Here is a 144,179-nt window from a genome sequence, read left to right on the forward strand (position 1 = left end):
ATATACTTCAACAGCATCTTAAGGGGTTTTACACTTGTGGTAAATGCAAATCATGGGAGCCCTCTACCAACTGCAAAACATTTCTGATCCCTTGCACTACCAAATGTAGACCTACAACCCAATTCATCACGTGTAGCACAATCTTTGTTGCTTACATTCTGGATTGTCCATACAGACTCAGATACCTGGGCAGCACCAGCCACCCAGTGTGTAAAATAATCCAGCACCATTACTACCTGGTTGCTAGAAATTGTGCAATACACCACTACAGTGTCAGGAAACAACTCAAATTCTTTGGAATCGAACATGTCAGGACAAACCCCTGAGGGTGTGACCATACGGAAACACTTAGAAAATGTGAATCTAAACTCATTATCGAGATGAACACTAAAACTAAGGATGAGGAGTTATTTGTTCACCTGGATTGATATTACCCAATGTATATTGTGTTACATGCTGGTTTAATGTAATGAATTTTATTGAGTTATTTCAGGTCAACAGTTTTCAAACTGTCTCTCCTTGCACTTTGTGATACTTGTTTTCTCTACTCTCTTTTAGGGAGTAGAGGAAGGGACTCTCACTGGTCTGCTGGGTTTGAGAGGAGGCTCCGTCCGAGGCACCCTAACTTTTTCTACTTTGAACACATTGGGTGATATAATGTGCACTTTCACTTTTTCATGTTTTTTTTTCTAGTGATGCTTAAATGTGGACTAGCTCAATGAGTAGTAGAATAAGCGTTTTGGTCTGTCGATTTCCATGGACTGGAATTTTGCTGCCATGTAATTCAGCCCTCTGTGGCTTTATTTTAGTTATCTGTGCTTAATGAATTGCCTCCTCCAAAAAACCCGCTCAATGTCCCTTTTTTATGTAAATACTCTTTATTGTCATATTGACATGCCATACCTGCTTTGGCATACGCACACAATTCTTTTTCCACAGGGGACTTGTAGGTTACTGAATACTGACTGTCTACTATGCCCACTTTGTCTGCACTGATGGAATGGCACCTGTGTAGGAGTCTGAATAATGTGCATATGTTTTACTGTATTATTTTAAAATGAGTTGTTATACTTGGGACCCACATGGTATGTTTATTTTCGTGTATTCAGACACCCTGAGTTGGGGAACACCGTATGCCTCCAGAGACCCATTGTTTATTTGCTGTTTATTTACTATTGCTTTCTTAATGTCACGTGAGCGAGCACTCTACAAGGTACATGTTGACCTGTTAGACATCGATTTGAATAATTCTCCTTGTTCTAAATACCTTTTAATTGGCAGTGAGAGCACACGGATTTCATAATCCTTACTGTATGCTATTCCAGAAAGCACTCCTTGGGTATATAATTCTTTGACTGTCATCTAGTTCGAGGCACTTTTTAGCAATGTTGACAATCCATAAATGTATACCCACTTGCAGTATAGTTCAACAAGTATTATTCTGACATTTTGTGCATGCAGTGGCATAACTTTTTATTTGTGCAATACACAAGTGGTTTTTGTTTATTGTTCATTCTATGTTATTTTATTTCATTTGGCATTGATGAAGAAACTCACTTGTAATGCCCTTAATTTTCGAAGTGTACATATCCCTTTGTTATGTATTGTAGCAAACCAGTCCAAGATGGCGACATATCATCTGTAATTCCATGCTAACATCACATGCCAGTCCCATTTTGCTGCTCATGTTCACTTGCTAAGAACAAATTAATGCAAATATGGTGTTTAGTTTCACAACCACCCCATGCATGAGCAAGGCTGTTAAGCCGAAATGCATTGTAGTGGCTGGAAGACTCTGGAGTATCATTGGATTTACAGGCAGTGGGCCCTTGCCTAACACCTCATGCCACTCCCATGGTTATTTGGTGTACATCCATTCAGTAGTTGTGGAGTTATAAAAATAAATTCAAATTTGTATATCTTGAGGCGCGAACCCTTCACAACGCCTATGCGGAGCTTCACAAACCCATGCACCAGGAGCAATGCTTTGATTGGCTCGCCTCAGCTTGTGTAGAACGTTGCGGGCACCATTTTATAAATCAGGACATAGTCCTGGGGATTGAAATAAAGCCTTAAGTATACAGAAGGGGTCAGGGCAGCATTACTCTGATCCCATAGGTGTAGTGTTGAGGTGTTTCAGGGATCCCTTAAGAGTTTTAAAATGCCGCCAACAGATTTGTTTTACATAGTTGGAGTCACTGACCCATTGCGATGCTCAGCACAGCCCCACATGTAGCACTGTAGTAGAGTTGCGAACCTTGCTGAAATAAAAAAAAAATATATATATTCATACACTCACTCCCACATGAATGCATGCACTCACAGACCCACTCAGAGACTCACACAAGCACTCAGAGACTCACACACCCACTTAGACACTCAAATACCCACTCACAGACCAACTCAGAAACTCATGCACCCACTCATAGACCCACTCAGACACTCATGCACCCACTCACAGACCAGCTCATAGACTCATGTGCCCACTCACAGACCCACTCAGACACTCATGCATCCAATCACAAACCCACTCAGACACTCATACACCCGCTCACAGACCCACTCAGCCACTCATGCACTCACTCACAGACCCACTCATATTCTCTGTAGCCACTCACAGACCAACTCAGAGACGCAAGCATTCACTCGCAGACCCACTTAGAGACTCATGTACCCAACCAGAGACCCACACAAAGACTTATTTAGCTACTTCCAGACCCACTCTGATCCTCATGCACCCACTCCCAGACCCACTCAGACACTCATGCACCCACTGACAGGCTCATTGAGACACTCATATACTCACTCATAGACCCCACTCAGACATGTATGCACCCACTCACAGACTCATACACCCAGTCACAGTTCATGCACCCACTCACACATTCACTCAGAGACTGACGTACCCACTCTCAGACCTACTGAGACACTCATGCACACACTCTCACATCCACTGAGAAAGTGACTTATGCACTCACAGACCCACTGAGAGACTTATGCACCCATTTACACCCACTTTGGCATACGCAAAACTACTCACAGAGCCATTGTCACTTGCATAGAGTCAAACTGAGACTTATAAATGAATGCTGTTGCGCATTGAGTTCATGCTATTGGTTTGAGGATCCGCGACAGCTTCGCGACTACCAATTTATTTTTATTTTTTTAATATTTAAAATGAAAACAATTAGTGATACTACCAGCTTGGGCTTCTTTTGGGAGAGGGTTAAAAAAATCTGACCAATTAAAACTGAAATAAGAACAGAAGAAAAGGAAGGAAGCGTTTGATTTGCCAGAGGGTGGTACTTATGTTTTTTACGTAATAAGAAATTTTCAGTAAAAGTGTGTTAAAATTGATGGATCAACAAAGCAAATTCACAGGTATGTTAATAATGGGCAAATTGATAATGTGTATGTATATATATACTGAAATGCACTGTATAACACCTATGGCAGGTTGGATCTCATGAGCCTAAACAATTGCATAATTTGCACGATACACTTGCACTTTACTAAAATGCACTGTATTACAATTACGGCAGCTTGGATCTCATAAGCATAAAATAACTGCAAATTTGCACAACACACTTGCACTTTATTAAACACCTTAGCAGGTTATTGACACCATTGATACAATTTGCACATTGCACAAATCACTTTTCTACCATCCCCTCAAAAACTTAAGAACTTCTTTTCAAACTCGGGAGATGATTAACTTAAGACCATGGCTTTTGGTAATAATTTTTAATAACTTTTAATAATTTTTGTAAGATCTTGAGAATTATTGATAATTCCCTTGGGTTTTGAGGTCTCCTCCTTAAATTAGTCAAAACTGAAAATCCAGTTTCTTTTTTCCTGCACATCCCTTAGGTTGTTTTTAGGATTTTTTAGGACCTTTTTAGGATCTCTCTCCTTTTTTCTTTGGAATGTGAATATATGCATGATCCTGACAATCATAGCATACATGGTATTCTAAGGCCCTCATAAATAAGTCTTCCATAATTGGTGAGTACTTCACTCAATAAATCCGCCAACGCTGTTTGGTTACCTGTTTAAGGACCCAAAATAGGAAGTGTCTCCTATGTATACAACTAAACACATAAATAAATAAATAAATAGGAAAATAAATAAAAAAATAATGAATAAATATATAAAAAATAAAATGAATAAAAAAAAATAAACAGACATACATAAAATAATAATAAAAAATTAAGAATGGAAATGTAAAATGGCGCTTAATGTATGTCATCATTGAGTGTGGGTTAACATTCTAGTTTACAGACAAACACAATGTTAATTATCTGTTTTTTGCACTCAGTCACTTTAAAAAGACTGTCTAGATGTTGGGACTCTATGGTCCAGTTGAAGGCATTCGCCGAAACGCATCAACCGTCCCTGTTGTTGTGCACCTGGTGAAGATGAATTAAAACGTTATTGACTGACCTTTCTGTGCTGTTGGAGTTTCTTGCTGCCGTGGATATCTTGGTGGGGATTGCTACCGAGTTTTTTTTTCTAAATATATATATATATATGTATATATATTATCTACTGGCGGTCTCGCCAGTAGATAGTTATAGTTAGGACCGTGTTTCCATAGGAAATCTGAAAATTCTATTTTGAATAACTTTGGCGCCGGTTGACGAATCCTTGTGAAACTTTCAAAATAGGTGGGGCACTCCGCTCCGCTCCGCTCCGCTCTGCTCCTACTCTGAAAGTCTCGGGGGGATTCGTCAAGCGGGGGCTGAGAAAAAAGGGGGGTCCCAAAACCCGTTTTTCCCATGCATTTCTCCATAGGGACCTTTAGTCCAAGGTACAGCCCGAACGGCTGAACAGAATTACTTGGAATTTGGCAAAGAGGTAGTCCTCAGGTCAGGGATGTGCCTTTTGCATATCTGGAGTCAATCTGTTCAGTATTTCCTGAGAAAATTGCAGTTAAAAGTACATACATATCTATAGGCGCGCACCGTACGCGAGCGTAATTCTGGTTGGTGGTTACATGACAGTAAACATTCCAGTTGGTCGAAATCAGGAAGTGTCGCCCGCCATTTTGTGTGTCTCAGACTGAAAAACAAAGGTAAAGAACGTGAAAAGGGGGCAAGGTAGAGAGTTGCAGACCCCCTAGCCTTTGTCAGGGGGTCCAAAAAGGACCCAGAAGTCTGAAAAATAAATTTATATATTTTTTTTTAAAATCGCGACGTACGCGTACCGTGCGCGTACGGTACACGTACGGCGGTAAAAAAAAAAAAAATAATAGAATTAAAAATCAAAATTAAATGTTTAAATGTTGGTTGGCTCTAAAAAGAGCCGTTGTGTTTCTTGTGTGCTTTTTTGGTACCTACAAGTAAGTCGCAATGCAGAGTCTAAAGTTCAAGAGGAAGACTCTGTTCCCTTCATCATTGAAATGTACACCGTCTCCTCTATAAATGTCTTGCATGTTGTAACGCAAGTTGTTGTAGTATATAGAACCCATACCATAGTCTCTGAGGAAAGCAGAAACAGACTTATTGACGTGCTTTCTTGCTTTGTCAATCTGCGGACAAAATTGGTTGGACCAGTTACACTTTTGCCTTTGGCATATATTAGAATATACAAAGGCAGTTTGTGGAAAAAGTGACATCAATTGCAAAAAGGTGTCCTTAACAAGCATTTCCAGACCTACCCCAGTTAAAGTGCCTAGGTAATTTCCACCACAGTGCACAATAATAAGGTTAGGCTGTGGGAGATGTAGAAAGGTTTTCACCAAAGACATTAATTGGTGACACTTTAACCCTCTCTGACCAATCCATTTAATGTCTACATTTGGCAAAGCAAGGTCTTTCACAATACCTCTTTTTTCTGCAAACTTTTCACTCCAGAAGACATAGCTGTGACCTACAATCCACACTGTGAACATCTTTCAAGGAGATCTGGATTAGGCCTGGGCCAAAATTCCGTTCCGTTCGCGGAAATTGCGATATTTTGGCATTTTCGCGTTCCGCGGAAAGCGCGAAAATGTCAAAATTTCCGCATTCCGCAGCTTAGCGATAATTTGTTTCTTGCTCGCGCTGTAAAAAAATACATACTCGCGTTCGCGCGATCGCCTTACTTGAATCCCCGCGTTCGCCGACAAGTTTTCCCGACCCGGTCGCGTTCTCCACGAGATGTTGGATTGTTGGTAGCCATTTTGCGCTGTCTCGCGACAGTTCACGGCCGCATTAACGTCATTTGTCGCGCGATCACGTCATTTGTCGCGCGATCACGTCTTTCTTCTCGCGATCATGCACCGCGCGAGCATGAGAAGATTGAGATCTCGAACACGTCATTCTACATTGCGAGCCAGAGGATGAGGACGCGGGCACTTCTAATCGAACGCGAACAGGAGAAAGAGACCCCGAACACGTCATATCCCACGCGACAGGGACAAAGAAGAGAACGCGATCATGTCGTTTTCAGCACGCCGGCGGAAGTAGTGTGAAGCTCGAGAACTCAACAACGTAAAATTTTCTATTTGGAGAGGAATATCGGCTTTAGCAGCATGAAACCTTCTGCAAATGCTGATTTGGGATGAAAACAACTCCTTACATTGACATTTGGCTTTCCTTTTTTGTGCAAGGAGTCATTTTTTTAAAAGGTGGAGAGAGGGAGGAAGTGACACAGAATCTCCAACTTCCTGTTCCTGTCCAGCAGGCTCCTCCCAGTGCTTTGTCCATCTCCCGCTCATTCTGCCTTTGGATTTGGAGCTGGAAAGATCACTCTTTTTGTCTGCTGCATCATTGCAATTGGATTTGAGGATTTTTGGAATAGGATACTTTACAAGTAAGTGGTTGTTGTGTTTGTTTGATTGTGGGCATTGCAGTTGTTGTAACTACAATTTATTTTTGATATTTAATTATCATCATTCCTTTTTTTTTTTTATTTTGTGGGTAGTAGTAGTGGGCCCGAGCTAGCCATGGGCATGGCCTCATGGGTGTGTGTGTGCATGATGAAACAACTGTTCCTTTTGTTGTTTTTTTAATGTATTTCATTTTCAAGCACATTTAGGGCATGGATGGCATTGGATTGAGTTGTGGAAGTGTGCTTTTTGGGGGTGGCCTTTGTGATGTTGTTGGGCATGGCCATGTGGCTGGTGGCCATTTTGAAGCCTAGGCCTGCAAGCTTGCCTGGCCTTGTCTGCCAACAGTCCTGCTTTTTCATCCACTAGGATCAGAGCAGGTAGCCACAGCTTTATTAATCAAGTGTTTTCTGAGTGATCTGTTGAATTTAGACATCATTTAGGGCATGGATGGCATTGGATTGAGTTGGGGAAGTGTGTTTTTTGGGGTGGCCTTTGTGATGTTGTTGGGCCTGGCCATGTGGCTGGTGGCCATTTTGAAGCCTAGGCCTGCAAGCTTGCCTGGCCTTGTCTTCCAACAGGCCTGCTTTTTCATCCACTAGGATCAGAGCGGGTAGCCACAGCTTTATTAATCAAGTGTTTTCTGTGTGGTCTGTTGAATTTAGACATCATTTAGGTCATGGATGGCATTGGATTGAGTTGGGGAAGTGTGTTTTTTGGGGTGGCCTTTGTGATGTTGTTGGGCCTGGCCATGTGGCTGGTGGCCATTTTGAAGCCTAGGCCTGCAAGCTTGCCTGGCCTTGTCTGCCAACAGGCCTGCTTTTTCATCCACTAGGATCAGAGCAGGTAGCCACAGCTTTATTAATCAAGTGTTTTCTGTGTGGTCTGTTGAATTTAGACATCATTTAGGGCATGGATGGCATTGGATTGAGTTGGGGAAGTGTGTTTTTTGGGGTGGCCTTTGTGATGTTGTTGGGCCTGGCCATGTGGCTGGTGGCCATTTTGAAGCCTAGGCCTGCAAGCTTGCCTGGCCTTGTCTGCCAACAGGCCTGCTTTTTCATCCACTAGGATCAGAGCAGGTAGCCACAGCTTTATTAATCAAGTGTTTTCTGTATGATCTGTTGAATTTAGACATCATTTAGGGCATGGATGGCATTGGATTGAGTTGGGGAAGTGTGCTTTTTTGGGGTGGCCTTTGTGATGTTGTTGGGCCTGGCCATGTGGCTGGTGGCCATTTTGAAGCCTAGGCCTGCAAGCTTGTCTGGCCTTGTCTGCCAACAGGCCTGCTTTTTCATCCACTAGGATCAGAGCAGGTAGCCACAGCTTTATTAATCAAGTGTTTTCTGTGTGATCTGTTGAATTTAGACATCATTTAGGGAATGGATGGCATTGGATTGAGTTGGGGAAGTGTGCTTTTTGGGGGTGGCCTTTGTGATGTTGTTGGGCCTGGCCATGTGGCTGGTGGCCATTTTGAAGCCTAGGCCTGCAAGCTTGCCTGGCCTTGTCTGCCAACAGGCCTGCTTTTTCATCCACTAGGATCAGAGCAGGTAGCCACAGCTTTATTAATCAAGTGTTTTCTGAGTGATCTGTTGAATTTAGACATCATTTAGGGCATGGATGGCATTGGATTGAGTTGGGGAAGTGTGTTTTTTGGGGTGGCCTTTCTGATGTTGGTTGTCTTAAAGACATGCTTTTGTTGTATGTGTCTGGTGTGTTGGTGTGCAATGCATGCACCCTGCAGACCTTTTTGGGGCCTGTGAATGTTCGTATTTCCATTTTGTTGCATTAAAAAGGCAGAGCAGTGTGCTTTAGCATGCATCCTTTACCTGGCTTTTATAGGCCTTTTGTCAGCTCCTGGTGTTTCCGAGGCCCCCGGCTTGTTTGTGATTTGTGAGTGTCCATGTGGGTGGTGGCCTTTTTTGGTGTTTTGACTGTGAGTTATTAGTGTCCTGCTTTTGCCATAGGCCTGCATGGTTTTCCTATTGGCTATTTGGCTTACTGCTTCCATCTATCCTCCCCCTTTGCCAGCAGCAGCTCCATGGATGCTGAGATGCTCAAATAATTTAATGGTCCACCCCACTTTCATTACATTTTTATTTTGGTGGTTATTATTAACTTTCCTATCCTTCCTGAGAGTGTAGTGTGTGGCTGTACACAGTAGTATAACATAGCTCTAGTTAAAAAAAAAGTCATAAATGGCTAGACTATCTTTTGTTTGCACTAGTACAGTACTAAGTAACTGAACCACAACAACAAATGCAACATTTCACTGATGTTCTTCTCCTGTCTTATTTGCTTTTAGGTGCACAAAAGACAGAGTAGGAGGTGTCATCAGCATCACCCGGCTACCTGTTGTACTGCCAGCCAGACAGAAGTCCTGCTGCGCATCACGTCCACGTGTGACCAGAACTTGTTGTGCATCTGCATCCTGCCTGACATCTGAAGAAGATGGCCCCAAAGAAAGGTACCAGGTCCAGTACCAAGAAAGTTGCCGGTGAGAAGAAGGAACAGAAAAAGGAAGTGCCATTAACCACGACTGGTGGTGTGCCGGCCAATGTTTTTTTTGGCACCAAAGCGTTGTCCGGGAACCAAGCTGGGAGCAGCACAGCAGTCCAACCCCACCAACCTAGGCCCAAGGGCTTTAGTGTCGCAGAGGTAGCCAGTCTACTTACGAGCAGCGAAGTTGAAGAAATGTCATTACCGCAAAGTAGTACACAATCAAGTTCAACGCAGGTGCAAACTCAGCAGATCAGTGTGCAGCCGCCGCAACAAGAACAGCAGCAGCCACCGCAACAAGAACAGAAGCAGCCGCCGCAACAAGAACAGAAGCAGCCGCCGCAACAAGAACAGAAGCAGCCGCCGCAACAAGAACAGCAGCAGCTGCCGCAACAGCCCACCATAGTAGTTGTTGCTCCTGACGTAGGGGCATTTCAGGAAATCGAGCTTCCTGCAGACAAAGTGGTACAAAGTCAAACCACTGTTTCAGAAGATCTATTTTCTTCCAGACCACCAGCAAGGAAAAGGAGGCTTAGTCCATCATCTTCTTCTTCAAGCCCCGCTTCTGATGATCGTGATGACACTTGGGTCCCACCAGCTCGGTCTGAGAGTGATATACGCCACAAGACAATGCTTCTGAAAAGGAAGGTCCCAGAAAAACTTAGAGTTATGGAGGTAGATGTAGAAGAGGGGGGTGATGATGTTGATGAAGACGAGCCAGTCATCACGCACATTACTCCCGCCCCAAAGGGATTGGAGACCGACATTCTCACCCTATCCAGAAAGGCTGCTACTGAGCGGGATGTAGCACGGATCTCACCAACACAGGTTACACCACCACTACCTCCAGCTGCCATATTTTCCAAGGCTCGGCAGGGACCCACATCCAGCTCAACCATCTCAGTAGGAAGTGGTAGTAAAAGTCACAGTGTAGGTGGACAGGGTCACATATTTTCAAGCACCCCCTCAAGTTCATCTGGTGTTGAAAGTGGCACATCCAGCAGTGCCAGAAAGTTCTCCCCAGTTTGGGACTTCTTTTCTGTTAGCGCCGAGGAGAACGTTGCTATATGCTCAATTTGTCGGCAAGGTGTTCGGCGTGGTAAGCTTGGTACAAACTATGGTACCGGAGGACAAGCAAGTCATCTCAGAATACACCACACTATCGTGTGGGAGGATCACCTACTTAAGTTAAAAGAAAGTAGAAAAACTAAACCCATTGAAGTTGGTCAGGATTCAGAATCAGGGAGCGATATTATTGTGGTGGCAGGTGAAGAACAGGGAGGCATTTCTAGCCCTGTCTCAAGTAGTGCAGTCACTGCAGTGGTAACGCCCACATCCTCCTCAGTAACATCAGAGTGGCACCGCAGTAAGAGCCATACTCAGAGTGTGGGTGAGACACCAAGGCAACTGGCGAGTACCTCAATGAGACAATCTGTGTTGTTGAGCCTTAGTGGGTTAATGAAAACAGCACCACTAAGGAAAGTAAGCCAGCCTACCATTGAGAGCATGTTTAGGTTTGAGGGGCAGTTCCAACGCAACCACCCAACGGCACAATTGTACAATGCGAAGCTGGCTAAAATGTTAGCGCTGGACCTTCTTCCTTTTTCATTTGTGGAAGGGGTGGGTTTCCTAGAATTTGTGTCTGCCATCTGCCCAAAATGGAAAGTTCCCAGCCGGTCCTATTTCGCAAGAATTGCTGTTCCGGCACTACCTCATGATGTGCTGGAATTGGTTGGTCACGGTTTGCAGCAGAGTGCTGTGCACAATATCCACCTGACAACAGACATGTGGAGCAGTTGCCAAGCCACAGATTACATGTGCATCACTGCACACTGGATCTCTTTTGTGGGGGTTAGAGATAAACTATCTGCACGAGGTGTTGTTGACACAGCTGCGATTTTTGAAGGTACTCGGAAACATGCAACTGTAGCCATGTTCGCCATGGAGAAATCTCATACGGCTGAAAACATTTTAGAAGAGTTTCGCACCAAGGTTTTGGAATGGCTGCGGCCCAGAGGGCTTGGTATTGGTTTTGTTGCCACAGACAATGGCAGTAATGTACTTAAGGCCATGGAACTTGGTTCCTATTTCAGGGTTCCGTGTTTGGCACACTGCATAAACATTATAGTGCAAGACTTTCTGAAAAAAGAACCCATAGTCAGCAATTTACTGGCCATCTGCCGAAGAATATGCACTCATTTCAGCCATTCTTTTAAAGCTCGGAAGCAGCTGAGGATCATCCAACGTGAATTTAGGATGCCAGTCAAGGCACTCATCCAGGAGGTGGCAACACGTTGGAACTCAATGTATTACATGCTTGATCGTCTGTACGAACAGCACAGGTCACTCCATGAATATGTCTGGTACAGAAGCAGTGATGCTAGTGTTAAAGGCATGACCCTTCAGAGGGGGCAATGGACCCTAATTAAATGCCTGACTGAGATGCTGTCTCCTTTTGAGGTCTTCACACGTGAAGTCAGCAAGGAGGACTGTACAATGGGCCAAGCTATCCCATTGTTGCAAATGCTAGAGCATGAGCTGAATAATGTGTCTGAATCCTACAAAGGTGTAGAGGACAGAAGGCAAGCCCATGACTTGGTGGAGAGCTTATCCAGGCGCTTAACTGAAAATGTAAGGATACAAAATAAAATTTTGTCACAAGAACATTACATTTGTGCCACAATTCTGGATCCACGTGCAAAATTAGGACTAGTGAAGACATTCCTTGCTTTTTCCGACAATGATGTTGCCCGCTACAAAAGTTGTATAGCTGAAGCAGCCATTAAGTTTGAAAACGAAGGGCTGCTAATTAAAAGCCCGCCACATCAACCCACAACAAGTACTGATACTGAAGCAGGCCATGCAGAATCAAGTGCAACTTCGTCGGCTGAGGGCAGTGCGGTTGGCTCACAATCACAACACTCACCATCACTATCGACTACAGAAACAAAAACTGGATCATTAGGCCGAGTACTATCATTATCATTACAGAATTGGTATGTAAAGATGGGCTATTGTAAGCACGGTGCTGATGCACAGAAAAAACAGCACAAAAGCTTACCATCAGCAACCTTGAACATTGAGCGGATGGTCCAGGCCTATCTGTACAACCCAACAGAGGTGTACGTTGATCAAAACCCATTGCAGTATTGGTATAGGAAAAGGTCTGAATGGCCACAGCTCAGCAGGCTGGCGATAAGCTATCTGGCTTGCCCTGTCGCAAGTGTCTCTTCCGAACGTGTTTTCAGTGCTGCTGGTTCCATTGTAACATTGAGAAGGACCAGTCTATCTCCAAAAAACGTGGAGAGGTTAACAATGATCAAAATGAATCAGCACTTCATACCACCGAATTACACAATACATGAATCAACAGAGGAAGATGAGGACAGCGGCTCAGGTGACGGAAGTATTGTGTCAGATGATTACCTACTACTGGAAGAACCCCCAGAGTTTGAGGACGAGCTATACTTCCCTGACAATTAGGCTCGCACTTACTGTCTTCCTCCCTTTTTTCCCCCTTTGTTTATGTGTCTGTCGTTCCGGTTATAAACTTGTGAATCGCAACAAATCCATTATCACCGTCTTCTACTCTTCTAATTTAATATACAAGTTTCAGGTGTCTGCCATTTGACAGTACAGTCCTCCGAATCCAGCTCCTCCGCTCGATCATACTGAATCTCCTGCTCAATTCCATTTCCCTCATGAATGATGATTGGATGATGGTAACAACAAATTCAAACTTTCTTCGTCCTTCCAAAACAAGTGGACCATGAATCAGATGACTACTATAGCTATCCTTCTTTCAGAGCCGAGAGAGACTGGCCATTAACTGAAAATAAGATGGAACAGGTAATGATTGATGACATGCATTGGACGCAGAGTCGCAGACTGAATGATTTAGATTTTGTTGTGTTTGTTGTGCATGAATTTATGTAATTGTGCACTGCCACTAATCAACTTCCTACAGAACACACTATTTTTCCCCTTCTTGCAAATAAGAAATTTGTACTTCTCCTGCAGCTTGGTGATGCATTGCTTTTAATTCAATACAGGAAGGGGACTCATTCAATCTGCGCAATGCGTATGACTGTGACACAACAGCACCGTCCATGATGATGATGGCGAAATAGACGGCCCGTTAACAAGATGAGATGGAACAGGTAATGATTGATGCCATGCATTGGCCGCAGAGTCGCAGACTGAATGATGTAGATTTTGTTGTGTTTGTTGCGCATGAATTTATGTAATTGTGCACTGCCACTAATCAACTTTACAGAACACACTAAACTTAACTCAAGGTGAATTCAATTTTCCCCTTCTTGCAAATAAGAAATGTGTACTTCTCCTGCATCTTGGTGATACATTGCTTTTAATTCAATACAGGAAGGGGACTCACTCAATCTGCGCAATGCAAATGACTGTGACACAACAGCACCGTCCATGATGATGATGGCGAAATAGACGGCCCGTTAACAAGATGAGATGGAACAGGTAATGATTGATGCCATGCATTGGCCGCAGAGTCGCAGACTGAATGATGTCGATTTTGTTGTGTTTGTTGCGCATGAATTTATGTAATTGTGCACTGCCACTAATCAACTTTCTACAGAACACACTAATTTTCCCCTTCTTGCAAATAAGAAATGTGTACTTCTCCTGCATCTTGGTGATACATTGCTTTTAATTCAATACAGGAAGGGGACTCACTCAATCTGCGCAATGCAAATGACTGTGACACAACAGCACCGTCCATCATGATGATGGCGAAAGAGATGGCCCGTTAACTTAAGATGAGAAGGAACAGGTAATGAATGATGACAATTAATGGCATGCATTGGACACCTGACTCTGAGCTATTGGTCTTTGTGTTTGTGACTCTAAAGTGTTAACGTAGGATGTGCTAATGCTAAGCACTGTGGGCCTGCTCTCTCCTGTTACTGTTGAAGGTCAATGCTGGAAACAGACTAGAGTAGAGATGATGCATACATGCCACCTCGGAAAGTGTTCTTGTTGCACTACACCATCACTTGTGCATTTGTTTTCACTTTCTTTCTCAATATCCCCTTTGGTTTTCCATCTACAATTACAGGCCGGGCCTTGCCCTAAACTTTATAAAACATTACAATGCATATTAATTACCTTACCAATCCATCACCTTTATTTTTCCAGCCGGGCAGTGGCGAGGCGACACACCCAAGATTGATGGACGAGAGGAGCAAGAGGAATGCCAAGATGCAAATCCAGTCCACATTTTTGACCGGGATAAGACAGTAACAGTATCCACTTTTATCTTCTTTTAAATAATTTGATTAATATCTTGTATACAATCTTTACAACAGTGTGTTTTTGGAGTTGTTATCATCATTAGGTTTGCTCTGTGTTTACGTTTCTTCCCTACCAATATTTAAAATTTCTATTTGATATGTGTTAAAGTATTAAGGCCAGAACAACAGAACAAGAACTAGAAGTGTATGTAATCCGGGTCTCTCATCATCATGCATGCAGTGCCTTTTTCTCCCTTAACATATGGATATGGTAGTCTTCAATGATTGTCGTTTGTTTGTCTATGTATGCATACTGTTTTTCTATGTCAAACCTTTCCCAAAAACCCCCTTCCCATCCATTCAACAATCCCTAACCCTCTTCCCCCGGGCTGTGTGACTTATTGTCGAGGTGTAACTAAATTAAATGTACACCAATACTTAATCACACACTTGCTGGGGCAGATGTGGTGAAAGCAACACTACTTCAATTTCAAGGCAGAGCGATGATCTTCTTCTGCTTGGCCACCCATGAGTAGGATATTTCAGAGGTTATTTTATTTAACAAAGGAACATATACCTCAGCATGAATTGCCGGCATTGATTGGATTTGTTTGTTGTTATTCCTCATATACAGCACTAACTGTTAGACTGTAGGCATAGTCAAGTGACTCGACACAACTATAGTTTGTAACTCTGTCTAGTAGGCTATCCTCCTAACCACCATTCAGTTTTTATATCAAATATTTGAGCATATTATTGTTGCTCGGTAAGTTCTGTACTGTACTTCATTCAACTACTCCTCTAACAGTCTCTCAAAGGCGATTGACTGTCTCCTTTTCTGTTTTTGGAAATGCTGCCGCCCTGCCAGTGTCTACTACTACTACTATACTACCACCACCACCACCACCACCCCAATCATGGCATGTATGAAAAAGGAAACCATCTTCACCATCCAGCCAGTGCTGTGACACAGTTGGACATAAACATCAAGCACCGGTAAGAGACAAGTTTGGGGGAGGCAGAATTAATAATGGACATGTCAATGATTTCGTTTTCACACACCAGTACAAAGAATGCATAGACTAGAGGACAGACTGAAAGTACTAGAAGGACCAGTCAATGAGTGAGGTGTGTCTCTCATCTATCTGTTTGTGTCTTATACAGTCAGCCAATTATTGAAATCAAACACAGGCTATGGGCGGTCATGCACCAGCAAGGAAACAGTGTGATGTTAAACAGTTACCCCACCTACAAAACATTAACAACATTGCATGTAACATAGAAAAATATATTTAATTTACCCTAACAAAAAAAAACTAAACCCACAAAAGCTGACCCAGCCCCCTCCCTAACCCCAACCACTGTCCATAGTAGAAAAAAGTCTGTAACGCCCAAACGAGTTAAGAACAAGAATTAAAAAAGGGGCAGAACAGGATGACAGGGACTAACTGGTGGGGCGGGACTCGAGGAGGACACGCATCTGGCGCATCTCGCCCTCTAAACGGGCGACGCGGCATCTAAGGGTGCGGCAGTTGCAGCCACAGTGGGGGGGGCACCGGAGATGGCACAGTGGCGGCGGGCAGCCGCCAGACGGTGGCGCCGTAGCGCTGGAGGGTGGTGGCTGGGGCCCGGGCCACGGGAGGAGGCTTCCACAATTGCAGCCGCAGTCTCCTCCTCCTCCTCGGCTAAGACCACCAGCCGCCGGTGTTCTTGCTGGATTGCCTCCAGCTTCCGGCGCCGTGCCTTGGCGGCCAACTCCCTTTGATTTAGTTTAGGAGTAGCTGTGTATCAAAAAGAAAAAAACAAGACAATTGTAAAATATACTCTTAGAAAAACAGTAAGACAAGTTAATTATTTATACACATAGTGGCATGGTAGAGTAGCACTATAAAGCACAGTAGTACATAACATTTTAAATCGCGCCCGTCCTTCTTCCTTCCACCCTTCTTTCACTTTTTAGTTGAACAGTGCACCGGGTGCTCTTCTCCATAAAACTTTCAAAGCGGAGTTGAAATTAGATGAGGCCATTGGTTACTCAATACTCCCGCTCCTATGCCAATTAAAGGGATTCTAGTCTTATAGTTCACACTTCAAACGTTCACAACAACTCATACTTACTACTTACGACATCGTATGGCGGGCGGACTTTGTCCGCCCGCCATCCTCAGGCTAAAAAGGGTGGGGGTCCCGCCGTGGGGACAATTAATTAGGATGATGCGCCCGGCACAGTGGCTGGCGCATCCTGTTTTTTTTACATTCTGGTTGGCGGTGCCGAAAGCAATGCTAAAAATACATGTTGTGCTGCTTATCCAAGCACAACATGACGGGCCCCGCACGGAGCCTGTCACGTTTTGCTTGGAAAGGCGGGGGGGGGGGTACCATAGCATAGGTAGGTACCCTCCATGGGGTCACCCAAGCATACTCTGCAATGTCTGCATGCCTTTCCGTGGCGGACGGCAATGCCGCCACGCAAAGGCATTCCAAAATGCAGATTATATGGCTGGCGGTGTGTTCAGAGAGACACCACCGGCATATTGAACCCTTTTCCGCCTGGTCGACATGTGGGGGGTCTGAATAATTTCTACAGGGATGGCGGAGGTTAGCCCCTGCGGTGTCGGCAGTGAATTCCAGCCGGCCCGGTGGGGGCAATAAGCCCACCATCCTAATGGGGCCCTAAGTCACAACTGTACAGTATACATATACATACAGTACACCCTTGCAGTGAGTGTGCTGTCAAGTTCAACAATAGTTAAGGATTATGAATCTAACTTACCACCGCCTGCCACTGGTGCTGCCACTCCCCCTACCGCTCCATCGTCGGTATCGGCAGCAACTGCCGCATCCTCTCCCTCCGCGTCGCCTTGTTCGCTGGCCCCGGCACTGGTGGTCGGTAGTGCGCCTAGAAAACATTACACATTTATTAGGCGTCATATACACCTCCCCCTATTGATCAGTTGCAAGGTTGAAAAATGAGTTAATACTAACATACATCACTAGTACAAATCAGGTAGTAGTAGAGTAGACACTAATAGTTATATATGATCATTGTATCCTTTGCTTAATTAGCCCTAGCCATGCTACCATTTTACCTTTGTGGCTTTTATTTTTGCACATGTGACGTTACCTTTACCTTGCAGCTTCTTAAGACACCTTTGAGCCCACATGACCTGCCTCACACTGCTACTGTCTAGTCTACGCGCTGCGTACAAGCGGTCCACAAACATTAACAAGCCACTTTTTTAGGAAGTACTGGTGTACTACTGTTACTGTTAGTCCATATTGCTTATCCATAGATGCTACACTTTTTGGCACGGCTGAGAAATGCTTGCAAGTTGCAATATACTAACGCACACCATTTCTTTTTTCGCATTACAGACGCAAGATTCCCTTCTACAAACCAGAGCTTCTGAATGATGCAACAACTACCAGTACTAGGTTCTTCTAAGGTGAGGGGTCCCTTCACTCACATCTTCTTTTATAAATTTATATACACTAAATTGCTATGGGATGGTGGTGCTGCCTTCCACCACTGTTCAGTTATCATGATTTAATTCCCAACTGTATAAGTGTAACAATGTATATTGTTTTAATGTTATTGATTTTCCGGTTGGTGCTGCTAAGAAAACAGTGTACAGACCTTCTCAAATTGAAATAAACATTTTGAACTTACATAGACTTGGTGGTATTTGGTGTGGACTAACTTACACGAGTGAGCAAATTAAAGTAAGGGTGTGCATGTGAATTGCTTCCACGATTGAGAGGTTGGGTCTGTTATGTTCTGGGTTGTCTACTTGTTGGGTATCTTGGGGGGAGGGTTCCGAGACCTAATAGTTATGACAAGACAGTACTATAGTCAAGCAGTGGAATTGTGGTGGGTGCAGAATTTCTGATTGAGGTGTGCAAGGAAGGTCCAACCTACCATCACCAACATCCTATTTTCTGGTGCAAATGTATGTGCAAGATCCCTACAACAGTAGTATTTCCTATAGGGTATCATATCAAAATAGTAATAAATCTGATAGGGCTGTTGTTGCTGTGAATTTTCAAAGCCTCAAAATCAATAAGAGTAAAAGTAGTACAAGACGACGACCCAACGGATTGGACTCAATGGCTCGAGCTACTGGTGAATATGAGTTTTATATTACAACCTTTCACAAAGAGTGGCACTGGCCAACTGGGCAAGACTAGCTACTACAGTACAGACAGACTGATAGTATGTAGTAGTAGTAGTACTCAGAGTCATCATAGCGGAGGCAGGGATAAGATTTTTGAAACCGTACAGATCGAAGGATAATTGGTGGTAAAAAAATAGCATTTGGAAACAAACAATAGTTCAGGAAGAATATGGGGCAGTAAAAGTTATGGAATAAGAAATATTATTAAAAACAAGAAGACTTACTGGGGCCAGCAGAGGAGCACTCAGCGGTGTCCTCCTGGTGGTGTTGTTCCTGTCCCGCCGACTGCCCAGTCCCTGTCGGTCTGCCCCTGGGTGCTGATGAACAGGAAAGATATAAGAAAGAGACAAACATTATGTAAACAACAATTGCAATAACTACATTGACCGATCTCATCTGGTCATCATGTAATATCGGGGGATTCACAGTTCGACTACTTAAGTTACTATTTATCAACAGTAATCCAGTCTTACATTCTGATTCCAGAAAACTAAGTTACAACTAAGCCTAAGTACAACGTACCACCCAACCTAGCTGTTAGACCTGGCATCATTGGCATGAGTCTCTCCTCCATTTTTTTCTGTTTGCCTCCTCGGTTTACGATGTTTTTGCTGGATTATTGCTTTGGGCACTGTGCCACTGCTGATCAGTGCCACAGTGCAAGTGCTCCCTATGTTAAATTGTTACATCGATTGGTGTTACCATGATTGGCTTGGTTGACTTACTGTTCAGACCCTAGTCTAGTGCACTGCGTGTGCCAAGGGCGTGTAAGTTAACTGCTGCTGGTGGGCTTGCAGCACTGGTTGTGCCACCCACAGAAGCAGCGTGTAAAATGTGGCTCAGGCCTGCCATCGCAGAGCCTGTGTGCAGTCCCTGGCTGCCATGTCGACTTGGCAAGGAAACCTACTTGCCAGTCTCTAAAACCTTCACTTTGCCACATTTCAGACACCTCTATGGTAAGCCCTAGGGCTGGGTGCATTGTGGGTAAAAGGTAGGTCATGCCCTGATGTGTGTGGCATGACCTAATAGTGAATTACAGCCATTTTCGTTTTTCACTATTGAAGGGCTACCTGCCTCCAATAGGACAGACTGGGCAGACTGATTATTAACTCCATTATAATCTAACTGACTCAGGGAGCATGGTAGCAGATCGAGTTTAGTATCCCTGAACTCAGAATTTAAAAACACGCCCTTTAGGATGGATGGTTTTTAAATTCTGTGTTTGAAAATAGCCCTTTTAGAAAGTGGCTATTTTCTTGTCCAACTATCCACCGGCCTCTGCTGGTTTGGTGTGTGTGTCAGGGGCTGGGTGGCTCCAGAGGTCTGAATGAGTCAGTGTGGGGTGAATGAGGCATTTACACTTAGAGTGAGGGAAGAGTAGCCTGCTCTGCCTGACACAATGCTGGCTCCACCTCCTGCCGGGCGACTGATAGCCCTGCTCCTGCCAGTGACAATACCGGCTCCGCCTCCTGCTGGGTGGCTGAGGACCCTGCCCTGCTCAGTGAATAGGCCAGGTGCCTCTGCCTGGCAACACCCACAACAAACCCAGGATGGGGGGAATATCCCTGCTTGGACAAAGGGAACAAAGCAGAAAAGGGGTATAAGAGAAGGACCCCCGAACCAAGAACTCAGATCACTTCTGACAAGGAAACCTCTACCAAGGACAAGAAGCCTGCTGATCTAAGGACTTGCCTCCCCCTTCTGCCAGTGTGCTGTTTGCTGGGGGGAACCTGAAGCTGCTTTTTTATTTTTGCCAAGGAACAAGGAGAGAGGAACTTGGTGTGTACTCTCAAAAGCTTGCTAGAAAATCTCCAAGGGCTGGAAGAGTGCCAGCCTCCTGTTGAAGTCAGAGGGCCAAAGGACTTCACCCTCTACTGAATTGCTGGTTGCTTGAAAGTGCTATTTCCAGTACACAGGGGAAAATCTGCAGTCTCGACGCCGCCGACGCCGCCGAATCCAGCTCGACATCGTGAGTGACGGCTCCAGTGTTCCGAGCCTTCGACGCCGGCCGCCGGGCCCGATCGACGCAACCAATAGAAATGTGTGTTTCCATTTGAAAAAAATGTGGGAAGCACTATGATTTGGAGTTAACATGTATATGTGTGGAAGAAGAGAGGGAAACTTGCCATTAACTGGTTCTGGTGAGAGGAGAGAGGTGTACAGCTCAGAGATTCTGGCTCTGATAATCTGCTGTTTGAGTGCCACATTTCTTTCTGAACTAACTACTTTTAAAGGTGAGTTATGAATTTGAGATGGAATGTATGTGGTGCATTTTGATATAAATAATAGAAATGTGATTCTTCTTTTAAAGTTGTTTTTCACATTTTGTGTTTTGGGAGATATTTAACTGTCTTGAACTTGTAATATATTATTGAGAAAGTCTTCACCATAAGTTAAGGTGTACTGGTATCACCCAGGAATAATGTTTTCTGCCTAGAATCACACCATGAGTCTGTGTGCACACAGGAATTGTTATCAGAGATTTAATTTGTGCTGCTCTTGCTCTGTTAGCCTTACACTCGCAGGAAAGGGGCAGTTTGTTTTCTTGAACTGTGATGGTTAGCATTCAGCAGAAATCACTTTCTCACAAATGAGAGGCAAATACAAACACATTTGAAAATAGCATGGAACATTTTTCTAGCACTTTAAAAGTTGTGTTTTACATTTTATGCTAAGGAAGATATTTAAGTGCCTTGAACATGTGAGATATTATGGAGTATGTCTTCACTATAAGTTAAGGTGTACTGGTATCACCCAGGAATACTGTTTTGTGCCTAGAATCACACCATGAGTCTGTGTGCACACAGGAATTGTTATCAGAGATTTAATTTGTGTTGCTCTTGCTCTGTTAGCCTTGCACTCGCAGGAAAGGGGCAGTTTGTTTTCTTGAACTGTGATGGTTAGCATTCAGCAGAAATCACTTTCTCACAAATGAGAGGCAAATGCAAACACATTTGAAAATAGCATGGTACATTTTCCTAGCACTTTAAAAGTTGTGTTTTACATTTTATGTTAAGGAAGATATTTAAGTGCCTTGAACATGTCAGATATTATGGAGTATGTCTTCACCATAAGTTAAGGTGTACTGGTATCACCCAGGAATACTGTTTTCTGCCTACAATCACACTATGAGTCTGTGTGCACAAAGGAATTGTTGTCAGAGAATTAATTTGTGTTGGTCTGGTTCTGTAAGAATGGCATTCGTAGGAAAGGCGCAGCTTGTTTTTTAGAACTGTGATGGTTTGTATTCAGTATAAAAAATGCTGTTTGGGCATGTGCTATTTTCTGTTTCTGAAAAATATAATGAAAATGTGTCAGACTGTTAGAGTAATTATCACTTGCTCTACCACAGTAGTAAGTGTGCTTTCAAATTGCAAATCAAATTTCGTTTTCTGCCTAGAATCACACCATGAGTCTGTGCGCACACAGGAATTGTTCTCAGAGATTCAATTCATGTTGCTCTGGTTCTTTCAGAATTGCATTCGTAGGAAAGGGGCAGCTTGTTTTCTTGAACTGTGATAGCTACCATTGAGGCCAAATTAATATGTCACAAATGAGAGGGCAATGCAAACACATTTGACATCAACATGGTAGATTTTCCTTCTACTCCTGCAATGGGTCATGTAGTTTGTACATGTTCAAAAGTCCAATTAACCCTTACCACACATGTAGTGTTACATATATGTCTCCAATGTTTATGCAGTTGCACAAGTGTCCATGCAGATCTCTTTTGCACCTGACAGTAGACAGTCTCCAGAAGCACAGTCTTAGCAGAGAGCAAACTGTTTCTGATGTACAGTCATGCTTACTATTCAGCACTTTGTGGTGTTTCAGATAGCAGTGAGTAACGCTAATACATTGAACATCACCAAGGCTCATTTCCTTTGCTAGAGTGTAGTACGTCATTCAGGTTGCACATGTTCATGGTCTCAAAAAGCAGTTTGGGCATGTGCTGTTTTCTGTTTCTGAAAAATATAATGAAAATGTGTCAGACTGTTAGAGTAATTATAATTATCACTTGCTCTACCACAGTAGTAAGTGTGCTTTCAAATTGCAAATCAAATTTCATTTTCTGCCTAGAATCACACCATGAGTCTGTGCGCACACAGGAATTGTTCTCAGATATTCAATTCGTGTTACTCTGGTTCTTTCAGAATTACATTCGTAGGAAAGGGGAAGCTTGTTTTATTGAACTGTGATGGCTACCATTGAGCCCAAATTAATATGTCACAAATGAGAGAGCAATGCAAACACATTTGACATCAACATGGTAGATTTTTCTTCCAGTCCTGCAATGGGTCATGTAGTTTGTACATGTTCAAAAGTCCAATTAACCCTTACCACCATGTAGTGTAACATACATGTCTCCAATGTTTATGCAGTTGCACAAGGATCAATGCAGATCTCTCTTGCACTTGACAGTAGACAGTCTCCAGAAGCACACTCTTAGCAGAGAGCAAGCTGTTTCTCATGTACAGTCAAGCTTACTATTCAGCGCTGTGTGGTGTTTCAGATAGCAGTGAGTAACGCTAATACATTGAACATCACCAAGGCTCATTTCCTTTGCTAGAGTGTAGTACGTTATTCAGGTTGCACATGTTCATGGTCTCAAAAAGCAGTTTGGGCATGTGCTCTTTTCTGTTTCTGAAAAAAATAATGAAAATGTGTCAGACTGTTACAGTAATTATCACTTGTTCTACCACAGTAGTAAGTGTGCTTTCAAATTGCAAATCAAATTTTGTTTTCTGCCTAGAATCACACCATGAGTCTGTGCGCACACAGGAATTGTTGTCAGAGATTTAATTCGTGGTACTCTGGTTCTTTTAGAATTACATTTGTAGGAAAGGGGAAGCTTTAATTCGTGTTGGTTTTATTGTGTTTTTCACTTGTAGGAAAGGGGTAGATAGTATTATAAGATTTGAAAAGCACAAACAAATATAGTAATAAATTTAAATTACATAAAGGTATTTTTTTTTTAGTTTCTTTCAGATATTGCTGACCAACAGTGAAATAAATTAAAGATGCCTATAAAATCAAGGAAGAGAAAAGAACAGAAAAAACATTTATATTTGAAGACAACTGGAGGACTCAAATTAGTTGAAGATGCTCATGTTGGAAAAAAGAAAAAGTCTTCTGGTAAGCAAACTAAGGATTTTTTTTAAAATATCTTCAAAAAAAGAACAAATTTGAAAAATGTCCCCACTGCAAATAGAGTTTCAAGTAGAAAACAACAGGACAAAAGTGAGAAATTACAAAATGCTAATGTACAAATAGAAGCAATAAAGATTGACTTAAAAAGAAAAACAGCATTTAAAGACATTCGTAGAAAAATGTTTCAGAGAAGAGTGATGTCCAATTTGCTAAAGGATGTGAAAAAATATAAGAAGAAAGCGAAATTTTATAAGCGAAAAAAAGATATTGAATCAATTGTAGCTAAGGCTTTAGATTTAAAAAGAAAACTATTCATTTTAATTTTGAACAGGATCCGTACATTAGATAAAATGGTCAATGTAATGAAGTCACAAAGCAAAACGAAAAGAGTAGTGAAAAGAAATAACTTTTGTAAAGTGTTTTTAGGAGAATGGATGCATAGTTCAAGTACTGAACCAGTACCAGCTGGTAGACTCCTTCGATCTAACAGTGGTGACCAGATTCCGTGTTTCCCAGTGCCCCAGTAAATAATGGCAAATCAAGGGCCTTGGTTCAAACTGACCCCCGTACACCTAGCACCCACTGCCACCAATGGCTTATAGCAGCAACAAGATACAGTTAGTTTTGTGCGGTGCCCTCGGCAATGTGGGACCTCCACAGCGCAGGGATTGCTCAGGGCACGGTGTGCCCCACCCACAGGCACTAGGCCTAGGTCCGAAATGACCGCCAGACCTCCTCCTCTCCCTGTTCCACCTTCTCCTCACCTGGCATCAGCATCAGGGCTCAATCTGCCACGCTCTCTCCGAATCTGTGACTCAGTCAGCAGGAGCCTTAGCCAGGCCAGATTTCACCAGCCTGGGTACAGCAGTCGCCGTCGAGTCCTCTGGGGAACCTCCCAATGCAGGCGATGCAACAAGGCCCTTTTAGGCATAAAGTCACGGCACTCCCACTACGCAAGTTCAGCACAGCTCAGGGGCCTCACCCACCACAGCATCCGGCAAGCACCACCTCTTCTGGCCTGTGATGCAGAGAGGCGCACCCCACCATCGGCAATCTCGTTTGTGCACCCCGGTGTAGTGTTGGCGTATGTTATGCAATGCAGACCTCCCCACGTTGGTGTGCAGGCGCACCTCTACCGATCACAGCTCCAAGGGGCACCAAGCGGTCTTCTCACACAGCAATATGTCTCCATGCTACCTAGCAGACTTTGCCACCAAGTAAGGGCGATCACCGATGCCTCAATTTATACAACAGTGGCCCACAGGCTCAGGCCCGATGTGGCCTGTCTCCACCGTCAGGCCGCAGTAACTCCACAGCACCAGCACCTCCCACTCCTCGTCTCACTGGTCCAGTGAGGCCTCCAGGCCCCAGAGATTGTCTGCGCTTCCAAGCGTCAGCCACCAAGGTGTCGCAAGGATGTTGCTCTGAAAAGGGCACCAGCCACCATGGTGTTGCAAAGATGGTGCAGTGAAAAGTGCTGCATCACTGTTTTTCCCCAGCGATGCGCACCTTTTTCTAAATGTGGCCCGGATTCTGCATTTCCTCTTCCCCTGGGACTCTGGCTGGTCGTCCTGGCTGTTGGGATATATGGGGGTGGGGGGTGTTGTTGACCTTTGCTGAACTTGGTCCTGGCTGCACCATTCTCCATTCCGGTGTTTTGATTTTTTTTCCTAGAGTTGTATTTGTCAGCTCTTTTTGCCTCTAGTGGCTGAAAAGTGACATTGGGTCGCCTAACGTGAGTTTGTTTGCCGCTAATTGGCCAGCCATCACTTAGAGTCAGCGGCAATTTCACCGCCACTATATGATCCTAACGCCGTGTAACAACGTATTGTAAATATCGATGGATTTCGGCAACAGACAGCCGTCAAAAAATTGCTTCCAAGCAACATCAAAACTGCTAAGTGGCAATTCTTGTAAATATACCCCTGAGAGTCAGAAAACAGGGGCTAAACAATGATTTTTTTTTGGGGGGGGGGGTCAAAGGTAAGTTCTGCATCAAATTTGACCCCCGGGTTTCTGGCCATCGGGACAGGACCCGGCGCATTACCCATCTCAGGTGGCCACCAGAGGCTGCAATCAGGTATGATTAATGACCAAAGAAAAGAACTTTGGTCTTGTTTGAATTCAATTACAGGAAGTTAGCATTCATCCACTGTAGAACAGGCTTGAGACATGTTTTGAGGGAAGTTAATGTTGAAGGATCCCTTTCTTGAGAAGACAAAAACAGATGTGCATATTCTGCATATGAGACAACCCTAATCCCGAAAGATTTCACAATATTTGCCAGGGGTGACACATATATATTAAAAAGGGCAGGGCTAAGTGCCAAGCCCTGAGAAACCCTGCAATTTAGTGTCTGAGCTATAGAGGTAAAAGGAGGGAGAAAGACCGATTGTGTGCGATTACAGATAAAGGACGTAAACCAAGATAATGCCTAAGCCCTCCAGTCTCCCCAGCAGAACCGCGTGGGAGACCATATCAAAGGTTGCAGAGAGATCTAGCAGCACAAGCATAAATGGGGAATTTTGGTCCATATTCAATTTGATATGCTCAGAGACCTCGAGGAGGGCAGTCTCAGTACTGTAACCACATAGGAAACCAGAATATGAGTCAGGCAATAAGGAATTTTCCTCCAGGAAGAAAGTGAGCTGTCTGTTGACATTTTTTCCACCAGTTTTGCCATAGTAGAAAGCAGTGAAATGAGCCAGAAATTGCTACGGATTTTAGGGTCGGCAGAAGGTTTTTTAAGTAAAGGAAGTAGCATGGCCTGCCTCTAACCCTGAGGGACCATTGGCTGAGCCAGAGACTCATTGAGCAGGTAATTTACCCTGAGATTAATTACGGGTCTGACGTGTTTTAGAATGGTCATGTGGCATGGATGTAGAGGGGATCCAGATGTACAGTTGGGAAGATCCGTTGCTGATTTTTCAAGGTAATGGAAGAGGAACTGGACAGGAGTGGCGCTGATGGGGGAGCAATACGACCTAAAGTAGATAAAGAGAGGTGGGGAAGCATCGTAAAGTCCTTGGATTTTACTATGGAAGAATCAGACAGTTCTGTACAGAGTTCCATTGATGGAATGAGTGTATGTTTTCCCACCACTGGGGAAAGAAAGGCTTTAACCACTGTAAACAACTCTTTGGGGGCGTTGTCGGCTTCAGCAAATGATAGGGCAATAAACGCTTTCCGGGCCTATATATGGCTTTGTGATAAGTCTTAAGAGCCTCCTGATAAGAAGCTTTGGTTCTGCATCATATTTAGTTCTCCACCTTCTCTCCTGCCTCTTACAGCTAGATTTAAGAAGCTTTAGAGAGTCGAAGAACCATGGGGCTGATGGTCTAAACTTTTTGATAGAATGTATTTTTTTTAGAAGAAATGGTGTCTATGGCCTTTTCTACCCAAGCTCACAAAATTATGGGAAGCAGTCACGCTGAAGAAATACTTAGAATGTGGCCTTGTGCCTAGAAGTTTGAGGAGTCTGACAGACCTTTCTTATGAACATCTCAATTCAGTGGCGCAAAAACGTCATGGAGTAGAATACGAAAACAAAAAACCCCACATGGGAGCATTGTCAAGGGGACAAAAGATGAAACAATAATGGAGACATCAACTACTGTGGTAAATGTATGCTGTCATACTCTACCTATGACTGAGATGAATGTTTTAAAATTGGGATTGTCCTTCTGTCCAACAAAGGAATTTAATTATACCCAGAGCAGGATTGATTTATATCAGTTTGTCAGAAAACGTAAATGTTTTTCAATGAAAGGGGACAACAGAGCCACATCCACTATTAAGGAAACTTACAGTAATTTAGAAATAGGTTATTATGATTTGTTGTTCACCTAGGCAAAACGGGACACCAGTGACGGATTTCGAAATCTAGACAACTTAGGGATTAACTTAGAGAGGAGCTGTCCTACGTTGGGTGCTGTCTTACCAGGGACAAGGCTGACCACATTACACCTGCTCAAAAACTGCTGATGTATGTTGACAAATTGAAGGCCTAGATATTTGTGAATGCTCAGAAGAATGTACACATGTACATATTTTACACTTATACGTAGGATTTGCACTTCTGTTAATTTAATATAATGCAGTTGGATAGGTTAGATCAGTGGTTCTTAACCTTTTAACTTCTGTCGACCCACACTGAGGCATTATTGGAAACAAAGGCCAAGCAATTCCTATGATTTGGACCAAGCAATTCTTTTGATTCGGACCTCAAATCAATCCACATAGAAACACAAATAAATGTACCCCAAAGAAATGCTCAAATATTGAGACATTTTGTGCAATCCACATTCAAATTGTGAAAATGTTTTCAATTTGCTTATTTATGTCTATAGACTTTATTAGTTCGAATTGTTTAATTTTAATATTATTTAATTCTGTGAAACAGTAGCAGATCCTCTGTAGGCCTCGTGGACCCCCAAGGATCATCGAAACATAGGTTAAGAACTACTGAGTTAGATGCAGATGGACACTAGATGAGGCAGCAGGACATATTTTGCCCTCTTATCACCTCTGTCAGAGACAAGGGTTTAAATGGGAAGCTGGGAAGGGTCACTGCAGCCATGCTCTTCAGCCTACCTTTCATGGAATGGATATTCCTGTGGTCTACAGACATTCATCATTCTTTTGCCTGGCTGATGAGGGGTAATACTCCAAAACCAGTCCCAGGATGCTTGTGTCTGGTCCAGGTAGGCCCCGGCTTGGCAGTTTGGGCTGGAATGTTCCCACGAGGAGCAGGGTCAAGACAGATTGCATACAGCGTAGTGAGCAAAAGAACATTAGATTTATCCCAGATCTCTTGACTGGGAGTTAATGCTGATTCATTCAGCATTCCGTCCATCATTTGTTGCTGCAGCACTTTTTGGCCTAATTGGAATGGCTATGCCCAGAAGTGGGTCCCTTGCTTGATGTGCTAATGGATTCAAGCTGGCTTGACTGATGAAAGGTGTTACCCTGAAACTGGTCCCAGGATGCTTGTTTCCAGTCCAGGGAGGATCCGGAATGGCAATTCGGGCTGGACTGTTCCCATGAGGAACAGGCTCAATACTGACTTGCATATGGCTGGGTCCAGACTGGGGTGGCGCATTGAGCAAAAGAACGATGGATTTAACCCAGATCTCTTGAGTGGGGGTGAATGTTTGAGTCATTCATCATTCAGCCCAACATTTTTTGCTGCAGCGCTTTCTAAAAGTGGCATTTTTAAACACGCAATTTTAAAACCAAGAGGCTTATTTACAAACCCCTTGCAATACCGGTGCATCACGTCTAATATGGAAAAAAAGTGAAATTCCCATGGCGCAAGAGGCTTGTAAATAAGCCCCCAACTCCACTAAAAGATGTATTTTAAATTGTGAGTTCAGTGACCCCAAACTACATATCTCCATCTCTTCCCAATTAGAAGTTACACTTGTAGGAGTTTACAAGGCAGCTCTAATGATAACCTATGGGAGAGACAGTTTTTGCAATAGTTAAAATTAAATTAGCAGTATTTCACTATCAGGACCTGTAAAATACACCAGTACATGTCCTACCTTTCAAATACACTGCACCCAGCCCATGGGGCTACCTTGAGCCATCCTTAGGGGTGCCTTACATGTAGTAAAAGGGGACGTTTGGGCCCGGTAAGTAGGTGCACTTGCTAAGTCGAGATGGCAGTTTAAAACTGCCCACACAGACACTGCAGTGGCTAGTCTAAGAAATGGCTGCAGTGCCACTCATGTGAATGGCACAATCAGTGCTTCAGGCCCACTAGCAGCATTTGATTTACTTGCCCTGGGCACACACAGTGCACTGTACTAGGGACTTACCAGTATATCAAATATGCCAATCATGGATAACCAATTACAGATACAATTTTCTCAGGGAGCACTTGCACTTGAGCCCTGCTCAGAAGTAGTAAAGTGCCCAGAGTTCTAAAACAAGCAAGCACACAGCCAAAAGCAGGAGGTCAGAAGCAAAAAAGACAGGGTTAAAACACACCAATTATGCCAGGTCTAACACACACCATCCTTAAAAAAGCAAATACTCCACGTGAATGCAAGAGTAAGCGAGTGAGTGCACTGTCCGCTTTTGCTGGCTCCTACGGTCGCTGATGGTGGCGCACGTAGGGATGTGGGAGGGGGAAATGTTTACAGGTAGGGCACAGGCTCTGCCGCCCCTGCGAAGACACTGTTTACCACCAGTGCATGACAGCTCTGTGGGGATTCAATGCAAAAAAAATTGTGTTTTAGGTTTAACATTGACATTCTCAATAGGGGTCTTGTAAACAGTTATGTCTGATAGAGTAGAGTTGTTTATTCTTTTATTCTTGTAGCAAACTCACAAATGCAAGGCAGAACCGGTGTCAGTGAAAGGAGCAAAGAGCCATCACCGGTCTCCGATTTCCTCAATTTTATTGATAGCATTATTATTGATCATTACATTACTAAGGGGCGAAATGTTTGATGATTGAGGTCATGCTTCTTGAGGTTCTGAGCACCTCGAAGGAAGGTTCTATTTGTCAGAAATTAGTAGAAAAATGACTGATGAACAGATTTGGCTTTACTTATAATGTTGCCTCTGTTCAGCTTCTGTTCAGCTCTTACATTCAGATAGCGATTTGTATTTATATGCAGGCCCATGCTTCACCTCCATGACAGCCCCATGAGGCTCTTCTGCAAAAGCAGGTGTCTCTTTCCTTGGTCTTTAATTGGATCAGCTGGAGAAAAACAAATAGTGCAGAGGAATCATCTCATACCTGTTGGCATCTTGAGCAGAGGGAATCGGGTGGGGGAAAGTGACAAACTGCAGGTGCCCCGAGGCAAAAACACACAGAATGGAAAGGGGGGGCTTTTGGCCCCCCCGCCTGCATGGCTGTGCGGCGACCTCCCCCCGGACTACTCGGTGGTGGGGCGCGTCACTAGGGGGCGCGCCCTACCGCCGATTGGCTGCCTGGATGACCCGGATGTCGTTAATCGACATCCGGGTCGGAAGGGAGGGGGGCGGGCCACTGGGGGGGGGATAAAGCGGTGGGGAGCGCCCAGGTGACCCCCTTGTTCCCTGGACGCTCCCCCACATAGGACGTGCCCCGGCGCTCGGGGCTGATAACTTTTCGCTTTTCCTTTTGTTTTTCAGGTCCGCCGGATCGCGACCCGTCGGCGCTGGACTGCCGTCGATCGAAAGAAGCTGCTTCGTGCCTTCGCTGCGGTGTGGTGTAATTAGAGCAGAGTTGCGGTGCGGGAGCCTTCCGAGGATCGTCCCGGCTCGGAGAGAATCAGCGAGGTCCGGTCCGGTGCGTCGTGCTTGGTCGAGCGGTGCACGACAGAGGTACTGCGAGGGAGCGGGTGGGGTGCGGATTTGCCGCCCATTCTCGATTGGTGCCGCGTTATATTGCTGGCGTCACTCCTGGGTCCTTTTTCCTCGTTTTCCGGCGGGAAGGGAACGGACATTCGGCAGGGTCTAGCGGATTAGGTGAGTAAGGCGTCCAGTGAGGGATCCTGTGTTTGGTATTAAGGTCACAGGTTCAAATCCCTAACGTGTTAGCTGAGCCTTTACAATAACTGCTGTTGAGTAATGTGAAATCTGTTTTACTGAGGAAGATTTAAAAGTACTGTTGGTGCACCTTATGATTAGAACGATCGGTGGTTTCTAAGGTAGGGGCAACAGCCTAGGCCAGTGGACTGGGCAGTTGAAGGAAGTTGGAGCTGCTTATTTTAGGAGCTTTACTACTGGGACTGAGGGAGACAGAAACACGCGCAAGGGGGTTTCAAGGCTTCATTTAAGGAGCTCTACGGAGTAGGCTGTGCTCGAAACTGCTCAAAGGGTGGGAATAATAAGGGCGCCTGCATTGGCCTGGTGGCTAGTACACGTTCTCGGGTTGGTAGGATAGGGGCAACAGCCAAGGCCAGTGGACTGGGCAGTGAAAGAAGGTTCAAGCTTGTACATACGTGTGGAACTTTGCATAACTCCCGGGATTTAATACATTTTCTATTTCAGGTGTTATTACTGCTTCCCGGCAATTTCTGGTGGTAAGCCCCGAGTGGTGGCCAGCGGTGGTGGTCGCAGGTACCTTCACTTCCGGCGGGGAGTACGCAGGATTCGATCGGTAAGAGGAGAGCGGGGGGCTCGCATTTCATTGCTTCTGGTAGCCGCCGGGTGGGTCTACGTTAGAGTTTACTCACCCCTGACAAACCGGATAAGCCGGGGCGTTGCGGTTACGGTTGCATGGTGCTTACAGCCCCCTGTAGATCCTCCATCTAGTGAAGGTAATAAGCGTACTGACACCTGTATTAAGGTATTAGTGTAGGTCGGTGCACCCAAGTCATGGCGGGGCCAGTGGGTAGCGAAGGTGGGTCCGGGATGGAGGCCATGTTGCAGGCCATGATGCAGGAGATGAATAGCATCAATAAGAGATTGAGTAAAGTGGATGAATTGGAAGCGCGCTTGAATGAAAGGTTTACTGACCCCCCAGCGTCTGTAGGCAGGCCCGCGCGGCAGCGGAAGGCACCCTTGTCCAGGGGGGATTTTGTTAGCCCGCCCAAGTCATCCAAGGCTAAGAAGCGAAGGCGCAGTGCCCCAGCCCCAGTGGTACCGGTAACAATCACACCCGTGGGTTCTGATTCAGTACCTTTGGTACCTGTCCCGACACCCGTTACATTGGCTCCTGCCATGTCGCTGCCGCCACCTCCTGGGGGGCTTACCACCCCGCCCATACTACCGATCCCAGTGCCGGGTCTGCCGGTACCGGTCTCTCCATCGCCTGCCCGGCCAGCCCCACCGGCTATGCCTCCCGGGGGGCCCGTAGTCCCACCAGATAGCCCAGACTCGGTCCCGCCTGAATTGGCATCTCAGATAGCGGCTTTATTACCTTGGCTAAAAAAGGGGGGGGTTTTACCAGCTTCATCAGATCATGCAGCTGAAGCAGCACAGTTGGTTGAAAAGATTAAAGCAGCGGCGGCAGCGGATAGAGCTGCGGTTCCCCCTTCTTCTTCACTTACAGGTTCCAGCCCCGCCCAACCAACGGCAGATGGTGGTCAACCGGTCGCGGCGCAGGAAAAGGGTAAGGAGGTGGCACTGCCCCTCTTGGGCGATGGGTCATTGCCCTCTAGGTCTGAGAATTTGGCACAACATGTGTCCCAGGCAACGAAGGAATGCATTTGGGCGGGGAAATATGTTTACATTTTTTCATTACTACTGGATCACAGGGAGATGGACCAGGCAAAGACACTAAAGGAGTGGATGCTTCCAAGTGAGTGGAGGGCACAGTGTGCTAGGTTTAGGGTTGAGGAATCTTTGCTCAACTGGGTTAGGGCTTTTGCAGTGTTCACGACCATCATGGCCGAGCGGCCTCCTAATGTGCAGGCGGCATTGGCTTGCTACCAGAGTAGAATCGTGGGGTGGAGCGAGCAGTACCCGGGGGATGCCTGGAAGGAGTATGATGTCAATTTCAGGAAAGCTCGGGAATTTGACGCGTCATTGGCATGGGATAAGGTGGACTCTGTGTCATGGCATAGGCAGTTCTCTGGGAGCTCTGCCCCATTACAGTCTGCCACTGCGGGCAGGGGGTACTTCACCAGACCTCAGCACCCCTTTCGGGCGGCTCAGGGGAGTGAGGTCCCGGGTAGGGGTAGGGGGGGGGGGGGGTTTGAGCGAAAAGGGGTGTGTTGGGACTTTAATAAGCGTACCTGCACGAGGGCCCCGGGCACCTGTAAATTCAGACATGCATGTTCGATCTGCGGTCATCCCTCCCACCCAGAGTCATCTTGCAGGTCCAAGCAGGGCAACCACAGCCAGAGGGGGAGGGGGAAGCCAGTGTAGGGCCGATATTCGGGAGATCGTAACCCCTATAGATGTTTTGGCAATGATCCCTTGGTTGAATAGGTACCCGAATCACACAACAGCCACTCTACTGCAAGAAGGTTTTTCTCACGGTTTTAGGATCCCGGCAGGGGGCTACACAGGTAGCACGCATTGCAGGAACCAACTGTCGGTGCAACATAACCCCGCAGTGGTGGCTGCTAAGATTAGCAAGGAACTGGCCCTGGGGAGAATAGCTGGTCCTTTCCAGGAGGTGCCTGTCCCCGATTTTGTGTGTTCTCCACTAGGGGTGGTACCCAAAAAAGAGAAGGGTGAGTTCAGATTGATCCACAACCTGTCGGCTCCGAGAGGTGCGTCACTGAATGATGCGATTGATGAGGGAATCTGTAGCGTCAAGTATGCATCATTTGACCAGGCAGTGGATTTATTGCGGGCACTGGGGCCAGGGGCATTGATGGCAAAATCTGACATAGAATCTGCCTTCCGCCTCCTCCCAGTTCATCCTCTGGACCATCACCTTTTAGGCTTCACTTTCGATGGCAAGTTCTATATGGACAAATGTATGCCCATGGGCTGTTCTATCTCATGTGCGTACTTTGAGGCGTTTAGCTCATTTTTGGAATGGGTCATGAGGGAGGTGACGGGGCATCGGCAGGTGATGCATTATTTGGACGATTTCCTTTTCTTGGGTGCGGCGGGATCTCAGGAGTGTGCTTGGGCGTTGCAGGAATTTTGCGCGCTCATGCGGGCTTTTGGTGTCCCGCTAGCCCCGGGGAAGACGGTGGGCCCGTCCACTTGTTTGGAATTCCTCGGTATCGAAATTGATTCCGTGGAGGGATGCTTCAGGTTACCCAGGGCTAAGGTAGCTAGCTTCAGAGCAGCCCTACGGCAATGCCTACACAAAGACAAGGTTACATTGCAACAGCTACAGGAGGTGGTGGGGCAATTGAATTTTGCGCTTCGGGTTATCCCAATGGCACGCCCTTTTTCACGCTCTATTGCCCAAGCAATGAGAGGACTACGGGAGAAACACCACCACACGAGGTTGTCATCTGAGGTTCGCCAGGATATGCTCATTTGGATGGCATTTCTGGAGGATTTTAATGGCAGAGTAGTGTGGCCGGGTCCTCCCTCCACATCGGCGGAATTGGGCCTATGGACGGACGCTGCTGGGAGTACCGGCTTCGGCGCCATTTTGGGTACCAGGTGGGTCGCCCCGCGGTGGCCAGCGGAATGGAGGACACAGGGTCTGACTACCAATATTGGCTTTCTCGAGCTTTTTCCGATATGGGTAGCGTTGATGGTCTGGCCGGAACACTTGCGCAACCAATCCGTGGTGTTCTGGTCGGATAACATGACGGTGGTGGAATGCATAAATCAGCAGGGGGCACGCTGTCCATTCATACTCCGCTTACTGAAGGAGATTGTGTTGCAATGCTTAAAATGGAATGTAATTTTCAGAGCCAAGCATGTCCCTGGCATCCTCAATAATGCAGCTGACTCCCTTTCTCGCTTTAAAATGCAGGTTTTCAGGGAACACCTTCCGGCGGCAGATCCCCAGCCGGCGCAATTCCCGGCAGTACTCTGGCAGATTGGTGCCCCAGATTACAGGACCTCGTGGTCGCTAGCTTAGCCCCCAGGACCAAGACAGCTTACGAAGGGGCGTTTTTGTCTTATCGGGCTTTCTTGGGGCGGGAATGGGAGGCTAGGTGGGCGCAGGAGGACAGCTTCGCAGCTTACCTAGAATCAATGCACAAGGAAGGGCGCTCAGTTGCGACTGCGAACAGACATAGGGCGGCAATCTCCTTCTTTGCGCAGAGTAGGGGTATGCGGGATCCCACTAACACATTTCTGGTGCGCAAGGCATTGAGGGGTTGGCGCCGGGTACAGGGTTACCGGGGCGATAGGAGAAGGCCCATTGGATTGGCACGGCTGACGGCTTTATTGGGGGCACTGCAAACGGTTTGTAGCTCCCAGTGGGAGGTTATCTTGTTCAAGGCGGCATTTTCCCTGGCCTTTTATGGGGCTTTGAGGGTTGGGGAGTTAGTTGCTGGGTCAAAAACTGATAAAGTGGGGGGACTACAGCGGGCCGGGGTTGAGATCAAGGAAGACGTTATGCGAATAACAATTCAGAAATCAAAAACCGATCAGGACTCTCGGGGTCACACCATAGTGCTCCATCGGGCGCGGGCCAACCCCTGCTGCCCGGTTTCCCACGTGGAGGCTTTCTGTAGGCAGCGGGAGTGCACGGCGGGGGACACACTGCTGTGTCACGCCGATGGTACACCATTGACTAGGTACCAGTTTAAGCGAGTTTTGGAGCTAACGGTCAGTCTGGCAGGGTTCGATCCAAAGGAATTTGGCACCCATTCGTTTAGGATTGGGGCAGCAACCGAGGCAGTGGCGAGGGGTCTCTCAGTGGAGAGTGTGAAGACACTGGGAAGATGGTCGTCTGAACGTTACAAGAGTTATGTACGAATTGACATGTTGTGACATGATGGTGCTCACGCCCTGTATGTTTCTTTTGTTTACAGTTTCTCAAACCTGTCACGCAGGGGAGGAACTCGTCGCCGGGCGACAACGGTCGACATCGGCACAGCACGGAGGACACAAGAAGCTGGTGACTTGGATTGTGGGCCATTCTTATGTTAGGCGCGCGGAACATGTTTTTCTTTCAGGAGACCGTAGGATGAGCGCAGCGCAAAAGGGGTTGGATATCTCATTCTTCGGGAGGGGGGGTTTATGCCTTAGCCAGTTTCGGAGTTTCTTCCAGGGAATCTTAGCTCAGCAGCGGCCCCCCCCGTCAGTGGTGATACTTCACCTGGGGGAGAATGATTTGGCGAAATTGGGGAGGCGCGTGCTCATTGAGGAGATCATTTCCACTGCGGGGTGGGTGGCCAGGGCTTGCCCGGGTTCCACAGTAGTTTGGTCGCAACTTATTCCTCGGTGGCAGTGGCGAGGGGGGGTCTCGGTCAGGGCATTGAATCACTCGGTACGGAGGGTCAACACACAGTTGGACAAATTATTTCGGACCCCCCAGTTGCAGACGATTCCACATGGGTGTATCTGGGGCGAGCATTTTTACTTGAGGGACGGGGTGCACTTGACCGAAGCAGCTAATGTCCTGTGGTCTAATAATGTCTGGGCCTGATTGGAGGGGTTTTTAAAAAAATTGGCGTGCTCCTGGTTTATGTCTGGGTAGAGGGGGAGGCCAGATCGTCGGTTAACAATGCTGGCCCGTGGCGGTAAGGTCATGACCGGTGAGCAACTATTTGAAGGTCTGAGGGGGCGGGCATCATCCTACGGAGGTGCCCGCCCAGGGGGAGGGGCCATTGGCCCCTCCTAGAACTTCAGGGGCAAGGTAACTGGTGCTTCAAAGGGGCGCGGGTTGGGGAGTCACGCTTTCCTTAGGCTGGTAGCCACCCCGCGCGCGCATACTCATGACGTCACCGGATGGCGCAGAGTAAGGGCCCTCCTTTAGTGGGTAAATGAAGTTCACGGCGTGGACCGGGTAATTACCGGGCCCGGCTGCGCATGCGCACACCTGTAGGGGAGGCGCAGCTAGTAGGACCTGACACCGGTTAGCGACCTTGCCATATGGCCCAGAAATGTTAGTATACAAAATTGCAGAGGAGGATGTTAGATTCGGTTAGGAAACAATTTGTATTAGAGTCTTTGTTAAGGATAGACACTCACACCTGTTGACAATTATGTATCTAATGTCCTGCTGAATTTTGTATAACCGTTTATCATGCAAGTTTGAAATTTATTGTTTTTGTACTTAATAAATACGGCCGGGGGGTTTCGCGACCCCCCGCCTTCCAAAGATACCACGTCTGGGTGCTGTGTCCGGGGGTGGTGTGGTCATAGGGGGAGGGCGGTAGCCAGTCACTGACCATGTGGAAAGGGGGGGCTTTTGGCCCCCCCGCCTGCATGGCTGTGCGGCGACCTCCCCCCGGACTACTCGGTGGTGGGGCGCGTCACTAGGGGGCGCGCCCTACCGCCGATTGGCTGCCTGGATGACCCGGATGTCGTTAATCGACATCCGGGTCGGAAGGGAGGGGGGCGGGCCACTGGGGGGGGGATAAAGCGGTGGGGAGCGCCCAGGTGACCCCCTTGTTCCCTGGACGCTCCCCCACATAGGACGTGCCCCGGCGCTCGGGGCTGATAACTTTTCCCCACCCACCATCCCTGGAGTACGTGGTTGATGTGTTGTTAGCCCAACTAGCGGGCATTTGGGCGCGGGTAATTGTCATGAAATGTTAGTTTCTGATGAGGTTGTTCTGTTAGGACTTTTTCTCCCATTGTAGTGATCAATATGGTATTGTGCAGTTATGTTTTGACTATGCTTTTTGTAGCCCTTTTTCTCCCTAGGTAGCGATTGATTTTGGATTATGTGTAAACTGTTGCAGTCGTGTTTAGGCCTTTTCTTTCCCTAGTAGCTTTATGATGTTGTACATGACCTGTGTTTTTAGTCAGTGTAGTTGTCCTTTAGAATTTTCTTCCTTAGGTCGTCGTATTTATTAGGTATGAGGGGCATGCGGTAAGGTCATGACCGGTGAGCAACTATTTGAAGGTCTGAGGGGGCGGGCATCATCCTACGGAGGTGCCCGCCCAGGGGGAGGGGCCATTGGCCCCTCCTAGAACTTCAGGGGCAAGGTAACTGGTGCTTCAAAGGGGCGCGGGTTGGGGAGTCACGCTTTCCTTAGGCTGGTAGCCACCCCGCGCGCGCATACTCATGACGTCACCGGATGGCGCAGAGTAAGGGCCCTCCTTTAGTGGGTAAATGAAGTTCACGGCGTGGACCGGGTAATTACCGGGCCCGGCTGCGCATGCGCACACCTGTAGGGGAGGCGCAGCTAGTAGGACCTGACACCGGTTAGCGACCTTGCCATATGGCCCAGAAATGTTAGTATACAAAATTGCAGAGGAGGATGTTAGATTCGGTTAGGAAACAATTTGTATTAGAGTCTTTGTTAAGGATAGACACTCACACCTGTTGACAATTATGTATCTAATGTCCTGCTGAATTTTGTATAACCGTTTATCATGCAAGTTTGAAATTTATTGTTTTTGTACTTAATAAATACGGCCGGGGGGTTTCGCGACCCCCCGCCTTCCAAAGATACCACGTCTGGGTGCTGTGTCCGGGGGTGGTGTGGTCATAGGGGGAGGGCGGTAGCCAGTCACTGACCATGCGTACAGTGTGAACATAACTTGAAATCCTCTTGCGGGTTATTACTGTGGGCATCTGGAAGTTTCTCAGATTAAATTCCATTTCTGTCTCACCGGTCCAGGGACTATAAGCCATGAGTACCATACCTGTGGAAGGTATGTGTCATCTTTGGGAAACGCTATTGAGCTTTTTGTTTCTTTTGCTTATTTTGATTTTATTTATTCCTATTTATTCATCGATTTTCTATAGCGTGGGCTTGGCCCAAGAGCATTAGAACGCTTTACAAGAGAGCAAGGTGGGTGATCCAATAACAAATACCATAACGTAACTCATTAATAACGAAAAAAGCAAAAGGAACAGACAGTTCATATCTGCATATGAAGAGTAACAGAAAAGAAGCACTTTAGAAAACAATCATCATAAAAGGGCCCTTAAACAAAAAGACAACAGAGAGAGCCAGCAGGTCGAATGAGGCTGGCAGGTCAAGTGAGTTAGCTATGACAAACTTCATTTTAATCAAAATGTCTCTCAACAAAAATGATTTTTAGATTCTTTTTGAAGTTGTGTGAAGGGCTGGTGAGAGTCTGTTCAGAGTTTTGTTGTGTTACCATTGAACTGTTGTTTCATATAGGGTTATTGTAGGGACGACTCCTCCTTTAGGGCGGAGGAGTGTCGCCCCACTAACCAAATTGCCCCCATATATGGAAACATAAAATGGTAATAAAGTTAATTTATTACCATTTTATTTTTCAAAACCCTGTGCCAAGCCGAGCTTCAGGACAGGGGGTGCGGGGATTAGAGACAGCATAGGGCTCCAGTGCCTCGGAATTGGCAGAGAGGCTGCTCCCTCCAATCCTGGCACTTCTTTCATGCTGCATGAAAGCAGCACCAGGATTGGTTACTGTAGTTTTCTGCTCCTGCGTTGGAGCCTGCCTGGCCGCCTGGACCCGAGTGAAGAGGCCGTCGAACAAGGATTGAAGGTAAGTGTATTTTTTTCCTCCGGCTCTACTACCCTACTTATATGTCAGCCGCCACTGGGTTATTGCCTGAATGCCAGACATTTCGAGCAGGAGGAATTGAGCATTTCCCGATTCTCAGAGACGTTCAGTTTTTCAATCATGTAGTAAGACGAGGAGGTGCAGAAGAATTTCTGGATGAGGCACGCCGTTCTGCTCTTGTAATCAGTTTCTCCTGCTGTATTGGTGTGTTGGAAGTTCCTTGTTCATAATTTTGTATTGCAACTTTCCTTCAAAGTCTCTATTGAATTCGCCTTTCTATTTTATCCTATGCTATAACTATTTTTATGCCTTTTTGCCCTCTTTTAAAAAAAAAAAAATTCATACAACATTAGCCCATGGTGTTCAGAAGCCCTTAATATTCTGAAAATGAACTGCCAGTCCCATTAATTAGTCTGCTATAAATCTCTCTTGCAGCAAATGGAATTAGACTACAAACACATTAGAAAAACACACCACAAATCCATTTCGAATAATCCCTGTGGGTCAAGGCAAGACTAACCCTGTGTAATTTACCAGGTGAAAACAGTCAGGTACCATTATTATTGTGCTACCATAAACATTTTGAGGTACATGGGCGTTCCTTATGTGTCTCTGTAATTCACTCCCAAGTTATTGGTGTCATCTGGCCTCCAGCACTTCAAGGGTAATGTGTTGTGGAGGTTATGTAACAAGCCCTTTCAAGGTGAGCACACTAGACTTTCAGGGGTATATTTACAAGAACGTGTGCTAAACATCTCCAAAAAATGTTAACGCAACTTTACACATAGCAGCCTATCTTGGGAAAATAACCCCGTGTCAACGTGGAATTCACAACACGGCAGTACCATGAGATAGTCCGCCGAAAACGTGGCCAATGTCTGCGATACAACCACCGCAACAGAGATAAAAACACAAACCCCAACGCGTAAAAAGACGCGATGTGCCCAAATGCGATAAGAAAACAGTGACAATCAGCGAGAGGCCAGCAATACCCACGCATAATGCGGAAAAAAGCACAATAACAGCATACGGAAAATGCCTCTAAAAAACTACATCAACTGCGGAGTACCACAGATGCGCCCTGACCGACTGCAGAGGACAACATGAACCCCACAATCCCCACGGAGGAACACCCAAGAATACAGGGCCTGTGGAAGGGCAATGAGAAGAGGAAGAGGAAGACGGGTGACAGTCGCCAGGAAAATCTGACATTGGTGAACATTCCCCGGTGGTCCACTATTGCCTGCACATTGATGGAAAGCGTGCGCTTTCTGTTGCGGTAGTGGTGCGCAGTATCTGCAGGGGGCACAAGTGGGACATGTGTGCAGTCTATTGCCCCCAACACTGCCGGGAATCCAGCTATGGCGCAGAAGCCTGGCTTGGTCTCCAGCTGTTCCAGCACAGTGTAGGGGAAGTGAAGGTACTGGGGTATGAAGCTGATGATGGCATCCAGGACAGATGTGATGAACTTTGACTCTTGCAGTTGTTGGTTGGAAGGTACCAGAGGCCAACAGGTGCAGCAAAGCCAGCAGCTTTGTCTGCGGAGGGATGTTAGTTCTCCACTGTGTTAGGACCGCCAACCTGTGGGTGATGTGGATCATGATGCGGATGATGGTTGACCTTTTGAGCCTGTAGTGGGCAATGACTTCCTCGGGCGTTAGGTCTGTGAGAGTGGTGCATTTTCGGTAGGTCCGCTGTCTTACTCTGCGCTGCCTCTGTGGTGGTCTGGGGGGCGGGCCGGGTCCTGGGGATGGTGGCGGACCTGGGGGTGATGGCGGTGGGTGTTGTGGCCCTGTTGGGGCTCCGAGCTGCATGATGAGTAGCTCCATGGCGTCGTTTTTTTCTTCTGGTGTGGCTGTGTGCGGGGCTCCGTTGCCTACTGCAGGTAGTCATCCAGCTTTACACCTGCAGGAGGCAGGTGTTAAATACCTGCTTCTACCGTGGCTTATCGCATGGTTTTGACTCGCATCGCGGATCTGGCAGTTCGTTGTGAAAGTGGTGTTGTGTTTTTTTCGTGTGTTTTTGCACGGGAACGCCTACTCTGCATCTCATTAGGGTTAGCTGGTGGTGTCCACCGTGGAGATACATTTTGGGGCAGTTATTGCGGGAATACTGGCGATGTTTGCAGTTTGCACCGGCTTGTGAATGGGGTGTTAAATCTATCTCCACTTTTGATGCGTTAAGGTGGAGATAAATCGGAGATAAGTCCTTGTGAATATTCCCCTTAGTCTTCCATTGCTCCAGGGTACTTCTGGAAAACGGCTGTCATAGGACGCTGGGAGGCTTTTTAAATGACTGTGATGATAGTGTAAATAGCCGTTGAATTTAAATGATAGGACTCAGTTTGGCTACCAGTCTGTATTCATCCATGCTTAATTTGTTTTCCTGCAAAGTGTTATTATAAGCATTTTGTTACCATCAGTGTTTATGCAGGAAAGTCACTGGATTGCACTGTAGTTAAAGTGGGAGGATACATCATGCACATTTTATTTCAGTGGATTAGGATCACTTCACTTAATGTCCTCTCTAGAAGATTAGGACTAGATTAATTCATAAAAAGCAATATAGTTCCTTGACTTCTGCTAGAATACTTGCTGCTGTCTAACAGAGGACCATGAGAACTCCAATAGAGATACCTCTTGCTTTGACCTAAATATCTGCTTACAGTTATTGATGCGAGAACTGGAGTAGCCATTTTTCCGAATATGATTCACAAGGACAATTGACCATACCGCTGCTGGGAAGCTAGGATTCTGAAACGCCGAAAAGGTCCTGGGTGCTGCTGCTGGCTAGAGATACCGTGCAGCAGGAGGACTTGGCTTGCTAGAACTAGCCAAGAATATTGTATCTAAATTGCTTTTTAGGTCAAATATCTCTTCAATGTTGCAGTCTATAAACCATAACTTTAGATTCATCAAACCAGAAACTTATTTGAAACACCATTTTCAGGAAGCACACACAACCATAACTTGCCTCAGTGGTGCCTGTTTCTCTGACATTTTGAAAAAGGCACATCTCATGTCAATTAGATTTGAAGATAGCACACAGAACATTAGCTTAGTTGAACACATTGTTACCAACTAGAGTCCTGCTAGGTGGGCCTGATTAATTGTGAACTTGTGCCACAAGCACCTGGATTAAACATTAGCTCAATGGATGTAGCCTTGTGGTTTAAAGTGATGGAGCTGGTTGGAACAAAGGTCTTTGCTATTCTGGAGGTAAATATTACGTGGATCTTACTCAAGCGTCCATATTGACCATATGCCACACTAGAGAGACTGATGTGAGGCCCTTGACCTAAGCCACAACATTTTACTTTTCCTATGCACTTATTTTGGATTGTGTATGCCTCAAAGATTTCAATGGTGAGTTTTACATTTCCATAAATACTTTTAAATCCATTGCACAATCTTTCCCATATTGTATTTTTATTTAGAGTTGGTTCAGTTATTTAAGTTCTTTATTTCTATAATTGTTGTTTGGTTGTGCTGTTACACATTTTCTCCTTGCAGCTCACGCCAAGTCACCAAAAGTAAGCTGAAATGCCATTAATGAAACCGCTCATTTTTGCAGCATCAGTGTAGCAGAATAACTGCTTAGTCAGAACTCACATAAAGACTCTCTATCCAAAAGTCTGCCAGGCCTTTGTATATGATACTGTCTAAATTAATTTATGTACGATATTTCACTCATCTAAAATAAACAGTTGCTACAGAGAGTGCCATTACCAACAAACATCTGATGTAATTGATCTTAGTCATATTTATTCATATTTGTTTTCAGAAATGCATGTGCTGCATATTGACTTGAGGCAATAATAAATGTGTATAATGGATATGGAAGGAAAAGAAAAAAAATGGAAATAAGTTGTGAGAAAGTGAAAGGCTGTAATTAGACATTTACTAAGCTAAAACATGTACCAAACATAGTAGGCATAAATAATTCATATTTTACTGTACTTCTGGGCATAGAATAGATGTAGTAAAATGTCATGTCGTAGCTTTCGAGAATATTTCCGCAGCTAGTGTACCTAAAGCAATTATAGAGCTAGCAAATTTGTAAGAGCTAGTGGTGGTCTCCAGAGCCACTGTCCACCAAAAGAGGCCCTCTGGATAGCTTTGTGGTTTTCTTGAAGAGCAGATGGGTTTTTAAATATGAGAGGTGTTGCCGGCTGCTAATAGGCCACAGTAACACTGATTTGATCCATTCCCTGCCAAACTACATTGGGTTTGATATTGTTTAAAAGCAAAAACATCTCATTTTCAACACAACAGATGCACATTCGAGCCAAGAGTAAACTTAGGGTGATCAGACATACTGTAGTGGTCTTATATATACTTAGCAGCTATGCCGATTTCTATTTATTCTATCTTTTGGGTATCTTTCTCTATTGAACAAATATTTGACAAATCTTTAGCAATTTTTGCACATAAATCCATGAGTTCATTCACAGCTATGCCATTTTAAGGAGAATTCATAGATAATTAAAAAGTAGATTTGTTTATTTGGGGAACCTTGTGGCCCCATGATGGTCCCTTCTAGGACAGGGTTCTCCAAAGTCAGTCCTGGAGGGCCTGATCCATGCTAGATTTTTAGCATATACCCATTTAGATACATTTAGTTATTTTAATAATCTGAATGGATCCGACCCTCCAGTACCGACATTAGAAAACACTGTCCTAGGAAATTGCTCAGAGAAGGCTCGTACTGGATTCTCTAATCCACCTGATCAATCAGAAAAACATCTTCTACTCAAAACCAATAATGTTGGAATATGTATCTTGTCACATATTATAAATCTGGTCATATTTAAGATTTTATTTGTGTTTATGACTACTGGCCAATGACGTATAGCATTCTTTTGAATGTTTAAAGTTTATGTGCCTTATTGGCACTGTATCAAACAAATACAAATATTGGGGTAAACATTGATTGATGGAATGTTTAATTGTACAACTTTGGAATGTGTTAAAGCATACATTTAATATACCAACAGAATGGGAAATTAATATATGACATTATAAAATATGAAAATGCATTTTGAATGATTAAAAGTGGGGTGCTTCTTTAATCTTTATGAAGGTAATAGGTGTTCACAATTGTTATGTAGTTTAAGGGGTTCATTGTTCAGCACCCACAGCGATTTCAGAGACTTGCCACTGAAGACTAATACTTGAACATTATTAGTATTTAGCTTAGCTTAGCTGTTGATCTAACTCAAGAGGCCAAATTGGTGCTAAATCAGTCCAAAACAACCAGATTATCCTTGTAAATAGGAAAATGAATATGCCCCAGCTCTAACTTTGGAGGAAAGATTCCCATCTTTCACTAAGTCTCCTGGAAGTCAGACACAACAAGTATTTGCAATGCAATCTGTCTCTCCTTTGGGACCTTATATGTATTTAGCTATGCAGCGCATTAGCCTAGGTGCTGAAACATCTACTGTTCTTCAACATGGAGGGAAAGTAAGCACCAAACTGCGTGACACGCCAGGTATGGGAACACATGGAGAGAAATATTGCCTTTCAGCAGGAAATGGTATAGCTCTGTTTTTAATATAAAATCAGGGCCTTCGGTGGCCATATCACTGAAAATACAAGATTTGAAAAAAATATTATTGTCTACGGGTGCACGTGGAAGACAATTTCTATGGACTGGAATCTAGAGAATGATAAAGTGATTCTGGTATTTTACTGACCTCTGCTGGTCGTTTTCTATCAAGAAAGTTAAATAGAGGCAGTTGCCAGAAAGATTAAAAAAAAAAAGAAAGTCCCTCAGCAGAAGACAATTCTGGTATTTTACTGACCTATACTGGTCGTTTTCTATCAAGACAGATAAATAGAGGCAGCTGAGCAGGAAAAAAAGTCCCTAAGCGGAAGCAGACAAGTTCTAGGGCTGATCTCCAGAGCCCACAAAGTACATGCACACATAAGTATATACTAAAGTTTATACAAGAGGTCTCGAATGCACGACATAAAAACAGTCTGCAGTTTCTTGTAATCTCCCACTGGGAAATGGTGCAAGGTCTTTAGTTGCGCACAACTGAACCACTATTGGAGGAAGGAATGCGTTTTTTAAAAAGGGTTTATATTTCGGATATTAGTGGCCCACACCTGTAACTCTGAACTTTATAGCTGCAACGTGGTGTAATAATTTGTTTTTTCCTAGCAGTCTGGCAGGCCTGCTTGTCCCGCCCCTTCTGCTGGAGTTTGCCCCCACGCGCTGGCTCCTTCCTCAGGTGTCCTCACCACGAGAAGAGCATATCTTCACCTCTTCCGTCCTTGACTTGTCCAAGTTGTCCCTGAGCACAAGGCTTTTCCTTTCACAGGAAGTTGTATATTGTCCCTTCCCACGTCACGCCAGAAGAATGGCTCTTATTTTTAGCCGTGTTGGCTTTGTTTTTAATTTATTTTTTTTCTCTCCAAACATGCATGTCGGCCTGGGCTCGCCTCCAGGGTGTCCTCGAACCAGAATTAATAATCCCACTTATAAAGCGCCTGGTTACACTGGACTAGTGTGTCCCCGCGCTGCGGTGCAATCTGCCCTCGGCAGCCAGAAAGCCCTATCCTGAAAGGGAGACTATGCGGAGGGAAAGAGATAAGTTTTCAGTTTTTTATGAAAAATAGCCTCCGAAACCTCCAACCGGAGGCTCAGAGGGAGTTTGTTCCACTGCTGTGCTGCTACATAACGAAAGGAGCGGCCACCCATCCTTGCTCTCTTGATGGTAGGAACACACACCTGACCCGTCCCGCTCGATCTGAGTTGCCGGGTCGGTGAGTAGGGTGTAAGTAGAGCGAACAAGTATGAGGGGCCTGTCCTATGTATGATCCGGTGGCAGACGCACAGCGCCTTGAACAGAACTCTCTCCCTGATTGGCAACCAGTGGAGGGAAGCACGCGCCCTCTTAGAAGAGGCTCTCCTCGGGAGCGTAAGAACCAAATGAGCAGCTGCGTTCTGGATACCTTGCAGTCTCTGCGCGCATTTAGCGGTAGCACCCGGGTACAGTGCATTACCATAGTCCAGGCGCGATGTCACCAGGGCATGGTTTTTCTGGCTGCAGTAGGCAGCACATCCAGGGTTTTCCGTAGGCCCTGCAGGACTCCAAAACAGAAGCCTGCCACCCGCCTGGTATGATTCTCAAATGAGAGATTGGTATCCAGCCATACCCCAAGGTTCTTAGCCTGATCACAGGGCGTGGGGGTGGGTCCCAGAGTCTGTGGCCACCACGCCGATGACCACACTGATGGAGCCTTCCCTATTACAAGCACCTCGGTCTTATTACCATTCAGTTTCAATCAATGAACTGCAATCCAGGATGCCAGTTCTTGCAGGCATGACACGAAATTGAAGGCTGCTGCATCCTGTGCCTCTGTAAGGGAAACCACCAGTTGAATGTCATCGGCATAGGACACAACCGTGACTCCAAAACCCTCTGCAATCTCAGCTAGAGGCGTGGCGTAGAGATTAAACAGGGTAGGGCTCAGGGTAGACCCCTGAGGCACCCCCTGTTTCAATTTAGTAACTTTAGAGTAATAGGATCCCTGCACCACCTGAAAGCTGCGCTCAAACAAGAAGGATTCCATCCACCTCAGAGCACTGCCTGCCACACCTCCTTTCCTCAAACAATGCAGCAGGGTATGATGGGCAACCGTTTCGAATGCGGCACTTAAATCTAAAAGAATTAAGGCCGCTGTCTGTCCCACATCCACATATTTTCTGATGGTCTCGATTGAGAATAACAGAGCCGATTCGGTGGAATAGTATGCCCGAAAACCGGACTGAGTGGGGTGAAGGAGGTTGTGTTTACAGATATGCGCAGTGAGTTGAGAATTTACTACCTACGCCGCAAGCTTTGCGAAGTAGGGAAGCAGGGAAATAGGACGCAGATTATCTAGTTGGTCTGGACCGATGTGAGGTTTCTTAGGTAATGGAAGAACAGCTGCTTCCTTCCATCTTTTAGGCACCGTACCCACCATAAAAGACATCTCCAAGAGATGTCTGATGCACGGCTCAAGAGTCACAATGCTCCCTCTAAGCACCCCAGGGGAGGCAGGATCTCTGGGAGAGCCTGACTTGACACTAAGAATAGTTTTAATCAGAATCTCTGGGGGGGGGGGGGGTACGGTGAATTTATCAGTGCATTCTATCTCCAGAGTGTAACCCGTTTTGACCGAGGTCCCGTGTCCTACTCGAGCAGAGACAGGGAAGGTAGAGTAGATCTTCTCCACCTTCTCTGCGAAAAAAATAGCCACACGATTGCATGACTCCTCTGAGCCAACCACTGGAGCTACAGTTTTCGCTAGGTTGGATATTTCTTTATAGACCCTAAACAGTTCTTTCCCTGAATTCTCGGCTGTCGCAATTCTTTCCTGATAGTAGGATGCCTTAGCCCTTCTGATGAGCGCATAATAACTCTTTAGAGTGGTTTTGTAGTCTCTCTCCACCAGGGCAGAGAAATCTTTCCTCCATCGCCTTTCTAGGTGTTTACAATCTGCTTTAGCCATTCTCAAGGCATCAGTATACCAGGGGGCCGACTTCTGACCCCTTCCCGGCCTTTTAAATGTCCAGGGAGCGGTGCAGTCCAATGCCTCCTTAACCCGCCTGTCCAAAGCAACACAGGCACACTCAGCATCCAGGCCACCCGGCAGCCCACCCTGTAAAAGGGCATTATTAAAATCCTCCTGAGAGAAGCCAACCCACTTCCTGCGTGCTATTTTCGTTTTGGGTTCCACCTGAACCATTGGTCTGGGCAGCCTCACTGAAAAAGGAATCAAAAAGTGATCCGACCACAAGACAGGAAGCTGGGGCGTCGCAACTAAGGCTCCCCAGTTGGCAAAAATAATGTTAAGTAAATGACCCAGCTGATGCGTGGGGAATTCAGATTGTAAAGTAAGTTGTAGAGTAGCCAATTCCTGGCGTATCTCTAGAGCCCCTACATTACTTGCGTCGTCCAAATGCAGATTTAGGTCACACAGCACTAACAATTTCTCAAAGCGAAGTGCTGGTTGAATGAGGAATTCGATCAGACTGGGTGAAAACTGAGTATGGGGGCCAGGGGGTCTATAAACCAGGAGCCCTTCCATGATATAATTTGTGGCCGTCCTGATCGTAAAAAGACCCGCCTCACTTTCAGCAATATTGGCCGGCTCAAGAAAGCACTGGATAGTGTGCTTAAAAATAATCGCAATCCATCCCCCCCTCTACCGGAAGGCCTATCTACTCTCATAATCCCATAACCACTGGGGAGAGCCTTGAGGATTTCAGGCACTGAGTCCTCATCCAGCCAAGTCTCAGTGAGGAATAACACATCGGCCTGACCATTGACCAGAAGGTCACAGATCTCTACTCTGTGTTTCCTCAATGACCTACAATTCATTAAGAAGAGGTTCAAAGATGGACCCTCCTCCTGATCCTTCTCCCTAGCACACAACCTAAAGGAGCAGTGCCTGCACTCCCACTCTTACTCTCTACCTCAATGCTATGTCTACATAGCTCGGCCATGACGGGGCAGAGAGCATAAAGCTGCTGGGAGATATAGTATAATCCGACTCCCAAACCACCAGGGTTTCTGGCCCCGGGCCCCAGATGGCCGCGGACAGGCGCAGATGGGCTTGCCTTTGGCACGCCGGCGGCGCGCCCGCTGCGCACGTCCGCTGCATGGCCGCTGAGGCATGTGGCTTCTATGAGCGAGCTCTCCCTGCCGCTAGAACGTTGACCGTTCGAGGCGGAAGTGCCAGGCTCCAACCTCCCCGCCCTCCGCGCAATGGTACTAGTTACCGTGCCGGACCGAGGCAGGAAGGAACAGTGACTGAGCCCAGGCTTCCGAAAAGGTAAGGGACCACCAAAGCACCCCTAGCGCACCCCCGCAAATAAAAGCACAGCAAGTGTACAATTTAAAACAGTGAGCTTGGGTTCCTCTCTGCGTTGGCTTTGTTTTTTATTTATTTTTTTCTCCCCAAACATGGATGTCGGCCTGGGCTCACCTCCAGGGTGTCCTCGAACCAGTGACCCCCTCCATCTCATCTGCGGGGGCCATGTTGTGTAGAACCGCATCACCATTCTGTTGGCGAGCAGTCCACTGCCAGTCCAGCAGGGATAGCGTTACTGGGGCCAAGAAATGGCTGGAAGGAGGTGTTACTGTACGCGCCGGGTCCTAGTGCCCGATTGTAACCAAGAGTTGGCATCACATGTTTGTGCCATCAACAGATGCCCTTGCTTACCTCTGGGGTAGAAAGTGCAGCTGAGCTCCTGTGTAGGAGAGTGTAGCTCAGGAACTGAACATTAGATCCTAGTTCCTTCATGACAGTTGTGTGATCTTGGGCAATTCCAACTCATCTACCTGCGCCTCGGACATTGCCCATCTTAGTACTCCTCGTTCTTCCAGCACCTTGTGATGGGTACTGTTGCCTCTTGGTGTTGTCTTTACCTCTGGCAATCTTCTGCAATTGGTCCTCTCGACAAATAAACCAATTTCTGGGTTCAGGGTTTTTGTTTGTGCTCCAGTGTTTCTCCAGAACCTCTAATCTGCACTTTAGTAGGAGACTTTGTTTACCAGTCTGTAGGTTACAAAGTACGTTTACACTAAGAATCTTGGCCAGGCCTTAATGGGGAACCCGAAGAAGCCCCAACATTTTTCTCAGATCTGCCTCTGCGAAGCACTGCCTGGCCCAGGAGGCTGGAAACGCTTGCTTGCTGCATTGTTTCTGAGGGCTGATCTTGCAGCACTGCTGCCACACCGGCCCTCAGTGACAAAACAGGCTCCAAACCTTCCAACCTCCCGGGGAAACGCCTGATGCCCATAAGGGCCAGTCCGATCCTGATCTTGGCCTTTGCAGGGAAGTTGTTCATTTCAGGTAAAATCCAGCCTTGAAAGTCACAAGTTCGATCCCAGCTCTACCATGGGGTTAGAATTTTTACAGGTGTCCTCTAACCTCACGGCACCAGCAGTTACAATTACTCTGCATGTGAAGTGTTGTATAGCTGGCACGAACCAGCGTTGAGAAGACGGCCATTTCGTAGTTTATCGAAGCATACTGAGCAGAATAGGATGAGGCCCACGGTCGCCAATCTCTTGCATGGATGTAACCCCACAGTTGCCAGTACCTTGTATTCAACACACCCCCAGGGATGCCAATTCCTTGCATTGTATGTAACCCCACAGATGCCGTCTCTTGTATTCAACTCAGCCCAAGAGATGCCAATCCCTTGCATTGCATGTAATTGCACAGTTACCAGCCCCTTGTATTCAACGCACCCTCTGGGATGCCAATCCCTTGCATTGAATGTAACCCCACAGTTGCCAGTCCCTTTCATTAGACCCACAACAAACGATGCCAATCCCTGGCATTGGATGTAACCCCACAGATGCCAGTCTCTTTAATTAGACACACATCAAGGGATGCCAATCCCTTGCATGAAAGTAACCCCACAGATGACGTCCCTTTCATTGGAGATGACAACGGAAATGCCAACCATGTTGTTGGCCCACAGATGCCCCATCCATTTCAACTGAGTTGATAACCAGAGATGCCAGTTCCTTGCTGAAGGATGCTCTCCAGCATCTGACCCTGGTTACCGGAGCCTTAACTTGAAGGAGTGATGGACTGGGTGTAGTAGAGCCTCTTGTAAACACCTTTGGGCGCTCGAAATACAGACTGAGTAGAGAATCTGCATTTACGCAACATTGAAACCGCTTAAACCTTAACTGCAGCTACCGACGCCATATACAGGCCACCAGGCGTGGGTGATTGGCTCCTGCAACACGATGAACCTTAGTGAGTCTCCACTCCTGTCTCACACCCCTACCCAAATAAGATCGGTTTGTATCACTTATGTACCTAAATATCACCTATCACGATTTGCCCAGGATCACACAATTCACTTGCATGGAAAGTCCTTGTGAAAGCCTTGAAACGCCCTAAAGAAAGGTTCTGTTCATCCATATATCATGTTTATACAGAACAGCACAATAAGCAGTGGCATGTGGCCAGGGGCAGTCTGTTGCCTTAGATCCTGGGTCTTAATACTAGTTTACAGCTTTACCCAAAGAATATAATATCTCTAGGAAATCACTTCTCTGCATCCTGACGCTGTTCTCACTTATAAAAAGAGCCCTTTAACAGCACTTGTTAACAGACCTTTTCTTATCCGCAGCCTATGGTATCTGCCCCCCCAAAACCTCCCCTACAAAGATAGCAATATCTTTCTTGACACAAACCCTTGTCCTTATGTCTTTTTTTTCTTCTTCTTCTTTTTGCTTGTTCTCTGTTCTTACTGTATCCGTTTCTGTAAGGCGGTCTGGAACCCTGTGCTTGGTGTCCTGACGCTGTGATGAGGCTAAATGAATAAACATGATTGCTACTAACAGCTTTGGGCCATTCTGACTTGGATCGCCTGCCTTGAAGTGCCTAGAAGAGGTAGTTCCTCACCAGTTGCAGTGTTGAGTCCAGTCTCTCCTCCCACTTATCCTGTTCCGAGTTTGGGTCTGCAAACCCCTGCCTGGCCCAGTGCTATTGGCTGAAAACCCAGCAGTGCCCGAAGCTCACACTCGTGACGTGGTGTGTGGTCTTCTAGGAAGCAGCACAATGCTGTGACGTGTACCTGGAGATATTAACACCATTGAAGTTAGTGTCGTGACCGTGCTGGGTGTACTCTGACGGTAGCCTTTGCTTTGTCGTTCGGGTCACACAGAGAACAGATTGATTCAGATTAATGTACAGGAGGTAAGGAAAAAAACAGGAACCAATACAACTCAAGGCAACTTCTGTGATGTAGTTGCCAAGTCATCATCATATGCTCCCTTGTGACCTGGGGCAGCTGAGTGGGAGTAAGTTTGTAATAATACATTGTGAAATGTTCACTTTTCATCCTAAGCAAATCAGATGTTCCTTCCCACTTACTTTTTCTTAGAAATAAGTCCCCTGGTAGAGGTCATCCGATGACTGTGTGAGTTTTGGCTGCATTGTCTTCAGTTGGTCCAGTGCACCCACTTACTTCCGGTGACGTGAGCTTGTACTTCCTGGTCTGAGGAAGTGGATCGGCTCACGAACACGCCAGCAGCACGGGGCCTTTGATAGTTATGTCTTGTGCATATTGGAAGACTGCGCGCATCTACATCGAGTACATACCGTGTGTGGCAAGGGTACAGGGTGCCAGCTGCTACTCACTGACGACTGCGGATAGCATTCACTAGTTTCTGAAGGGCTGAAGGCGCTATATCTCTCGCACATTCCAAGGCACGTTAATGTGCAAGGTAGAGATTGTCCAGGCAGTGAGTGGACCGTGCGGCCGCCTGCCCCGAGAGGTATATTTAAAAGGTATATCAGCTACTGCAAAAAGCATTTTGGTCTCCACAACGAAATGTCTAATCGAATAACCATTGTTATCGACCTCGGGAGGTTAAAAGGCCCTGCTACCCCACCAGGTCGTGAATAGAATTCGCGACTCGAAAGTTACACTTGAGCAGTTGCTGAAGTTGAGATTCTTTTTGTTTACATCCAGTTGTTAATTTGCCCTGGAGATTCCCTCGTGATGCCCTAATGTCTGACTCAGGGAAGTGCTGGCAGCATCCTTGGTGCTAACTCTTAGGCACAATCTACGATCTCCAGCTCAGCGCAGCTGGCGCCTGGCGAGCCCTCGAGGTGCTGTGGTGAGAGTGCGAAGTGCGGCGCTGGGTACGCCTTAATGGTGAACGAGCTGTACTGCTGCATTATGAATTAATGACCCTAAAAGCGCTGAATGCTTGGCTCTTAGAAACTGCATCTCCTGACGGGCCAGGACATCTTGTTCCCGGCTTTAGCTGGCCCTGGGCACGAGGTGAGCTCCTGCCATTAAGAAACTGCACTGCAGAACCAGGATGTTAGAGTCTCAAACAACCTGTTCATGCCTCGATTCCATGTGTGATCTTGGGCAAATCGTTTCACGTAGACCATATAGGAATTGCACGTTGGGAAGATGCTATAGCATTAGAATGTGTTGTAATTAGTCTCATGCCTTTGTGTTTAATATCATGTGGGCCACGTTATTACGGAAGTCAGTGTGTTTTACATAGGTTGTAAACATAAAATGTATACTTGGGAACAACAGTGTGTGTGTGTTTGTGTACAGGCAAAGACGAAACAAGCGCACGCCAGGCAGCCACGGTTCATTTTTGCATCGCGCTTTCAAAAGTGAAGGCGAGATGCACAAATAAACAGGCGGCGGAGCTTGTCTTTATGGGGCCATGTGTTTGAAACACATGGCCCCATAAATATAAGAAAGCTTTTGCGACGCACTGAAGGCAGACGAGCCAGTCCAAGTGAACGCCACAAAGAGCTCTTTACCAATGGCTGGCCACCGTTTAGCATAAACTGTGACGCCGGCCAATGGGAAAGAGGAGCGGGGCTTAAAGCCCTTTACAGAAAATACCCAAAAACATTAAATCTTGCCAGCGAGACTGCGCATGTGCGCAGCCCACGCCAGCCGAGACCTAAAAATGAGAAATCCAGATACAAAATCAACAAAGACAAGTTTATGTTATTATTAGGTTGGAAGTGTTGTCTGTGATAAAAATATTGCATTTTGAAGCAGAAGTCAACTGCTGATATGGCTTGTATTGCTTGCAAGACATATTCAATTTGAAAGGTATAAGTCTTTTTTCCGCAAATGGGAGATGCATGTGAATCTTATAGTATATCAAGTTGTCGATGGGAAACACTTTTTGTCACTTTGATGTTACATAGTAATGATGCTGCCTGGATCTGTCCGGAGGAACGCCTTAATTAGTACAGGCTCAAACAGTAATGTACAAATAAAGACATCAATGCTTTAACAATAAGCATGTGTAACTGCAACAAATGATGGACAGAATGCTGAATGATTCAAACATTCTCCCCCAGTCAGGGGACCCTGTGCCTCATGGGAACAGTCCAGACTGAACTGCTAAGTCAGGTCCTACCTGGACCGGAAACAAGCATCCTGGGTCCAGGTTTCAGGGTATGTCACCCTTCATCAGCCAGGCTAGCTTGAATCCAGTGGCACAGTGAGCAAGGGACCCACGTCTGGGCATACCCGTCCCACTTAGGGCAAAAAGTGTAACTGCAACAAATGATGGACGGAATGCTAAATGATTCAAACATTCTCCCCCAGTCAAGAGATCTGGATTGAATCCACTGTTCTTTTGCCCACTACGCCACCCCAGTTTGGACCCAGCCATATGCAAATCAGTCTTGACCCTATGCCTCATGGGAACAGTCCAGACCGAACTGCCAAGCCAATCCTAAAAAAATAGATGTGACGAGATGCTCAAAAGGATGCCCACATGTTTAAACATATTCATTTTTATCATAAACACCACTGTATGCCTCACGAAGGTAAAAATATATATGTATATTTAGCCATGTGTATATTGAGTAATACATTTAGGATTGACCTTCTCTCTTTCAGTACATGTATATACATTACATCTATTCAAAATCAGTCTCTAGTTTATTACTAAGCAATGCTATGAATGGGGCCAAAGTAAATATTTCTGCATTAAGTATTGAAAATATCAAGCAGTTATATTTCAAGATGCAAATAAGACCTATATGGACAGGCCTCCTGAGTGTACTTGGTCCTCTGTTAGACATTCAGCAGTGAACAAAAGGATCAACAAATTAAAGAGAGGGAGAAAAAGTGAATAAGGAGGCAGAGATGTTGCTGTCCCTGTTTTCCCTTAGTTGGTTACAACAAATCTGTGATTCCTTGCTGAAAATTTCACACTCAGCATGGTACTAGATGCCTCTATATTTGTCTCGGAATACACTAATTGTAAAATGGATGTTTCTCAAGAAGTCATGCAAGCAAACAAACTCTATTTTTGGCATCTTCCTTGTTTACAAACAAATGTTTCAGAAACATCTGTATTAGCTATCAAGCTGTTTTAGGACTAACATTATTTGATTGAGTGCAGGCTTCTGATTGCTATATCCACACTTCCACAAAATATGCATTTGGCTATTCCATAAATCTAAGATTTCTAAGATACCCTTGGCTCACATTCAGGAAGTGTTGGTATCTCGAGGCTTAACCCTGCAAGATGTTAAGAGGGTGCAAGAAGCAACATATAATACATGAAACAGATGGAAAAATAACATTAAAAGAATGTAAGTCCAAAAAGATAATGACAAGCATAAAAAGAAAATATCAAATATAATCTGCTGTCACAAAAAATATAGACTGTGGAATCTCCCTATTGTAAAGTATAGCGAATTTAAAAAACGTTTGTCACAAATACACATTAAAAGGATTTTATATTAAATCTTAATGTAATTCACTGTATATTTATTTTTTATGTATACCAAAATACATAAATGCTACCGCATTTTTAATGTAAATTTCAAATGTATCTTTAATTATTGGAAATACATTAAATAAAAGGAAATGTATTTTTCTGAAGTTCAAATAAAAAAGAAAACTCCCATCTGAAGAGAGAAATGTAATTCTGTCACAATTGTTAATAATTATTAAACATTATCGATAGAATTAATTTAGTTATATGTTCCCCTTTAAAGAAAATGCAAACAGGTGCAGATTTACTACTTTTTTTGATTTGCCCCACATTCCCAGTAGTGCATCTGGAAAGCTGTGTCAGGTAGAGGTTTCATAGAGTACCACTGGGAATGTCATTAGATATAGTCCCTGTTCTCCTGTTTTCCCTTTATGTACATCTACAGAGTGTGGATAAAAGCACTGGGAAAGGGAATCCAGAAGTGCAAATGCACATTTCTTTCCTCCAGGGTAAAACATGTTCCCCATTTAGTGACTCCTTCTTTTACATCTCCAATTCTGGAGGTGAAACATTCCCTTTTCTTCTCCTGGGAGAGGAGGTACACTAACAATTTGCTGGAGTAAACTAAATCCTTGACTATTTCCAAGTGATAAACAGCTGGATCAAAGTAGTAAATGCCCAGAAATGCACAGGCTCGTGGGAGCTGCCAGATTTGCAATGCTCATTCATGCCTGCACATTGTGAGTTCCTTTGATCTGTAAAAGCTGGTATTTTTAGCCAGAAAAATCCCTTTATCTTTAGATAATATGTTTTGGGCAGGATCAATCTCAGCTGGAAACACAAGCAAGACACAAGGTACTCCAAGTGAAGCAACATTTCATTTTTTCAAGATTAATTCTTTTGTGGCTACTGGGATGTGTCAGAAAGGTTACCAGTGGAGCAGTTGTCCATATAAGTTAAACTGTGTTTGGATGGGAATTTCATACTTAAGTAACTTTAATGATTTTAGCTCAGATGTTTTCTGTTTCCTAATGGTTTAAACCGACAGCTTCTCTTCTGCTAATCTTCCCATCTTTAAGTACATGGAAACCAAATTAGATCTGCAACCTCTCCAACTTCAGGAAACCATGGAGCTGTGCTTCGCGGTCAGCACTGCCTGACCTCCAAAGTAAAGAGACATTCTGGAAGTGGAAGGAGCAGCTGTGAAGGAACAGATTGCACCCACTTGGTGAACCTCCCAAAGAATTGAGGTATGTTTCAAAGAGCTCTGGAGAAAAACTTTTGATGATCGTTTCGACTTGTTGACCAGAAGGGCTTGGCGGTCACGTAGGTGCCACATTTGACTTCTTCTGTACTGCCACAAGGTTTCCAGTGCAACAACCTAATTAATGGTTTCAAAATGCGAAAGCTTACTTGGAAATGTTCCTGGTCACCTATTCTTGGAATAAGTGTGGCTTATACCCTGGTCTTTCTTGTCCTTTTAGGATGTTTGCAACATATTGTTCCAAAAGAAAACATGAAGTAAAAAGTATTTGAAGTTTGTGGTCCCCAAAATATATTTTTATGGGCCAGACACTTGGTGAATAATACAATCTCTAACCCATAGGTGTATCAATCTGCTATCTCCTACAAACAGGCCACACCAGGGGCGTAACACAGGCCCCCGCAGCCCCGCGGTGCTCCAGGGGGCCCCCTCAGCACAGCACTCTTGCCGGAGAGCTCTTGATTGAGCTCGGAGGGGTCTCCTTCACGTTCCTTGCAGGGAGGCCCCCTCAATTTTCGTTACGCCAGTGGGCCAAACTAAGCCTATTTGAACTATTAAGGTTTGCCCTTACAGCCCTGTAGATTTAATACAGCGCTTTCCTGTAAAAGATGTTGGTTGCCCTGAAGTGCACGCCAGGAATGTTAGTATTCATCACCGCTTATCAGCTCTTACAATAAAGATAATGATACCCTCATATCAAGGCAGAGATACCTGCCTTTAATAGCAGCCAAATTGGTCTGAGCCTGAGAACATTCAAAGGGCATACTCCCCTGCCGCTCCTCTGCAATGAATATTCAGGGTTACCAAAGGAGGTGGCCTTCCAAAACCCTACTGTCCAAAGTAAACGATGATGGGTGCAATTCAAGAGAAAAGGTTTCATTTAACTTTTAATAGGGAGGTAAAGCTACAGCTGTATTCACCTTTGGCTGAAACACTTAGACATTGAGGCTTTACCTAAGATACAGCAATAGACAAAATGCAGGGTGTTACCATCCACCCTGTTGCAGAAAGGTGCTGCGGCATAGCAGGGCACGGAAAGTTTGGAAAGGGCCAGGAAATGGCAGGATCACAGAAGGTTAAAATACTGGAGGTAAGTCAGACTTGTTTCTTCACTTATTTAGCATTCAAAGAATTTCAAGCTGAGACACTATAAGAGAGCAGTTACGTCCTAGCTGATTTGATCATGGGGGCCAGGGGCTTTCCCTTTCCTTTTCCTTTCTGCTGGGGGCCTGGTTGTGGTGGTGGGGGGGGGGGGTTCGTGGCTCCTAACACAGCTACCTCTGAAAGAGGTTTATCCTGGTATCGGGCGTCTCGGCACACTGACATGTGGGAGGGGGGGGGGTGAGTTCATTTTGGGGAAGGTTTGGGGACAGTGCATTGGTAGTTGGAAGTGGCCCGGATTGAACTTGGACATAGCACTATTTGCCGATGGCGGCCACTGACCTGATTTACATTGTGTATGTCAATTGTGATTGAGTAATGCAATAAAAATTGTTTTTGCAAAAAAAAAAGAGAGCAGTTACGTCCAGCTGAACAAAGATTCGATTTAGTCCTTAATATATATAATTTTGAGCAAGACACTGCTGTGGGCCCCGGATGCTATTGTATAGAAGGGTGACAGAGCTGAGACAGGCGTGTTTTTTCGTTTGCATATTTAGACTTAATGTACAATAACATAGAAGTTAATAGAGAATCAATGAAACAGCCTCTCTAGGAAATGCCGGTGGAAGTCTTTTGACATGACTGTTAATGTGGTCTTGATGTCGGGGCGGGTGTGGACAGCCCGAGGCCTGTGGTAGGTCATTCCAGTGTAAAGGGCCAGGTAGGATTGAATGTGAAACGGCGGATCTGGGTGCAGGGAGTTTAGTTACTGCCAGCAGGTGCAGATTAGCAGATTGCAGAAATCGAGTTAGGGAGTGGTGGCAGACAGTGGCAACAAGTTAAGAGTGGCCCGTGTTTGCATTGCATTGAAGGGAAGGAGCTTTAAATAGGATTTCTTGTTTTTTTTTAAAGCCATCCAACTGTTATGCAGTAACCTAAGAGCACTCACCTTTAGACCAATGGATTATCTGGCTGTCATTTTGAAACACCATTATCATGCCGGCTGCTGGAACACTGCTGGGAAAATTGATACATTGGACTATGAGCAGATAATATATGCCGGCTCGGCTCATGCAGGTAAGAACAGTGGGGCAGGGTGTGGGGGAGTTGACAGATGATGATGAGGTAAAGTTACATTTTAAAAAAGAACACCACTTACCTTGCCCTTGCTGCATGGCCGACTCGGCGACACGGCGAGCACAAAGTACGTGTTTTTCTTTTTTTATTTAACTTTACCTCATCGTCACCTGTCGACTCCCCCACCCCGCCCCACCGCTCTTACCTGCATGGGCCGCTCCTGAATATATGAATAGTAAGGAGCCAGTTGATGCTACAGACTGATGTAAAACGAAGAACAGAAACTGGAGGTTTGAAAGAAGACAGATGGACCAGCGAGTAATGATTAACATTTACAGTTTGCCTTTTACAATCTCCCACGGACTTCTTGTTTTTAGAAATGGATTTAGATGTCATTGTTTACAGGATGCCGGCCAGCTGCAGCTAAAACGTGGAAATCAGAACAAAGCCAGCCCTGATTTAATCTCCGCTGAAAATCAGCTCTAAAAATCATGCTTTTGTCTTTCAGCACCCACAGTGCCCAGTTGTGCTAATAGGGAACAAGAAATGACGCTGTATTGCAGATGTGTGCAGATGCCACACCCACACGGATGTTTAAAGGGGCATATGGTCTGTCAAGTACAGTGATGGGAAGGTAATTGTGTCTCCAGTAGTAGATTTCTATTCAGGCGCGTGTGGTTGCAGTTTATTAATACCGACAAGCATTCATAATTGAATGCCACCGACTCAGACACCTATTATTGGTTTGAAATTTCAAGAATCATGTCCAATTATTAACAGATCACTTACTCAGATGTGTACCTTACCGGCCAGGAAGCAGAGTCTGTCAAGCACTGGGAAGGAATCTGGTTGCATAATGAACACAGAGATAAGGAAGAGGTTTTGTGTACAACGCTGACATTTCTATTGCATTTTCTGATTATAAAGATGGCTGCTTTCTTTCTTAAAGGGCAAAACATTTGCAAGCATTATCTGAAATGCTGGTGCAGGCTGTCTCCAGCGTGCTGTGCATGCCAAAGCTTTACCTCTGAAGGGGTGGCTACAACTAGCCATCCTTTTACAGGGGATTGGAACCTCACCAAACAGAGGCCGCCAACTATTTTTTGTTGTTAAATCATCGAGGGGCATATTTGTCAAAAGTTCATACAACGCAGGGCAGTAAGAAAAGTTACTGTGCTGCGTTGCCTGAATGGAATAAAGCTATAAAGAGCTTTTCAGCTCTCTCCTTACCCTGGTGCCCTTGTGGCTGCTTAGCTCCCGTGCAGTCACCCCTGCACCATAGTGCAAGGGTGCCTGCATTACTGGCAGGATTTTTATGTTGCAGGAAAGAAAACCTTTCTCCATAAAAACAATCCAAAGAAGCATTTTCCTCTTTCTATATATGATGCAGAATTCCTTATGCATAGAAAGAGGAAGTAGCAAGGAGAAATAAACGTGTTTCTTCACATTACGCCTCTCTGTGGTACGCATACTGATTTCACTCAATTCCAGCTTTACAGATGTTAGTAAATTTGGAATTGTGGGAAATCCACGGGTGGTTGTATGGAAACACCTATGCTCCACCCATGGGAGGTCCACCACTAAGAAATGTAATGCAACGCAGCTCAAGCTGCTGCATTGTGTTACATTTCTTTATAAAGCCATGCAAGGCCAAGAGAATCAGGCAACACAAGGGTGACGCAAAAACTTTGTAAATCTGGGCCCGAGCGTTCATAGAAATCTTTCAAAATAGAGCGGCAAGTAAAAACTTATGATAGGGGAAGAATCTAACTGTTGTTGCAAGCATATCTTGTACAAACAAAGCAGTAATCTAAGGATAAGCACAGTTCCACGCAATCGCTTTTATCAAAATGAAAGTCTACACTTTAGTGCCCAGATTCTGAATGCTGTCATGGAAAGCAGCGCATCCCCCAAAGAGGCTGCGCTGCGTTGCATGACAGGAAGAGAACAGGAGAGTGCCATATATACAGAAATATGGCACTCTCCTCCCCTCTTCCCAGTGCTGATCCTGTTTTTAGCTGCTGTGCACCAGGCACACACGTTAGAGCCACATTTTTAGGGTGCTGCCTGAGTCTAGCATAGGTTTTGTACAAAAAGGACTCTTCCGGTACCAAATACTATGCCTAGACACACTTCAAAGCTTTTCCTACTTTCTATGGGCCCAATTCACAGAACTAATTTAAGACAAAATCCTAAACTTACCACAATTTACTCATTTTGGTATTCACAGAAGGCACTTAATCATTTTGATATTCACAGAAGGCACTTACTCATTGATTGTTAGCGTGTGACATTCAGGAGAGATTCAAAATGAGTAAGTGCCTTCTGTGAATACCAAAATGAGTAAATGGTAGTAAGTACACTTACTCATTTTGGTATTCACAGAACGCACTTACTCATCAATGAGTAAGTGCCTTCTGTGAATACCAAAAGGAGTAAGTGCCTTCTGTAAATACCAAAATAGTAGTAAGTTCAGGATTTTGTCTTAAGTTAGTTCTGTGAATCGGGCCCAATGTGTGCTGCACAGTGCAGCATGCATGCAAAATCGGGAAATGAAAGAGAAATTAAAACATTTCTCCTTTTAACGCCTGCTTTACAGCAGCGTTAATTTAAGGTGCTAAACCCTGTCTACTAATGCTAGTAGATAGGGTTTAGCATCAAAAAGCATGGGTGGTTGCCTGGGAACACCCAATGTGCCACCCATGTAACGCCCCCTTGACGCAAAGTACTGCAAAGCAGCATTTCACGCTACTTTGCGTTATTGTTCAATACAAAGCAACGCTAATACAAATTAGCGTTTATTTGTTAATCGCCAAATAGGTTTAGTGTCGGGATAGGATTACAAAAGTAACGCTAACCCGAAGCTAAACCTTTGTGAATCTGGGCCCAGATTCTTATTCATCTTCCCCCAACCACTCCCCCTCTAGTTGATAAATACTGAACATTTTGGCATAGTTTAATTCAGTTTTCTGAACTCCCAAATGCCTTTTCAAATATAGAAGTAACATTTGTTAATTTCTAACTTAAATCCAATTAATTGTACCATGACGGTCTGACCTCCACAAACTATTCTTTTCCAGACAGTATACAAAAGTTGTTTTCTGTGCAAGGTAAGTGCCTTTCAAAGCTCCTGGATAAAATATCTATACATTTAGGTAAGAATATTTATGAAACAGAGTGCTAGCATTCAGTTACAATTATGCTTATCCTATATACACCCTTGCATACAAACGTCATAAAACACATCTGCTTCATGTACTTTATATGCCCTTTCTAAAGAAACACAGTGAAGGTTGCTAATATTGCTTGGGCACACACAATGCACACAATACATTATCTGCCTAAACCTGGGGACAGATTTATTAACTTTACACACAGTCAAGCAGCCAAATTTGCTGTGTTGCGTGAAAGGGATAGAGCAGAATAGTGCAGTGTATCTACTATGATGTAGTAGTGTTTTACTTTCCCCCTGCGCTGTTGCAAGTTAAGCTGCCATGCACCAACACACACATGCTTGCACAATACGGCAAACTTGTGTGCATTTTATTCAACCATAGGATTTGTACTGCAAGGGACCCTTTATGAAAAAACCTATGCAATAACGCTTTCCTCACTTTGTATGTGTGCTGTATGGTGTAGCACACTTGCAAAATTTGAAAAGTGTGGAGAGTTTTAAACCTTGCACCACAGTTTCACAGCTTTGAGGGACCATGCACTTTGGTGTTAGTAGATAGGGGTTCACATCAAAACGAATGGGTGTTTGCATGGGAAAGCCCATGTACCACCCATGGAATGCCCCTGTAAGGCAAAGTAGCGTAAAGTAGCAGGAATCTCTACTTTGCATTATTTTGGCCAGCTTTCCAACGCAAATCCTGATTTGCGTTGGAAAGTAAAATCCACCAGAACACTTTGCACCAGTTTTGCATTACAAAAGTAACGCAATTCTGGTGCAAATTGTTCTTATTTCTGGACCTATGATCCTGAGAGTGAAAATTACACGAAAAAGTGGAGGTGGAAGAAAAATAAAAACATGAATGAAATTAAACTAGCCAGAATTAATTTTTCTCTGGACTACTTGCTGTTTTTAGCTCAGATGTTTATGAATCCAAAGAAGCTTTGTAGCCTTGACCTTTAATTTGAGCTCTAGAGGTGTGAATGTGGCAACTCCATAATGACACAGTAGGAACATGCATCAAGGACCACCCCCAGTGAGGTCAATATGCAGATTTTGGGGACCATGGATAAAGAATTTGGGGGCACCTGTTCAGAACAACTTAGAATTGTTTTTACCATTGTTTGATAATTCAAGGCCACATGTTGACCAACAATACTTAATCATAAAATCAACATTTACTAAAGGGTCACAAAAACAGTTGAAACATATCTTGTGAAGGGCTTAAATTCATTAAAAGGACACTGGATAGAAAGAGACAGAGGTGGAGCTAATCAGAGTAGAGGGAGAAAGTTCACGTTCCAAGGGCAATTGCTGACTTTGTCAATGCCTTAAAACATCCCTGCCCTCTATTGGAAGCATGAAGTCAATCTTCAAAGAATCTTCACGTTCACCGGACCACTGAGGCAAGAGCCTGACGTACTAGAGATAAATATATATGAACAGAGTAAAAGAGTGTCAATAGGACCTTATTCCAAATGTTTTCACGCAAATAAATAAAACCATAATTTTACAAAAAAGGCATTTATGATTCTGGATTCTTCATCCTAATTCACATAATCAGGATACTGGTCATATTACCATTGAGACGTGTGATTGTGGCAGCACAAACTCTACTAATGTGACAGAATCTATTCTATCTTAAATATTCTAATGTGAGAGATTCTATTCTATATTAAATGCATGTTTGAAAGTGGAATGAGAGAGTTTACTGAGCAAAACAAATGAAAATATCTACAAACTTGCATGTGTTGATATCTGCAAACATTCTAAATGGTCAGACCCACTCTGGAGCTACTTCCAAAAAGTACCCACAAATTTCCTGAAGGTGTGAGGGAAAGTGAGAAATATATTCTTCCTGTTTTGAAAAACAACAACATAATTAAATGTATAAATGGACATTTCTACCATACATAGATGGATGGTCTATCTAGTGGTCAGAATGGCCAAGTACATTGGAAGAGTCCTTCCTGAGATCTATCCCTTAAGTAGATTGAACAGAATTTTTATGATTCCAATAGAAGTTGCAAATCTGTTCATAATTCAGGCAAAAACATATAGTTGTAGGGACTTAGAGAACTATGGGGTGCTTAGAACCTGTCACTCTATACTCAGAGGAGCCATGTATTCCACTTCCCTGGCTGACTACAGCCCGCAATATTTGGAAATTCCCACATGCTTTGCAGTAACCTCCATGCCTTCAGAGGAGATCCTCATGGGGAGGTACTTTCATTGTGCATGGGATACTGAGGAAGGCAGTAAGCTCTTGCAGACTGGGGACAGCCAATGGCAGTTCGTGAAGTGAATAATGGCATACAGGGGTTAATAAGAGCAGCATGGGCCTTGGAGGCCCCACAAAGGGAAGTTGATCGGACAACAAATACCTTGAGTGTAAGGGCAGTAAAGGAGAGAAGTGACCAGCTGGAGAAGAGATACTCCTTAAGGTCAGCTATTTTTTTAGGAAATAACCCCCAATCGAAACTATCACCCAAAATAACTGAACAGAGAAGTAAAATTCCAGTGGGTAGGCACTTCCAAGGTTCGTCCACTAAAGCAGTTGATGGTGGAAAAAACTGTGAGGTCAGTGAGACAACGTTAAAGTTCAAGAATAACACCATCCCTGAAGTTGCACTTTAGGGATAATTTGGGTGATAACATCTACTTCCCTAATTTAAGTCAAACAAAGAGAAGGCCTCCACGAGGAAAGAGGTAGTCACAAGTAAAGGCAGTAATTGCGGAAAAGAATTGGAGGAAAGCAGGGAAGTCAACCTAGGAAGAGGGACAGAAGCCCTAATAGCTAAAATTCCATCAATATACAATTTCAGTCCCCTTTTGGTGCAAGAAGTGACATATGAAAGGGGCCCAGAGGAAGGAGAGTCAGGAAATCCCTGACCAAGTCCCAGACTGGGGGGAGGGTAGTGAGGATGAATGGAACCACCAGAATCCAGAAGGCCAGGAAAGCAACTCCCAGAGAATGTTCAGGGGGGAGAAGGCAGGAGATCAGTAAACGGTACAGAAGATGAAAGCTTTGTTGTCATAGAGATTAAAGACCGCTTTGCAGTGTCAGAAACTAACTGGAGGGAAACCCAAGTAGCTTGCAAAAAGCTAGATGGGAAGATCAATTGTTTAGTGAGGTGTACAGGTAGTAGAGAAGGCAACCTATGACCTTAGCTTGGAAAGTAGTGCTAACACAAAAGAGATCCAAGATCTGGAATGGAAGGGGAAAGATTTGGCAGAGAAACTAGAAAGGTTGGAGGAATAATGTCAGAATCCTAAACATCCCTGAGGGAGCAGAAGGGAATGAGCCAAAGATTTTGTAGTGAAATTACTTAGAGAGGCACTCCCGCAGGTCACCAAAGTGGGACTATATATATACAGAGAGTGCATAGAGACCCCTTTTAGTTGAACCCAGGGAGGAAGAAAGCTAGTAAAATCATTGTTAACTTCCTATTGGACATAGTCAAAGAGAGGATCTTAATGCTTGTTATTAGGATGAAAAACCTTAATGTACAGGGTGCTCCATTTTCTATTCGGTTAGATCTCTCCCGTTCCACTTTAAACAGGCAATGGGAACTTGGTAAGCAGATGAAGGAACTGAAGAAATTTGGTGCAAATGTTAAGCTTAAGTTCCCAGTGCTTCTGAGGGTTATGAGCAATAATAAGATGCAGAACTTTACCAACCTGAGGATGTCGACAAATGATATAAAATCTCAATTCAGGTAGGGAAGCACCTTAGTGTATAAAGCGTGATATGATGACTGCTGGTAGAGGGGGAGCTCAAACTGAGGTATTCCATAGGCCTAAGTCTTTCGAGTTCCCAGCTTCTAGTAGGAGGTGCACTAGGTGGGGAGCATAGACGAAAAAATAGAAAAAACGGAGTCCTCATTTTAAGGCTGTGGAGACCATGGAACACCCTAATGTCTGTTCAGTTCATCAGGATGGGCGTAGGTGAAGGAAAGGGGGAAAGAATAAGTCTGTGCTACAGATGATGCACTGGAATGTGAATGACCTCAGGATTATAAAGAAACCATGGCCAATTTTCAGCCATTTGAGAGACAGTGACACACATATTATGCTGCTGCAAGAAACTCATTTGTTGAGATCTAAGTGTAGAGAGCTGAGACGGAAGCAGAGCTGGGTTGGGCAAGGAATTGCAACAGATCAGATACATTGTGCTCAAGGGGTGGCAATTGTGATGAGGGTGAATGCAGGTATAGAGATGATACGCTGTAGGGTGGATTTGGAGGGCATTGGGCCATTGCCAAGATGATGGTACAGAAGGATCGGTTCACTATGGCCAGTTATTGTGGGCCCAGTGTAGGGCCAGGAGTTATTGAATCAAGAGTTTAGTGCGTTAGAGGTTTTGGCTGCAATTAAGAAACTAAAAGAGGGAAGGCAGCAGGCCTGGACGAAATCCCAAACAAGGTTTACCTAACTAGCTGATAAGATGGTTCCTTACTAGAGAACTCTGTTCAATTCAATTCTGTTAGAAGGATCCTCTACACCCCATAGTGAAATGAGGCAACTATTTCCTTGAACTTGAAGCTTGGCAAAAAACCATGAGAGTGCCAGTTATATTGACCTATATCCCTACTAAATAGGGACTACAAAGTGTTTGCGAATATCCTTGCCAATCACCTAAGTAAAGTAGTTGGTTGCATAATATATCAAGACCAAAAGGGCTTGATAGTCTTGTGGACAGGAACCTGGAGAGAGTGAGAAAAGAAGTAGACAAGTTAATGGCCAAATGACAATCTTTACCATTAACAGTTTATGGGCTGATTAACCTTATGAAAGTCATTCAATTACAAAAAAAGTTCCACTAACTTGGAAAAAGTTGAGAAGAAAATTGAGTAAAGGTGGTTTAGCTTTCCCCAATATCCTGCTTAATTGTTGGGCATTTCAATTGAAAAACTGGAGGATGCTGTTTACTCGCAGCAATGATACCTGTATGGAGATACTTTACAAGGCCATGTTGGAAGGCGTTAGGAATGAAGGTTTCGTCCATAAATTTGGGCCTCCCAAATTCTTTAAAAAAGTAACACTGAAGTCTCTGAGATCAACTGCTAGATTATGGTCTGATACCAGAATGCTGTTCGGGATCCCATATTATAACAAAGTGTCACCAATTTGGGACTCAAGAGGGACCCCGAAATGTTTCAAGGACTGTCTAGCGGGCCCCTTGAGAAACTATGGGATTGCGAGATTGGGTCAGGTAATGGTTGAAGAGAAACTAATGCCATGCGATGACTGGTTGATGAAAGCAACTTCTTGAAAAGGTTATTAGCGGTTCCTCAATTGACATCTTCGTTTATTGCTCATGAGAAACAAGGCACTGGTTATATTTCTGATCTTTTGGCCCTGGGTCCATTAGTAAGGTGACTCCGAATTTGGACCAATCGGAATTAAAAGTAAAACAAAGAATTATCAAGCATTGCTTATCCCTGGAAAAGGGTAACAGTATCCAGTATCTTACCTATTTTAGAATGACTGTGGACAAATTATACTGCCCTGAATTATACCACTGTCCAGAAGCAATCACTAGGAAAGAGCTGGCCAGGGTCAAGAAACATCTGTATTTTTTCCCAGGTTGAAAGAGCAGCTAGAGAGTTACGCAAACCCACAGTTTGTGCGTGTCTCTTACTAAACTCTTGTCTTACAACAAAGCCCTATTTAGAAGTTGTGACTATCCCTCAACATCGGTTCTTCCTTACAATATTTGGGCTGAACCTTTTGCATTAGCTATAAGCTGAACCACAGTGATGGAACACAGTAGCAAATTTGGCCCCTTGTAGTTGTGAAAGTTTTTCATCCTGAGACACTATACCCTTTATCATGTTTTGAGATCATTATCGTTTCCTTAGACAGAGATATATTCTCCCATTGTTAAATGGAATGGGCTTTACACAAGTAAGACCTGCTTTGTTATATTTACAGATGATGTCTAATGTAAAAGAAAGATATGATTAACCCCAACAGTGTGATCATAGACACTTTGATATTTTTAACATGGAGCCGAAGTTGCATTTCATATCGATTCATTGAGTTGGTTTTTATTCATGAATTTTATGGCATATTTTTAATATGTGATAAGTGTTTATATTCTTTTGATTATTGTATTTTGCCTATGAAAATCTTGTCTTTTAAAGATTTTCATTAATCAAAAAAAGAAAAGAATATTTGACTGACTGACTGATTGACTGGTCGATCCTCGTAAAGTCAGTCAAGTACTATCAGCTGGCCATGTGGCTCAAGGTGAAGGATTGGACAAACTGTGAGCCTAATAGCATCATCAAAATGGAGCTTCAGAATGCTAAGGCTAAAGAAGTATCCAAATGGTGCCTCCATCTAGTCAAGGCAACCGAGATATGTGGCCACAGTGTATAGGAAGACAACCTACCCCAAGAGGAGTAGCAAGAAATTTGGCAAGTATTTTTTAACTAACTATATTCCACAGTAAAATCTGCCGCTCTCAAGAAAAACACTTGTTCACTCCACAGAATTTACTGAACAACCATGAAGCTGGCAAAGATCAATGGAAATAGGGACTCCAGTTATAAAAGGTGCGGAATTCACGATGCCTATGACATTCACATGCTTGTCAGTTACTCGGTCCTGAACCACTTTTGGCAATTGGTGGGTAAGACGATCGCAAGCATTTTTGGACGAGTGGTGGAGGTAAGCCGAAAGTTGGTACTTTTTGGAACATTGGGTGATGCTGCGGACTGGAGCTCATTCAACCCTGATTCAGGCAAATTATGCTTCCTCTTGTTCCTCCTGGAAAGGAGAAAGCTATGTAGGAGGTAGTCCCTGTCGGACACCCCACCTTGTCAGACTGGCGGAGATCACTGGTCTATGTTTTTGAGACTGAAAAGAAAACTGCAGGCAGGGGCACTCCTTGCAATCAGTCCCCATAGGTCCTTAGTTAGAATGGTGGAAGATGATAAGGTTCAATGATTATACCTCTACTGGTGATGTCAGTGCAATGGCTTTTTGGGTACGGCATAGAGACCAGTGACCCCTAAAGTTAACCTGGTGATCATTGGAGGGTATAATAGCTCGGGTGTATGCTCAGTGGAGGTAATATTAGGGCTTAAACGAAAAGAAAAAACAAATAAAACCTCCCAAACTGGCAGTTTGTCTTATTTTAGACAAAGAAACTTAGAGACACATTTATGAAATAGTTTGTTGCCCTTGCGCCATGCAATTGGGTGCAAGAGCAACGCAACTCTTAAGTTTGATTTATCAAGCCACGCAAGCCCACCTTGATAAATCTACAGTAGAGCAACGCTCTGCAAATCACTGCATTGTGTTACTATGCCCAAGGGAGGCATCCCATGGGTGGATCGTGAGTGTTCCCACACATCCACCCTCGGATTTTGGCACATTCTTAAATTTATCATCAGTGGCAGACCTGGGAATGCACCAAAATGCTAAGCTTTACCAGGTCAGGCGTATCGAGCAGAAGTATCTTTATTTCTCCTCGTTACTTCTTCTTTCTAAATATGTTAAAAACCTTCAGGGGATTGTTTTTGTGCAGGAAGGTGCCCCTTTCTGCACAAAAACAATCTTGCTTACAACACAAGCACCTTTCTGCAAGGGTACCTGCGCTGGCGCCAGGCAGCCAAGATTGTGCCAGTGCATGGAACGGACAGGAATGCGCTGTATGATGTATAATATTGTTCGTTCTTGCCCTTTCCCAATCATGCAGTGCAGCAAGGTGACTTGCTGTGCTACATGATTATTTGTTAAATATGCCCCATAATTATCCTGACACCCTAGAAGTGTTCTCTCATGATGTGGTGTGGGGTTCATTTTTGTTTTCTTCTGGTAGGGAGTCCAGGCTTTTCCAGGTGGTCCTGCACAGAAAGAAGTACTTTAGAACCTCCACCCTAATAGGACATTTGTCTGAAGTACTAACACCAACTGCCCCACGTCTTTCATGCTATTGGTGTAAGGTTTCTGCAAGTAGAAAAACACGAAAGACACCCAACTCTAATCAGAAAATGCACAACATTAGTTTGCTAAACAGGACACTCCATCACATTTGTGGGACAGTACAATATCTGCCAGACTCCAAATCAGGTTTTAGTCATTGATTAGGAAACACACTCGGATCAAGAACATACACAAACATTCCTGCATAAATATCCAATTTAAAGGGCCAAGTAAAATACCTAGTCAGGTTTTAGGGGTGATAATGGATCTGTTAAATGTAAACAATGCAGCAAAACAAACACCAATCAATGACATGTGGGAATGCAATAAGTGTTCTGAAGCAGTATTCTTAAAATCTTGGATCATAACACCACATCCACCATGAGCTGTCAGATTTCTGATTGTGTGGGTTGTTGCCACATGGACTCTCATCTTGCTCATGCAATCTTATGGTTTCTGGAAGACTGAATCAAAGGTTTGCTTATTATTTTAGGACAAACGGTTATTGCATTTGCAAATGGTGTTTATAAGGTGGCCAGAGTCCAGAAGTGGACTTAACTTCTGAGAGGTGTCCAACATGTGCATCAGTTTACGATGGCCAGGAAAGGTGTCCACAACAATAAATAGACAGTCAAGTGTATGCATGTGGCCGCCAGAGCTTGAAAGGAGGAGAGTGAAAATACAGTAATCACCATCAGAGTCACTTGACTACTCATATTCACCAAGCGGTATGACAGTTGTGAATATACTATGTAAATAATATGTTGAAAATTAACTTTTTCATATTCTTTGATCTCAAGATTGTGTGAGTATTTTTTCTGTTTTTGTTGACAAGCACAGATCCTGTTACTCCTTCAAGATGTGAATATCATGCAGACATAGCAACAGAGTCTTGAATGATGTTTATCTACTTTTTTGTGGTATTACTCATTTCCATCTGTAGTTGTTAAAGGGAAACTGTGCTGCTAGTGAAGGTAAGAAAGAAGTCTTCTTTCAATGTTATTGCCACATCCTGACTTTCCTTACTGGTAGCATAAATGAGATGGCCATTTTCATTATGCCTAGGAGCATCACCTGAGAATATAAACTGGATTGGGGTCATACATCAATCCACATACCAATTTTGCCAGCACCTATAATTCAAATGTGCGCATTTCATTTATTCATATTTTTCTTTTGTTCCTTTTATATAGTGCTTATGGCTCATCCTGTCCACTAATGGATGCTTTTCATTGGGACAAAATATAGATTGCATCAAATCAGGAAGGGAAGCACTGAGTGATTGTTTCAAAATGACAAAGTCAAGTCAATTTAAGATTGAATGCATATTTGCAAGCGTAAAAAGCTTTTTTTTAGATTTTTCAGATACTTCATGAGATTGACTTTTTTTATTTAAAAAATGGTACACATTGCTTGATTTTGATAGGGCAGCAGAACTTCCATGCTCATCACCCATTATCCCCCTTACCTATTATACCCATTTTTTGGGAGTGACCAGGAGCCAGTACAAGTATTTCCAACCACATGAGATGTATCAATGAATGTGGCAGGAAGCATGAGCTTTAACTTATTGCAGAGCTCAACTTGAATGCTGTCACAGAAGTCAAGTTTGGACTCATCTACAACAAGAATTGATGTGATCTAGTGAGATACGTTTAAAAGGGGAGAATCGTATGCATTTGTTATTGATTAAAACGTTTCAAGCCGTTGGAGGAATTGGTGCCTCCAGGAACTTGTTTTAAACACTGCCAGAAGTCCCATGTAGATGTTGATGAAAATCAGCAAGATGCCAGAACCTTGTGTGAAAGATACAATAGTCTACTCAGACTGTAGGCAACATATGCCCTTCAGATATTTTTCTTATAGAACTTCTAGCACAGCTTGCACCTGGAAACTTTTTTTTTCATCATCAAATATTTCAAGGGTAATCAACTTCATATGGGGTTAGCCATTACTCTGCTTCACAATGGTTTTATGTCAGAATATCACATATAAAATATATTGTCTGACATATATATTGTGTCCGAAATATTGTTTACAAATGTATTGTCCCATTGGGGTTACATTTTCCATTATAAAGTCTAATGGGGGGATATTACTGAAGGAATTATTTAGGGCATGACATTTTCTTCAGGCTATATTCTGAACATTATATTATAGTACCACACCTACACTAGTTCCAGAGGAGAGAGCAATATCACCATTCAATATCTCTATAATTTCTTGATTTTCTATAATGGCTATCTTGATATACATTTTCATGCAGCTGCTCCACAGGATTCAATCAAAGAGGTGATTAAGAATGTATCAGTAAACGAAAATCCTCTGATTGAAGAAATACAGGAACAGTGCAGCAGAGGAAATTCTACCAGAGGGCTTTCTCTCTCAGAAAGCAATTACTCATATGAGCATTTACTGCTTCATCCATTCATTAGAAGGTTTTCCTTTCTCACTAAATTCGAAATCCGACTCTTACTCTCCAAATAGCAGCAGGACTCTCATTATCACTATTGAAATTGTCAACTTGATCAAGTTCCTGCATTAATCTCGGACTTATACTTCATGTTTTTGCATTTCATTCATGTATTTATTTCAATGTTCTTTTTATAGTGCGTTAAAATTCACCCTCTTAGCTGTGTTAGTGCTGATATTTTCCTGTGTTTTATTTCTTTCCAATCCTATTGGAAGAGCAAATAGTATCCTTCTTGCTGCATTGATCCAAGAGGAGTGGTGTAGATTCAGTCCCTGGAGTAAGGTTTTCTTTGTTTAGGCAGTTTCCTGATATCACCTTACAGAGGAGAAATGGGGGATCATCAAAAGGCAGTCTCCATCTCCTGTTTCTCCTCTTGCCCAGACCAGCCCCAACATTTATTGAGAACCATTACTATGCTTCTCTTCCCAGAATGTTCTGTCCCTCCTTTTAGAACTATCATTTCTGATTTGGTCTTCTTCTGAAGGGCTCTAGGTTTCTGGGTTCTCCCCTTGCACCCAGTGGACCCTTGGGGTTGGCTGTGGATATACCTATAATTCTTCTGCCTCCGCAGCCATACATAGACGCAATACCCTTCTCTGTTGAGTGTCTGTCATGGCAGTGTCTTGAAAATGAACAGTGGCTTCTTCACTATAGCCTCTACCATCTGCCCCACTCAGACCAAACTTCACCCACTGGCCCTCCTGTGGAAGGGCTGCAGATCCCATGAATGCTAGCTCTCATTCAGCTATGAATGCTGACAGCTCTGCCCCCTATCTGAGTGGGTGCCACTGGTTCCTCTTCATGCACAGCTTCTGACTTCCACTTTCTACACCTCCTTCCAAACCAGGCAACTGGATTTGAGTTCTACTACATCATGAGATATGACACATTGGCCCAAAGAGAGGGAATCCTCCAATTAGTGTTACTGTTGCAACCTAGCCCTATAAGTGTTCAGAAAAGAATAGATACATCAGTGGATCGAAGAAAGCAATGGTTGATTAGGGCAAGATGAAAAAGGACAAGACTAATACTAATTCAGAAAATAGATCATTTTTAATATTTTTGGTACTTCATCAGGTTGGATTTTTAAAAATATTTTGGTGGAAGAAGTCCCCTATGTTACAGAATTGGATATTGGAAAACCCTCCTTCATAGTCAACTTGTTGGTTGACTGGTAGCATATCTGAAAGTTTTAGGACAAGGTTGATACCGTTCAACTATGTCAAACAAGATGAAATAAGCTGCATGATTTTAAGTTCAGTGAAATTCATTTACTGTCTTTGTTGGGAGGCCAAACTAGAGGATGCCTGGTGTTGTCCGTGAGTCAACATAAACCCCAGATAAAATATCAGAAGGTACCATTGGGCGATGCCTCTTGCAAACCAAACAAGCACAAATGAAAAAAACAAGTTTAAAAATGGTCAAAGGAGTAGGAAAAATGCTAATTATTCTTTCACTTTGCAAGGAAAGTGCACCAATGTTAGTCTAAATTAAACCAAATGATCTTCGCCCAAAGCACCTTTCTAGAGAAAAACAAAACAGCATTGACTACAAAAGTAAGGAGAGGCCAATTTGCACTCTTAGATTTATAAGCTACTTCCTTTACCCACAATACTTGCCTTCAGAAGATAGTCTGAGAAAGGAGAATTTACATTCTGTGCTCTCTTTGGTTTGTACCCTTTGAAACTCACCAAGATGTGGCCTAAATCCTGCCCTAAATATGCAAGTTCTCAGCTCAGTATCATTTTCATTATTCTCAGTAACTTCACTCTGAGGTCAAACACACCTAAAGGAAAAGCAAAAGTGAGCAACTAAGGTTAAAGCAGTCACCTAGGTAGATTACAGCTAAGCAGACTGAATGCTTTCCTAGTTTGAACTAATTAAACAATTCAATACATTGGGCTACTGGGTGAAGGGGGTGAAACCCTTCTCAAGCAGTAACCACCATTCTTCTCAGGGTGAAGTCACAAGCAAACCCTAAATTAACCTGTGCTCAACCATAGGGTGGTTTGGCACAGTGCAGTCAGTCTTAACTCAGAGGCAATGTGTAAAGTATTTGTGCAACTCTTCAAACAGCAACTCGTAGAAAGCACAAGGCAAAACCAGCCAAAAACAGAGTTAAATAAATAGAGATCTTTTTAATAAATAAAAGAAGTTCAAAACAAAAATCCAGTCAGGAGAACAGGAGATATTCATTTTTAAAGATTGGGCTAAAAATATCACCAAAGGGGGTAAAGCGTTAACTATGGATATCTGATCATGCTGGACCGGGACCAAGTCACAGGTTGAGGCTGACAGCAAGGGAGCACGGGCCAGCTACAGGGACCCAGTTAGGCCTGCTGAACAAAGTACCTTCAATCCAAGGTTGAGGAGTGTTGTGTGGATCCGTGTTGAAGATGCATTGTGCAGCTGAAGCGGTACATCGGGTTGGAGATTCAGTGAGGCTGCCGTGTTAAGTGTTTGTCGAAGATCCCATCGTCAAGGGCTTGCATACTTAGACGATCTCTTGGTTAAGGTGTTTATCCATCATTCTACCTCACCTGTACCCTCCGCACTCTTCTTCATGCTGAAGAAGAATGGCAAACCATGCACCTGTATAGGATATCATGCAGTAAACAAGGTAACAGTCAAGAACCGGTACCCAATTCCAATCATAACCGTCCTTCTGGATAAGGTGCAACAATCGACCATTTATACCAAACATGATATGTGGGGCGCCTACCATTTGATCTGTGTCATAGAAGGGGATGAATGAAAGATGCCGTACCACGTTTGGTCTCTTTAAGTACATAGTGATGCCCTTTGGCTTATGTAACACCCCTTCAGCCTTCCAGTTTTTTATTAACGAAGTGCTGCAGGAGTTCCTCAATGTCTGTGTAGTCGTACATATAAATTACATTCTGATTTATTCCTCCTCCACAGAAGAATATATAGGCCATGTTAGAGTGGTTCTACAGTGGCTGCGCGAACACCATTTATTCACCAAGCTGGAGAAGTGTGTTTTTCATGCAAGAACTATTGAATTCCTAGGCTATTTCATCTCCCTTGATGGGATCTCTATAGATCAATTGAAAGTACAGGTGATACTCAATTGGGAAGCCCCAGAATCCATCAAGGAAGTCCAGATGTTTCTGGGCTTCACCAATTTCTATTGACGTCTCATTCCCCAGTTTTCCAAAAAGGCGTCTCCAATCACACACTTGCTGTGGAAAGGCGTCTCTTTCCATTGGAGTGCAGAAGCAAGAAATGCCTTCCAATGCCTCAAACAGACATTCACTGAGGTGCCTAGTCTACATCGCCCTGACTCTTCCCAACCCTTCTTTGTGGAGGCAGAAGAATCCCAGGTAGCTGTCGGAGGAGTCCTGTCTCAAAAGAAACTCGAATCTGGTTGTTTTCATCCAGTGGCCAATTTTTCTAAAAAAGTGCTGCCCACGGAACAAAATTACACTGTGGCAAAAAGGGAACTTTTATCCATCTAGTTAGCCTTTTAAGAGTAGCGACATCACCTCCTAGGGCTAGGCATACTGTCACGATTTACACTGACCACAGTAACCTGCAGTTTTTACAAGCAACCAAGACTTTAACACCATGCCAGTTATGTTGGTTATTATTCTTTAACAAATCTGATTCCATTCTCACATATCGGCCTGGTACTTCGCAACAGAAAACTGACACATTATCATAACTGGGATTCGCCACCACTGATCGCGAGGTATAGCAAGTGCTGAACACATTGTAATCCATTTAATCAGAGAACTTTGGGACGAAAGCTCATAATTGGGCACTGGACTTCTTTGGCTGAGCAAACTATGAGAGCTAGACCTGGAGCTAGTAATTGAACTTGAAAGTGTGTGCCTGCGTGAGAATGTCCAGAGTGTGAAGGCTCAACATTTCAGATGTGAAGCACTGGTGTTGCCCCAAATGTGACAGGTGATTGATGTGACATATCGAAAGTAGAGTAGCCCAGTGTAGTTGTCATGCTATGTGTGTCCCTAATGTACTAATCTGTGTACCTATTACCCTGCAGTAGAATACTGGTTGGCAGAACACTAGACCCTGCATTCTGGAAGACCTGGGTGCCTGGCCGGACCAGGCGGCAAGGCGTAGCAGTGCCTCTTTCTCATCCCAAACCCCCTACACCTTTGGGACACCTGCCGAGAGTTTCCTATAATCTATGGTAGTGTTGAGGGGTTTCTCAGGAGGAAGGGGAACCAAGCATCGCCACTGCAGAAAACCTGGGATTCAGCTGAGTGGCCACGACATAATAATATATACACAGTTGTACTTTCGAAGAGGGAGAGAAGCCTCTAGAGCTTTTCCCTTTGATGTCCCCAGATATCCGGCCTCCCTTGTTCTGGCTCCAGACTAACCTCAGGAGGTAGGCAGCCCTTTGTGTGGCCTATTCAGGCTGACCCCAGTTCCTCCCTCCCATCCTGCCAGTGATTGCCTGCCTAGGCACACCTAAGCTCCCTATTGTGTGTGGCTTTCTAGGAGGAATGCACAAATTCCCACTTTCAGATATACCCAGTCATGTGACCAGAGACAGGCTACAGCAGTATATGCCTAAAGCAGGAAAATGACAACTTTCTAAAAGTAAATTGAGCTTGGTCTGTGAAGACTTTGCCTTCTGGTGCACTACGCTGTGGCACTCAAACAAGAGTGCAACTTTTTTTCTTACTAATCTACTTTTTGCAAATCTACTCATACATTACAACAAACAAAATCAAAAAACATTAAGACATGGTACACAAAAATGTATACAATGGTTGATTGCCCAAAATAATTATTCTTTTATTGAGCTGATTTTGAATCTATCCAGATCTCAAAAAACTTCAAGAAATGATTGACAAAATTTCAAATGTGAGCTTGTTGTTGCAATACTCAGTTCCCAATGCATTTCGGGCGTTCTGCTCCGCCCTTCGTCAGGGGAAATCCACAATGCAAATCATCATAGATGACAGAATGTTTTAACATAGTTATACAGACACTAGCAATGACAGTATGAATAGATGGAGTACGCAAAGCCCCCTTAACAGAAATAGAAACACGGAATGAGGCGTATCATGTCTATATAAAAAGAGTAACCAAAAACAACATCAAGGTTGACAATACTGGAAGGGAACAGGAAATAAGTAAATGCTAATATCCATCACCAGTGCTGAGTCCGTCAGATGTGCAAGAAAGATGATAGGTGTGTTCTAACAACCATTCCAAGAACTAGTGCTCGTGTAGGACAACAATAGAAATTTCAACCGTACCTAAGAAGCTCATGTAAAGCAACAAGGTAAAAAAAACGCCGACATCACACGGTGCAACAAGTAACGCTTGGAGATGTTGAATTTTCCCAAGATGTAACTAGACTATTGTGTAGTGTGACCAAGGTCCACAGGCGACCGCACTATCACAGTGCTGTCGATAATCTCTGTAACAAAACCAATGGTGTAAGTCTATATGTGAGAAACTGACAAAATACCCTAAACACAAAACACTTAAGAAAGATTGAATGCTCACCAGGATATGGAATATCTTGACAGAAAAGCCTGGAGTGAGAGTAAACGACCCGCTGCAGGGGCTCACAACAGTGAATGAACGTGCCAATGCTGGAAATAAAAGTTAAAATGTACAACAGATCACATGCAAATAATGACATGAGCTGAGTCTAAACCAAAAATAAACAAAGTTAAAGAATCAGACATAATCACGTGACTGGACTGGCAGCGTAAATAAACAAGCATTTGCAATGCAACAGGTCTCGCATTTGCGAGAGTTTGAGCTATTGGGATTGTAAATGACAATGCCTTTTATTGATGTGTTGTTTTTCAAAACAGATAAATAAAATCATTGACATTTACATACTTTTAACCGATTTACGTCAAGTGTGTACCATGCCAGTGTCTTAATTTTAATTTATCGTATGCAACTGCATTACCATATGTATACAACACAAATATTATAACCATCATGTACCACATTTCCAGCATTACGGTAGGAATACCAGTGCCACAGAATTACCGCACTGTGAGCCGCTGTGTGCCTCATCCAGAGGATTACCAACAGAATGCCACAGAAATACAACGTCTTGGAAAGTAGTGGCAACATCTGAATAATTTCCATATCACGGGCACAGTAACATCAGGCCACAGTGACACAGTTCAGATCACTACCATCGTAAATACTGTACCAGATTTGGGTCATTATGCACCAGAGCACTAGCATAGGGCGCCACAGAAATACTAGATATATGGCGCAGCATGTAAAATTAAAAGTACGACCGTAGAAATACTTTGCCATGCTATCAAACAAAGTAAGACAGATGCAGAGCATTACCTTTAAATTCACCTCATATTAGGAGCCCGTGGACTACCGCAGACCAGAGAGGGTACATCACTTCTCCACTCCAGAATTACCGCTATCAGAGGTCCCGATAATTGCATTTATATTTCTGAATTTTCACGTTTTGGGGAAATATTGTGTGGAAATTGGACTTACTGTGTCGATTTCTGCATATTTTCCCCCAGTATTAAACCTGTATACCTTGACTAATTGCAGCAGGTGAAATCTCGGATGAAAGATCATGGAGTTGCGTTGTTTCCGCAAAATGCGCAGTCCTGATGGGCCCCTTACCCCTCCCCCATTGGAATCAATGGGCCACTCATGATGGAGGCCCACGTGCTAAATGCAAGGCTAGGTCTGCGAGACCTAAAGAGGTGACAGTCGAAATGTAATACGAAGTATGTACTGATTATAACATGTTATCATAAAAGAGAGAGTTATTTAGGCTAGGCTTTCATGAGTCTAATGTAATGTACTCGGCGCTGTGCAGTCAATTTCAAGTTTCGTACAATAAAACACATTCTGGTAGGCGCGGGGGAGTAGGTGATTTGCCCAGAATCGCAGGGTGTTGAGCCGACACCAAGACTCGTACTTGGCTCCTCAGTTCCAAAGTCTGCAGTTCTGACCGTTGCGTCACGTGTCTGGTTTGAAGGGGTTGTACAAACATTTCCAACCATAAACCTCACATAAACATTGTGCTTCCTGCGTGCTCGGCGCTGTGGCACCATCTCCGAAATTGAGCACCTGTGACAACAGAGAGCCTTCCCATAGGAAACGAGACCGTTGTTTGGACATTGTACTAGTATGTGAAGTTTTACCGCAGTCCATATATGTAACAATGCAACTCTCCGGGTGCTGCACAGTTAGTGCAACGTAGCCTTTATCACGACCACAAAACCACTTTTTGAACTCGGTGCTAACTGCTTACTAATGCCACTAGTTGGCCATGAAGCGCTGGGAAACGGAGCACAAAAGAAGTGCTCAGCGCCACGCAGTGAGCACCACAGTGAATGCCGGCTAAACACAAGCATACAATTCACAAGCAGTGCTAGCTGTTGTTAAGAGGAGCATGTGTTTTTAAATACGCCGTTCATATGGAGCACTGGTTTCTAACACAATTCGTAGTATCAAAGTTCATCAAGTCATGCAGCTACTGTGTATATTTCCTGCTTTGAAGAACACATACCGCATTCCTGCGAAGCGCACCTTTAAGTCATAGTGCTGGGTGATACACTGCTCTGCGCATAGAAGACATGGCTGCTATCGAATCCTGGAAACAGCAACACATTGTTTATTATTGAAACGTTACAGAAAAATAAACATTTTCTCTAATACAAACTTTTTATACAGCACTTTAAAAGTGCGGGCACTATACCAAAAATTCCATGTAGCATATGCTTAGGGCGTAACGCAGGCCCTGGCAGCCCACGGGGGCTCAGGGGCGGGTCCTGCTCATTAGGGGGCCCCTAACCCGTCAAGGAGTCCCCATTCAGACATAGACCATTTTATTCCTCCATGACTTTTGTAATGTTCTTTTTTTAGTATCTCACTGTCAGTCTTGGTTAGTGGTTGCACATCCAATCCTGACCCATTTCCCTTTTGGGCGTATTTATATATTTTTTGTGTAGGCAGCTGGTATTTTCTTTTGATATTGTAGTTTAATCTTCCCCTGCACCTCCTGCCTACCCATCCGTTCCTCAAGGGTTCCCCCTTTATGAAAAGAGACACAGCGATACACACACCCGTTCACTGGAGGTGCGCACAAACACATTCTCACAAAATACATACACACTGGTCCTCCCAAAGGCACACAGACACCACAGACCAAAGCAGACAGCACCGCTTCCTATCTGAGCAAAAAATCTGTGGCAAACATCTCGTGCACACAGCAGGCGCACTGCTGTATGCGGTAGAGGGAGGGAGTGGTGCTGAACGGAGAGGGCGCATTTTACCATTGCCTGTACTGCATATTGCCAGACAACGCCACAGAAAAAAAAGAACAGTGTCTTCCTTCTTCAGCGGACTTAAATAACATAAACAGAAAACCTCCAGCTTCCAGCAGGATAGTTATATACAGTGCAGACGTGCACACAGGGGGTGCCACCCCGCACCCACTGTATGTGGAAACAGGTTCTTCTGTGAATGAGAGCAGTGGTGAATCAAAGCACGAGGTTAATAGAATAATTAACCGATATTGCACTGTTATATCTTGGACCTTAAACATTGAATTTACAGTCTTATTGTTACGCACAAACACATATTTGCGCAGCTATATAGCCATTTATTTGTGCAAAGCAAGCATGCCCTGGGTATTGATACACGTGTGAACCCTCCCCATCCCTGGGGGAACGCGCGCGGACGCCCTCCCCGCTGAAGCCATCTGGGTGGGGTCGCTGCACTGTGCTGCCTTCAGTGCGCACAGCCCTGCAGGTGCCTGACAGATATGGCACTGCAACAGTCCGTGGACCGAAGGATTCTCACACGAAACAGCAGAAAGAACACTATCACCCCTCGAACTGACTGAAGCGCATAAGATGGCAAAAGACCAATCACGGTTACTTATCCAAGAGAGATAAATTAGTGTACCCCAAAGTGGGAGCCCGGGCATGTTCAACTTCTGATACGGTAGAACCAGGGCACATTTTACTGCAGTGTCTCAACCCAGGTACCTTCACGAGGGAAGCAGACTGAGGAGGGAGTCAGGCGTGATCAATCTAAAGCAGACGGTGGTGGAAAAGCCGAACGGCTGCACACTGTTATATGTGTGCACCACGGAGCTATATAGCGCCAGCGTAGCAGAAGCCGCCATCTGGAGCTCCATTAGGGGCCATGGCTGCGGCTCCGCGGATGTTAATGTTGAGCCTGCACTGGGCCCCCGATGCCCTGGGTTGTGGAGTGTCATCCATAATAAATAGTCAACCTTGTCATCTGCAGGATGACACAGCGGCAGGAAGGTGGCTCTGTTGTGACTGGCTCATGGAATCAGACGCCATTCATTCTAATGAAGAGGTGACAGTGGCTCTATGAGCAGAGCGTGAGACAGCGCGGGATTAGGTACATTCATCGGACTTTCGTATTAACATTACATAGATGGCTACAATGCCTTTATTCGGGAAATGTGTTTGCAGCTATTTGAGATGGGGCAGTCTACTGCATCTCTGTGACAGCTAAGGACAACAAGAAAGTGAACGAGTGGTGTGCTCCCTGGGGAAAACAAGGCAGCAGCGAAGCCGTGAAAGTGAAAGCATTTGTAAACTGACCCAAAACAGATGTCAGGCTGCGGGCGCTGCTGAAGCTGCTAACTTTGGAGCTGGAGAGCAGGGTTCGAGCCTAGGCGTGGGCTGCATTCTTTCATTATTAAAAAATAAATAGCGATCTCAGAGTGCAGTTGGGGACAGACAAATTAAAAAAATAATACACATGGAGGGGGAGACAGATATAATTTTAAAAAAAAACACAGTTGAGAGTTGAGACTGACAAATGTAGCATCTGAAACCAAGCAAAACAAATAGTGCGAGGACGTGGCTCAACAAATAACGCTGCTGACTTTGGAGCAGGAAAACAGGGTTCGAGCCTGGGCTGGGCTGCCTCATTTAAGGATGATTTCATTATGAATAAATAAACGTAAATAAATAAACAGGGTCGGGTAAGTGCAGGAAGCTGCCAGATGTGGAAATGCCAGCAGCAAAGAAAAAAAGTAGTCCCTAAATAAAAAGAAAACAGCCAGCAGCGTAAGTTAACTGTAGTTGGTCCATGCTGCTTCCTCCAAAAATGGAAGAAAAAGGAAGTGATGTATCAGACCACAAGCCAACAAAGAGCAAGATAAGAACAGCAATCCCAGATTCCACCAATGACAAGTGACAAAACAAAGGCAGATGCAATGGGTGGAGTTTCAGTTGTAATACTCATTACTTGATGCCTCGTAGAGGCAGCGCATGCGCTGCTCTATGCGAGACCTAAAAAATGACCTGCATGCATTGACTGTATCGGTTCTGATGCTAAGCATGAACCAGATTTTAGACTATAGTAAAAAAAAACGCTGTGCTGCTATGTTATCGCTGGCAACAAAGATAACGTCCGTCTGCCTGCATCCCACTATCTCTGAACCAAAGGAGGAAACCCGTAACGTAGCCCATGAAAATAGCAAGCACCTCACCTGAATCACGCGTCCGGGGAACCTTCACAAACCCAAATTTTGGAAAGCAAACACGAACCGCAGTGAACTACGGTCCTAAATACGGAAACGCAACGTGAAGCAACGTCAAAAGCGTACCAGCAACGAGACATCAACACTGAAAACATACTACAGAAACAGAATTGTAAGCCGATGCCTCGATCCCAATCAAGGTCAATTAAAAGACGCTCGTGGATTAAGCTGTCTACACATATAACCAGGATTTAAAGAAATAGAAAAAAAAGCAAAATGAAGAGCAAAAGCAATATATCAATAATTTAAAATGTATAAAGTTGTGAAGACCCAACACCATTTCAGAGAAATATAAAAATAGTGGTCAATATAGTGACAGATAATATCGATAAAGATGAGTATACTGTAACAAATCAAAAACATGTAAAAAACAATAAATATAAATAACAAATGTCCAATTAACAGCAGTATAGTAAACATCACTACACAGAAGCAATAGTTGCACATAGTTGCCGAACATAAACAGATGAATGGCTAATGAAACCAGTATATGAATACATCATACATAAAGTACCAAAAGGCTGAATCACTAACATAAAAACAAATGCTTGTGCTACCGCATAAACATGATACATAAAGTGACCAAAGACTAAGTCACATTCGTAAAAACCACAGAATATATAAACACATAAACAACATTGCATGAATGCAAGACATTAAACATTCCCACAAATGAAACACCTGATGAAAAACACATGGTATTGCGGAAGGCTGAAAATGTTAATATGAAAAGAGTCAACAATGCGCCTAGTGCACTAAACATATAGTGTATGATTGACATAGGCAACAAGATTATAAAAAGCAGGAAAATTCAATCTTGTCATTTAAACCTCTTGGTACCATAATTTCCATTGTAGATTTTCCCTGACGAAGGGTGTAGCAGAACGCCCAAAATGCATTTGGAACTGAGTATTACAACAAGAAGCTCACATTTGAAATTTTGTCAATCATTTCTTGAAGTTTTTTGAGATCTGGATGGATTCAAAATCAGCTCAATAAAAGAAGAATTTTTTTGGGCAATCAACCATTGTATATACATTTTTGTATACCATGTGTTAATGTTTTTCGATTTTGTATGTTGTAATGTATGATTAGATTTGCAAAAAGTAGCGCCGATACGGGGGAAGCTGAGGAGCCGTCCGGAGCAGACTACCAGCCCCAGAAGTCCGAGCGCCCGGCCCAGCAGCAGCGTCACCGCCCCCTGTGACCGGGCATTGATTTAAAACAACTCGCGCCTCCCGCTTCGCGGGAGACGCAGCGCCGATACGGGGGAAGCTGAGGAGCCGTCCGGAGCAGACTACCAGCCCCAGAAGTCCGAGCGCCCGGCCCAGCAGCAGCGTCACCGCCCCCTGTGACCGGGCATTGATTTAAAACAACTCGCGCCTCCCGCTTCGCGGGAGACGCAGCGCCGATACGGGGGAAGCTGAGGAGCCGTCCGGAGCAGACTACCAGCCCCAGAAGTCCGAGCGCCCGGCCCAGCAGCAGCGTCACCGCCCCCTGTGACCGGGCATTGATTTAAAACAACTCGCGCCTCCCGCTTCACGGGAGACGCAGCGCCGATACGGGGGAAGCTGAGGAGCCGTCCGGAGCAGACTACCAGCCCCAGAAGTCCGAGCGCCCGGCCCAGCAGCAGCGTCACCGCCCCCTGTGACCGGGCATTGATTTAAAACAACTCGCGCCTCCCGCTTCGCGGGACGCGCGCGGGTGTGCGCCGGGCTAAGCCCGGGCAAAGGGCGGGCCGTCTAAGGCCGTCCGAGGACGTTGGAGGTCGGGTCGGGCCACCCCCCCAAATTCGAGTGCACTGATGACATCGTATTGACTGAGATCTGAGGTACTGTGCCACGTTAAAAGGCCTTTTACAGTTTTGGAGGGGGCTTGTGACATTTACGCTCCATTACTATTAAGACTTCCATAAACTAGTGTGTGTTTCCTCTGTGTTTGTGGTAACTCCTCCGGTTGTGGATCGTGTACCATGGGTAAAAGGAAAGCTGTAGAAGGAGGATCCATGGCCAGTAGTAAAAAGGGTAAAAAACCGAAGAAAAGTATTCACTCTGCCATGAATTGCGTCCTGACAAGAATTGAGGGGATAGTTAATGACTGTGAGGATTCGCTAGTTGGTGGGCAGGCGGAGGATCAGTTAACTAAAACACCTTCTAACTCTACTCGCACAATCCCATCTATGTTCCATACTCAGTGTTTGATTAAACAGCAAAGTATTATCTCACCCCCCGACATAATCACCTCTGACCCTCAAATATCATCTAAACAGACCGTGGGCACTATGAATGGTATAGAAGGAGATTTAGACACTCCTCATTGTGCCCCCCAATCCATCTTATGCTCTAACAGGTTTGCCCCCCTTGAACCTGATTTATTTCAAGTAACTAGCTCTGTCGCAATACTTGCTGACGATTCCGAGGCCCCAGTTACATCTGATGCTGACTCCTTAGCGACTCTTTTTGAGAGAATCAAGAAATTAGAGGAGTTAGTGGGGGCCCTTACCAAGAGGGTCGAGAGTCTTAGTTTAGGTCAAGCACCCCCACCCCGATTTCTCCTCTACCACTACCATCTTCCGAGGCAGTTCCCTGCAGGATGAAGCCTGCTCCCCCAAAGCCAATTCCTGCCAAAACTAATGCCGGTCATGTACAGGAGGGGGCTCATAATGCGGATATTACATCTAGAATAAACGGCCAGATTAACTCATATGCGGACATGACAAGATGCCCTGACCCAGCAAGCACACCGAATGTTAAGACCTTTAATAGACGCCCCCCTCGTCTCTTTCCATCTCATAGACAGGGCAATAACAACCAACCACTCCATTCCCCAGCCAATTCGGCAAATTTCCAACCCGTGCACGCCAACTCCTCTGTCTTTATGACCCATGTTCCAAAATTGTCACCAAGGTCCACCTCTGAAAACAGTGTATCTCTTCACAACAAAGTCATACACTGGTTGAGACATGTTAGAGGGTGTAGATCAATCATTAGAGAGGACATCATAAGGGCAAAAAGGCTATCACGGGCGGATGCTTCTACAGATTGTATCGAGATTGTGTTTGGGGACCCTGTCTTAGCAGAAAATGTATTACTCCTGGAGTTTAGGTCATCTCCTCCCGCTCTCTCTTCAATCCAGGTTCGTAGGTTCCCCGCATGGTCTGAACAGAGGGGGGGACAGGACTCAGGCTTAGGACAGGTGGATTGACTAACCAATCTCTACATGACTTCCCCTGCACATATTTTCACATCTCATTCCATTGGGGGGCTGGATTCAAACACTATTCCCATTCCCAACCTGTCCTCAAACGATTTAGGTGAAACAATTGATACTCTGGTAATCGATGAGGGATGCCAAGATAGTCAGGTGGTGGACTTGAGGACCCCCCTAACCCCTGCTCCCTCGAGCGTTATCAATTTTTTATCATGGAACATTGCGGGGCTCGGGAAGAATCTCGCAGATCCTGTTTGGAGCGATTTCATCGACAAGTTTGATGTTATCCTCTTTCAGGAAACCTGGAGTTTGGTACCCCTGCATAGATCAGGGTTTATCACTCATTTTGTCCCCGCTATCAGATCCATAAGAGGACGTCCATCGGGGGGGTCTCCTAATTTGGATTAACATCAACTTGAATTGGGCAATCAAGAGGCACGTAATTACATCTCACGACCTCCTCCATTTATCCATCAACGGGGTCGACGACCAACCCCCGCTTGAAATATTCAACATCTATGCTAGGGGGACCCCTGGAGCACGGGAAAGCCCTGCTGTTTCGGCTCTTGAGTCCGAATTAACAGCATTCACTTTCAAGGTGGATGTCGTCGTTGCCGGGGACTTTAATTGCACTTTTGAGCCCCTGAGCAGCGACGACATCCTGGGCATTGGAGATGCCGACTCTAAGCAGGGCATACCCCAACTTACTCTCCCGCCAATAAAGAAATGGTCTAAGAGGGCTCTGCAACTTAATGCGCTAACACTGGAGTTCAATTTGAGGGCCACAAATGGACGAACTTGCTCAGATGGTCAGGGAGCCCCTACTTTCACGAGGACTAGAGCTCCCTCGCGCATTGATTACATTCTGTTGGGTATCGAGCTTTGGCCAGATCTTATCGACATGGAAGTAATCAACAGGTGTGAGAGCGATCACAGCCCCCTGTCCATGAAGCTCAAGCGTGAGCCTGCTACTACTTCCATCGAGCATTCCAACAAACAGAGGCCTGGGGCAAGAGAGGTTGTCCCGACCAATTGTAATAGGCGTCTTAAGTGGCCAAGGGTGGTAAAACGCGAATTGGACCTGGGAAAAATAAAAAGGATAGTGGAAGAAGGCTCTATAGCCCTGGATATGCCCAGGGGCTGTCTTTCACAGGCCCCTTCTCCCCAACACTTCTTAGAGGTTTATCATCAAACAGTGACTAGGGTGGGGAACTTTTTTGTGATGCAGGAAAAGGGGGACCATAAGTGCCCTCCCCCCAAATCAGAAAACCTTTGGTTCTCACAGGACTGCAGGGAAAAAAGACAGATTCTATCTGAAGCCATTAAACATAAGGTTCAACCGGCCATTGTTAAAGCCCGAAAAACTTATTATGAAACTATCAGGAAGGCAAAGAGACTGTGGGAGGAAAGCCATTGGCAGGATTTAAAGGCCGCTGCTTTACAAAAAGACTCAACTCCCTTCTGGAGTCTCATTAATGTCCGGTCCAAGGGAAGAGCTGACCCAATCCCCAATCATATAACGGGGAGTCAATGGCACCAGCACTTCTCTGATCTTTACTCTTTTGGGGAAAAAATGGCTCCAGAGAATCTGACCCCGGTAATTGAGAACTTGGTACCCCTGGAGATAGAGGCCGCGTTTGGTCTATCAGAGGTCCTCTCTGCAATTAATATGATTGCCCCAGGAAAAGCAGCAGGACCTGATGGCCTCCCTGGCGATCTCTTGCTACACGACAAAGACCTATGGGCAGAATTTATTCTACGCATTTTAAATAACTTAGCTTTGGGATGCCCGGTCCCGGATTCTTGGAAGGGGGCGGAGGTGGTGGCCATTTATAAGAAAGGGGATAGGGGGGACCCTGCCAACTACAGACCGATTAGTTTAATCGATGTCCTACAAAAAGTGGTCGGCAGAGTCCTCCTCACTAGAATCAAGACCTGGATAGATGAGGAGGGTATCCTGAGCCATTTTCAAGCCGGTTTCAGGGAGGGGGTTGGCACCATTGACCAGGTCTTCAGATTTTGTACCATACATTGGAAATCTGTAATTATTGAAAAAGGCAGCCTGTATTTGGCTTTTATTGATTTAAAAACGGCCTTTGACCTGGTCCCACGATCACAGCTGTGGCAGGTCCTGTATGACTTGGGCATCCCCCCCCTAATCTTGGACCTCCTCAAACGCCTTCACGAAGGGAATTTTGCTAAAGTCCGATGGGGGCATCAGGGACAGCTCACAGAGAGGATTACCGTCGAGAAAGGAGTACGCCAGGGCTGTGTTTTAGCCCCGACCCTGTTCTCTCTCTTTATAAATGGGGTGGCAGACCACTTGAGAGAGGACACGGTCGATGCACCAACCCTGTGCGGGGAAAAAACACCCACCCTGCTCTTTGCTGACGACACTCTGTTGATATCTAAAAGCCCTATGGGCCTACAAAGATTGCTCTCCCGCTTCTCCCATTTTTGTGACACCAGGGGCTTGAGAATAAACACTTCTAAAACCAAGCTAATGGCACTATCACCCTCTAGAAATTTTAGGCATAATATTAAGCTTAACGACACTATTCTTGAGCTAGTTGAGGCTTTTGATTACCTTGGAGTCAGGGTAAACAATAAGCTAAAATGGGCTCCCCATCTATCGAAAATGCTTCTTGCCCATAAGAGAGCCTCAGGGGCAATAGCGAAACACCAGAGACTCTCTTACACCAGGCCCATTGCTGCGGCAGTTAAGGTCTATGAGGGGAAGGCAATGCCAGCGGCCCTATACGGGGCGGAACTGTGGGGGTTCGAAAACCTAACAGAGCTGCTTAGATCTGAGAATAAGTTCTTCAGAGACTTACTGTCGCTCCCTCTGTCTACCCCACTAGTTCCTCTCCGTTATGATCTTGGCAGACAAAACATTAGCAATGTAGCCAGGCTGCTCCCATTACTATACTGGGCAAGGCTCCGGAGAACCCCTGAACTCCTCCACTATGCATCTGCCCTCGACGAGCTAATAAAATTTGGAGCTGAGCGTAAGATCCCCTGGGTATCAAATTTGAAAAAGGAGCTCCAGAAGATAGGTCTGGAAGAGGCCTGGGTAACCCAGCTCCCCCCACCCAAATCTGTGATAAAGAAGGCTTACTGGGAATGGGTTATGACTAATACCCTAAGAAATCAGGGAGGTGAGCTAACTTTGAATTTCCTGGATGTGAAACCTGCACCTAGCATGGAACCCTTTCTTGACATTATTGAATCTCCTGAAGATAGGTCCCTTTATCTCAAGATGAGATATGGTACACTCCCACTCTTCGAGTTTCAATCTGGATGGAGCACGGCACCCGTAAGTCCGAAAGGCTGTCCCGGTTGTGCCTCGCCCTTGGAGTCTACTGGTCACTTTCTGTTTGCATGCAAAGCATACCGACAACCATGAGCGAGATGGTTGACACCGGTTTGTAAAAATATGGGGACCAGGTCTGCCAGGGTGGCATTGCGTATCTTGATCTATGACACATCAGTCCCTAGTGTCATCTGTGGGACTGCTAAATACCTGGGCTGGGCCTGGAGGATTAGACGCAAGCTCCTTAAGGTGCAACAATTTTAAGATATAAACTTATCCCTGTTGCCCATAAAGAATATCATTGCCAAAGGTACGGACAAATGGGGGTCTTTGTTTACACTGTATATGCATATTTATTGCCATTTTTTATTGCTTTTAATTGTATAAGGTTCAAAGCATATAGTTGTAGTGGGTTTTTAAAACTGTTTTTATATTTATTGTACCAAACTTTTATGATATTTTTTTAATATATCGAATAAAGTAACTACAACAACAAAAAGTAGATTAGTAAGAAAAATATTTGCACTCTTGTTTGAGTGCCACAGCGTAGTGCACCAGGAGGCAAAGTCTTCACAGATCAAGCTCAATTTACTCTTTCAGTAGGGGATGTGCTGTACCCTCTCTCCAAGTGCACACTGAATAGTTACACTTAGATGATCCTATTCACCATTTGGTTAATGTTTATGTTTAATTGAATGCATACCTAGCTGTCCTTATTCACTAACTTTCTAAAAGTGGCATTTTCAAAACTATAATTTAAAATCTGACTTTACCATGAGTTAGTATTTTAAATTAGGATTCCAGGATTCCATAGACACCACACATAATCCGAATACCCATTCTCAATTTGAAATTACACAAATAAAATGTAATGAGGTAACTCTAATGTTATCCTATGGGAGAGGTAGGCCTTGCAGTAGTGAAAAATGAATTTAAGCATATTTCACTGCCAGGACATGTAAAACGTAAAAGACAAGTCCTACCTTTTAAATACACTGCACCCTACCCTCTGGGCTGTCTAGGGCATATTAAAGGAGTGACTTATTTGTATAAAAAGAGAAGATTTGGCCTGGCATAAGGTTTATTTTGCCAGGTAAACATGGCAGTAACGAACTGCACACAAAGATTGCCATGGCAAGCCTGACACATGTTTTTAAGGGCTACTAAAGTAACCAGCACAATCAGTGCCCACTAATAACATCTAATTAACAGGCCATGGGCACAGGTAGAGCCACTTTTCTAGGAGGTATACAAGTAAATAAAATATGCCAACTGGGGAGATGCCAATGTTACCATGTTTTAAGGAAAACACTCACAATCACTTTAGCACTGGTTAGTGGTGTTAAAGGGCACAGAATCCTAAAGCCAGCAAAACGATATCAGCTAAAATTGGAGGAGAAAGGCAAAAAGTTGGGGGGAAGAGCACTCTAAGGCTGGCAGGTCTATCAAACATTGATTTCTATAAGTCGCCTGACTCATATGATCATTTGTTATGGCAGGCTAGTGTCAATCCCGTTCTTAACTTGTTCACCAACATCTTCAAGACATTTGGAGAATAATTAATGGTTGCAGACATTTAGGAGTAAGAAAGCAGAAAATCGAACATAAAATAAACGTTTGCACATGCAGCACTGCATTTATTCTGATATAAACGATAGGCAAGATAATCTACTGTATAGAACAGTAACCATAAAACACGGCTAGTTACAGACATGCCTACCTTCTAGATAAATAATGCGAAAGGGCCACAACATGTTGAGAAAGTCAATAAATGAACTGCATTTGGGATGCTTATAAAAGCTCTATGATTGACCCAATCTTCGGATGCTTACTAAATAAAGAGAAAGTGAAGCGAGACTTAATGGAATAAAGATAAAATCAATAAACGCTGCTTTGTTAGGGGAAGTACCCTTTATCCTCTCAGACGAAAATGTCAGAGAAAATCGACCCCAAGTTACTAAGAATGTAATTTACAATAATTTATGGGACGTCCACTGAGGATCGCTGATTTTTAAACAAAATAAATACATAATAATTCCTCATCAAAACATCTAAAAATCCTTAGCAACTCTATACATTGTTAATGTTTTAGTGCTTAAAATGTAATAATAAACGTGGATAAAATAGATGACGTGCACAGCAGCAAAAATACCTCAATTGGTTCATTTAAAAAAACACCCATCGTTTTTATACAAACACAAAAAAAGTAAATGATGCATATGGAAATAATTAATTGTTTGTTTCCATTAAAAGCTTTAGTATATGTGATACCTTCCAGAGCGACTTCATGCTCTATGTCACAGTTGGCGGTCCCCGTTATTGAATAAGATGCTCTGGAAGTTACTGAACTTTGAAATCATAATCTCTATCCCTCTGTCACTTCAGAGAGTCTGGCTCAAATGTTCCTGCAGACGTGCTTCCTCTTTGTATCCCAATTGTGCATTTTCTTCCTAAATTGTCTTGTGATGGTTCTTTACATGCAATTTCAAAAATGATGTTCTGAACATATCCACAGTTTTGCTTTACTTTCCAGAGATAGCATGCTATCTCCTGTGAACACACTCTCAAAGGGGCACATTATCAAGGACTGCGTTAAAAATTATCGCCGGTTTAGTGGCAGAAAACTGCCGCTAAAGCGGCGATAATGGGCTTGATAATATGCCCTTGAGAATTCCAACAGAAGTCTATGTTCTGGTGTGAACCTGACAATCTATTGGAATTCTCCAGGGCATATTATCAAGCTCATTATCGCTGCTTTAGCAGCCGTTTTCTGTCGCTAAACCGTGATAATTTTAACTTGATAATATGCCACAAAGTAACATTTTTTTGGGAAGAAACTGGTGCAGCATTAGTCCGTTGAAACATTAAAATAATAATCAAAGTCTTCAACTAAGGGCCATATTATCAAGGAAAGGCGATAACATTATCTGGTGTGAACCTGGGCTTCTATGGGAATTCACAAGGGCATATTATCGAGCCCATTATCGTCGCTTTAGCGTCAGTTTCCTGCCGCTAAAGCGGCGATAATGTTATCACCATTCCTTGATAATATGGCCCTTAGTTCCTTCTCAACACAGGATGCTGGTTTTAGAATTAAGATCTAGACTTCACGTCTGGAAAAGCTTATGGAGACCAGAAGGGCAAAGGCAGTAATAAGAATGACTGCAAGGTACAATATTGTCTACAATGGGTCGCAGACAAGTAGTACCGTTTACACAACTCTGAATGCTCTATTTATGTGCAAAGGGCAGTTTTGTGTATGACGTTTCACAAGGACCGCACTTCATAAATATTAATACGGTGGGTTGAATTTGCACCCCTCTTGCATACCGCTCTGATTCAATGGGCAGTGGATAACAAGCCTCCATCCATGGAAGGGACAATGTTCCCAATGCGGAAGTAGAGTCTTTTATCGTTGTGTGAATTGTGTGTAATTATGTGAAATTTTTTAAAGTTTATGCAAAACGGGTATTTGCCGCTATACTTCACACCAAAATGCTTCTTTGCATTAATATTGGACGTAAGAAAATACATTGCGCTAAAAATGGCACAAAAACACCAGTACTGCAAATAGCAGCTGCTTGCATTCTGGTCGTTTGCATTGCAGACAAGCGCACTTATACTAAATGTTTGCAATGAAAGGCACCCTTATATGCTAGCATAATTTTGGTAATTTCGCATAACAAGGATAACGCATAATTATCGAAATTCTGCTTCATGATGAAGTCAGGAATTAACTTAGTGAAGGAGCAAAAAGGACTTCACCCCAGGGTATTGGAGCAAAAAATATGTGGTCAAAATTGTTCCTTTTTCCTAGTGAATGTTTGCATGCTGCTGATAAAAAATCTCAGCTCCCAGTTACATTCAGTGCTTCAAAACCTGCCTCGAGCTTATTTAGATATGGATGTAAAATTCTACGTAGACCTCTATCAAACAAAGATATAGTCGTCCTGCACACTATGGCACATCTCATTATAGGCTTGAAGCAGTTTTACCTGATTAGTCCAGCACCCAATGAGCTACACTGGCGTCCTTGGTTTGCATCATCCTCAAATCCAATGCTTCATCACCTGCAAGGTTTTCAGAAATGCCACACCTGACCAGGAAACTAACCACCTCAAGCAGACACAGCTACACAAAGAATCAGAACATATGACAGGAGACAAAATGTGCAAGAAAAGGAAAAACAGAAAGCATCCTTCTTTTATCAATGGACCCAGAATCTGGAATAACATCCCTCTGACCATCCTGTAGTGCTGAAAAAAGCTGAAGGCCTTTTTTTCAAAAGCATTGCCACCAAAACCGGAAATGCCTGCTGATACAAAGTGGGTTCCCAAATATCCACGGACACGCTTAAACAAGAGGTGGATTTATTCCCAGATAAAATGTACAACCAGCCCACCCTGTGAAATCCTACTAGAGAACTGTAACACAACCTTCTGTTTACCAACATTCTACAAGAGGTTTTAACCTGCAATGAAATAGATCACCCCCTCCCGTGAGACATTTATAATAATAACATGAAAGAATTTATAATAACATTTAACAATTTTAAAACAAAATTTGTTGCAACAATATTTAGGTAGAGAACAGAATTGAATGAAACGACGTAGATAAATGGTTGACCCGCTCTCCAAAATGTATCCTCACACATAATCCTCCAATTTCAAGGGTGTCTTTCTTTGACGAGTAATTCTCCTCACATTTTCAGTCATAGTTGCCCTTGCTATGGATCAAGAATCCTAACTGGGTTGTTTGCTCCTCCCATACTTTCACTTGAACTTCATCGTACTTCACCACATTCCTCACATTCCATCTCTTACCATCTTCTAGTATCAACATATACTTCCTAACTGCCTTCACCCTTCTCGGCGCTGACCATTTAAAAGAACCTTTCTTCACTCCTGCATACAACTTACACCTGACAGAATCTCCCACCATGAACATAAAATCTCTCTTTTCCAAATCTTGACATCCCCTCGGAGTATACTTCAAATGTTTCTTATGCACCCTTTCCCTCAATTCAGGCCTACAAACCTGTTCACCTTGTGAAGATACTCATCCACACTGGAACTCCTTTCGTAGAAGGTTTTTGGCCTTCCACCAACATGAAAGGTAACTCTTCTTTTGTGGAATGAGGAGTTGTCCTATACTTCCATATCAATTTCTTCATGGCTTCCTTCCGATCCAGACTGTTCTGTAATATCAATTCCACATTCTCTCCAAATACCCTGTTAAACGTCTATACAAGGCCATTTTCATGGGATGTCCAATGGCAGTAGTTCAATGCCTTACTCCAAAATCCTCCAAACACCTCTCAAATTCCAATGACACAAACTGTATACTGTTATGAGTGAGCATTTCTTTGGGGTAAGCCTCTCTCCTGAATATTTCCTCCCAGAAATCTACAATGACCCTCAATTTGACTTCACTCACTTCACTCACCTCTGGCCATTTTAGGCAATACTCTATGTGAACAATTGCATACTTCTGACATGTATTCAGCAACTCAAAAGGACCACACAAATCCATGGCCACCTTTTGCCACACCCTCTCTGGAAATTCCATGGGCAATACTGGGGTTTCCACCACCATACGAGATTTGTCACTAAATGGACAGCGTACACAACCCTTCACAAGCCTTTCCACATCACGATCCAAGCATGGTCACCAAAGCCTTCTTTTCTTGCCAAACATACCACCATCCCCTTCATGCAAACCTTCCGAATTAATTCACGCAACACAACAGGCACTAGCAATTGGTTCCCTCTTCTCAAAATACCATCTTTATAAGACAGCTCATGCCATATCGGTTTGTAATCACTTAGTTCTGGCACATTATTTCTCAACAACAATATCCTGCTGGGTGACAATTTGACAATTCGTTGCATGTCCTTATGACTCTGAAAACTCTTTCTCCACTCTGCCTCAGATAAGGCTTTGATTTCATCACACTCCACTACTGCCACCATCCAATCATCTTACTGATAATTTGTCCCCCACACACTGATAGTCTTAAGAGACAATCTGCATTGACATTGCTGATTCCAGAAACATACTTGGTGTAAAAGGTGTACTCTTGCAAATGGTACTAGCATCTGGCACTGCAAGGGGTTGCTTTACTTGCCCCCTCCCTGGTGATCAGGTCTATTAGGGGCTTATCTGTCCTTAACTCAAATTCAATAACCCAGACAAAGGGGCAAATGTATCAAAGGGCTGCATTGCCCTTCTGCTACACAGCGGGGCACAAGAGCTCACACCTCTTATGTTAGATTTAGCAAGCCTTGCAAAGACAACCTTGAAGAGCCCTGCATTGCTTGATAATCTAGACTAAGACAGTGCAGTGCAAATCGCTGTGTTGTGTTACGGTGCCCCAGGAAGGCGTTCCATGGGTGGAGAGTGGGTGTTCCCACTCACCACCCTCTGATTTTGGTTCATTCACTGATTTACCATTACTGGTAAACCTGGAAATGCTTCAAAATGCTGCGCATCCCCAGGGGAGGTGTAATGAGGAGAAATATCCTTATTTCTCCTCATTTTTTTCCTCTTCCCATGTGCGCTGCAATCTGCAGCACACATAGGAAGAGGAAAATATCTCAGGAGATAAGGTGGCTTGCTGTGCTGCACTGCGCTGCATGATGATAAATATACCCCATAGTTCCTAAAATGGTGTATCCCCCACCAACAAGCTAGCACTTCCCTTTCTATTGTTGAATAGTTTATTTCAGTGTCTTTCAAGGCTCTTGATGCAAAGGCTACCACCCTTTCATGCACCTTATGTGATCGCACGCATCACAGCAACTAGACCATGCATACTAGCATTTTTGCCACTATGGATGATCATAGACATTAAAAGGTTTAAGCTCTACAGGATTCACAATGTAGCTCTTAATGTTTTCAAACGCTTTTTGCCATTCTCAAGACCATTCAAACTTCTGACCTTTCATAATCAATAGACTTAACAGTCAGACTTTGTCCGAGAAGTGGTCAACAAACTTGGCATAATATTATGCAAGACCTAGAAAAGATCTCAATTGATCCTTATCTCGAAGACTAGGCACATCTTCCATTGCCTCCAACAACTTGGCCTTTGGTCTCACCCCAGCCTTGAAGATGTTATGTCCCAAATATTTTACCTCTTCCACCGTGAACCTACATTTCTCGTTTTATATGGTAAGACACACCCCTTCCAAAATGCCAAGTTTTCTTCCCAACAGCTCATCATCACTTTGTTTGTCTCTTCCCCATACCAGAACTTCATCCTGGAAGAGCCACAGATTCTCAAATTCTTCTAACAGCTGCTACATGATCCTTTGAAATACAGCTGAAGCTTATGTTAGTCCAAAATGCTTATGTGTGGTAACTAGCATCACTGTGTATCTTGATACAGGAGAGAGGATGTAGAATGTAGTTGGATTCCATTCTTGTGATGTATAATGCTGTAGTTCCAGACATCAGTTGCAGCTGATCTTGGATGCTACTGGTTCATGGATGAGATGCTCTCTAATAAAGAACCTATTTGAACCTGTATATGGTTTACTTCACTTTATTACAATGCACATGTAACTGAAAGCACCTTCTGGCGTGATAAATGAGGTTAGGTGTTTAGAATATAGGTGCAACTTAATTGGATGACGTGCCACAGTCAAGTTCCCCGTAGATTAGAATTTTTCATCCTTCACGCTAGTGTGCCTTTCATTAACATTGGGCAACTGATGTCGATCAACCCAAATATTTAATTTGAGGTCCCTTAAATCTACACACATTCAAATGTTCCAATTTGGTTTGCGTACAATGACAACTGAATTCAGCCATTCAGAGGCCTCCATAGACTCAATAATGTTGTTTCGGATCAACCTATTCAATTCAAACTTCACAGCTTCTCTTAGAGCCAATGGAACATTATGTACTTTGTGCACCACCGGGGTAGCACCTTTCTTCAGACCTGGTTTATTCCTGAAGCCTCTCAAACAACCCAATTCACCTTCGAACGACTTAGGAAATTCGATAGCCCATTCCTGTGTTTCTCCTTACCCCTTGACCAAACCTTGATCCCTAGCATTGACATTTATAATAATCCCCAAGGCCATTTGTTCTCACCAGCTCAAAAAGTCCTTCATTTTTTCACCACAGACACTCAACCTAGTGCAGACCTTCAGTTTGAGCCTAACCCTATTTCAGAATATCCAATCAAAGGCAATTTTACTCCACAATACCCTCTAAGTCAGACTCCTAGAATTTTCCCCCATCCAGCTTGCTCCATGGTTCCTCATCTATCAGGGTGTGTGGCAAACAAGAATCTTCCCACATCGTGATTTTCATTCCACCCATTTCTATCATGCACTTTGGCAGATGGTATGGCTCAATTTCTGTTTCCCTGGTAATATCACAGATCACCAATACATCCACTTCATCATATGTTTCCACTTCCCCCTGGACTTCCTTCGAAATTAATTTACCCTCCTGTACCACATTCACACTCTCTATTGAATTTGCACCTTGTTGCTTACGCACCCTCGAAAAGTGTCCAATTCTCTGGCAACTAAAGCATTTTGCCTTTATCGCTGGGCAATTTCCAGCAGTTGCCACATTTTACAATTCTGCATCTATAATAAGCTCTTTTTTCACTCCCAGTAGTGACTTTCAACATGGTCTCTTTTTTCCAGTGGGCTTTTCGGTGACCTACATTGAGGACTATACCCACTTATCGTTCAGCCTTAGTTCGTCCACATTATGCAAAGTATTTTTTATGTGTTTGGCCACCATTATCAATTTCTCTAAGGAAAGTTCTTTCAGATCCAACAACTTCTCTTGAATTTTCATGTTAGAGGTATGATTAATCAATTGGTCCCTGATTAGCTCTTCATGTAGCTCTTTAGATTTACAAACTGTGACCAAGATTTGCAACACAGCCAAATACTGGGCAATTATTTCACCTGACATAGACAAAAACTTGTCATCCACCTCTTTATCCATGTAGGATCCATTGTCCTCTCTCTCATTGTGAACAAACACAGGTAAAGTCTAAAACACCTGCCTGCCCTCCACACCAAAGTTATGCTTTAATAAGGCTAGTTTCCTCCTTGCCACACATATTTCACACCCAATGACCTCCAAATATGTTTCAAATGCTTCTCACCAATCCTCCAATGGCATAATGGATTCCCCTGGTGCAGACAAGAATGTGGGTGGAGGTCCAACTGATTGCATGGTGTATAAATTGTAACCAAGCAAAATGCCCCAGCAGAACATTAAAGGAGTACAATTTTTCCTTAACAAAACAAGCTTACATAAGAAAAGTTGTCACCGTCACCAGATAATTTCCAAAATAACAAATTAACATAACAAAAGCGGTCACCGACCAGCTTTCCTGTTGAAGTGTTTGCATCCTTAAGAAACTTCCAAGGATTGGCCAATAAGGAGTTGCCTTTGATCAGCTAATCACTGATCTACCTAGCAGCCAATCAAATAGCTCCATGCATTCATAAGTATCCAAAAACTTCAGTCAGGGTAGGGTAAGTAATGTTTTCCTTTTTAAAACCAGAAAGAGAAAATATATGTCCCAACATCACAGAAGCACACACCAGCTGTTCCCGTTTAGTGTAGTGCATGGAACACGTTGACAGACTCAAAGTGATCATGCTTGAGAGCCTGTACTCATAGCTCATGTATTGCAGGAAGTGCTAGCTGTAGCATCATCATCACAAGTGATCGCGCTCAGGAGCATGTATCAGTAGCTCATGCACAGCAGGACGCGTAAGCTGTACCACTACAATTACAGGCACCTGCTCGAGCAGCTCACAAGAGCACCATGAGCGGTGGCTGACACCAGCATTAACGTTTGCTTGAGTGGCTAAAGAACACCTTCTTTGTTTAGTTTTTTTTCTGTATGGCCTCCGACGTCCTCTTTATCTGCGACATTGTTGTTTCAAGGGCCTCCAAAGCGGTAATACCCACCACAGAATGGACTCATCAGCAGGTCGCTGTTCACTGAGAACCTGCTGGGGCCACTACTCCCTACAAATTTGTATTACGGCTGGTCCAGGCCTTCCCTCTCGCTCATCACCACAGATATAAAGTGGGTTCCCAATAATCCACAGGCACACCTATACAAAACATGGATTTATTCCCAGATGAAATTAATGACAAGCCTATGTTAGCCCAGCCTCTAACTGCCTATTACAGAACCCTCACAAAACTGTCTGTATTCTCACATTCTACCAGAGGTTCTACCTGCAATGAAATACAACATTTTATCTCACCATCACAGAACCAAGAGATTATTACCAGCCCCATATTAAAGCAAAGAGAGCAGAAAAAATGTTATCATCTGAAGTTCTTATTGAACGGTAAGGCTCTCATTGCGAGATTGGCAGACCAGCATTCCCAGAAGAATACTGCCCTACAGTGCTAAAAGTGACCTGGTGTTTCCGGGCAGAAAATCACTAGGGCTGACTTGCTGTATCAGGAATTTCTGGGAGCAGCTCTGCAACTGATGAAACTGCAACTGGAGACTGCGCGGGTCCAAGGAGAGAGGCTAAACGTGGCCCTTGCCCACTCCCTCCAACACCATCCTAGAGCAGGCAGTGCTCCCTCTAGCAAAACCATAGTCTCCCCTCACCATGGCGGCCAACCCTGTTCCCTGTGGCCACCCATGACCTGCAGCACACATCACCCTCATTCACATTTGCCACCTCTGCTGACACTGGGGCAAATATGAAGTGATTTGTCCTGGGAATCAAGGAAAACCAGAAAAATGAACCTAGGTAATTATGGGAAGAGGTGAGTGAAATTGGCAGAATTTGATTCCACAGAATTACATTGAAATTCCCCAAGATTCTACAGAATTCTGTGATAGGGCGGAGTGAGCATTTGGCGCTTTATTCTTAATGCAAAATTCAACCTCGTATCCAAAAATGGATGCAAAGATATATTTTCCTTTAAGAATATAGTGCAGCCAAATACCACTCAGCGCCGTGATTACTGCAGAGTTTGTAATGGCATGTGCTGCCGAGTGGTATGCAGTGGTTTCCAAACCTTAGAAACCACTGTATATCACTCTCTAGTGCATACCCCTCAGTGCCCTTACATACTTTGCAGTAATCACTGCAGAGTATTTAGGGGGCCCGAGGGGTATGCACTGCTGTTCTGCGCAGTGATTATTAAACAGGGCAAGGGGAAGAATTTGGTAACTCTGCCTTAATCTTTTAGCGGATAATTACTTATATATTTCCCAGTTCTGCCGCCAGAATTAATCTGCAGTAAATTGTTTCTAAAGAGGGCTGGAAAAGGGAGCAGTGCCTCTATGTTTAAAAAACATTGCAGATTAAAGTTTAATCTGGCGTGGTTTTTAATCAGAGAGGGACTGACTGCTTCCTCTTTTCGTCCTGTTTAAAAATCACTGCAGTGCATACCCCTCGACACCCTTACATTCAGGGCCGGACTGGCCGTAGCGGGCACCGGGCAATCCCCTGGTGCGCCACACAGGTGGGGGCCGGTTTTGGGCCCCTGGGGGCCGTTTTTGTTACAGGGCCGTTCTTGCAGCATAGCTGCAAAATCGGCCCTGTAACAAAATCGGCCGAAAACCGGCACTGGCACAGAGCTCGGCGGCACCCAAGGGGGCCGGCCGAGCACTTTGCCAGGGCCGGTTGTGGTTCCCAGTCCGGCCCTGCTTACATTCTTAGCAGTATCTAAGGGCGTTGAGTATGTAAGAGCACTGAGATGTATGCACTGCAGTGGTTTCTAAACAGGGCTGCAGGAGGGAACAGTTCCTCTAGGTTTCACCCCTTCGATGCGTGTGACGGAGCGGTTCCGTCATGCGCGTCGGTCGCGCTGTGCACATGACGGAACAGCTCCGTCACGGCCCCGCCCGCACACGGCGTTAAAAACCACTGCATAATAAACTTCAATCTGCATGTGATTTTAAACATAGAGGGACTGCTCCCTCTTCCAGCTCTCTTTAGAAACAATTTACTGCAGATTAATTCCACAGGCGTAGCAGCAGAATTCATTAATAAGTCTGCGTTACAAGAGTAACAAGGATTTACCACATTTCTCAGATTCCACTGGCAGAATTAATACATTTTGCCCAGGCCTAACTCGAGTCCTGCATGGCTATTGCCCACTGTGGGAACAGAAACTAGTAATGGTCACATTTAGGTGCAGGGATATCAGCCATAATAGGCCACAATGGGAAATTCCAGACTTCTGATATCCCCACATCTCGATCCTGCCACCTCATAGTATGGGTCTAAGTATTTATAACTGGTTACTTGTTGTAATAGTTTTACCTTTGTGTGCTCTATTAGATATTCATTTTAATGTAATAACCAAATTCAAAATGAACAAATGATTGATTGTTTTCTACTTCGTAGCAGTGCCTAAACAATGTATTGGATATTGATGGGGCATCAATCATTTTGACCAAAGCTGTCTGGCAAATATCCAGAAAGATTAGACCTCAACATCATTCCAGAAGAAAATTAGAATAGCTGGATTGTAATCAATTTAGATCCCCACAATCAAGATGCAGTTAAAATAAAGAGCTCTCAGGCAGCTTTCTTGCAACATTTTGAAGTGATATGTAATTTGTGGGAGCATTTTTTATTTTCAATAACTTGCATTGCTTTCATAATTCAGAATGTTTTACTATTAAAAACAAATAGGGACATGTAGATCTTAAGTCCTCTTTGGACTCATCGGAGCATATTTACAAGCCTCTAGCACCACCGGAGCTCACTTTTTTTACTCTCTGGTGGCGCTATGTGCTGGCCCATATTTACAAGGCCACGCCAAGCCACCCTGTGTGGCTTTTCATGGGCATGTAAATATGGCCCCTTTTCACGCATCACTTTGCGTCAAAGGAGCATGCAAGGGGTGTTGCTGTGGGCATTTTTAACTCAACACCAATTGCTTTTTTGACTCTGCCCCAGATTTAAAAGGATGTGTAAATCTGAGGCAACACTAAAAACTAATTCAAGTGGCGAAACAAGAAGAAATACTTTTATTTGTCCTAATTTTATGCTCTTTATGCAGCACATATAGAAGGAGCAAATTGCCAATAATGAAACAATCATCCCTGTAAAAGAGGCACCCTTGCACCATGGCACAAGCGTGTCTGTGTTGGAGCTAATCAGCTTTTTTAGTGCAGGCGCAAGGGAAAACACGGGTGCGCAGTATTCTTGTAAATACGGCGCATCCCAGGGTTTTTTAAATGACGCCTTGCAGCTGAATTACTTGCAGCACTGCGCCATTACTTTGTAAATATGCCCCATCCTGTTTTAAGATCACAAAATTTGTCAAATACATTCGTTTGATATTGAAAAAAAAAAATGTTGAAAATTATACCTTCCTAGGTTTTTATTGATCAATGCCTACCTGACAAAATAGGATTAAGGAGCAGAAAACTGATCTTTGGGTAAGAAAATGTGTATTTTTTTAATTAGAAGCTTTTTTTTTTGCATAACCACACCCACAAATGTAGGTGTTTTACACTAGTTTAGAAAATGTAAAATGTCACCAAAAGACCCTGGTACTTGAATCGCATTTTGACACGTTTAGCCACGACGTGCTGCTGTGTCGCCTTTCCGAAGTTGGAATCTCAGGCAGGGCACTACTCTGGCTCAAATCCTTTCTGAGCAACAGGTCCTTTCAGATTTTTGAGGGAAACACAATCTCCTCTAGAAAACCTCTGAGTTGTGGGGTTCCGCAAGGCTCTTCGTTAAGCCCTGCGCTATTTAACATCTACATGAGACCACTGGCTGAGGCTGTTCGTCCGTTTGGCATTAAGATAATTTCTTATACGGACGACACTCAGCTGGTGGTCTCCTTGGCACAGGAGGCCGGTCGATCGGCTCAAATGGGACTAAGGCAATGTTTGGAGGAAGTGAAAGGCTGGATGACGAGATCCTCCCTTAAACTTAATGGGGATAAAACTGAGCTGATGCTCCTGAGCCCCGCTGCTCCAACGCTTTTTGACTCCCTTTGGCCTCAATGCCTAGGCACGCCACCTGCACCTAAGGACAACATAAAAAGCCTGGGAGCATGGCTGGACAAAGCCTTAACCTTTGACACCCAGGCCATCAGGCTGTCCGCGACCTGTTTTGGCCTCCTCAGGATGCTGAGAAAAGTGCTCCCACTCCTACCTATGGAGGCCAGGCAGGTTGCTGTTCAAGGCCTGATCCAGTCTCGACTGGACTTTAGCAACTCCCTGTATCTCGGTGCTCCCGACTACACACTTCGTAAGTTGCAGATTGTCTAAAACTGCGCTGCTCGCACATTGCTCCAGCTGCCACGGAGGCTACCAGCTGAACCCGGGCTGAGGAGCCTGCACTGGCTGCCGGTCCGGCAAAGAATCATCTTTAAGGCTATGTGTGTCTCCCATCAAGCCTTCTGGCACAATGGACTGGCAATCAGCCGTGAACTAATTACACAGCACCCCCCTAGAAAACACCTTCGCTCTGCCAAGCTGTGGAACCTCCTCCCCCTGCAACTCAGATCTAACCCTAACCTGCTTTCCTTTCGCAAGCACCTAAAGACCTTCCTTTTTAATTCTCATAAGTAACCCCCGGCTAACTGCCTCTGACAAACGACCATACTTCTCAGGTAGCGCTTGGACGCATAAGGGCAGCAATTTGCGCTTTATAAATCTACGTTTCATTTAATTTCATTTCATTTAATTAATTAAGGTCACGAATAACGAGTTTTGGATTGTGTCAAAACATTGGGTAGTAGAAATAGAGCCGGAAACAATATGAGTAACAGTTAATGAGTAACACCGACAGGTGCCAGTAAAAACTATTTTAAAAGAGGGAAACAATTATTATAATAGGATCATGTTGGATCTAAAAAACGAGTTTACATAGTGTAAAGCATTTCTTACTGATTTCATTTTTTGTATCTACTTAGATATTTACATAGGCCACGCGATCTAAAACATTACCAGAATGCTTGACTGTAAGGTATAAAATAACACACTGGAAGGTGAATCTAAGAGCAGGCATAGTGATCATTTTAAATATTGCGTCTAGAAGGCTATAGTATTTTCTTCCTTTTTGTGTGGGTGCTCGTTTGGCTCAAAGCTGTGTATATCTTTGCCTTCATTTACTTACCATGGGACTGTGCAAAATTATCCAATGCCTTGCACACACCAACGCAACCCTTGGTTCATCCAGGCCTCAATATCTATCAGTAAATATCCCTCACATAACTACATTTCAGAGATTCTCTGAACACAAACTGGATGGCAGATAGTGTTATCAGGTAGGAAGTACATTTCTCATTTTAGGAGCTAAATTAAACCGTCAGGTTGGCAGTTTTAACCTTCGACACACACACACTGGTAGTAAAGATGTGTGATTTACTCCTTCTTCGGTGTTAACCACTTTCGATTCTGTGTTTGCTATGGAGATTTGTTTGCTGAACTAGCTTCATTGCCTTGTAAATGATAAATAATATATTGAATGCCTTTCTTGCTTCCAATGGTAGCTGTCTATTGATCCGAATGGGCATCACATGCTTTAGTTTCATTGCACCACCCATCAGTCTTGCGTCCTTTGCACGGGCTTTTTTTAATCCTGCCAGGACTGCATTCCCTCCAAAAAGATATGAAAGCACCACTGCATGGAACATTTGGCAGAAATCTCGCAGCAGAGTATCTAGTTTAATGCTTCTCATCATTTGTGGTCGGTAGGGTGTCGTTTTGGATGTATTTGTTACCTGTGATTGCATTTCCATCGAGCTGTTTATACTGAGCCTCAATGGTTAAATCTCAGGTGAGCTTCAGAGTGATGTACAGGGGTTGACATTGATCAGGTCATCATTGATGTCTAGATTTTCTTTCTCTCATTGCAACAGGAAGAATTTGAATTGGGTTTTGATTTAATGGGAAAGTGGATATCCAGGTTTCCAAGTTATTAAAGTGGGAGCTGTGATTCGAATTGTCATCCAATTAATACATGTTAGACTGAAAAAAGGGCCTGATCACGATGCAGTCAGAAACGGCTTGGGCCGTCGATAGAAGCCTTTCCAACTGCATCATAATATGCCGGTCGGATTCCTTTCCGACCACCTCAGTACGTTGGAGGCGGTCGGAAAGGAATCTGAACGGTCATTCTGACTGGCTTCCGAAGGGCTCGGAGAGTCCGTCCACCAGTCGGAATGAGGCCAGTAATCCCAAGGGTGGCTCTTTCTGCCCATGGGATTACTATGTCGGCTTTCGGCAGCCTCTCAGTGCCGGCCTTTCCAACACAGAAAGGCTGTTGGAATTTGACTTTGGGGGCTCCCAGCAGGGCCCCCTTGGGTGCACAGTCTCTTGTTGGAGAGCGAGGGGGCACTGATCCCTGGACCTCCTATTTTACAATGGGAGCATGCATTCCAGCCAGAATACATGCTCCCATTTTAAAGTATAGGAATAGCATCCTAATTAGTTGGTCAGGACCGCCGACCGGGTGTTGGTAGGTCCCATGACCGAGACGATGTGGGGCGGAGGAAACTCCACCCACCATCGTAATCAGGACCTAAGTGTTAACCCCAGAGTGGTGTGCGCTCATGTTATACCTTCCTACCAACTGTCATCCCAAAGGTTCTTCATAGAACTTAAAGATGGTAGGTGATATAGTTAAACCCTATGGGAACCATCAGTTCAATAAAAGATTATGTGACCTAGATTAGCAAATTTGTAGAAAGCTGATCTATCTTTCATGCAGGATTCAAATATGTTTTATATATCACCGTCCATGCCCAGACATGTTAAAAGCATGCAGAGTAACCTTTGATGGTCCACCACATTAAAAACTTCGGATAGATCTTGAAGGAAACAAGGATCTGCACTGTCTAATTTAAGCACCACCTTTTCTCAAACCTGCAAAGTGGACTTTAATATGTGTCTTCATGCCTCCACTAACCTCTCACACTCACCTGGAGGGTGGATTGCAGGAGTCCATCAGGTAAGACAATAATAGAAGGAGATTTTGAAGTCACCATAAATCCTGACAGTTATATATGCAATATGGAGTCACACAGCTTGCATTATACAACCTAGTTGGCAAGCTGGGTGGACCTGCTTGGCCTGGTGGATCCCTGAAAACACTGTCAGGCTAGAGAATATAAATATCATTTTACAACTCATAGTACGTATTCATTCAATGAAAACTTCCTGATCCCAGATACTGACTTGACACAGGTACCAGACACCAACATGACATGGGTGACATGGGCATAGATCCTTTCCTGGGGGCTCTCTAACTATGCACCACTAGAGGTACTGGTTGAAAGACAGAGGAAACTAGTGCTATGTATTTATAGACAGCATGTAAGGTGGTATAATAACAACAAATTCTCACAACATCTGAGAGAAGAGGCAGGTGTGTACTTTAAAATTAACACATCCACGGAGTCATCTGAAGGGACGTTACTAAAAGGCTAGAAAACACTCACACAGGGAGGGCATTTGCATACCAATGAAGACTGAAGAAAATAAAGGGGAATTCCTGCTAACCCTGGAAACTAAACTTCTACATCTAGAATTATAACATAATGATCTTAGAACAGAATCCCTACTCACCAGATCGAGGCACATGTTTGATTATTAGGCAGTTGTTATTAGATGCTGCCAGAACAGTTTGGCTTGCATCAGAATGTTGTAACATGAGTCAGGTGATAAACTTGGGAATTAATATGTTGGCTCGTTATGAAGTACGAAATATACAGTGGTGTCCCTTAATTTTGTAATAATGAGGTAGACAGGATTTTACAACGACAAGCCATTACTACTTTATTTGGGGAGTATAACAGGAGCCTATATGAAGCATATCACCAGGCAATCAAGTCATAGGGGCAAGATCACATCCTTCTCTGTGAAGACAGACATAGAATTGGACAGTCAAGAAACTAGCTAAAAGCCAGGATCAGCAGCAACAAGTTGGGACCCAATGGTCTCCTGGAAGATTTGTTTTTCTTAAATACTCTCCTCCCTCAATATACCACCTCTGATTAAAATACTTGGAGAGCAGGACAAACATGTACACTCATCTCAAACGTACCGACAGCTTGTGGTACAGTCGTCTTGAAACCCTGACACCTTCCAACTCCACAAATGCTGTAGTTCATACCACCAAAGATCCCTTTTTAATATTGATACAAAAATAGCAAAAGCCCTGGTCTTTTAACCAGAGTGATTAACTTTTTGGTACACCTAGATTAAAGAATTATACTTTATACACTGAGATGAGTACAGTTTACCAAGGCGCCAGTCCATACTTTGCCTAGTCCTACTGCCATCACCCTGATGAATATTGAAAAACTGTTACACATGCTAATCTGAAATGAGGATCTCTACTTCTTGGTCACTAAATTAGGTCTGACTTTCCTGAAGTATGCTCCCTTTACCGGATACTATTTGTGCCGGTGATTGAGCCCTTGGTGTCACAGATTCTTATTTTTATGAACCCCAATGTACCCCAATACAGGCCTAGGTAGTTACTTGACCTTTTTCCTACGTATGTCCTACCCTTGTTCTACATAATGGGTTGGCGCTGACCTTTTACCTAGTTAGGTGCTACATGAATGTAGTGTGGTTTTTTCCCAAAACTAGCCTCATGTGTTATGCATGAGGATTCTCATTATCACAGCAGGATTTCCATCTTCTGCATAATAACTCTGTATAAGGGCATCTCTATCGTTATCCTTGCCCGACATGCCCATAGTACACTTCTAACTAGAACCCCCTGAGGGTACCTTTCAGATAAATAAGCACTACATCTTCGCTGGGCCCACCAGAGGAGAAAGACTTCCATGCAGGGACACTGATACGAGACGCTGAGGTCCCTGCACACAGACACTCCAGCACGCAGTGGTCTGACATCCCTTGCAGGGTGTCCATCTTGAGACCAAGACAGTGTCCTACGCTCTCTCACATCAAATAATGGGGTTGGCTCCATCCTAAGAGGATTCTTAGCTATACACTTACATACATGCTAGGTACATTTAGGTACAACTAGTTAGGGTTTGCATCGTAGGAGTATGCATTAATACTGTTATGTATCTATATTCCTGCATATATTCATTGGCTTAGCACTATGGTAGAATTCTACTTTTTCTTTACTCTATTGGTGCTTATAACATTATACATATGTTTCTTTCTAATGGTTGTTGCAGCACACATATTTTATACTAGAATGACACTGGTTCAATGAATACTTATTGAAAACATCCCCACCGTTTATTCTGTGTATCTCTCTGAGACAAAGGCTATCTGGTCTACAGACTAACATATCCTTCGTGGATGCCTGGAATCAGTCTGGACACCAATCCCTTAGTTTATGTTGTCTAAACGTGCAGATCCTCTATAGATTTGTAGGAACTGCATGACAGCATTGACCTTTTTCCTACATATGTCCTACCCTTGTTCTACATAATGGGTTGGCGCTGACCTTTTACCTAGTTAGGTGCTACATGAATGTTGTGTGGTTTTCTCTCAAAACTAGCCTCATGTATTATGCATGAGTATTCTCATTATAACAGCAGGATTTACATCTTCTGCATAATAACTCTGTATAAGGGTCACCTCTATTGTTATCCTTGCCCGACATGCCCATAGTACACTTCTAACTAGAACCCCTGAGGGTACCTTTTTGATATATAAGCACTACAATTTCGCTGGGCATACCAGAGGAGAAAGACTTCCATGCAGGCACACTGATGCGAGACGCTGAGGTCCCTGCACGCAGACACTCCAGCACGCAGTGGTCTGACATCCCTTGCAGGGTGTCCATCTGGAGACCAAGACACTGTCCTATGCTCTCTCACATCAAATAATGGGATTTGCTCCATCCTAAGGGGATTCTTAGCTATACACCTACATACATGCTAGTTACATTTAGGTACAAATAGTTAGGGTTTGCATCGTAGGAGTATGCATTAATACTGTTATGTATCTATATGCCTGCATATATTCATTGTCTTAACACTATGGTAGAACTCTACTTTTTCTTTACTCTATTGGTGCTTATAACATTATACATATGTTTCTTTCTAATGGTTGTTGCAGCACACATGTTTTATACTAGAATGACACTGGTTTAATGAATACTTATTGAAAATATCCCCACCGTTTAATCTGTGTATCTCTCTGAGACAAAGACTAGCTGGTCTACAGACTAACATATCCTTCGGGGCTGCCTGGAATCAGTCTGGACACCAATCCCTTAGTTTATGCTGTGTAAACGTGCAGATCCTATATAGGTTTGTAGGAACTACATGACAGTATTGACAGCTTGGTGCAGGGTCTGGATTAGGTGATTATTTGCTTCTATCTGTTTAATACCTATGGTGGACTCAATTAAATTCTAGAGAAATGTGAGATATTGGCAGGCCTGGTAAAAGTCCATCATTTACCCATTACAGTAAGATGGTCATTTAATTAACTTGAAGTCCCTGCTGATAGTAGCATAGAACATACCTAGTTATGTAAGTTGTCCGAGATCCTCGGCTAGCTTGGCAGTTGAAACTATCGCCGTTGCTGAGGAAAGGTCTCAAATACTTACTCATAAACATATTCCCAATAGCAATACCTGGTAAGATAGCTTCTATTCAAAATAATTGAATTACGTAAATCATGACACATTCTTCAGAACTATCAGTATAGAATTGCACTGTGTTTCTTCCAAATGATGCAAGAAAATTCCTAAAGGTTTTTCTGGGCACATAAACACATTGAGTGTCCTTAAATAAATGTGTACAACTATGGTATGCCAATGTAGTTAGAATGTTTGACATACAGCAGTATTACCAGGTGGCCTAGCTAACTCCCTTAATGATAAGCTATTCAGCCTCAAAGATGATCTGGTGAAGTGGCTTGAACTGCCAGTACTGACAGAGACAGTGAAGCTGTGGGCATTATATGGGGGGTCCAATGTATTCAACTCCACCTTAAGTGACAAAAGTATTATGGAATGCTGGCACAAATGCTTACTTACCAATCTGTGGTAATGTTTATGGAAAATTGTTTGGTATCTCATAGTGTTATAAATGTTACATTGTTATCTTGGAACTTTCCAATAAAAATATAAAAAAAGAACATGACACTTACAAATAAATATGAAATCAGATTTAAAAAGAGGAAATGGGAGTCCACTTCAGCTGAAACAATATCTGTATATTCAGGTATTATGTCACATGCTACTGTTAAAGACAAAGGGCACAATTGTGATGTGGGACAGCCGGAGTCCATCTGACATTGCTCTGGAAATGGAACCGTACAACCTCCTGTCGTCGGTTCCAGCCCAGCTATTAGGTTCACAATCCTATTCTTTGATTTGAGAGCATGTATTTCAAATAAAACAGCAAGGTGCCTGCCGCTGTGTGTAGGGATCAACAGGGGTGCTCCATAATGCCCCTTAGGCTCCCATTCGGTGGCCTCGTACCCATGGAGGCCCTGCTAGGGCCCCCAAAGTCAGTTTCCCAATGCCTTTCTGGGCCAGAAAGGCCAGCGCAGAAAGGCAGTGGGAAACTGCCATAGTAAAACCTCTGCCAGAAAGAGCCGGCTGAGGGATTGCTGAAGGCCTTCCGAATGGCAGACGGGCTTTCTGGGCCCGTTGTCAGCCATTTGGAACTCCTCTTTGTAATAATTCCAACTGACCACATCAAAATGGGTCAGTCGGAAATTATTACAAACAGGAGATTACCATGCGGTAAGGGTTGGAGCCATTTCTTACCGCATCATAATCTGGCCCTAGTGGACAAACGTGTGAAATTTCACAATCACCCACCTGATAACAATCTGGCAAGCCACACGAACACAGGTCTGACATGCTCTTTCGTTATTCCATGCTAAGTGCATGAAATCAGGAAAGCCAAGAGATTATACATCAATCAATTCCCACTAACCAGATCCACTAATGACCATACTTCCAAAAAACTTTGACCAAATGTTTTGTGTACCACCATTGCATGGGACAGACAACCCTTGCCATGCACACTACAAATCTTCCAGTTTGATCAGTACATTCACTGGGCGCATAACATAACTTACTTCAATCATTGGTCCTCCGATGAATCTTTTGTGTGAGCTAATAGAGACTTGGGGGCATATCAACAAGGGCTTTATCTCTGCTTTTTTGGCTTTAAAAGCCAAAAAAGGAGAGATAAAACTAGCGCCCTATTAACAACAGGGTGCTAACATGCAAATTTGCATGTTAGCACCCTTTTACTCTACGCTTCCCCTTGCATCTCTAATGAGATGCAAAGGGGGCGTTCCAGAGTAAAATAATAGGAGAAATGTCGCTAAGCGACATTTCTCCTATTATCAAGAATGTCGCTAACCCTGTTAGAGACAAAAAAAGCAGCACTAACCACGGTTTACGCTGCTTTTTTACGTCTGGTGTTTTTCAGACTTAGCCATGATATCCTATGGAAGGAGGATATCATGGCTAAGTTTGCATGTCCCTATCAACAAGGTAACGTGAGATTATCACTGGGTTTCCAGCGATAATCTCACGTTAGCCTGTTAGCGTGAGAATTTTTATCGCTATTGAGATAAGCGTTGCTAATAGCACGCTATCTCAGCGATAAAAATTCACGCTAGCCGGCGATAATTATCCTAGCGCTAAGTGCGCTTAGAGATAATTATCACCGGTTGTTGTTGATATGCCCCTAGGATATTTAGAGAATGTGAGGCAATTCCTTATGAAGACCAGAATAAGAAATGCTAATTACCATCACCAATATACAGTTATCACCAATATCCATAAGTTTTAGGACAAGAACATTCACTCTATGAAATGACTCAATTACGAAAAAGTTTTCTCATGTAGTTATTTTACCTAAAGCCTCAATTTGAATGGTCAGGAAACATGAATTTGCATTTCATAATCAGATTTAATAACAGTCAATTAGTAAAATTAGCCACACAATGCCATACAGATTCAACAAAAGAAAACATTTGCTGGTTGCCTAGCAATAGAATCAGAGAGACATATGGGGAAAAGTGAGATTCAGCATTTAGAGCATACAAAACAAATATGCAGTGTTGAAGAACAGCGTGCCACAGAAAAGAGTCAGTAAACCCTTCAGCCGAAAGGTTAGCTCCTGCACACTTTACCAGCTAGCAAAGTGCAGGTTCAAGTCAGTTCAGGAAAGTTCAGTTCAATGGTATTGCATTAAAGGGAAATCAGAGTTCAGTCCTACAGCATGCCAGGCATGGAAATAGTAAATGACAGCCAGCCCCGACTTCTTCTCCATGGGGTATTTATACTTCCGAACGTTTTAAGTTTATGCCCATAAAGAATCCTTTTTGTCATCTCATATGATTTCCATTGGTCGTCCACAGTGAGCTGCTCATGGTGTGATCAATGCTTCACTAAAATATCCAGAAGCATTAAGTAATCCGTTTTGTAAAATCATCAAATTCAATTATTTTATAATCCCATCCTTTCCTCGGAAGTAAGAAAATTCCCTTTGTTCGCTGTTTGTCGGTTCCCAGACGCTCTCTCTGGGTTTAAAATGTTCTTGATACATTTTTGGCAAAAATGTATCTGAATCAAAAGAGAGTCCTTTATCCTAGAACACAGGAAAGAAACTTCACGAAAAGTTCTCAAAGTATCTAAAGTGACTACTTTAGCTAGATTCTGCCTTTCGAACTTGGAATATAAAGCATCTGAGGTCTACATGTAAATTTGTTGAATCATTACCACGTTATGATTAATATAATACACACATTAATATGAATATTTTGATTTTCTTAGTTAGTTCAATCATTCTTCTTCTTTTAGAAGTTACATATCAATATGAGGCACTACTAAAAATCATTTGCATGTTTATCATCTTCAAAACAGAAATATGTATGTGTCAGTCTGAAGAACATGTTTTTATATCTCCCAACATTAGAATAATCTGTAAGTTTTCATACTAACGATTATTTCTGAATTAAGCCCTTTTAATCATTTCATGGGCTTCAATTTACAGACATTGATTCATTTTCGACACATATTTTAAAGTTATCATCACCACATTTTCTATATTTATTAGTTTACATTCTCAAACCACATGATTACATGCATAGGTAAATAAACATGGTTTCTTTCTTTTATTTTCGTTTTTCACATTTCTTTGTTTTAAACACTCCTGCATGCTTTTAGGATGCAGTAGGAAACCTCAAATTTTTTGTCTCAACCATTTTTCATGATTACATCAAGTATTTATTATTGTAAATCATTTTTACGTTGAGAATTGATAGAGGCAACCGTTATTTAACTTTTACACTCCATCAATTCCCCCTTTGATGGTGAATAAAGCTATCACACAATCTTATCTGGTCATTTAATCTTATTCTGATGCCACATTAGAATGCAGTTGTCTTCATTTGTTTCAGTCTCAATGGTTCCAAATTTTTCATATCGCCATAGAAGCCACATTTTCTATCTTCTGATTACATTTCTGCTCTTGTTCCTTTTGCCCTCTAGCGTCTTTCTAACTTTTTTTATGCTTACAAATTGGTACATTAGTACTATTACTAATAAGCCAATGGCAATTTTTATTAATGGTGTTAGTATTTTTCCCACTAAGCTTTTTCCCAGTGCTGCAAACTAATTTCCCACAGAAGAACATCCCTTCCCAATTTTCTCCCAAGCACAATCTACTTTTAGACTGGTTAGCTCTTTTCCTAAATTAGTAATATTGCTTATATATATATATCCATTCAAATCTTTACATTATTCTGAGATATAAGTGCAACATTGTTGAATCTTCAGCATGTGACAGACTCCTCCTTCTTTTGCTAAGAGTTCATCTAAAGCAAGTGGGTGTTGTGAAACCATAGATCTAATAGCAACCATCTCCGTCTCAATTGCTAAAAATCCACCAGCAGTATCTGTCCATAATCAATCTACTACTGTTGAAAGTTTTCAAATTTTGTGTGAAATCAATATTACCCCAACTGAGGGTATTATTGCTCCAAAAATATTCCCAATAATTTCAGCAACACGTATTCCTCTTCTAAAGCATGCAGGTTTTCTTTAATTCATTCCATTGTGTTCATTTACATGATAACTTTTGGGAAATACTATTCCCATGTTGCAACTCCTGTACCATTTTTTAGGATATTTATAATAAGCATTTTTCCCACACACAAAATACACTCCTGGAAATACTGGATCCAATCCTGTCAAATAGAGTCCCCAACCTCACTTAAGTAGGAAGGTATGTTCACTTTGATTGGAACCAATGGAATTATTATTATGTTCTGTCTTGCGTCTTAATATGCATAGCTTTCCTTTGTGTTGCCCATCTAGAGTCATTGCAGCGTATGCCTCTCCCTTTTTATAATCACCCTTCCTTGAAGGTGTTTTAATTTGTTTTTCAGTTTTCTTCTTTATTTCCTCCCTACGATCTTCTACTGAATTATTAAATTCCACTTCTACACTATACAAAGCACAAGTTAAATTATGTCAATCTGCATATACAGTATCTATGGGTGATGTAGGATGGGACAATTCTGTCATTAACTCAGCATCTCGTGCATCTGGTACTATATTCAGATTTGTTTTTTACTGGAGCGTCTGAGAAAATCAAATCATGATTTGAATAGTATTATTGAAATTGCCCTTTACCATAAAACAAACTTGTTAGTACACTACAAGATATACCATACGTTAAAGGAAGGTAATGGTAAGTCACCCCCTTCAGACACATAAGTAGGTAATTGCATGCACACATAACCCTCTCTTGCATTCATTGTATTAACATACTCATTCAACCATTTAGTAAACACATTTAGTGTCAAATCGTTAATTGAACGATCATGATGTACATAATCACTTGTTAAATCTTTAATTTTTGCCACTCCTTCTTGCACTTTAGTCAATTCAGTAGTTGTGGTCACATGTAAATTAGTATTTTTACTTGAATAAACATGATGAGGTAGATTTAGTATTATCAACACCAAGACAAAGTTTAAAACAAAAGCATTTAGAAAGCAAGCACATATCCGCTTACGTCTTAATGAAACTAGATTATGATTTTCCATCTCGAGGTTAGAGGTATTCCTTTAAAAAAAAATGTATAATACTCTACAGCAATAGGCTTTATGTGGTAGCTTTATGGCAGTGTCTTGCCACACTTTCTTTATTCCTTTGCTTCTCTTTGACCTTTATTCCTTCGTTTCCTTTTCACAAAAGTTCTTTCATGGCAGTTTGTATGAGCTGTAATTTTTAGAGCAAAAAACGTAGAACTCTTTCTCCCAGTCGTTTGCAGCAGCTAAATATGTCCACTCTGGAGCTGCATGACTTGGAGTTCCTGCTCTTTTTGTTCTGCGAATTGTAGACTCTTCTCAATATGTGTCACTATGCTCAGATTGACTTGAGACTGCAATCACAGTGTGTGAGAAAGTGCCATCTTTCTTGCATAGTATGCCCCCACTTTTTGCTGAATTGCTGAATGTACTTTGACTGAGTGTGCCCTGGACTCCTGCCAATCAGGTGCCCAGGGCCTATGTTCCTTCCCTAAAACAAACCAAACCCAAATTGGCAAACCCTGGCCACATGTCAGCCCCTAGTAAATGGTACCCTAAGTACCCAGGGCTTTGTGACCAAGGAAGACATCTAAGAGCTGCAGCACACCTTGTGCCACCCTTAGAGGCCCTGTACCCTTACATACACCCACTGCCTTTGCAGGCTGAGTGTTTGAGTGCAAAACCAAAACAAAGTCGACATGGCACACATCCCTGTGTGCCATGCCCATCACCTACACTGCCATGGCATACATCAGTCACCCCTCTAGCTGGGTGCCTTATGCCAATGGTGTGGGCACAGGAGCAGGAGCCCTGTGCCCCTACAGTGCCCAGGTCAATTCCAGAGCCCTGTAAGTGCAGTGCTGCCATTTAAGAGTACATGGTGCTGAGAGCTCGTCAAACACGAGCTCCACAGCACCATAATGGCAACACTAAATACTGGGAAGTTTGGTATCAAACTTCTCAGCACATTAAACCCACACTGATGCCAGTGTGGGATTTAATGTACCCAGCACCCCAGAGGGCATCTTAGAGGTGCCCCCTGAAACCTAACCTACGAATCCACGTCTGCTCTGAGGCTGCCTAGGCTGCCACCCAGCAGACATGTTGCTGGACCCCTGGGTAGGAGAGCCCCTGCTCTCCTGGTTCTGCAACAATGCACATCCTGGGTGAGGTGCTAAATCTCCTCCCCCAGGATGGGCAGGGGGAAGCTTCAAAGGCATGCCGCCTCTGTGAGCTTCCCCAGGCCCCTGCAACCCCCCACTCTGGCGGGAAGCTTTGGCCGGAAACCCCAAATAAGGACAGGGGATGTGCCAGCCTGCCAACCCCACCCCTCAGGTGGGGGAGGCGAGGTGAAGCACATCTCCGGGCTCTCGCCATCTTGAAGATGGGGAGCCCTACCCTATCAGGACTAGTCCACTGCCCCCCTCCCACAGGAGAGAGGCAGGATAGGGGGTGTACCCACCCCAGGACGGGGACCCATTGGTCCCTGTCCTTCGCCTACCTGTAACGCCCCTAAATCTAGTATTTAGGGGCACCCTGAACCTTCCTACCCCAGATTCCAGGTTCCAAAACTACAAGAAGAGCAAGAAGAAAAGAAGACCTGCCCTGCAGCTGCTAAGGAGAGGGAGACACCAACTGCTTTGGCCCCAGCCCTACCGGCCTGTCGACCTTGAACCTGCTCCTGCTCCAAACCCGGCATCTCTTGTGGTCAGCAACCTCAGAAACCCCGGAGGACCCAGCTACCTTTGAACTCTGTTCCCCTGGGACTCCCATGAGTAGAGGCTCTACTCAGAACCTACCTTTCACCCCTGGCAGCACGATCCCAGCCCACTCTGCACCAGCCAAGCCTGGCCCGGAGTGAACTAAACCCACGAGGACGAACCCACGGCGACTGTGACCCCGAGTCCGGCACCCAAGGACCCCCCTCGACAATCCTGAAGAAGTCTGCAGCCTCAGAACAGTGTGCCACCCCAACCACGATCAACAGAGGGTAAGATTTTCCGACACCAAAAGGCACCCATGCACCCGGCACCCCACGGCCCTCTGTGTCCAATCCCAGGGTACCTCCCTATCCTCCAACTACCGAACTTACCTCTCGAAGTGGTGGTGGCACCTGAAGAGTCCTCGTCCCCGAGCTTGCAGTCTTTTTCCAAACCGGAGATTTCCCATTGAAATCCATTGAGCGTCTGAAGGCTCAAAAGCCTTCTGCACCCAGCCGCCCGAGTGGCCCTGGCAGTGAATATTCTACACCTATCTACTTCCCCACTTGCCCTGAGTAAGTGACCAGGAGCCCAGCTCCCACAGCCACATGGCTTGCCAGACAGCAGCCACCAAACAAGGCCCCCCTATCCCTCATAGGATAACATTGGGCCTAACTCTCTCTGCACCCGGCCGCCCTAGAGTCGCTAAGGGTGAACCAACTGTACCTACCTGACCCTCGGAGACCCCTGAGTCTGTGCCCAGAACCTCAACTCTGCCAGTCGAGTACTTACCCTTAAACCGCAAACTCTATTTTCCTCATTGGGTAACATTGACTGGCTTTTTCCTGAAATTTCTTCTAAGTGTGGACTTTCCAAATCTTCAAATATTCACCAAAAATCAGCCGAGTGACAAAAACGAATTTACTCACCTGCTCTTAGGTGATCTCCCAGTGCTGGATCTTGGTGCCCAGCACTGACTCTGAAAAATACCCACAACTGTCCTTACCTTTAACTCATTTTTCTTCCATAGGAAACCATTGACTGTTTTTCTGTGAAATTTCTTCTAGGTGTTGATTTCTGCAATCTTTAAATATTCTTCAAAAATCGTATAATATCTGAAAACGTAATTACTTACCTGTTTTGGATAAAGGTCCCAGTACTGAGTTTAGGCACCCAGTACTGGATTACAAAAGTAACGAGAACATACTGTACCTATAACCTGAATTTTCTTCCATAGGGAATCATTGATTGTTTTCTCTGAAATATTTTCTAAGTGTCAACTTTTAAAATAGCTAAATATTAGTTAAAAATCATTACAGTACTTAAGTCGACTTTCATCACTTGATTCTGAGAACTGACCCAGGACTGAATCTAGGATCCAGTACTGGAATTACAAAATAATCTAAAAAGTAATCTGTTGCAAATAACTTGAATTTATCATTGAGCTCAATGTATTGTTGTGTTTAGAAATAGAGTTGCCTACTGCAACTACTTGTAACTGTTTACTAAAGTCTATTGCATATACAAAAGTATTTATATGAAACATCTCCTGTCGAGAAAGTATATTTTAATCCCAAGTTTTGGTTCTAAAATAAAACAAGCATATATTTTTTATATATAAACCATTGGCCTAGAGTTCAGTTATTGAGTGTGTGGAACCATTTGCTGACTGAGTGTGTACAACAAATGCTTTACACTGTTCTCTGATACTGCCTTACTGCTCGACCAAGCTACCACTTTAGAGAGTAAGGTTATATCTAACTTTAACCTCTGTTAAACCCTTGGGGTCTGTGGACTCTGTACACCCTGTACCTATTAAGGAACAGTATATACAGAGCCACTTTCTCACACAGTGTAAGGTATTTTTCCTGCAGTCGGTATATGTCTCAATCTTTCAGAGTTTCTGGGCCAACGTTCTCCTTTTCACACTCGTTTTTTTGGTACACTGTTCACATCATTTGATTCGACACTTCTCTTAGTTGGATCCCCCTCACTTTGACCCTCGATACCAGCTGAGATCAACTCTCTTTGACTCTCATTTATAACAGTGTCTCGAGACCCAGTAGTTGGAGCCCTCTCTACTCTGTGCTTAGTCAGAACGGGATGTCTCTCTGTTACCACCGGTTCATCCACCACAGACCCCGCACTTTCAATAGGACATGGGACTCAACAAATATGGGATGCATGCCCCCAGTTAGGTAGACCACCACATTTAACAGCAGTTGTGGTTACAAGAATCACTTGATATGGCCCATGCCAACATGATTCCACAAAGGATTTTCACATGTGCTTCTTTACGAGTACCCAATCACCTGGGCACAAGTCCTGGTACTGCTCCTGTTGAATGGTAGTTGCTACTTCTCCAACCTGGTGAGATACAGAACATACCACATCAGCCAGTCCTTTACAATAATCGAGTACCAAGTCATCAAAAATATTTACAAGGTAATTTGCTGGGACTGTAGCCTGCCTCATAGCCCTCCCCATTATTATCTCATGAGGGGACAGTCCAGTTCTTCTGTCTGGGATGCTTTGCAAACTCATCAACAACAGAGGTAATCCATCAGGCCATTTCAGTGATGTGGACACACACGCCTTTGCTAGTCTGGACTCATTTGTTCCATTCACAACACCAGATGCCTCTAGTCGATAAGCACAGTGTAGTCTTTGCTCAATTTGCAGTGCAGCACAAAGCATTCGTACCACTTCAGTGTTGAAGTGGGTACCACTATCCGATTCCAAAGAGACTGGAAAACCGAATCTTGGTATTAACTCTCTAACAAGCAGTTTAGTTACTGCTAAGCTATCATTGCGCCTCGTGGGGTAAGCCTCTATCCAACGAGAGAACAAGCACACAATCACAAGGACACATTTCAATCTATTGCAAGGGGGCATTTCAACATAATCTAGCTGCATGTGGGTAAAAGGACCACCCAATTTCCCAATATGACTCATACTGACCACTGTATTTCTTCCTGCATTTTGTTGATGACAAATCACATATCTGTGCAATGGCTCTAAAGCATGGATTGACCCGAGTCTGGTGAAAGAAAAGTAGCATAGCATCTCTACCTACATGTTCAGGTCCATGGCAAATCCTTGCCATCTGAGACAATAGGTTAACTGGGAACATAGGCCTCCCATCCATGTACACCCCCACCTCATCCTCCTGTCTTTGAGTACATCCTGTTTTAATTCACCGTCTCTCTCTGCTTGTGGTACTGAATCTTGTAATTCTCTGATTTCTTCCCAAGTTTCAACAACTGAAAACATCAACCTGCATTTTGTGTCACCAGACTGTTCCTTCAAATATTCCCCACTGAATGCATCAGAATTTAGGGCACAATAATTTGCAGTCTCATCCGCGTAACAATGGCCAACATTGACATAATCAGGTCCAGTTTGGTGGGCGGAACTTTTCACCACTGCAATCTGACCCGGCAGTTGTAGTGCCATCAATAGGTTCTTCACACACACTCTATTTCATATAGGTAAACCCGAAGAGGTCATAAGCCCTAATTGAGACCACAACTGCCCAAAATCATGCACCACCCCAAAACCATATTGACTGTCTGTGAATATGGTTACTCTTATTTGTTCTGTGATGCTGAAAACCCTGGTAAGCGCAATCAATTCAGCCACCTGTGTTGAATACACTCCTTTCAACCACGATGCTTCAACTACATGCACCACAGTTCAAATCGCATACACAGCTCACAAGGTACTTCTTGAATCTTTCAAGCACGATCCATCCACAAACAAACCTGATCTGACTCAGGCAATGGGGTGTCTTGGATGTCAGGATGTGGTTTGATGCATAATTAAGTCACATCAAGACAATCATGATCAGCTTCTTCCATCACAACTTCATGTCCTGGCAATGGCATCAAGCTAGCTGGATTCAAACTTGTGCATCTCATTACAGTGGCATTCTCTGCACCCAAAATCACCTGCTTATATTTTGTTAACTGACTACTCATGAGATGCTGTGTTTGAGTTAACAAAATTTCAACTGAATGTGGCACATACACTTTCAACGGAGGACCCATCACAATGTTTTCACATTGTTCCAAACTCACACATGTTGCAGCAACAGCTTTCAATCATCCAGGTAAAGCAGCAGCCGCAAGATCCAATGTAGCTGAAAAATATGCAACAGGTCTGCATGCAGTTCTGTGCTTTTGTGTTAGAACTGATAGTGCACAACCTTCATGCTTAATGCATAACAATGTAAAACTCTTGTTAAAGCCGGGCCTTTCCAATGCTGAAGCTCGACACAAACTGTCTCGCAGTTTGAGGAAAGAGCATATGCATTTTTCATCCCATGGAACAGGATCTGACACGTCTTTGTGCATCAATCTCTGAAGTGGCTTGGCTATCAGAGAAAAAATTGGTATCCACTGTCTGCAATAGCCAACCATTCCCAAAAACATACGAACTTCCTTTTTTGAACTTGGTGGATTCATCTGCAATATGGCAGTGATTTGATCTTGTGACATTTTGCTGACTCCTTTTTCAATGTGGTGTGATTTGGCACTTCCAAGGATTCCAAATGTCTTTTCAATATTCAATTAAAAATTGAGGGGCTTTCCATATACCTTTGTGGAACTCTGCACCATGCCAAAACATGGTTGCCAAACCAAAATGCAAACAAATATTGACAATCTGGATGCAAGGGAATGGAGAAAAATGCTTGACACAAGCCAATCACTGAAAACCATTCACCTTCACATGGAATCTGATATAGAATCACAGCAGGATTTGATACTATTGGACAACAGGGTATCACAATCTGATTAGTTTTCGTCAAATCCTGACCAATTCTATATTTCCCGTTCAGTTTTCATATGTGCATGATAGGTGAATTACATGTACTGCCCAAAATCTGTCTCAGAATTCCCTGTTCAATCAGAGTCTCAATCAACGAAGTTATACCACCAATAGTTTCGGAACTTAGATTATATGCTGGAGATCTTGGGTATTCTGCATTTGATTTTACTGTGATTCGAATTGGAGCTACTCCTTTCATCAATCCAATGTCTTTCCCTGAAACCTCTCACACTTCAGATAAAACTGTATCTCTTAACACAGGAGGTAAGTCATTTTCAGTAAGTAAGGGATACAAACTCTTTTCTTCTGTCTTTTGTCCAGCCATTTTAAACACTACATCCTCATCTTTGAATGAAATTCTATTCCTTCTGGAGTACAATAAATGGAACAATTCATTTTGCACAAAAAATCTCTCCCAAACAGATTTACCAGACTAGAGTGACACACCTCAGATTTATGTATAGCCTCAAATGTTCCAATCTATACTTGCCCAGGTTCTGTCACTGGAGTTGGGATCAATTGATTTGATACTCCTACTACTTGGATTGTTTCTCCCGTGAGGTATAGGTTGGGAATCTCCAAAGTTCTCACAGTGGATCGGGTAGCACCAGTATCTGCAAGAAATGAAATAGGTGTTCCATTTGCCTTGCTGTCCACATATGGACCATTCTGATCTACCTCTAAGGATGCGCCATCTGTAACAAATATTGTTAGGCCACTTGTACATTCGGATTTACTTGATCATTGGTATGGAAACCCATGTTCACATTATATTTCTGTACCTGTCCATTAAACATTTTCATAGGAGCTTGAGGCATATTCTTATTATTACCCCTTACGTTCAACGTCAACTGATTTAACATATCATTAGTCGCCTGTGACTGTACCCTTCCATCTGCACCTATCACAATTGTCTGTCCATTCACCTGATTAGCCAAATTAGACTTAAACTAGAGCTTCTAATGTCTGAACTTGCCGCAACTGTGACACGGGTATGCCTTTTTCAATGTCTCTATATTTGATCCACAACACATTCCTTTCCTTGAGGCATCAAATTTGGCATGGGATTTACCATTACACCTTTCATTCCAGTGGTAGTCTGACAATATCCCTGTATCATGCCTGTAAAATCTGAATCAAAACACACAAATCCTTTCTTGGCTGCCCTCATCTATGCCAACATCAATTTCCCCTTCAACATTTTGTGTTGTATCTCAAAATTCTCTCCACAATATGTAGCATACCAAAGTATTTCATCTATTGACTTGCTCTACTAGCAATCCAATGCTTCTGAATCATGGCACTAATCTCGGGCCTCAAACCATAGACAAATCGATACACAAAATGTACCATGTCTTTCTCCAACACATTTTCAATCCCTCAATACTGTTTGAATGCTTGCAAAAGTCTCTCAAAATAGGCATGTACATATTCTTTTATTTCTTGGGTAGTCCTTCCTATTTTGACCCAATCTGTTTCTTTTGGCTAAAATCTTTCCTTTCAGATACATAATGACCTGATTGTATTTTTCCTTCACCTCCATTGACACACGCTTGTTTTTGGATCTCTAGCATATTCTGTTGCTTGCCAATCAACAGCAATCCTACATTCCACACATAAATCTGGAGGAACCACAATATCAAAAAAGGATTTTAATCTTTTACCAAAACCTGTGAAACCTTCACAAATCTTTCCACTTGTTTATACCACTCTACTGGCTTCTTCCTCAACCTTAGGAAATCATTTGTAAAGGACAAGATGTCTTGTCTACTCCAGGGGACATGTACATACCCTCCTCCTGGTACTTCTCTCATGGGATATGCCATTGCATCTGCCTCACCCTTTTCCTTTTCATTCATTAGGTAGAAGGGCCAGAACCACTGTAGTATCTGTTTTCTTTTTAGCCCATTTTCCTTCCCATCTTTCTATTTCTCCCCATTGCTTCTGAGTCGCTATTAACTCTTTAATTTGTAGTCTATTTTCAGGGGGATTCAAACTCTCCAAATCTTTATCACTAAAATCCAATTGATATGTTTTCTGTAAGGCTTTGGACTTTTCTACATCCATGCCATATTTCTGTGCTACCTCAGCAAATTTCTCATGAGTATTTATTGCTTTTTGTGTTAATATCCTTACACATGAATGGCAATTTCTCATCACAATATTGTGATAGTCTCTCTAGACTTATCATTCCCAATATCATTTCTTCTAATTCCACTTTCAATTTGCTCGCATCTATATTCATGCTTCAATTTGTATTATTCAGTACATTACCAGTAGGGGCTATATCTCCAATCTTCAAGCTTTTCAGGGGATGGTCCTACCGAGGTGCTTGTTTCTGATCTCTGAGATTCTCCACTAATCTCTCCTGTCTTCAGCAATATTCGTGAATCTGTTTTCTGATTTCACGTCTGCAAAACTCTCCCAGTAATCATTTGCTGACCTCTACTTGGTGTTTCTAGACTCTTTCTGTAATGCTTATTAATGGCTCCATTCCACCTTCCATAGTGGAATTCACTCTATTACATGTCTTCACACTAATCTCATGGGCTCCATTTTTTTCTGGTGTGGACAATTTCCTCTGATCTTTCGCAAACTCTCTCATTTCATTTAATGAACACATTTCTTCTACAGTTCCAGTTGGAACTGTTATTGCATGAGTTTGCGAAATACCTCGCCCCGTCTGATAAAGAGGAACAACTGGACCAAAGGTTACGTGAACTGATAATGCATCATTACTATTTTTCATAACTATATTTGAAAATCCTGCTCTCTCAGGGGTCTGGTTTTTGTCTACGAAAATTCTTTTATAGGCTGGATCTAAATCCGCAGGTGGGGCTTCTGGTGTTAAACTCAGAAACGGATTAGTCCCTGAATTATTCTGTTCTTCATTATAAGGTGGAGGTCTATTCAATAAAAGTTTGTTCAATAATTAATCATCTATATCGTCAAGAGTGTTATCTGTCGCAGGGAATACTTGAATCTTTTTCTCCTCAGTATGTTTCTTTTTCTCCATACATTTTTCCCCTTCCTTATGTTTGACTATGATTACTGGATACATTTGGGCTCCCAAAGCAACATCCTGTCTCCCTAACTTTTTCTGGGAATCCCATTTTGCCTCTGTGTATTGATTCAATGTATTTCTATAACTACCCTGACATTTCTCTTTTTCTTTCCGATGTTCTTTGTGTTCCCACTCTTCAAGGGCGTCATGTTCTATGGGTCTAGGACTAGGTTTCAGATCATTCATCTGTCTTCTCAAATATTCTAGAATTCTTACATTAAATGTCCCCTACTGTGGAAACGCTAAGGGACCATCTTTCTCTGTATACTTTGCCCAATTTTCTAACCAAGTACAAGTGTGATATCCCCCCTCTAATGACATCGGCAAAGCAGGTGTACCTTCCGGAGGCACAGGAGCTCCTTCCCTAGTTGGTATAGGCTCATCCTTGCGTATTAAAGCTTTTAACAGTTTAAAGAATTCATGATTTCTTTACTCTAACTCAATCTGTTTTTAAACCTCCAACTCTCTTCCATAATATTGTTTCTACCTCCAATCACTGTTTGGTCTCATCCACCAATACCAGAGCGGCTTCAAACAAACCTCCAATACTAGCATGGCACATTTATAAAGTCAGTCTAACTCCTCAATGCAACTGACCTTCCCTTCACAAACTGTTCATCGTCTTTTCTCTTTTGTCCTTTAAAAAAAAAGAACGAAAACACAAATACAATATAAAACAACTTTGTCTGCAGAACAAAAAAATTATAGATACCCACTCATTCAGAAAATTTCATTCGCTTTCAGTGAAAACCTCAACCACTGCGATCTCACTCACTTTTAAGTAAAAATCCTTAAGTTCTGTCCTGGTGTGCTTCCTGAAGAAATCTCAACAAGTCCAACTTGTCACGCTTCAAGTTCCCTTTCCCAGTACCCCAACAAGGTCTCATGCATAGTACTAACAAAACAGCAGACAAACACACTTAGGGGCAGCTTTACAAGCCCCTTGCGCCACTTTAGCATCACTTTTCCCATGTTAAAAGTGACACAAATGTGGCACAAGGGGCTTGTAAATCTGCCCCTTAGTGTATGCCACACTAAGACTTGCTCGTAAGGGTATCTAGGGAAATTAGGCCTCGACGGACCTGTACTCACTTAGGCCACGACAGTCCTACTTCATACAACAGAAACATACAATTGTCACAATACAACATTATTGCTATGATTATGAGTCCATTTCCATCTTCGTCAATGTCAAAACTTCACCATCAGTCAAAAAACCCTACTGTTTCTTCTAAACCAGTATAAGACAACACCTATTAATCACCTCTCTTCATATCCTACTTTAATTAGTCAAACTAAACCATATGACAAGCTACTAGAACACTGATGCAGCGGAAGACTAGGCAAAATGTTATCACACTACAATTCTTCCAGTTTGATTATTACATTCATTGGGCCCCTAACATAACTTATTTTAATCATTGGTCCTCCGCTGAATCTTTTATCTGAGTTAATAGGGACTTGAATATTTAGAGAACATGAGGCAATTCCTTATGAGAACCTGTAATAAGAAATGCAAAGACATGCTAATGACCATCACCAATATACAGTTATCACTAATATCCATAAGTTTTAGAATAAGAAAATTCACTCCAAGTAATGACTCAATTACGATAAAGTCTGCTCATGTAAGTTATTTTATCTAAAGCCTCAATTTGAATGGTCAGGAAATAGGAAATCACATTTCATATTCAGATTTAATAACAGTCAATTAGTCAAATTAGCCACACAATGCCATACAGATTCAACAAAAGAGAACATTTGCTGATTGCCTAGGGAAAGAATGAAAGAGATACATGGGAAAATCGAGATTCAGCATTTAGATCATACAAACCAAATATGCAGAGTTGAAGCACAGTGTGCTACAGAAAAGAGTCAGTAAACCCTTCAGCCGAAAGGTTATCTCCTGCACACTTTACCAGCCTGCAAAGTGCAGGTTCGAGTCAGTTCAGGAAAGTTCAGTTCAATGGTATGGCATTAAAGGGAAATCAGAGTTCAGTCTGACACCATGCCAGGAAGGGAAATAGAAAAAAAAACAGCCAGCACCGACTCCTCCTCCAAGGGGCAATTATACTTCCAAAGGTTTTCAGTTTATGCCTATAAAGCATCCTTTTTGTCATCTCTTATGATTTCCATTGGTCGTCAACAGTGGACCACTCATGATATGATCCGTACCTCACTAAAAAAATCCAGAAGCATTAAGTAATTATTTTTGTAAAATCATCAAATTCAATTATTTTATATTTCCATCCTTTCCTCAGAGGTAAGAAAATTCACTTTGTGCACTGTTTGTCCTTCCCAGATGCTCTCTCTGGGTTTGTGATCCTATTGATTCATTTCTGTCAAAAATGTTGCTGAATCAAAAGAGAGTCCTTTGTCCTAGACCATGGGAAACAAACTTCCCAAAAAGTTCTCACAGCGTCTAAAGTTACTACTTTAGCTAGGATCTGCCTTTCAAACAAGGAAGGGAAAGCCTCTGAGGCCTACATGAAAATTTACTGAATCATAACCATGTTATGATTATTATAAAACACACATTAATATAAATATTTCGATTTTCTTAGTTCAATCATTCTTCTTCTTTTAGAAGTTAGAGGTCAATGTTAGGCACTACTGAAAATCATTTGCATGTATATCATTTTCAAAACAAAAATGTTTACATGTCACTCTGAAGTACACGTTTTTATCTCACGACAGTCGAATAAGCTGTAAGTTTGCGTACTAACGATTATTTCTAAATTAAGCCCTTTTTATCATTTCATGGGCTTCAATTTACAGACATTGATTCATTTATGACACATATTTTAAAGTTATCATCACCACATTTTCTATGTTCATTAGTTTACATTCTCAAACCACGTGATTACATGCATAGGTAAATGATCATTGTTCCTTTCTTTTAGTTTCGTTTTCACATTTCCATGTTTCAAACACTCCTGCATGCTTTTACGATGCTGTAGGAAACCTCACATTTTTTGTCTCAACCATTTTTCATGATTTCATCAAGAATATATTATCGTAAATCTCTTTTAACAGTGAGAATTGATAGCGGCAATGTGATGCCCAATTTTAGTGCACTGCCTAATTAAAATGCTTTATTTGATTTTGGACTGATGCAGCCCACCTTGATGCAAGTCAAAAGACTAGATGCATGCAAAGTCACAGGTCAAGGCACTGTCAAGCACTATACGAGCCACACAATTCATACATGCTTACTGACAATACAATTTAAACCCTCATACCTCAAGACTCTTATTACAGTTCTCTTCCCTTAGCTGTGGTAATGAGTGTTTGTTTAAAAGAAGTGCTTCCACCTCTACAGCCGAGGCCAGGCCATCTAATTTAAGGATGTTGTCTCTGAAGGCGGATATTTTTGCCTGAAATTTGCTCAAGCAAATGCGGTGGTTCAGAGATAAATTTACCATAGCAACAGTTCTGCCATACAAGGCTGCCTTGGCAGATTGTGAACACTAATGGTATTTCTAAAATATTCTGCAAAGGTAGGCCCATCTTCAGGAATAACATAACTAATGTCCTATATATGCACCATTCAAATTTACAGTTTACATGATGGCGCCGGAGAGAAATGATTGACATTGCCGGAAGCCATTTTTGCAACATTGTAAACATGTCCACAGAGTTTGGAGAATACCATTTACTATCCCTCATCTACTATGGTAGTAAAAGACTAGTGAAGATAGTGGGTACATTCCTGCAACTCAATTTGAGTTATGCAGAGTTAAAGTCACACCTCCTAGTAATTTCTGTAAATGTTTGTAAAGGACCAGAGAAAACAACCTGATTAGCTGACAATATGTCCCTTTCTAGAGATCTCCTCTTTATATTTTATGCACAGCAGAAAGAAAATGCAAGCAAGACCATCCAAAGAGATGGGAACACTGAAGGTACACAGAACAGAATTGGTAATTTAACCTCTTGAGCAAAAAGCTCAATGTTGCAGGATCATCAATACGTAGTTCACTTATTTCTGTTCATTTTTCTATTTTTTGTGTTCCTCTATTCAAAACCTCAATAAAAGTAATATTGATAAAACAAAATATCTAGCAAGAATACTAATAACAACGTATGCAGTGTAGTGCTTAATAGCACAGTTTTTATGGATTCTAGGTACTATAAGTAACCGGTGTTACTATTAAACAAGCTATTGGAACTCAGTGTAACAGCCTTGAATTGTGAGCTACTTTAGTCTCAGTATGAATGATGTAATTGTTACTGTTACTGTTAATGTTTTAACTAAGGATCTAGATGTAAAGAATGGTATGTTGTAGTTATATGTGCTATATGTGTTTATAGGTGAACTAGTTCACTACCTGTGCCCAATAGCTGAACAGAAGATTGTTTTGGAAATTCAGCTTGAGGTGGGATAGGCTGCCCACCACATGCCTATGCATGAGTTAAGTCAGAAACTATAAGGAGATCAAGAGGAGAAGTCTGCAAGATCCATTATCTTATCGCCCTGAATAATATTAGTATCAAAAAACTATACTCTGCATACATGTTGTAGATCTCAATATTTCACAAAAAGCGTCTAGAAGGTCCACCTTCAGAGGTGCATAAAAAATTATTTCTGGGTGTAAGAATTATCATCACTAGGCAGCGGCTGTGGAGTGGCTCAGTGGACAATCAACGCATGGGATGGTCAATAGTTCGAGCCAGAAGAGGTAAAATTCAACCCTTTCTGTTTCATTACAGCGGGCGTAGACTTTGAATAACTTGCACATCCTTGTTAGGTCTCGCCTGACCCAGCGCATGCGCTGGTCTGGCGAGACTTATTGAGAGGGCTCCACAAAGTGCTACCAGGCCAGCCTAGAGCTACAGTGCATGTGCGCGGGCGCGCGCGCTGCTTTTACCACGATTACTTTCACTTTCACGGCCGCTTTGATGTTTGATTGCATCGCGATCACTTTCACTTTCACGGCCGCACGGCCGCTTGGCATAGCCAATAGGTCTCGCTTTTGCGACCTTATAAGTGTTTAGTTATGCAACTGTTGCATGGCTAAACACTTATAAGGTCCCAAAGGCGAGACCTATTGGCTATGCCAATGCTTGTTTTTAAACTTCTGTAGAAGCCCTTCCAGATACAAATGGCAATTATTTTGGGAAATGAGCTGTTACCCTTTCCCTAGCCGATTGAAAACAATGGAAAACACTTTTGCAGTACACTTCACAGTGATAAAAGAATTAGAATGAACTCTCTGCAGCCACATAGGGCTGAACACAAGAAATGGAGGAGGGGGTGCGGAAAATAGAGTAGTTGCCAAATCGCTGGGTGTTGGATTACAGCAGGGAAGGAAAGGGTGGTGGTGCATTCGGGCTTCCATGCTGCTGAGGGGGCGGAGAGGAAGGAAGGAAGGAAGGAAGGAAGGAAGGAAGGAAGGAAGGAAGGAAGGAAGGAAGGAAGGAAGGAAGGAAGGAAGGAAGGAAGGAAGGAAGGAAGGAAGGAAGAAAGGAAGGAAGGAAGGAAGGAAGGAAGGAAGGAAGGAAGGAAGGAAGGAAGGAAGGACGGTCGAGGACTCACTCCTTTAACTGATTGTCATCATCTTGTTTCCATCACCCACAAATTTGTAGTTTCTTGGAGTGTCACCTGTGGTAAATCATGGGTGTTTATGACAAACTGCCTTTTTGTGCATATGGGAGTTATCCGCAGTGCTCCTGAGGATGCGGATGAGGCACGGAGGTTTTTTCGGAGGGCATTGACTCGCTGGAGGGAAACATGTTGCTGCATCCACAGCACACAGGCGCTACGCAGCAGGTTTCATTCAGCTCTCCAGCTCCCCTGCTGGCAACCAGGGAGAGTAGAAAAAGTTCATAAATGACTGTCGTGTTGAGTCATGTTGCATCAGATGCCTGGCACTGGCCCAGATCGAGGTTCTCTGCGAACCTCGAGCCCAAAACGAGCCGAGCTTACAATGAGCTTCTCCCTTCTGTCTCTCATACCTCCCCAGGCTCTCTGAAAGTATTGTCTAGCCCTCATTCACCTGCAGGGGGCAGCGCACTAGGCTTTTTACATTTCCTAAAGTACAACAAAACTGCGTGTCCCTACAGAGATGCTCTGTCTGATGTTTTCTGTTAACCTCTGTCTTGGGTGTGCACCCTTTTCATCTTTGCTAAGAAAGGTTTTTCTGTGCAGTTGGAAACATCAAGCGCACGTTTCAGCTGCAGCGAATGAAGGTTTCACAGGTTACACAGGTTACACTGATCAGAAATTCTGACGCATCTGTTGGCGGGAAAGTCACCCATTGCTGGAGTCGTGTCGCAAGCACGACGCAACTCCGGCAATGCGTGTTGAGGCCTATTCCCACTACACTGCGTCACTACTTACGCCTGCTTGAAGCAGGCGTAAGATTTTGACGCAGTGGCATCCTAAAAGTGGCGCAGTGAAATCTTGTAGATTTCACTGAGTCACTTTTACGAGCCTTCCTGCGTGGGAACGCCCACCCTGCATACATTATACCTGACGCAGGTATAATGTGACGCAGGGCTTTACAACGTGACGCATCTCCCTAGATGCGTCACGTTGTAAATAGGCCGCATTGTTTGCGCCGCTGTTGCGTCAAAAAAGTGACGCAAAAGTCACGCAAGGGGCTTGTAAATCTGCCCCTAATTTTCTTTGAGCAAACGATTTGCAAGCACCTTGGTGTAACTCAGTTGAGGATGTGCACTATAAAAGCAAACCCATATATATATGGATTAATAGGCAACAATTTTCCTACTAATATGGTTACGTTGGCCATATTCAGGCCACATGAAAATCCTACTTTTTGATGTCTCATTGAAATGTCATTAGGACATTTGGGGTTTTCTTGAATGCTGCCAAATTCATGTTTAGAAACAACTACTGTCAGTACATGGCCCTCCAAACGAAACACTGTTAAAGAAATACCCTTTTTTTTTATATTCAGAAGAGTATTATGGGGAATATTATCAAGGACGGAGTTAAAAATTATTGCCACTTTAGCGGCAGAAAACTGCCGCTAAAGCTGCGATAATGGGCTTGATAATATGCCCTTGTGAATTCATATAGAAACCCAGGTTCCGGTGTGAACATGGGCTTCTATAGGAATTCTCCAGGGCATATTATCAAGCCGATTATCGCCACTTTAGCAGCAGTTTTCTGCCGCTAAAGCGGCGATAATTTTAACGCCGTCCTTGATTATATGCCCCTTAGTTTTTCCATGACGATTATTGCATGGTTTACAAGCAATATGGGGCATATTATCAAGCCAGGCGATAAAATTAGGGCCGCTTTAGTGGAAGAAAACTGCCGCTAAAACGGCGATAATGGGCTTGATAATATGCTCTATGGAATTCCAATTGAAGCTCAGGTTAGATGTCCTTCACATCTAACATGGGCTTCCATTGGAATTCCATAGAGCATATTATCATGCCTATTATCGCCGTTTGAGCGGCAGTTTTCTGCCGCTAAAGCGGCGATAATTTTATCGTCTGGCTTGATAATATGCCCCACTATTCTTGTGGCTCGGCTCGCGTAAGGACTCTGGCTCGGCTCGCACTACGCATCTGCTGGCTTGCCCACATTTATTTTACATTATATTGGCCCGCGGGTCATTCCTATCACTGAGCACGACGAAATCAGAAATGATGCACTCGGACCTTGGAGACATTTTCAGGCATGGCCGAAATGGACAATTGTCCAGTGCCAGCAACTTTCAAGGGGCAGGGGATGAAGTCACTGGGACAGTCAGAAGCCCTGCTATATGAGCATTGTGCATACAACACTCTTTTTTAATTTACTTGCCACAGCCTTCTGAGTGAGACACATGAAAGCAACTTGAGAACACTAAACAAAGTCGCTGTCAAAATCCGGTTACCATTCTTTGCCTGTCTACTATTTTATGGGGGATCAGGAATAATTGCAAATATTTATGGTTAGAATCAGCCTTCCTAAAAACATCTGATTGAGATATTTAAACAAGTAAAAATGTGACTTTTTCTATCAAAGTCAGCAGTGCATGGTCCTCGTTCCACCTTTATTAATAACTTTAAAAAGGTTGTACCTATTCTTTTTTTCTCCATTGTTTTTACTTAACACTTGACTGCACATTTCTTGCCTTGTTAATACCCTGTCGATAACAGGAGTTAAAATATAACTCAAGGATACATATTTTATCAAACTCACAAGGGTTAAAAGCTTGGTAGATCTGCTGAGATTCGGCCCTGCCACCTGCTGTTAGCATGTGTTTCACCAACAAGTACTTGCTGCAACCCGCTGAGCTATCTGGGACTGTATTAGCTGTGCATTTCTATTTGTACACTTGAAAATGGTTTATGCATAAAGCACTTGCTTCCTAAATGCACTTGTTTTTTGTGAATTGATTTTTAAATGATGTGAAAAACCAAAGGAAATTCTACATATTACAAAACAATTTCAGAGGAAATTAACTATTTTCAAGACTCTACTCATTTGAAGTGGACTTTTCTCCATACCAGTGTATTCTATGTCTAAAACCCATTGCTGCAACTTTACCCAGCCAAAACCACTGGTTTATGGTAGGCCAGAATGTGCTCCAGAGCATTTATTATATAAACAAATCACTCATGAGTGGCACTTCAACAAAACCCTTCTCCAACCATTCACTACAGAGAAGCTACTTGTCTACCAACATCAAGTGATAGAAAAGCACTACTGAAAGATCTCAGTGGAATGCAACATACTACAATTCAGTCTTATGGGTTTCCAATACAGTAGAAAATTGGGTAATTTTGTGTGATACATGCCGGCAAAGAGAAACCTTTCTTGCTGGCCCAGCGGTGGCTGGCATCTACTGAGGGAGGGGGAACAAATGTGTGGGTGCCCGCTCGGACAAACAAAATACAATTTTTAAAACAACACTTACTGGATCATAACATACAATGTCCTCCTCACTCCGGACCTCGTTTGCTGGGACTGCAGTACAGGCCCCTGCAAACTCCCTTGACAAATCCTGGCCTGTTCACATGCTGTTCACCAGCATGTGAGCAGCGCCCTTATTGGTGGGAGTGGCCTCTCTCGGCACTTCCCAGCATACTGGAGGTCTGCACTTGCTCTTAACCCAACTGTCTTAAGACAGCTGCATTTAAAGTACACATGTCTGGCTGGCCATTGCAAGAGGGCTGGCCAAAGAAACATGAGCACTTTAGGTGGTGCAAAGGCAGCCCTCTGCCCACCACTCCTGCCTGCTGTCACTCAGCAGGCCCGCCCCATCCTGACCCTCGGATCAGGATGGGCTGATATTTTTCATCTCTGGGACTTTGGGGGCAATGGGGAGCCATCCCCGCCTGCTTCTCAGGAACTTGTTTAAAAAATAAATGCCCTTTAATGACTCCCTTATAGTCATCGTCTTTAATTTAGGGCAAGACCACAATATTAATTTTTATCAGGGCTATTATCCAAAAAAGCACTTCTCTCCAGTGTGTTCACCACTGGGCTAGATAGTGTATGTGAGGCAAAAAGACGATGGGCCACATTGATTCAACAAAGTGGCAGACAAGGCTGAAGTGTCATTGCACACTGTTTGACTCTATTTATATTACATTTCTTTACCCCTTGAACAGATTCCAATCTGCAAAGGGGCCAATTTGTGCACAAGGAGTGCATTCAAAATAATTAAGGAAGGATCCTATAGCCCTATTTCTTTCTGCATCAGCTCCGAGACTTTGTAAGGCATGGGTCATGTGGACAATTGTACAGGGCTACCACCTTCCAAAGGCCCGAATAGTAATATTATTGGGACAATCAGATGCCCTGCTATAATAAACTGTACATAGAAAAGCTGTATTTTTTGATACCAACTACTCTAACTTCTAGTTTATACATCTCTACCTCACCAATTACTTAATGCCCACCCTTCTACCTCACATTTCGATTGATCCTACCCTCTTGCTCTCTCTGGCACTTCTCTCTTCCGCCCTCTAACTTTCTGTCTCTTCGTTACACATTTTCTCTCTCATCTCTATCCTTACTGTTCTCAACTCTTCTACCTCACTCCTCCCTCTTTACCCTTCTCACTCTCTACCTACCTCTACACTTCTGTCTGCCTACCCAGTCTCCCTATACTTCAACTCTGTGTTCACATACAAAGAGGAGAAGAGGGACAAGACAGGAGATGGAAATAAAAAGAAAATTATCAGATTTCACACAATGAAATTATAAAACTCCTTGAGAGCAATTCTTTGAATTTCACTGTCAATGAGAATGGCAGTTGTGAAGGGGGATACACATCTTTTAGAGCTACAATTTCCAGAGTGCGTGCATAGGTCTTATGTTAATATGATTTACTAGTCCAAGAAAACATCCATGAAGCCCCCTTTTACCATATCTTTCCTGAAATAAGAGGAACAGACTAACTAGACACTCAGGGCCCGATTCACAGAACTAACTTAAGACAAAATCCTAAACTTACCACCATTTTGGTACTCACAGAAGGCACTTACTCATTTTGGTATTCACATAAGGCCCATACTCATTTCGGTATTCACAGAAGTTAGGAGTCCCAACTTTAGGACTCCTAAATGCCTTCTGTGAATACCGAAAGCCTTAAAGTTAGGATTTTTGTCAGTTTAGGAGTAGTAAAGTAAGGACTCCTAACTTCTGTGAATACCGAAATGAGTACGTGCCTTCTGTGAATACCGAAATGAGAAAGTGCCTTCTGTGAATACCAAAATGGTAGTAAGTTTAGGATTTTGTCTGAAGTTAGTTCTGTTAATCGGGCCCTCAGTTCCATTTAAAATATTTATATTGCAAGACCAAAAAATTCTAGATACAAGCACAAAAATAGACTCTTTTGTTTGCTACTTTTTATCTACAGGATGCTGGTCCTGCTTAACATGTCATGCAGTTTTTTTAATTTAATGTATAATTCAATATTATTTGGTATCATGTGGGCTTGCAATTGTTGAAATAGGGATTACATTTAAACCTTTTCTGAATAGGGGACCCAATATCGTTCTTGCCCAGGACCCCAAAAACCCTTAAGATGGCTCTGCGCTAGGTGTGGAGGAGATTGTCACACTCCCAGTTGCTATTGAACACGTTTAACACCTTTAAGAGAGGCGTGTCTTCTGTACACTCACTGTACACCAAGAGAACTGCATTTCACAGCCAGTGCCCAAGCATGTGAAGAGCTATTAAAAACAAAGGCACCATCCTTACAGAAAAAAATGCTCTACTTGAAAGAGAAAGGCAGTGAACTCTACATAAAGCAGTGCACTACCACCCCTCTCCTTAAACAGGCTGTCTGTGTCTAATTCTTTTTCTCCTTGGAGAAACACACATTTCGATACCAGTATGCTAGGATTTATAATTGCAGTTTTCAGTCTGTTCTCCAAGAAATTAGCTCAGTGGCACATAACAAGAGGCACACCCTGCAACCCTGATATCTGTTTAGGAGAGAACTGTTCATGTATCAGTACTTCTGCAAAATGCGATCCATTTACATGAACATTGCACATTTTAGTAAGAAATTATTTGTTTATATTTCCATTTAGTTGCCTGCGATTGATAATCCTTCAGATTAATCCTACAGTTGGTGCTCACCTGGGTAGGAGAGGGGCCTTGCTTGTGAAGTTCTGATGCCTTTCCTGTTATTGCTTCATTTATATTTAGATAAGACAACTATGAAGTGAAGTGAAATAGTTAAGTTAGTAAGTAAGTAACTACTACAAGTGCTACTGCAAGTAATCGTTTATCTAGGATGTTGTAGACAATACAGGTCATACCAGCATCCCCCATAATGGTCAAGATAGTTAGAGGTTTAACTAATTATAACAAACCAGTATAATACACTCCTACAAGCAGACAAACAGACTGTGTAACAACTAAAGGCAGCAGTGCAAAGTAAAAGTAAAACACAAAAACACTACTTCAGGCATATATTTCAATGCAATATAATAATGTTCACCTTTAATTTTTACAAACAAGCCCATTCTCTCCACCCACAACATGCCCACCCCTCTCCCCAAACAAATTGACCCAACCACCAATCTCTAAAAATGTCTAACAAATAAAAAAAGTCCCAATTCCCTTCGCACCCTCTGCCCCCACAACAAGTCCCTCCCATTAAAACAAAACAATTAAAAAAGAACTTGAAGGGGGCATTGTCCATTTGGGTCCGGAGCTGGTCCAGGCTCTTCTCCATCCTTACAGCCGGTTCTTCATAGAGTCCAGCTTTTGTCAACTGGTGGTGGCACCAGCGATGGAATGGCTGGGAGGCTGAGGGAGACCAGCTGCACTGGGGCCTAGCTGAGAGGAAGCTGTTTCCACCTCTTCATCTTCCAAGGCCACCAGCCCCCGGTATTCCTTCTGGATACAGTCCAGTCTCTGCTGCCACAGACGGGCTGCTATCTCCTGCCTGTTGGGTGCTACGGGTAGACCAGCAGGAGTAGCTATATCGAGAAAAACAACAAGAAAAAATTCTAATTGTAAATTATGATCTGAGCAAACAATTGGTTGAAGTTAGTGGGTGGCACAGTAGCTGTACATTGCTGGTCCCCTAGGGCCATTGCAGTTAGATGTGATTATGATTAGGAGAATCAAAAGGCCAATTTTATGTTTTACCCACACATGCCTCATATAAAAAGCACTGACTGTGTGGCAGAAAAGTATTAGGGCAGAACAACATTGGATCATAAAAACAGTGATTTGATTTTCTTTTCTTCTAAAGGCTTTTCAAGTAATAAACAGACACTTTAAGCAAAAAAATAAATTACCTCTCATTGATGAGTAATGCATTATGCACTCTGGAGTACAAGTTGAACGTTGTGCTAAATTAATGAAGCCATGCTAATTGCTAGCCAGCGTGTCAGGTATTTTGCTACTGTCTCCAGCTCGGACACTTATCTATTTTTAATTCAAATGGTCCTGCTCTTCTCCAAAGTCTTTCTCTTTCCACCCTGATTCCAAAGAGGTAGATGAATAATAAATAAGATACCATGTCACAGACCTAGGTGCCGATCACGATCCGGCAAAAACCGGGTACGAACCGTCGGACGGAGCATAATCCCTGTCCGACGCGTACCCGGTCGTCAATTTTTACAAACAAGGAATTACGATTCGCACGGGTACACCAGTACCGTACGAATCGTAAAAAAGCCCGACCGACCAAAAAAAACCTACCAATGCGATCCGGAAAAGCGCCGACCTGACGTCGGGACGCTCGCAGCCAGCCATTCACGACCCAGGAATCACGATTCGCACCGACGTCACCCCGCACGGCGGATATTTTGCGGCAGCCAAAAACTCCCGGGAAATCAGGACGACGCGAACAAGGACCACCAGTACGCGACGGACAGACGACGACGCGAACAAGGAGGACCAGTATGCGACGGACACACAGGACCACGCGACCAAGGAGGACCCGTACGCGACAGGACGACGCGATCAAGGAGGACCCGTACGCGACAGGACGACGCGATCAAGGAGGACCCGTACGCGACAGGACGACGCGATCAAGGAGTACCAGTACGCGACGGACAGACATGGACCCGAACCTACGAGTCATCCCTGCCCTCATAGCAGTCCACCTCCTCTACAGGTTACGACGCAGACGCCGCAGAAGGTCAGAATAACTAAGGGAGGGGGGAAAGTGGGGTGGGGTGGGGGTGGCAGGACCAGGGCAGGCCACAAAACAACCACATAAGTCACACACCACACATGGCCTGGACATACCTGACTTCCATGCCCTGGTCACCACGAGGGGGTGGGGGCGTGTCCTGATATGCCAGCGACCGCCACAACGGAAGTCCGTCACCACGCGAACCGGCAACACAACCAGACAGGTACGTCCCGTACCCACGCCTGAAGAGCGTGGGTACGAGTTGGACCACGCCCACACACGTCACCCCAACAATGGCGGGACGGATCGCACCCACGTGGCAAAGGCCTGGGTATGGGCCGCACAAGCATCACATAGCGTGGGGACGTATATGTACGGACCCTACCCCCACCCCATATGCAAGGAGCGCACCCCCCACCCCAACAGTGAAAGTACGACCCGTACCCTCACCCGCGTATGCATGGAGCGTACCCCCCACCCCAACAGTGTAAGTACGACCCGTACCCTCACCCGCGAATGCAAGGAGCGTACCCCCCACCCCAACAGTGTAAGTACGACCCGTACCCCCACCCGCGTATGCATGGAGCGTACCCCCCATGCCAACAGTGTAAGTACGACTCAAACCCTCACCCGCGTATGCATGGAGCGTACCCTCCATGCCAACAGTGTAAGTACAACTCGAACCCTCACCCGCGGACGTACGGACCGTACCCCGACCCCCACCAGTGTAAGTACGACTCCTACCCCCACCCGCGGACTCACGGACCGTACCCCCACCCCAACAGTGTAAGTACGACCCGTACCCCCACCCGCGTATGCATGGAGCGTACCCCCCAGCCCAACAGTGTAAGTACGACCCGTACCCTCACCCGCGTATGCAAGGAGCGTACCCCCCAGCCCAACAGTGTAAGTACGATCCGTACCCCCACCCGCGTATGCATGGAGCGTACCCCCCAGCCCAACAGTGTAAGTACGACCCGTACACCCACCCGCGTATGCATGGAGCGTACCCCTCAGCCCAACAGTGTAAGTACGACCCGTACCCCCACCCGCGTATGCATGGAGCGTACCCCCCAGCCCAACAGTGTAAGTACGACCCGTACCCCCACCCGCGTATGCATGGAGCGTACCCCCCATGCCAACAGTGTAAGTACGACTCGAACCCTCACCCGCGTATGCATGGAGCGTACCCTCCATGCCAACAGTGTAAGTACGACTCGAACCCTCACCCGCGGACGTACGGACCGTACCCCCACCCCCACCAGTGTAAGTACGACTCCTACCCCCACCCGCGGACTCACGGACCGTACCCCCACCCCAACAGTGTAAGTACGACCCGTACCCCCACCCGCGTATGCAAGGAGCGTACCCCCAGCCCAACAGTGTAAGTACGACCCGTACCCTCACCCGCGTATGCAAGGAGCGTACCCCACACCCCAACAGTGTAAGTACGACCCGTACCCTCACCCGCGTATGCATGGAGCGTACCCCCACCACACCAGTGTAAGTAGACTCGTACCCTCACCTCGAATGCATTGAGCGTACCCCCACCGTGTATGTTCCAAGCGTACATATCCTGAAATCGGAGGTGTGTGTGCAGAGTCCACCCAGCAGTGCCCTGAGACAGGAGGGGTGGGTGTGGAGTCCTCCCAGCAGTGCCCTGAGACAGGAGGGGTGTGTGCAGAGTCCTCCCAGCAGTGCCCTGAGACAGGAGGGGTGGGTGCCTATCACTCCCAGCAGTGCCCTGAGACAGGAGGGGTGGGTGCCTATCACTAACAGCAGTGCCCTGAGCCAGGAGGGGTGTGTGCAGAGTCCTCCCAGCAGTGCCCTGAGACAGGAGGGGTGGGTGCCTATCACTAACAGCAGTGCCCTGAGCCAGGAGGGGTGTGTGCAGAGTCCTCCCAGCAGTGCCCTGAGACAGGAGGGGTGGGTGTGGAGTCCTCCCAGCAGTGCCCTGAGACAGGAGGGGTGGGTGCCTATCACTCCCAGCAGTGCCCTGAGACAGGAGGGGTGGGTGTGGAGTCCTCCCAGCAGTGCCCTGAGACAGGAGGGGTGGGTGTGGAGTCCTCCCAGCAGTGCCCTGAGCCAGGAGGGGTGTGTGCAGAGTCCTCCCAGCAGTGCCCTGAGACAGGAGGGGTGGGTGCCTATCACTAACAGCAGTGCCCTGAGCCAGGAGGGTTGTGTGCAGAGTCCTCCCAGCAGTGCCCTGAGACAGGAGGGGTGGGTGTGGAGTCCTCCCAGCAGTGCCCTGAGACAGGAGGGGTGGGTGTGGAGTCCTCCCAGCAGTGCCCTGAGACAGGAGGGGTGTGTGCAGAGTCCTCCCAGCAGTGCCCTGAGACAGGAGGGGTGGGTGTGGAGTCCTCCCAGCAGTGCCCTGAGACAGGAGGGGTGGGTGTGGAGTCCTCCCAGCAGTGCCCTGAGACAGGAGGGGTGTGTGCAGAGTCCTCCCAGCAGTGCCCTGAGACAGGAGGGGTGGGTGCCTATCACTAACAGCAGTGCCCTGAGCCAGGAGGGGTGTGTGCAGAGTCCTCCCAGCAGTGCCCTGAGACAGGAGGGGTGGGTGCCTATCACTCCCAGCAGTGCCCTGAGACAGGAGGGGTGTAACACATGTGTGTGAGGCCAGAATTATCCACATGCATACTGGCTACAAGGGAACATGTCCCCATGAACTCATGTCAACAGACTCCACACACAAGTACAGTGATCACCAAGGATGCCACGATTGTTGCAGGTGGAGACATGGCCCTGCATGCATGGCCAAAGTAGAAGGGCTCCGTCACACACACAGCTCATGTAGACACAGCTCTGCGCTAAACATTGGGAACACCCTGCAGGGAAGAAAGCTGGGTACACAGAGGAAGGAATACACCCTGGGACAAGTGCACCATGCAGTAACTGCTTACATGAACAAAGAAAGTTAGCCAACACCTTGTGATGGCACACAGATCCCAGGGTCCCACCAATGAGCAGTACACTACTACATATCCCACACACCCAAACCCTTACACACCACCCAAAACCATGTAGCAGCCCCACCAACACCAATACCAGCATAGCAGTAGTGTGATAATGAAAACAAAATTAAGCTTTATTCAGCATGAGCACAATGTCCGTGGATCGCAGGCAGTTCAATCTTCACAAAGCCCATAGGGCAGTCAATGATTCTCAGCTGGATGGGGGACACAGTGGGATGCGTGTCCCCTACCTTGCCTGCACAGTCAAATGGCATTGTCTTCCACACTGGTGAGGGCATCAGGGGGGGGGGAAGCAACAGGCACCGCAGGGACATCAGGGCAAAGGGGCGGCGTTTTGGGTGCAGGGATGGAGGACTCCACCACAGGGGGTGGGTCAGTGCCAAAGGCGGAGGCCAGGATGGCACTACACACCTTTGCAAGGTCCTCCAGGGAGTCCCCTGCACCCGAAGGGACCTCAGGCCCCAAGGAGGGGGGGGGTCAGAGGGATGGGTCGCAGCGCCACCGGGGGAGGTTGGAGACAGGGGGGGAGACTCAACCACCCTGACCGGGGACCTCCTTGACCGCTTGCGTGGTGGTGTAACTGTGGGGCTCAGGGACAGAGCGGCCATGAAGGAGTCCTTGGGGGAGATGTGGCCAGGAGAGCTGAGGGGAGGGGATTTGGAGGGAGTGGACTGGGTGGAATGCGGACTCCCACTATGGCTGCGTGTCACACGTTTGCCCCCCGACCCAGTGGGTGTGCCTACCTCACCCTGTGTGTGCGTGTCAGGAGGAGTGCGGTGGACCTTCCCTGCTGGTGTGGTGCCCGTGTCCGTTGATGTGGGTGCATGCCGACGTCTGGGTGTACGTGGGACAGGCATGGGAGTGGGAAGTGTGGATGGGGCAGGGGTAGGTGGGGGGAGGTCGCGCTGCAGGAGACCCACTGCTGCAGTCAGTGTGGAGTCTATGGACCTCAGCAAGTTGCGTTGGTCAGCCTGCGATGAATGAATGCCCTCCAAGAAAGCCTCGATGTTGGTGAGGGTTTTGCCGTGGGCATGGAGGACATTAAGGATCGCAGCCTGACCAACCTGCAGTTGCCGCTGGATGTTCACAGACTCTGCATTGGCGGCAGCAGTGGAGACAGGGGCAGGGGGTGCGGTGCCTGGCAGGAAGGAGACATGCTGTGACTGGGCATGCTGGGAAGGGACACGAGCAAGTGGGAGGCGGCTGGTGGGAACTGAGGGGGCGGTGCGAGGTGTTGTTCCGCTGTCAGCTGCTGGTGCAGCCACCGCCCACTCGGAGACATCCTCCTCGGACCTGTCAGCTTCGTATTCTGACGTGCCAGTCGACAGGTCCTCGGCCGCACTATCCTCCACCTCTGTCCCACTCGATGTGCCAGCCCCGATGTCACGGCTGGCACTGGTGCTCGGTCCCTCCGCCTTGCCTGTGTCCATGTCTCCCTCTGTGTCCCCCGACGATGCTGTGGGCAGGGTGGAGAGACAGAAATTAATCAGACAGCTGTACACATCAGTCACATGAGTCCAATCGACATAGGTAACACTGCATAGCCTGAAAAGGAAGATCCCTAACATCTACTAAACAAGGTACCGATGTAGGGCATGAAACACACAGTTGGTTGGGCCACCATGCCACTGAAATACCATGGAGAGCATGAGACAATAGCTAAACACAGGAAACGGAGTCTGACATAGCACCCAGGCCCTGGGGACAATCCAGCACTGCATCTGCACCACACAGCGTTGGCGAAAATACCGATGACCAGGGACCATATCCATGAACTTGAGACACATGCTGCATAAGTAATGCTGAAAACATG

The sequence above is a fragment of the Triturus cristatus genome, chromosome 2_2 (assembly GCF_964204655.1).
Source record: "Triturus cristatus chromosome 2_2, aTriCri1.1, whole genome shotgun sequence".
Lineage (NCBI taxonomy): Eukaryota > Metazoa > Chordata > Amphibia > Caudata > Salamandridae > Triturus > Triturus cristatus.